At 44.2% G+C, this 121,896-nt stretch overlaps 2 protein-coding genes across 6 annotated transcripts; both read left to right on the forward strand.

Annotated features, from left to right (window-relative positions):
• The first annotated feature begins 9,300 nt into the window (after positions 1-9,300).
• Positions 9,301-64,372, forward strand: GNB1 (G protein subunit beta 1). Of its 2 annotated transcripts, none has more exons than XM_058161077.1 (11): positions 9,301-9,936; positions 42,379-42,486; positions 44,440-44,478; positions 46,456-46,562; positions 49,866-49,929; positions 51,060-51,222; positions 55,945-56,011; positions 57,548-57,749; positions 59,253-59,469; positions 60,900-61,012; positions 62,052-64,372. In XM_058161077.1, the coding sequence occupies exons 2-10, from the start codon at positions 42,430-42,432 to the stop codon at positions 61,004-61,006; spliced, it is 1,023 nt and encodes a 340-aa protein (XP_058017060.1). In that variant the 5' UTR covers positions 9,301-9,936; positions 42,379-42,429; the 3' UTR covers positions 61,007-61,012; positions 62,052-64,372. The 2 variants fall into 2 exon arrangements, with proteins under 2 accessions (XP_058017060.1, XP_058017061.1); XM_058161078.1 differs by lacking the exon at positions 9,301-9,936 and adding an exon at positions 11,652-11,830.
• Positions 64,373-70,153: 5,781 nt separating this feature from the next.
• NADK (NAD kinase) lies at positions 70,154-121,264 on the forward strand. Of its 4 annotated transcripts, none has more exons than XM_058160942.1 (13): positions 70,154-70,394; positions 87,627-87,820; positions 96,337-96,420; positions 108,625-108,754; positions 110,860-110,968; positions 112,244-112,329; positions 113,669-113,771; positions 114,546-114,700; positions 115,333-115,432; positions 116,037-116,194; positions 118,580-118,662; positions 118,929-119,086; positions 120,285-121,264. In XM_058160942.1, exons 2-12 carry the CDS (start codon positions 87,639-87,641, stop codon positions 119,077-119,079), a joined length of 1,341 nt encoding a protein of 446 aa, XP_058016925.1. In that variant the 5' UTR covers positions 70,154-70,394; positions 87,627-87,638; the 3' UTR covers positions 119,080-119,086; positions 120,285-121,264. The 4 variants fall into 4 exon arrangements, with proteins under 4 accessions (XP_058016925.1, XP_058016924.1, XP_058016926.1 ...); XM_058160941.1 differs by lacking the exon at positions 70,154-70,394 and adding an exon at positions 73,384-73,608; XM_058160943.1 differs by lacking the exon at positions 70,154-70,394 and adding an exon at positions 81,398-81,474.
• The last annotated feature ends 632 nt before the right edge of the window (positions 121,265-121,896 follow it).

Below are 121,896 nucleotides of genomic sequence, written 5' to 3' on the forward strand. Positions count from 1 at the left end.
TCAGTGAATGGCTGCAGTAATTAAGTGACAGTTTGTTAAGTGAATCCGGCTTACTGGTCAGAAGGTTGCGAAAGGGGATCGTACGTGATTCCCTCAGGGCATTGCAACGGTCATAAATGTGAGTCGGTCTGAATTTTGGTCACCCGACCGACGGGGATGCTGCAAGGGTCGTTAAGTGCGAAAAACGGTCATAAGTCACTTTTTCCAATGCCATCGTGACTTCAAACAGTCACTAAATGAACTATTGTAAGCTGAGGCCTTACCTGTATAACCTATGTCCCAGCTAAGCCCACACGGGAAATGAAACTATTAATCCACGCAGCCCTTAATGAGTAAGTCTTGAACGGTGATTAAAAATGCTTTTGAAATGTGAAAAACGAGAGCAGGGCTGCTGGAATTGTTTCCTCTCCCGATAATATTTGGTATTTAATCAGCGGGGCTATCGTAGACATTTATGAATCTCAGATCAGCTGGAACTGGAATAATTCATCGGTGGTCCGCTACTTACGTCCACAAGCAGGATCAGAATTCCCATGAAATACAGATAGAGATTAACAGAGTTGGAAGGGATTTTGGAGGTCATCTAGTCCAACCCCCACCCACCCAAGCAGGAGACCTATACACCATTTCTGACAGACGGCAGTCTAGTCTCTTCTTGAAAGCCTCCAGCGATGAAGCTCCCACAACTTCCGAAGGCAACTTCTGTTCCATCGGTTGGTTGTTCTCACTGTCAGAAAATTCCTCCTTATTTCCAGGTTGAATCTCTCCTTGGTCAGTTTCCATCCATTGTTCCTTGTCTGGCCTTCGGGTGCTTTGGAAAATAGCCCTTCCTCCTCTCTGTGGCAGCCCCTCCAATATTGGAAAACAGCTATCCTGTCTCCCCTGGTCCTTCTCTTCACTAGACTAGCCATGTCCAGTTCCTGCAACCGTTCATCGTATGTTTTAGTCTCCAGTCCCCTAATCATCCTGGTTGCTTTTCTCTGCACTTTTTCTAGATTCTCAACCTCTTTTTTTATAATGTGGTGACCAAAACTGGATGCAGCACTCTAGGCGTGGTCTTACTAAGGCTTTATAGAGTGGTATTAGTACCTCCCTTGATTTTGACTGTATCCTTCTGTTAATGCAATTTAGGATTGCATTGGCTTTTTTGGCTGCCACTGCACACAGCTGGCTCATATTTAACTGGCTTACTAAGCGATTTACCAACGATTCCTAAGTGAGGCGGTGCTTAAGTAATTTTTAACAAGCAAAGACTTTATCGCCTTTTTCGCCAGTCACTGCACTCGTTAAGTGAGCTGTGTGGTCACTAAGTGAATCCAGCTTCCCTCCCTGACTTTGCTTGTTGGAAGCTGGCTGGGAAGGCTGCAGAGGGCAGCCTCAGGGACTCCGTCAGTAAAGATTAGTTGCCAGGCACCCAAATTTTGGTTGTGTGACGGAGGCGATGCGACGGCCCGTAAGCGTGAACCTTGGCCACCAGTTATTTTCGCCCCCCCCAATGCCGTTGTAACTTCATACGGTTGTTAAAACAAGTGGTTTTAAATCGAGGCCTTCCCGTAATCCCTTTGTAAAAACCATTAAACGCAGAAGTGTCACACCATCTCTGTCCCAAAGTTTAAGCTTAAACTTCCTGAGCCAGATTTTTAACCTTAAAAAAAAACAAAAAAAACCAGACCCGAATGGCATCTCTGTTAGAAAAAAAGAAAAGAGGCCTTTTTAATAAGGTCTCCTTTTAACAAATCCCATTGCGAGGGTGCGCAAACTTTTCAGCTGAAGATTGTGCTGTATTATGAAACTGTTTACACGCGTCTGGCCTCAGGGACGGCGCGGCACCTTAGGGGAAATTTGCATGTTGGCTCTGGCGCGTGGTTGCGCGCAAACGTCCCATTTCTGGAGCCACAGGTGTTTCGGGAGGGTCTCTAGCCAAACACTGCTCCCCTGTCAATAGAGATGGGATTAGATCCTCAAAGGACTTCTACAGCTGGCACTGATGATGTTACCTAGTTTGGGTCATGAAACTTCTGCAAGGAAACAACCAAGCTCAGAGAGCCCCTGGGAGCTCACAATCCACTTCCACCTCTTCCTCCTCTCCTTCTCCTGATGATGTTACCTAGTTGGGTCATGGAACGTCTGCAAGGAGCCAACCAAGCTCGGAGCGCCTCAAAGGCTCCCTCATTTCAACCCCTGAGCTACGTACAAACATTCTCGTTTATTGGGACTTCTACGAGCCCGTTGGGGTGAGGGAGGAGCATTTTTTTAAACTGTATGACCCGTTTAATAAGGAAAATAAAAACGGAGACAATTTCGGCCACTCTTAAGCACGGGGCCCTGCCCGTTTGGAAGTGATCGACGGTCATTTGTAAGCCAGTGATCAATTAAAGCCGGGGGGTAAATCCAGCATCTAGAAAAATCGGCTAGAGAGAAAGAAATACACACACACACACACATATATTTATGCTGCTGCCTCAGCCTACGCTATAATGCAGCTTGTCGCTTTTTTTAGCTCGGCTGCCAACGATGTGCGAACAGAGATAAGACTTAAATGATAGATTATTTTAGGGCAGGAAGCCCTGGACCATGATGGGTTAGAGATGGCAATTTTGGCTTTAGTGGGATATGTACACATATTTGACCTGGGCTGCTTCCAAGCGTCCGGAGAGGGTTGTTTGTTGTTTTTTTGATGCAAAAAGAGACCAGATTTTAGGTTCAGGAACTAAAGTGACAATCCCATTTTTAAAAAAAAAAAATGAGAAGGATGGAACGAAACAGGCAGAAAAACAGCAAGGAATGTTTTGCTGTAAGGGTCACGCTTTGCGATGTGTAATACGATATATTTCCACCCTTTCCACCCTTATACTCAAATAATTCTAGTTGATTTCACAGGTTGATATGTGAAAGTCGGGGGAAGGAGGAGGAGGAGGAGGTGGGAGGGGAAGGAGGAAGAGGGAGAGGAAGGAGGAGGAGGAGGAGGAGGAGGAGGAGGAGGAGGAGGAGGAGAAGAAGAAAAGGAAGAAGAGGAAGAGGAGGAGACAACCCAGTTTTGGAGAAATGCTCGGGTACGGCACTTGGAGGAAGAATTATTCGAAAGAAAACCGAGGCGCTGCGGCTAAAATTGATTTTGAGGGGTATTGAAAATCACCTCCCATGTTTTCAGCGGAATTACTCAAGCCGAAAGAGAAAAGGAGGAACTTAAGGATGTAACCAGAGGCCCTGAACCTGTCACTCCTTCCTCTCTTCTCCAATAACAGAATATTGACGAGAATTCAGTCAAAAAAAATCCAAAGGAGAAAACCTCACGTGCTAAGAGTACATGACCTCTGTAAACGGCCACCTATTCTCTGACCTCTTCCTACAGTTTTGCTTTGCAGATCTCATCGTGGTGAAGGATTGCTTAGAAAGAAGAAGGCTCGCAAAATATTATCCAACTATTGGCACTGAGGCTTCGTACGGGGGAAGCGCGAGGATCAGTCAGGGGGTCTCCGTTGCCAAGCTGGGATTGAAAATTCAGAGCAAGAGCTATCAAAATCCGTCTTCTTGGTGGTTTTGGGTAGAAGGCCGTAGAGCCAATCTAGATTTCCTGCGCCCAGATCAGGGGTGGGCTGCTGGGGGGTTCTAGCTAAGATTCTGTGCAGTTTGGAGAACCCCACAAATCCCACACCTGGCTGGCCCCGCCCCACCCAGGACTCCCCATGCAGGGCACACGCGAAAGCTCAAGGAGGGCAAAAAACGGGCTTACCGGAAGTTCGGGAAGGACAGAAACGGGCCTCCAGTGGGCCTCCAGAATCTGGGGAGGCCCTTTTTGTTCTTCCGGAGGCTCGAGGAACGCCTCCGGAGCCTGGGGAGAGCAAAACACCCTCCACACAGTATGGTGCAGGAGGCCAACTTGGCCACACCCACCACGGCCACACCCAGCCAGCAACCGGGCAGAGAACCCCTTTGCTAAAATTTTGGAAGCCCACCTGAGGTCCCAGATGCCTATTTTCAATTCCTTCCATGCTCAGCGCGAATTGTGGGAACGGCATCATTTTGTCGTACCGACGTGGGAAGTGCCTGGATGGCTTTGTCCCACTGATTTCAGTCATTTCTCTACTACTAATCCGATTTATCCCTACCTCAATTGGCCGGATTCTTGGGACTTCCACAACAAACCCATTCCAACGCTTACAATACAGGCAAGTCCTCGGTCCTTACGACCACGGCTGAGCGCAAAATGCGTGAGGTGAATTTGGGGCCCATTTTACGAACCTTTCTTGCCACCGTTGCTAAGTGAATCACTGCCACTGTTAAATAAGTAGCACGGTTATTTGGTGAACCTGGTTTCCCCATTGACTTGGCTTGTCGCAAAAGAGGAACTCCTGGGAGGGGAGGGGAAGGGTGGGAGGGGCCAGCCAGGAGTGGGATTTGGGGGTTCTCCAAACTCCAAACAGAATCTTAGCTAGAGGTTCTCACGAACCCCCAGCAGCCCACCCCTGTCACCAGGGCAGAACCCCTTCCTCATATGGAATTCCTCCTGCTGATGGTTTAATACTAAATTGCAATAAATAATAATACATCCTCACTCGCTGGTGTAATACCCGTCGCCTGTCGGCTTTCCGAAACAGATTTTAAACAGGTTTGGGAAGAGGAGGCAAATGAGAAAGGCGAGCAAAGGAGCGTATTTTTGCATAGCAAAAACATCACGGCTGCTGGGGGAAAAAAAAAAAAAGCACCTGTGTGCTTCGGCCCGCTCATCTTGCTACGGGCAGAAGGGTGCGGCAGGAATCAGGGAAGCAGGGATGAATTCGGTTGATTCCATCTAATAATAATAACAGTGACACGGTTGGAAGGGACCTTGGAGGTCATCTAATCCAACCCCCTGCTCACGCAGGAGACCTACGCTAGGGATTCGAACCGCTGAACTGGCGACCTTTCTGAGGCCACTAAAGGAAAGCCATTTACATGCCCAAACGTTTAAAAAAATTCAAAATTGCAAGGCCCTTGGGAGTCACGCTGGAAATATCAGAAATATTTGGTAGAGGTAACCTGCTTCATGGCTCGACGTTATGGGACCTTATAATATTAGCATTTATTCAACCTTATATAACATTTGTTCAACCTTATAATATTAGCATTTTTGTATTGCCTGCTATCTCCCGATGGAGTAGCTCAGTAGATTATAGTACAGTTCCTTGATTTGCGCCCACAATTGGGCCCAAAGTTTATGGCGTTCGCAGCGAGAACTTCGTTAAGCGAGTTTTTTGCCCCGTTGTACAACTTTTCGTTCCGGGAAAACACCCCAGTTGTTCATGTAGGAACACACATGTTGTTAACTAGCGGATCTGGCTTTCCCCCTGGACTTCGCTCGTCGGAAGGGTCACAAAAGGGCGGTCACCTGACCCCTCCCCTCCCCCCCGAAAACCACAACGGTCGTAAGGATGAATTCAGATTGCCAAGCGTGTGAATTTCGATCACGTGACCAGGAGGATTGCTGTAAAGTTGTACGAAAAACGGTCCTAGGGTTTTTTTAAAAATTCATTTATTTCATTCCTGCCCGCCGAAAGTTTTCTGGTGTGTGTTTTCTTTCGCAAAGCCATTTTTGTATTGCCTGCTATCTCCCGACGGAGTAGCTCAGTAGATTATAGTACGCAACTCGTGACAGACACCCCTGTGAGTTCTCTTCCCATTTGCACCGATTGCTCACTTCCGATTCTCCTATTTTGATTGTACGGCTCGACTAGAAACGACAAACTGTAAATCCAACCCCCCCCACCAGGCTGCTCGAGAGAAGATGCTGTTGGCTCTTCTGGGCCTCCTCTTCCTCCAAGGCCAAACCGTTGAGACCCCCATGCTTCCTTCTAGAAGTTTCTGCGAAACTTTTGACGTCTTCTTTTTTTTCCGGCCCCTTCTTCAGGTCCTAAACTGTAGACTCTGGATCTCCAGATGACAAGCACTCCGGTTGATTTCCACTTTTTAAAATTCCATCTGTTGTTTTGACTTGCGACGTTTTCTTTTTTCTTTTCCTGGTTGGGGATACTTATCGAAAAGCAGGAGTCAAATAAAGGCGAAACCACAGCGCCACCACATCTCAAACCACACAACACAACGGCGTTTGCACGTTTTCTGGATGTTTTGGGGTTTAGGGAGGGTCATTTAGGCTTTTCTAAACGCATTCCAATTTCTCTCTTCCAGAAATGCCTATTTTTTTTAAAATAATAATAAAAAAAATAGGAGACTGATTTGCATGTTCCACTGTATGAGTAGTCTGTGTCTTACAAGAGTTCGTTTAGTGACCATTCAAAGTTACAACGGCGCTGAAAAAAAAGGGACTAGTCTTAGACCCTTTTTCACACTTACGACCGTTGTGGCATTCACATGTGATCAAAATTCAGACGACTGTTAACTGACTCGTATTTATGACGGGTTGCAGTGTCCCTTTTTGTGACCTTCTGACAAGCAAAGTCAGTGGGGGAAACCAAGTTCGCTTAACAACCGCCTTATTAACTTAACCACGGCAGTGATTCGTTTAACAACGGTGGCAGGAAAGGGGGTGAAAAAGGGGCAAAATTCACTGTTTCGCTTAGCCACATAAATTTGGGGCTCAATTGTGGAGGGACTATCTGTAAGCTATTGTGGGTCACAGAAATATTTATCACCAGAAATTTGTTCTTCTTTGCAGGTTTCCTCAAAAGATGCTCCCTTACGGCTACTTATGGGTGCTTCAAATATCTGCAAAGAATACGTTTAGTATTTTCATTTTCTGTTTTCCCAATTCCTCTTTCTCTCTTCCTCTCTACAAATGTATTTTTAACATTCTTCCTTGGTGGCCTTGACTTTCGCTATGCTTCTTTCTTTCTTTCTCAGTTCGTTTTGTTCTGAATTTTTGCCCTTGGTGTCTTAAAAGGGTGATCCCTCACTTCATCATAAAAATTCAGGTAGCCCTCAACGTATGACCACCATTGAGCCCCAAATTTCTGCTGCTAAGTGAGGCAGTTGTTAGGTAAATTTTGCCCCATTTTACTAACTTTCCCAACATAGTTGTTGCGTGAAGCGCTGCAGTTGTTAAACTGGGCGGTGGTGGTTGGACTAGATGACCTGCAAGGTCCCTTCCAACTCTGTTAATCTGTTAAAAGTTAGCAATACAGCGGTTACATAAAACTGGCTTCCCCCTTGACTTTGTCAGAAAGTCGCCAAGAGTGATCACGTGACCTGGGGACGCTAGAATTGTCATAAATATGAGTCGGTTGCTAAGGGTCTAAATTTTGATCACGTGACCATGGGGATACTTGAACGGTCCCATCACTTTTTTCAGTGCCACTGTTAACTTCAAACTTCACTAAACAGACTCTTGTTCAGGACTAGCTGTACAGGTTTGGCTTTTGTTGTTAAACGATACACACTCACACCCCCAAGGTCGAGTGAGTAAAGAGGGCCAACGTTGGCCGATTTCAACTATCCAAGGAAGACTGGAGCTGATGAAGACTCAGATGGAAGATAAACAGACTAAAAAAATGGTATTCGTGCTTTTAAATGCTGGTGTTGGGGAGAAAATTCCTGAGAATAATCCAAACGGCCACGCAAACGAACAAGTGGTGGATCATAGAACAAACCAGTTTAGAGGTCTCGCTTGAGGCACAAATGATCGGACTCAAACTATGGTATTTGGGGTACGTTATGTGAAGACCCAACTTCTTTAAGAAGTCCATAACGCTGGGAAAAATGGAAAGAAAGAGAAGAAGGGGACAAGAAGCAGCAAATTGGAAAGTTGGTTTTATTTATATGTAAAGTACAGATATACTATTCCTTGTGGGGACTTGCATCCTACCTTTCATGCTGGGGTGTTAACATGCAATTATAATGTATAATTTGCATCCATTTATATGTACAGGGATCCATCTCTCTCCATCCATCCATCCCTCTACCCCTCCATCTATCTCCATCTCCACCCATCTATCCATCCCTCTATAGCTTTATCCATCCACCTATCCATCTCTCTCATTATCTATCTCTTTCTATCCCTCCGTGTCTTCATCATCCATCCATCTCTCTCCCTCTATCCATCCATCTGTATCATCTATCTCATATCTGACTGTCTATATCTGCCTATCTTTCTCTTGCCTATCTCATCTCTCTACCTCATCCTCTATGCCTGCCACCATCTAATCTATCTGCCTATCTATCTCTATCTCATCCATCTCATCCTCTATGCCTGCCTCTAACTTATCTGTCTGTCTGTCTGTCTGTCTGTCTGTCTGTCTGTCTGTCTGCCTGCCTGTCTTATCTACCTACCTATCTGTCTGTATGCCTGTCTATCTATCTAATCTCTCTCCATCTGCCTAGATATCTCTTATCTCATCTATCTCTGTGCCTGCCTCTATCTTATCTGTCTGCCTATCTATCTAGCTACCTATCTATCCTGTTTCTATCTGCCTAAGTTATCTCATATATCTCATCCTCTATGCCTGCCTCTATCTTATGTCTGCCTATCTCTATCTTATCTATGTCTGCCTATCTACCTCTCTATCTGCCTATATCTCTTCATCTATCTCTATCTCATCTTGTGCCTGCCTCTATCTTATCTGTCTGCCTATCTATCTATCTTGTTTCTATCTGCCTAAGTTATCTATCTCTATCTCATCCTCTATGCCTGCCTCTATCTTATATGTCTGCCTATGTATCCATCCATCCATCCTTCTACCTGTATCTCTTTTATCTTCTATCTATTGCTCTCTCTTCTGTCCACCCCTGTATGTGTGCACGGATGCAAATTACTCGTACGCTAGACGTGTATACCCCTGCAGACACATATATGTGCATGCTTATGGCTTACATGTATGTGTGTGTGTGTGTATGTATATATATGTATGTATGAATATGTATGTATGTATGTATATATACGTTTAAGCTGTATGTCTAGTCACAGTGTACATAACGTCTATAGAAGCACACACACACCCCACACAATCCCCATGCAGAGACTTTTCCGTATCCAGGGGCCATATCGACCACCGGCAGCCCTCCTTCCTTTCCCCCCTTTTCCTCCACCCTCCCAGGCCCTCCGGGGAGAACCGGCTGCCGTTCCCCTCAGGGGCGTCGGAGGAGGAGGAAGACGAGGCTGAGGAGAAAAAGCGGAGGCCCGAGGGGCGGGGCCGCCGGCGGGGTTTCCCGGCCGCGGCCGCAGGGGCGGGGCCCGCGCCTGCGCGCCGGCTAGGAACACCCTCCTCCTCCTCCTCCTTCCCCCTCCCTCCCCACTCACCCCGCCCGCCTGTTTGCCTTGCCTGCCTGCCTGCCGCGCCCAGGCGAGACGCCGCTGCCTCCTCTCGGGGTTTTTTTTTTTCTCCTCCTCCTCCTCCTCCCCTCCCTCAACCCCTCGCGCGCGGCTGTTCCGGCCTCGTCGCCTTCGTCTTTCCCCCCCGGCCCCCCTCCCGCACGGACGGCCGTGAGGAGAACTGCGCGCGCGGGACCGACAGACCGGCCGGACGTCGCCTCCTCCTCCCCCCCCCGGAACGTGCCCGCCCGAGCGTCTTTCTCCTCCTCAGCGGGGCTCCCCTTTCCTCTCGTCGACTCTTTTTTTTTTTTTCCCCTCTCTCTCTCTGTTATTCTCTATTACCCCCCACCCTCACCCCGCCCGCCCGCCTGCCCGCGCGCCCCGTAATTGCGGTGGTTGCTGCGGCCGCCGCCCTCGTTCTTCCCCGGCGGGGGTCTCGGCCGGGGCCAGCGGCCTCCTCGGCCTCCCGGCTGGTTCCTCCTCCGCCTCGCCGCTTTCTCTCTCTCTCTCTCTCTCTCCCCCACCCACCCCCAACTCTTCTTCGGCCGGGAAAGGCGTTTCAGGCGCCGGGGAAGCGCCGGGAGAAGGTCGCCCGCGGCCGGGCAGCCGGGCCGGCGGGGGTCGCCCGGGGGGCGCCTGAGGAGAAAAAAAAGGAGGAGGAAGAAGAAGAACAGCCGCCGCGTCCGCCCAGGAAGGTGAGGCTGAGAAGAAAGGAGGGAAGGGGAGGTTTGACATGAGCTCCCCATCCCATAATATCCCTTCCTTTGCTCCCAGACCCCAATTTCCCCCCTTCAAGACCCCTTCCTCCCTCAGTCTGTCCCCCATCCCATAATAAGCCCTTGCCCCCGCCCCATTCATTCTCTTCCCTCCTGGAAATCCCATAATAATCTGCCAGCCCCCAAAAAACATTAGGCCATTTTGCCCCACCCTTTCGCCCTCAAATTCAAGCCCCTCCATTCTTTTCTCCCCACCCCCAATTTGGACCCCAATGAACCCCTTTGAATCCCAGGCACTGCATCTCTGGCGACCCCCCCAACACCAAAAAATCTCTCCAATAAATGCTTCCTGGAAAATAATGATGATGATGATGATGATGATGATGATACTCATCATCCAGGGTTATTTATTTTTATTTTCCTCCTGGTTCAATCCGCCTCTCTTCCCCCTCTAAACAATCCCCCAAATTGAAATGCAAGCTGGCTCTTGATCTAGAAGAACAGAATATTCTCATTAAATCATTCCATTGATTGATTATCCATTTCAATCAAACCATTTCAATGAATCAATTATTTTCCCTCTTTTGTCTCCAAAATGCAACTCACTCAGTCCCCCCTCCCAAAAAAAAACACCACACACCTAAAAACCATGCTTGGCTCAGCTTAAGCATGGACTAAATATATGGACTAAAGCCCCCCCCCAATATCCCATCACTGCCTCCCCTAGATCTGATCAAGACCTAAAAGTAGGATCCCCTTTTCCTCCTCCCCATCTTTAGCTCTCCCTCCCTCCCTCCCAAAGACCCCAAACCTTTTCCCCCCTCCCACCCACTATCCACCCTAATTAATCATTTCATTTCTTGATTTTTAACGGGATTTCAATCCATTCCTCTTCGCATTCTGCCCTTTGATTTTATTATTATTATTTTTTTGGCCTTGTCCTTCTTTTCTGGAGAGGGCGTCTCCTTATGTGTCTGTCTCCCCTCCCCAAAATTCCATTTTAGCCAAATCATGCTCCCCCTAATTTTATTTTATTTTATTTACCCAGGCTCTCTTTTCCTTCAGACCCACCTCCCCTTTTTCCAATCATAGATATTGCCTTCTTTTATTTTTATTTCTTCTTCCTTTTTTTTTTTTAAGAGCCTCCCTCCCTCCCTCATCCCCGGGTGACTAAAATGTTCTTCCTTTCTCTTCTCCTTCCTCCCCCCCCTCCTTTCCTGTTTTCCCCTCTTCTCTGGGCCGCCACCATTTCTTTCCCTCCCTTTGGCCATTTTTCTCTCTTTCCCCTACTTCTGCTTCTCTTCCCCTTTTCAAATCCTTCCACCCCCCCCCCCAAACCCTCAACCAACCCCTGCACATCCTTTTCTCTAACCGGTTCCCCTCCATTTTGCACTCTCCTCCCCGAAATCTCAGAACTGTGGTCCTTTCTGATCCCTTCTTTCGGGTCTTTGGGTGGGGGGGAAAGAAGCCCAACCTTTTTATTTTTTTTCCCCACCCCAGATTGCTGACATAGGGAAATCAAACCAAATCCACACCGCCCCCTTTTTCCATTGTCTCCATCATTGCCCGTCCCACCCATCAAGGAAAGGGGAGTTTTTTCCTTGTAGGCAGAGACAGGAGGTGGAGTGGGGGGGAAAGAGGGAGGGTCTTTTCTGGCCCCTGAAAAGGCAGGAAAAGTGGGAAGGAAGAGGTGCCAGACCACAGAGGGGGAGAGAAAAAAAAGAAAGAGAGATGCTTGGAAGAAATTTTCCAGAGTATTATGTGTATTTGGTATAATGGTGGAGAAGATTGCTCGCGTGAAAGGAACTGAAACCAGGGCATCGGTCTAAGTTTTTTAAAAAATGGAAATTTTGCTACTTCCTCTCTTCCCATGGTAGGAAAAAAAATGCTTTGGGGGGCACAAAGGGGTGAGAAACAGTGAGGGGTTTTTTTTTTGGTTGTCACTGTCTTAATTGTGCAATTTCGGCTGTCTTTCTTTTTTTAAAAATCCTTGTTTAAAGTTGCTTCTCTGTTTTGATAGGCGTTGTGCAATTTATTTTTGCCATCAATGTTTCAGCTCTTTGTGGTTGCTAAGGGGATGCGGAAGGATTGTGTTTTTTTTAAAGGCTTTTTTTTTTAAATAGCAGTGCAAATTAAGGAAGGTGGCTTTGGGAGGGGTAACAGGGTCTGGTTTTTTTTTTTTTTTAAGGAAGGGTGGGGAAGGCTGGGAGTTTCGCATGGTTTTAAAGAACCGGTAAATCTGAAGGAAAAACAGGGTTTCTTTAGTGAAGCGGCCAAGGAGAGAAATGAGAATGATCTACAGCCCCTTTCCCGGCTGCCCATTTGTCATTTCTGACAATTAGCTAAAAATTTAATGTGTGTGATCTTTTCACCACCATCTCTTTATGTAAAAAAAACGAGCCCTGGGATTGCCTCTTCGCAGCTTTAGACATGCAAATGTTTCTTTTGCCAATTTTATTTTATTTTATTTTTTTAAAAAAAGCCTTCCTGGAAAAAAAAAAGGGAGCCAGCAGGTGACTGGCTGGCTGCTTTTCGAGATCCAGAGGTGGGAAGGAAACCTAGAAACCCCCTCCCCCCTTAATTGAACCCCCAATTCCTTCTTTTTTTTCTTGGGTCTTTTGAGGGTGCAACCCGAAGGCAGGCTATGACACTTTCTTGTGATGCTTTCCTGACCAGCCCAAGCTTGTAAATAAACCTCCGTTGCTGCCTTTCACACACACACACACACACACACAAAATGAACATGCAGACAAAACCCGATCTCATCTTTAGCCTGCCTCCTCCTTTCTGTGATTTATTTTATTTTTTTGAGAGGAAGAATTGAGAAAAACGTTTTGGTCACCGCAATATCAGGAAAGAGTGTGCTTAACATGCTCTCACCCTGGTTTTTCTTTTTCTTTTTTTCTTTCTCCCCCATTTTTTCTTTTTTCTTTTCTTTTCTGGAAATGAATGGATGTTTTGTGCTTGGAACCGGGGGAACTGCAACAAGATGGCGTTTACAGGAAACATCTCTCTTCTGCGTTTTTTGCAAGTCCCCGGCATCACTCGCTGCTTTTCCCCAAGCTTCAATCTCGCAGCTGGAAAGAGCTTTTTCTTTAACTTTGATTTGTCTCCTTCCCCCATCGTTGACAGATAGTGCTTTGATGGGGAATTGGTTTTGTTTTGTTTTGTTTTAAAATAAAAACTTTTGTTTTTTCCCCTCCCTCCTACTTTTCTATTAGCCGCGGGGTGGGTGGAGTAGTTGATTAAAATTGTTACAGACTGGATAACAGATCAAAAGATGGAGGAAACTAGGAAGGTTAAGACCTAAGTATCCTTTTATAAAAAAGGTTCTAATTATTTATTTGGTAAAGGTTACCTTGGTTTTTTGTGTAAACCAAGTGGTAGAATTTGTACATCTGTTAAAAAAAACCCCTGAATTTTTGCCCTTTGCCAGTACGTGTCAGTTTCTGTAAACAGCAGTTTACCTGAAATTATTTCATTAAATAAATATCAGTAGCTAAATGTCTTGTTTTGGTCACTTTTCCCCAATCACATTTGATCTGTTGCTTTATTGGGAAAACATTGAATTCAGTGGGCCTTATCTGTTTAAAATAAAGCCCAAATTCCTATTAAAGCCCAACAGGGTTTAAACAAAAAATTATTCCAAAATATTCTGCATTTTTCCTTACAGTTTAACTGAAGATTGGGTTTATATTGCTGCCCTGAATACTTTGGAAGTATGACAGTTGGCATGAAAGTGATAGTCTTAATTTAAAAATCCAACTATTACAATTGTATGGGTTGGATTCCCAGCCTATATCTGAAGACTCATTAAGACAAAACAAATGTTTATTTAGTAAACCTAAATCCTGAACTTTTAATAGTGCTGTAGCCAAAATACTGAACAATCAGCAAAGGCAAAATTCATCTAATTGAAACAATATAAACAAAAGCAATGGACTATTTTTTTTTTTAAAAAGGAATAAAATAATCAAGCATTTCTGGAATAATTTGAATATGGTTGAGTATTTATTTTATTGTACTTTGATCTCTGGTTTAAATAGGAAACAGATTAGACATGCCTTAACACAGCTTTTAATGACATAAACCATTTTCAGGTTCAGTTAACCAAATATTTTATCGTAGGTTTTAAAACGTTATTAAAAACTCTTTTTATTAGATTTGAGTTTGGAATCAGGCTTACTTTTCAGGGCCTGTTTCTCTTTCTTGTCCTCTCTAGTCCAGTAATTTGTGATTAAGGTGCAGTTTGCATTGTCAGTAAATACAATGTCATGCATACATATCTTCGTATTTTCTATCTTCCTGGTTTTTGCCATGTAGGCCCAGGCACAACCTAAGATGAAGCTTTGTTAGGTCCCAGATGTTGTGTACTGTAGACTTTCTTCCTATTTATTTTTGTAGCTGTTTGGTCAGCTTGCAGCAAACAGTGTCCAACGTACAATTGTGTACAATTGCCTGTGTTAAAAATCCTAAAATCTAATCGAATGATGCTTTGCATCAGAATGTTGTCGCTGTAACCTAATGGGTCCGAATTGTGCTTGATAAAAAGGAAAGCAAGAGAGTGGGTTGGGTACATTTTTGAGGGGCCGGACTAAATCAAAATTAAATAGGCTGTGGGTTTTATTCTGCAGGTCAGTCCTTCCCTTTAAGGGGGTGACAGCTGACAGTTAGCAACCAGCTTTGTGAAACACCAGGAAGTTAGTTCCTCATTGCATGAATAGCAAACGTCCCCGGAAAATACGATTTTTTTTCAAGCTCAGTAGAGCCAGGGGAAGAGATTTTGACTACCTTTCAGATGGATCTAGAACTTGGGTTTTGAAAATAGCCTGTTCTTGAGATGCCTGATTTGTCTCAATTACTATATAATGCAATTGGTTTCATTAGTGCAGTTGGTTTCCCCCACTTTCCCAATTTCTCCCTCCCTCTCTCTCTCTTTCTCTCTGTCCTTCCTTCTGACAACTTTTTTTTTTTTTTTTGGCCAAATAATCACGCTTCTCCAAAGCCCTGTAGATTTCCTTGCCTGTCTGTTTCAATTGGCTCAGATTTCAGTCCCTGAATAGGATTAAATTCTTACTGTCCATGGATTTTGGCTTTGCTTTAATGGATTGGTAATTGATATTCTCAATTTTAATATCCAGATGTAGCTGTGTGGCGTTCTGGGTTGTGCTAATGCTGGCCTGAGAGAGAGAGTGGGGTGGTGGTGGTTAGAAAAGAGGATGGATAATCTGGAATAGCAGTTATGATTTTTGCAGGAAAAGGGTGGGGGGGGGCAGAGTCCTCCATATTATTCACTCCACCAGGAAGTAAAAGGAATAATGGGAATTAAAGAGGCATATGCTTCAGGGCCATTATCTTGAGAACATTTTGAAACAACTTCAGAGCGGCTGGCTTTTAATATTTTGAGTGTTGAGTTGTTTTTATGTGGGTACTACTGAAGTGGTTATTACAAGTGGGTTCTAAATTGAAGGGCAGTAGGCAACGGGAAGGGAAGGAAGGAAAGAGAGGGAAGGAGGCAATGAAGGAGAAAGAGGAAGAGAAGGAGAAAGGAAGGTGGGAAAGCGAGGAAAGGGGAAAGGAAGGAAAGAAAGAAGGAAAGAAAGAGGGGAGAGGGAAAAGAAGGAAGGAAAGGGGAAAGGGAGGGAGAAAGGAAGGAAGGAAAGAGGGGAAAGGGGGGAGAAAGGAAAGAGGGGAAGGGAGGGAGGAAGGAAGGAGAAAAAGGGAGAAAGGAAGGAAGGAGAAAGGAAAGAGGGGAAAGGGAGGGAGAAAGAAAGGAAGGAGAAACAGGGAGAGAGAGAGAGAGAGAGAGAGGTAGGAAGAAAGGGGATAGGAATAAAAGAAAAAGGAACAGAGGGGAAGAAAAATGATAAGAGGCAGGCAGGAAAATAAATGTGTGATAATTCAGGAGAAGCTTTGTTGAAAGACAAATCCCCAAATGAATTTCTTGATAAAAGATAAAAGATCAAAATCACGGCCGGCACAAAGACTACTAGCCTACAATTACAAATAAGAAAAAAATTTCCTATTAGAAGAGAATATGTGACTAGAGATGTAAGAGAAGGGGAAACAAAACTGCGGTTGGATTTTATTTTATTTCCCTTAAGTTGAAGGCCCTGTCCAGGATCATAGCATTATATAAGCTTCAGGCCTGACTCTTGTCATGGTGGCCCAAATGATGGTGGCGATTGCCTAGGCCAGCCGCTTGGAAGACGTGCGTGGGACTCCAACTCCCAGAGTTCCCCAGGGCTAGGGCGGAATTCTGGTCGTCGGAAGTCCCGCACGGCTTCAAGGGGCGCTCAAAGATTGAGAAGCACAAAAGGAGGCTGCTTCTCGAACAGCTGCAGCTGCGAAATAGGACTGAGGTAATAAAAGTGAATATGACAACATTTGCCAGGTTGTCTGGGTAGGCTGAGCTCATGATTTCCTGCCTTCTTGGAATCACTGTTCTTTTGAAAGGAAGTAAAGATAAATTCTGTCCCCCCGTGAATTGAGAGTCTCTTTTTTGACTTTTTTTTTTTAATTTAAAGCAACCGTGCATTCCAAACCTCTAAAACACACACTTCACTTCTCTAGTAAAACCCCCAGTCTCGTTTTCCTTTGTTGGCCATCTGGCATTTTTTTTTAATTTTTTTTTTTTTTTTGAAGAAGTAAGCTAGGGAAATAACTAACTTGGGAGTCTTTCCTGCAATTTGAGGCCTGCCAGGCTGGGGAATTCTGGGACTTGAAGTCCACACATCTTCAAGCTTGAGAAACGTTGGGAAAATAATTCCAATTTCTAGGGCAGAATTTATAGAATTCCTGTTAGTTGTTTGGTCATTTAAGCCTCATAGATGGAGGTCTTGTACAGGTGATCCTCAACTTACAACAGCTTTCACTTAGTGACCTTTCAAATTTGACACTGGGGAAAAAAAGACTTATGGCCGTTTTTTCACACTTATGACCATTGCAGCCTTCCCCATGGGTCATGTGATCAAAATTCAGACACTTGGCAATTGACTTGACTCATATTTATGATGGTTGCACTGTCCTGGGGTCATGTGATCACGTTTTCTGACAAGTCAAGTCAGTGGAAAACCAGATTCACTTAACAGTTGTGTTGTTAACAACTGCAGTGATTCACTTAACAATTGTGGCAAGAAAAGCCGTGAAACAGAGCAAATTCGCTTAATGTTTCTCTCAGCAACAGAATTGTTGGGCTCAGTTACGGTCGTAAGTTGAGGACTACCTGTGCTTGCTCGACCTACCAATTGAAGACAATGTCCCATTGATAGAAGGGGGGGGGAAAGGCTTTAGATAATTTTTTTTTTAAATCTCAGTAAAGCAAAAAATCATTGCAAGGAAAAAAAATGGATGGGGAAACTGTCAGTAGAGACAAGAACAACATACATCAGAGGTATCCTCAGGACAGGGTCCAAAAATTTGAAGATGGTGGCTGCGATGGTGCGAGTGAAGCTCCATCCACTTTTTATATGCATTACCCATAAAAATAGGCAGAATTTAGATCGCATTGCCTTGACCCAAATCTTGAATTTTTGCACCATGCCTTCCAGCCAACGCCTGGCAAAGAAGCATTGATTTGCTGCTAATTTTGCAGTTCGTGGCATCTTCCTTCCGTAAGATGTTCTTACAGGCAGTTGCAAAAGACAATATTGACAAAAAAAAAAAAGTCTTGATGAGGAGATGCTTATCAAGGTAAGGCTTGTAAGTTGATTCCATTATCAGCTGATCTGAAGCAAGTTAGCATAACAGTTTTGCTGCTGCTGCTGGCTTGAAGGCACATAATATGCAGAGACAGAGTTCACATTTTCTGTACCGTGGGCGGTGCAATTTTTGGTTTTCCAATTTGTCCCCACCCCCGCCTGAGGTTCAGAGGGGTTAGGTGGGAAATTCAGTTTTCATTCCCCCCCCCCCAGCAGTCTGGAAGGAAGTAATATCTTTTGTCAAGTCGGAAGAAGATCTGCAACTTTTGATACAAATTTTTTTAAAAAAACAACAACATCACACTGTGTCTTAACCTTGAACAAGGATTATAAAACTGTCCGTCAGGGAGGGGGGGAAAAAGCATTTTCTTTGACACCTGTCAAAAGTGGCTGGTGTATCTTAATTTTGATCACAGAGGGGAACTGAAAGTATGTCAGCCTTTTGATAGAAAGTGATCCTGAAATAAGAATTTGTTGTTGTTGTTTTTTGTTATTATTATTATTATTATTATTACAAGTCAGCTCCCTAGAATATTCAAATTAGCAAAAGCACCATTCCTGGGATTAATTTCCTTTTTCACTTTTGCCCATCACTTAGGATGCTAAAATTATGCAAACTTCCTTCAGCATGTCTGCATTCATCTCTTCATATTGCATGGGTCACCCAATCAATTGTGTTATGGCAAACATCTTTATGAAGACACCAGCTATTGGTCGCTAGCTCAGCATTGGTTGTTCTGATTGGTTACAGTTCTCTTGGGATTTTTTTAAAAAAAGAATGCTTTTTCGATGTTGCTTGGAAATATCAAGATAATCTATCCTTCAGGTTTGAGTGTTTATTACTATTATTAAGAAGGCCCAGCTGTCTTAAATAAGCAACTTCTTGAATAAGCTGCTCTTGTGATACATGGAGAAAGAAAAAAGAAAATTATAACTATGAATCCAGGAAGATGGTTAATGGTTGATAAACTCATCAGAAACAAGATATTGATGGAAGGTGTTGGGACTTGTGATGTTCTAAAGCAGGTGTCTCCAAACTTAGCAACTTTAAGACTTGTGGACTTCAACTCCCAGAATTCCTCAGCCAGGAGTTGAAGTCTATAAGTCTTAAAGTTGCCAAGTTTGGAGACCCCTGTTCTAAAGTCTTTATTAGTTTGATAGCATGTTGTATGGGAATGTATGTATGTATGTATATGAATATGTGTGTGTGTGAGAGAGAGAGAGAGAGAGAGAGAAATGGTGGCTAACATCTGCCACAGGTGTGCCTATAGCACAGCTGCCCTGCCATCTGTAAATATAGAATAATTAAAAGAATAGAGGTGATTTGGGCCCCTTGCAGAGTAATTACAAGATAAGGCGATGTACAGAAGCTAGAGAACATTATAATTGTAATTGACAACTGATGTCAGGAGGTGTCGGGGCAAAGATCAATCTTGTGTTTAATTTTTATAAGCAAAATATCTCTTATTCTATGTGTGAAGTGCAGGTTATTAAGCCCTGGCTTTTATTATTATGACAGCTTATCAGTTCTAGTTTTAATTATTTGTGAAATCGGCACTTTGTATGTTCAGGAACAGGTCTTTATTGCTTATAATTTTATGGAGGGAATGAGTTTTTTCCCCCTCAGATTCTTAAAACTTCAAATAGAGGTATTTGAAATTCAAAAGTCTCCCACAGCATCCCAAATCCCAATTGTGATTGTTAGCATTTTAGACATTTTACTGGATAATAGGGTAATGGTGGAGGGAAATGAAATGAATCTAGTTTAAATAAACAGAAACCATCCAAATGGCTAATTTGTCCACCAGATGAGACTCTCTAAGTAATAAATGCTTGATCAAATATTTAAAAAGGAGATATATTCTTCACACCTTGTAGAATGGACTAACAATGGGTGTCCTCCCAGCTTCATAGAATTTTTTGGGGGGTGAAATTGTAAGTGCATGTATCATATTTTCCCTGTCCTATTTTCAAAAGCAAAGCTGTAACATTCATAGGAACCTATGAACCAATGCAAAAGGAATTTGTTTCCCAGAGCAAAATTAACACGATGAAATAAATTCTATTTAAAAAGTAAAGGCACTTGACGTGCACCTATAAGAATCCCTTTTGAGGACGCCTCTTAACAATTACTGAATCAACAGGGATATCTGTGAAATTTAAAATAACTCCTCCTGCCATGCTATGCAATTATGTTGACATTATTAATCAGACCGTTCCTTTCTTTAAAAAAAAAAATTGGGATCTGTAAAATAAGTGCCATCAAATCTTCCAACCTTGTTTCATGATGGCGGAAAATAGGAAGCATATTTTAACACTTGTTTGACTTTCTTTAAGCAATTGTATAGTCTCCAAAACAGGAGAATAATAATTCTTGGGAATTTCAATCTGGTGACTGCCATGTGTGGCTCATTATTGATTCCATTTTTATAGCATGGTTTTTTTTTTTGATAAACTACCTTTCTGTGTAGAAAATAATGTTACTGTTTTAGAACCTGAATGACGCAATGCAAGGAAACCGTGTTTCTCCTCCCTTCAATTAAAGACATTCGCTGCTAATCAAAAGCAAGGAAATGGTGTTTGTAGAGTATCCGCCTATTAAGTCTTGGTGGCCAACTCTCCGAAGGAGCCCAGATTAAAATATCCCAAATAGATGGAGGTTTTTCCGGAGGTCTTCCAGGGAAAGGGGGATCAACCATCTCTCTTGGATCTTTAGATATTATTTGATTTTAGGATGTGAGAAGCGGATAGTTTCCCACTTAAATCAAACGAGGTGTGGACTACAACCCCCAGAATTCCTGAGCCAACATGGCTGGCTCAGGAATTCTGGGAGTTTAAGTCTACCACTCACAAAAGGGCCATCGCTTCCCGCCCCGCCCCGCCCCCCCGGACTTAATTTTAGCACCCTCAAAGCCAAGTTGGTTCTGCTTTCACGTGCTCACATGTGCACACTTAACACAGAAGCCTTTCTGCATGACAGGAAGCTGAGAGTTGGGAACACCTGCTCTAAACAGGAAGTGGCTTGCAAGGTTTGCCAGATGGGCCACGCCAAGCTTTTCTTCCTTTCCCTATTCTCGGTTGGGTTGGTTCTCTGGACCATTGAATCTGGCCAAGGATGCAGCAATATAAGACAAGGAGACCTTCAATAGGCCAACAGGTTGTTAATCCCCTAATTTGGATTTGTCTTGGATAATGCAGATGGGTTTCACGCCAGATAAGACTGAGGTCCCGAGCCCATTGCATAATGTGGCTTCCATGTTTTATTCTGTGGGGGCTCTTGGTGTTCTTTGAGCTTGGTTGTTTCCTTGCAGATGTTTCGTTACCCTAGCTACTAACACTGATGATGTTACCTAGTTGGGTCATGAAATGTCTGCAAGGAAACAACCCAGCCCAGCGAGAGCACGAAGGGCTCCGTCCCGAGCGACAGATATTCTACCCTTTATCCTGTTTATATGACCGCGCTGCTTTGGGATGAGTCTGGAGGGGGTAAAACTGAGTAGGAATCATCGAACATTTTTCATATTTCACATTTTCACATTCTCCTCTAACTCTGGTTCAAACCTTGACAGGAGGAGGGCTTTTATATCTATTTTCCCCTCCCTGCCCGAAAGTTACCCAACTGCCTTCCATCTTTTGCACACAGTGCATTAATAAAAGGCGAAAAGCTCAGCTTTTCAACTCTAGCATTGTGTGTCAGCCTCTCCCTTCCCGCGCGCCTTGCCCCTTCCTTCCAAAATACTTCCACCAGTTGCATAAACACAGGATGTTTCATTTCTTACAAGAACAGGGCCATTCCCATAAATGGTGAGAGCCTCCTGGCAACGCAGCCCGGTTCACCTCTTGCAGAGGCTCCAGAAAAATTCCCTCCTAACAAATTAGGGCGCTTGCATTTCTCTTAATCGCTGGGGGGGGGTGAGGAGGGAGGGAAGGGAGAAAAGGGTTTTTGATATCTCAAGATCGAACTGAAGAGGTGAAGTATTGTCTTCCAGGTTCAGAACATGGCCAGGTTTTTTTTAACCTTCTCTGGTATTCTTTCCACCTTTGCTTGTTTCTCTCTCAGTAACCCTCCGAGGAAGAGATTGTTTAAAATTGTAGGCTTTCGAAGGAGATCCGAAATTCTCAGCCAAAAATTCTCAGTGAGCCCCATAAGAGCCATTGCATTGTTTAAGGCAGGGGGTCACCGACCTCTTGGGAGCTCAGGGACCACTAAATTCATAATTTTAAATCCCGCGGACCACTAATATGATCTGCCTAATGAATGGCTGGGCGGGCGTGGCTAGGTGGTCATGTGACTGGGTGGGCGTGGCCAATTCAATGTCGCTCATGTCGAGGGGCACCTTGCCGGCCTCTACTCGCCCTCCCCTCCCAGCCACTCTTTGCCTCTCTGCCTGGGCTCCTTAGGGCCCCAACAGGAAGCAGTTGTTGGAACTAAGCAGCCAGAAAGAGTTGGCCAAACAGCTCAGTTCAAATTGGATCTGACCGAGAAGGAGGCTGAGCAGAAGCACCTCACTGAGGACTACGAGCATAGGCTTTCCAAGCAGAGGGAAGACCTGCGGGAGTGCAAGGCCAGGTACCGGTGCCTGGAGGCTCAGTGGGCTGAGATGGTCAGCCAGTTCCAGGCCATGAGGCAGCCCCACTGGAACGAGGCCCTCCGGCTCTTCGCCACCAGTGGCACTTCCCTCCAGCCTTTGCCCAAAGCCCTGCACCAGGAGGCCGAAGCAGACCCCAAAGTTGTAATTTCTGCCCCACTTTGCCCCTCACAAAAAGACCCTGAAGGGGGAGACTCTGTAGCAACACAAACGTCCATTGCATGTATCCCACCCAGGGGGGCCTTAGTTTGAGGGTCCCTGATTTAGTGCAATATAAAAAAATGCACTTATAATACAAAAATGCAAAATAATTTTTTCTGCGGACCACCAAAATTTTCTCACGGACCACCGGTTCTAGCACTGCTCTAGCACTTGATTGTCTTTCAAACGTGTCAACTTTAGGATGGGCGGAGTTCCAACTCCCAGAATTCTGGGAGTTCAAATCCACCCATCTTAAAAAAGTTGACAAGTTTGGAAAAACACTGATTCAGAATTGATTCTTCTTTCCAATCTTAAATCTCTCGCTTTTTTTTTTTAAGGCAAAGGAAAAGTGAAATCCAGTCTCCCTGTGGAGATGACTGTGCTATATTTTTAACAAAAGTTCAGGGTTCCCTAAATTTCCCCTCTCCTTTCAGCACAAAGGAGATCAAAGTGGAGTCTTCTAACAAGAACAACACTCACCTGGTTCAGTAACAGTGAGCGGATTGCGTTTATCCTCAAAGCGAGCGGCCACAAATGTGTGTTACTGAAAGGCTAAAATGGCCTTGATATCACACCTGATTGATATTTATGGGACCAAACAATCATTAAATATGGAGACAGACAGTCTGGCATTAATGGACTGGAGAGGCTTGAAAAGGGAATGGGATGAGGCTAAAACCTTGAGGAGTTACTGTTTGCGTCAAAACCCCCCCCCAAACATTAGTAAAAAGATGGCCGACATCCACAGTTACAGCTTTGCTCTGAAACTGATGCAGGTTGAATAAAAAAATATATATATTCCACGCTTGCTATACGATCAGCCAACCAGCTGTTGGGCCACATCTGGGAGCCAAGGGGTTGATGTAAGCAAATTATCCCACATTGCTTCCACTTTTCTGTGCAGTTCTTTTTTTTAAAAAAATTCATGAAGTATATTGCTTTTGGCATTTGCTTCCCCGGCTCGTGATGTTGTTAGCTGATATAATGATTCTTTCAAGACACATGTCTGCAGAGAGCACTTTCCAAAACCCAAACGTATATCAATGGCTTCTATTTAGAGGTGGTTGGTAACCAACCGTTTTTAGCAGTGCATGCACAGAAACCCGGCAGCCTATACAAATTAAATGGTAAGGGCGCGTCTACGATTTTAGCGTTCCGATCCGACTTCCTATTTCTCAGCTGGATCACTGTTTTCTTGTACATTTTAGGTCCCTTGGCGCAGAAGCGTCTGTGCCCGCATGTATGTTTTAAAAGGTGATGTAAGAGGCAGTTGTCAGTGTGTTTAGTTGCTCTGTGGTATTATATTCTCTATAGATGTCTCCAATCTGCAATTTAGTCTCTAACTATGAATTGCTTCGAACAGGGGTCGGCAACCTGCGGCTCTGGAGCCGCATGTGGCTCTTTCACTCCTCTTTTGCCGCTCCCTGTCACTCAAACTATGCGACACAATGTGCCAATGTGTGACACTCACCGGCCCACAATTTATTGAGCTGTTCAACGCCCCCGGTAGGCCAACCATGGATAAATCCAAGAAAAGAAAAGTTTCAGAAGAAAACAGAACGTTTAATTCAACTACATATGCTAGTTTTGTGGCCGCTCAAGAAATAGTCAGGCACCGGAAGGGTTTTGTGACTCCCGGTGTTTTCTGTGGGAAATGGGACCAAATGGCTCTTGGAGTGTTTAAGGTTGCAGACTCCTGGTTTAGAATGACATAGAATCTGAGGGCTGGAAGGACCTTTGAAGGTCTTCTAGTTCAACCCCCTTATAACCATCCCGGATAAATGGTTGTCCATACTTTTCTGGAAAACCTCCCGCGATGGAGCCACCCACATTATGGGTTATTATGAAGACCCATGAAGGCCAATGAATTGGGAAGAGGTATTTGGGGAAAATGTGATGTGAGATGCCTCTTTGGTGGCAACACCAGAATACCAGAGTTGGAAGGGACCTTGGAGGTCTCCTAGTCCAACCCCCTGCTCAAGCAGGAGACTCTGGACCACTTCAGACAAATGTTTGTCCAGTTTCTTCTTCAAATCCTCCAGTGTTGGAGCACTTACAACTTCCGAAGGCAAGCCGTTCCGCTGATTAATTGTTCTAACTTTCACGAAATTTCTCCTTAATTCTCAGTTGGTTCTCTCCTTGATTAGTTTCCACCCATTGCTTCTTCTGCCTTTCGGTCCTTTGAAGAATCGGTTGCCCCCCCTCTTCTTTGTGGCAGCCCCTCAAATATTGGAAAACTGCTGTCATGTCCCCACCTCGGCCTTCTTTTCATTCGACCAGGCGTAAAACGATGCAAACTCGTTTTCCTTGCTGAAAAAAGTACTTCGATGAGCTTTTGATCAGATCAATAATAAGCGCGGGTGCTGCAAGCGAGTAGCAGAACGTGGAGAAAATCCAAGCCACGCGACGTGGTTTTTCTCTCTCTCCGTGACACAGAAAAGAGTTGGTGTGGTCTGAAACTGTACAAGCGTCAGGGTGTGGTTTCCCTTTTGTTCTGATTACTAATGAAAATTGGAAAGGAATGGTGAGGCTTTTTTCTGCGTTTAATTTCATGCCTGCTTCCTTCCTCTGGTGTGTTTCTTTTCTCTCTTTTTTTGGTACTTTTTTTTTTTTTTAAATAAAACCTTGCAACCGGGTAACCAAGAAAAAAAAGTGTTTATTTTTACAACAATAAGTGGGTTAGTGAAGGTTTATGTTATTTCAAATGCTTAGTCATTGCCTTACTGTTGGAAATAATGCCATTTTATCTGTTCTGTTCCCTTCACAATTTGCCAGGCATCAGACACATTATTTCTTTTATCCATTCTAGTTGTCACGCTGTTAATCAGTGCAGCAACCAATAAAACAACGTCTTTCCTAAAGAAGCTAACACAGAGTAGTTAAAAAGCTGCAGACTACACTTTATGGATATGCCATCTTGCGTCTACATTCTGTGCGTGCAGAATGACATAGTACACAATTCAAGCAACAATCATGTCCCTTGTTTGCTTTAAAATAATTTAAAAGCTGAAGAACGATAACTGCTAATAACAACATCAGCTGGAAAATCCCTAATACAGCTCTTATCCTAATGGTAAAACTACATATTTAAGATAAGCCACTCCAACCCTGACACTAATTTACTCCACGGGGGCTGCAAAACGAATATAAGGAGCCTTGGAAAGGGGGAAATTACAACGTAAATGCTAATTCTGTGTCTGTGTATACACAGAAGACTTTTTGTGTCCCTTTTCTAGGCTGGGAGTCAGTGTAGTCAACTTAGCCCAAAGCCAAAATATGGATAGCATGATGGGTTAAAATTCGACTACCTTCTCACGATTTTAGCATCATTGCAACCTTTTTTTCATTTTAGGACTGCATTTTATTCCAATTTCATTTTAAATTGGCTTTTATCAAATTTTAGTAATAAAATTGTTTCTGGAACTCTGCACTTTGAGATGGCCCAAGGGCTTAAATCAATAAATAAAGATACAGAATTCAAATTTGCCCTTGATTGAAGACATTCTTCTTTCTTCCTGAGCTTTCAATAATATTACCTCATTTCTTAAACCTTCATATATTTTTTTAAGTAGTTGACTTAATTTGCATCCTACGACAAGTTATTGAGGAGGGCTTGATAAAGCCGGAATTTTATTTTATTAATGGGAAGAAGTAGCAATTCTAGCCGTGTGGGTTTCCAACAGAAAAACACCTGGATTTGTAGCTGACCCATAAATTATATTAAGCTTCTGACTGGATGAACAGGTAGGTATGCGGCTCTCTGAAAAAAGAAAATAAACACATGTGGGGTTATTCACCTGTCTGGGAAGAACTAATGACTGGTACAGTATCTTGTTTTTCACACTATTTTTCTCCCTGCCCAACTGTAAACAAGGAGTGAGGAGTTAATTGGGGATTTTAACTCACTGGAGGGTTGATCGATGTTGACAAAGGAAAACACTGGGGGTTAAGGTAACGAACAGTAAGTTCTGCACTTAAGAATGAAGAAATATATAAGTTAATTTTGCATATATATGTGTACGTGCAAAAGCAACATTAAAATCCATGAGGAATTTGGTTTAAAGGACTGCACTTTGGAAAAACTTTTGGAAATCTTAACTAACAGCTAGTCTATAAGGGACAGGGTCTGCTGGGAACTTCCCCAAGGGAAGGATGGATATACACCTGGGTACATCATAGTTTAGGAGCACGCTAGGCCAACTGGTTGCCTAGATACCTTTGCCTTCAGCATCTCTTGGACGGGTGCATATACAGGTAGTCCTCGACTTACAACAGTTTGTTTAGTGACCGTTCAAAGTCACAACGGCACTGGGGAAAAAGGTGACTTAAGACCATTTCCCACACTTACGATCATTGTGGCATCCCCGTGATCACGATTTGGACGCTTGGTAACCGACTCATACTTAGGACGGTATCATATTTGCAGCCTTTTGACAAGCAAAGCCAATGGGGAAGCCTGATTCACTTAACGACCATGTGACTGACTCACCAACCTCAGGTGATTCACTTTTAACTGTGGCAAGAAAGGTTGTAAAACGGGCCAAGACACACTTAATAAACCGCCTCACTTAGCAACAGAAATTTTGGGCTCGGTTGTGGTCGTAAGTCGAGGACTAGGCTGTATTCAGGAGAAAGCGTTACTTTAAATAGGCAGAGCTCCACCACTCGGCATAAGTCCAAATGTTATTCAAAAGGAATACAGAATTATCTGTTTTTTGGACTCGTAAGGTTTCTCCTTGGTCCCATGACTCACGGCGGTTAAACAGGTGCAAGGGGGAAAAAAGGCACCATATTGGGTTTTGCGTAAAGGGTTTTGCACTGATGATGTTACCTAGTTGGGTAATGAAACATCTGTAAGAAAACCACCAAGCTCAAGAGATTTAAAACATTTAGATGTTTATGACAGCCACAATGGAACTGTTTATAGCAGAACCAGCTGGTAGATGTACGTCATTTTAAGGCAATAAACAACATATAGAGGTTGCCGTTGACTTACGACCACAGTAATAAGTCACTTTCTTCAGTGCCGTTGTAACTTAGAATAATCACTAAATTTAACTGTTGTAAGTCCAGGACTACCTGGGCTTATTAAGCTGCCTGGTTTTTAAAACTGATAGCAGTTGTAAACCTTCACCCTTGAAAAACTCGCCCATTAGGGTCAAAGGGATGAAACTATCCTGCCGTGGGCCACATTGTGTGTTAGCGGTATTTTCCAAAAACAGAGCTGGAATTTTCTTGTTCTCCAAAGCGCCTTTTGTAGCGAAGACATCCAGATTTAATTAGGTAGGTGCCAACACCCAATCACCTAAAGCAACTTCCCCATTCCAAAGTTGAATCAAAACTTTTGCCTTCTACCTGAGTCTTTTTACATTTGGCAACATCCCGTACTAGGTTATGTGATTATTCCAGGGGTGAAATGGTCTGAAGTCTGCTACCGGTTCGCTTTGCTACCGGTTCACTTTGCATACGCGGTGCGTGCCAAATGTGTGATTTGCGCACATGCGCACCAAAGGCACTACCGCACAGTGCTGAAAAAGGATTAAGAAGCCTTTTCTAAGGTAAGTAGAACAGCAAGGGGATGGTGAATAGCTGTGCCATGCGATTTATATTAGCTTAAAAACAGGATTTCCTCATTGGAAATATCAGTTTGCCTGAACCAGTAGCATTTTTTTTTACTACCGGTTCGCCTGAACTGGTAGCTTTTATTACTACCGGTTCGGGAGAACCGGTCCAAACGGTAGCATTTCACCCCTGAATTATTCCCAGCAAAAGATATACAATCCAAAAGTGGTGCAGTGGCCTAGAGGTGGAGCTCTTGCCTCACAATCAGGAGGCTGTGAGTTCGATCCTAGGTAGAGGCAAATATTTCTCTCTCTGGGCACAATGAGAATATATCTGTTGAACAAAACTCCGCATTGGCAACAGGAAAGGCATCCGGTCAGGAAACACTCAGCTCCATTCAGTTGCCTAAGACTCCATCCCGCAAGGGTCTTTATGGGGTCTTTAAAAGATGATGATGAAAAGGTGTCCGATCCAAACTTCAGTTGATTACTTGGAACAAATATAGCCCTTGTGTCTGTCTGCATTTTCTTTCACCCTGCTTCCTTCCTCCTTTTTTCCTTTTACATTCTTCTGAATGCTGCTTTTTGGAGTTCTGTCTTTGGGGTTATCATTTCTCCTGTTTACCTGCTGCAATCCTTCCTTCCCCTCTTGTTTTGGATATGCAAAATTGCCGGGGAGCTACCTTCCACCTTGTCTAAACCAAAAACCACCTTAACTTTGCAATGTAAAATTCTGGACCGTCCTTTAAAACTTTTCATGGAAAATAGCTGGAGCTTTTATTTATTTTATTTATTAAATTTTTATACCGCCCTTTTCCTGAAGGACTCAGGGCGGTGTACAGCCAAGGATAAAAACTCAATATATATACAATTAAAACCAAAATTTAAAACAGAGCAAATTACAAAAAAGGCCAACATTAAAAATTTGAAAATTTAAAACCCTAAAACAATAAAAACCCAATTTAAAATTTAATAAAACTATTATGCCAGTCCCGCTTGAATAAATAAGTATGTTTTTAGCTCACGGCGAAAGGTCCGAAGATCAGGCACTTGGCGTAAGCCAGGGGGAAGTTCGTTCCAGAACGTTGGAGCTCTGACAGAGAAGGCCCTGCTCCTGGGGGCCGCCAGCCGACATTGTTTGGCGGACGGCACCCTGAGAAGACCCTCTCTGTGAGACCTCGAATGTCATAACCCTGAAACCTAAAGCTTGCTGGCTGCCTCTTTTGAACTTGAGTTGGACCGTTTTCCATGAATCTCTTCCGGATGGAGCTGTTCCTGTCCGCGAGCAAAATCTGAATTAAAATGGGGCGTTTGAGAAGAGACCTTGCCTAAATGCTTAACACCCAAAGCATCCTTCTAACTTGCAGCTGTTTCATCAAATCGTTTGCACTTGGAACACTCGGTTCCAACCAGTAATTTGGAGAATTGGGTTGTACTCGGCAGGACCTTTCAACCACCCTCTGAAAAATTAAAAAGAATTTAAACGGTGCTGCTTTGTTCAAACAACTCATTCTCCCGGGCTTTGGGGGGGGGGCGGAATTTCCACAGTTCTTAAAAAAACTTCAGTATTGAAGTGAAAGTTGAATGCGTTTGAAAGTCGACTGTGGTTGGTTGGTTTTTTTCATCGCCTAGACGATGAGAGGGAATAAAACTGCACCGTTTCATTTCTAATGCAGTTATTTTTTGAGATGGTGTTTAAAAGGATTTCTGTTGACAATAATTAACGGACCCTAGAAGATACTACTTTTCTGGTTGGAAACTGGTTTGAGATCAATCAAGTCAGTGGAACAGCTTGCCTTCAGAAGTTACGGCTGCTCCGTCACTGGAGCCTTTTAAGAAGAGACCGGACAGCCACCTGTCTGGAATGATACAAGGTCTCGTGCTGGAGGAGGAGGTTGGTCTAGAAGATCTCCAAGGTCCCTTCCAACTTCCATATCTAAATCAGCTTCTTTTTAGAAGGCTATTCTCAGCCAGTTGACTGCAATTGAACAAGATGCATTTTCATGATTAGATTGATTATTTGCGATCCAATCCATGCCAGCTGTTTGAGATCACTTGGGTAGATTTTCTCCAGGGTGGCCTGTCACCCACCTGTCCCTCTAGGTCTCCTACCACCATTGTAAGGGAGTTCTTATTGCTGGTCACCTTCTCTTTCTTTCCGTCTTTCCCAGCAGCAGAGCTTTCAAGAGAGAGCTGGGTCTTCCCATAAGTTTGATATCTTCTATTTAGATACTCTACTACTTTTCAGTTACTAGGACAATTAACTAATGGAACAGCTTGCCTCCAGAGGTTGTGATTGCTCCGTCATTGGAGGCGTCTAAGAAGAGATTGGGCAGCCATCTGTCTGGAATTGTACCGGGTCTCCTGCTTGAGCAATGGGTTGGCTTAGAAGACCTCCAAGGTCCCTTCCAACTCTGTTTTATTGTTCTGTTGATTTTTTTACAAAATCCGCCATGCATCTATGTAAAAGCAAGCTCCCATTCTTCTTAAATACACCTTTTTAAAAAAAAAAAACATGCTGTTGCTACAAATGGTACGAGGTCAAAATGCCATTTTTGGATATATTTTATCTGTCAGATCTTTGGGATAGGTGGACCACCTACAAATTGAATGCGTCCTTTGTATCTGGTGGGGGTTTTACAAGTAGTCCTTGACTCAGTTGAGCCCAAAATTTTCCATTGCTAAGCTAGACTGTTGTTAGACTTGCCTCATTTTAGGACCTGAATTTTCCACATGGTCAAATGTGGTCAAACCAGTATTTATTTATTTTATTTATTTATTATTTAGATTTTTATACCGCCCTTCTCCCGAAGGACTCAGGGCGGTGTACAGCCAGATTAAAAAACAGTACAATATACAAATTAAAACAAAAATTAAAATAACATATTCTATAAATGGCCGAAAATTTAAAACCGTCAAATTTGACCCATAAAATTCATAAAGTACCCCAATTAAAATTATTAAAAATTATTAAAATTCAAAAGTTTAAAAAATTAAGCCAGTCCCGCTTGGATAAACAAGTGCGTTTTCAATTCACAGCGAAATTATTATTATTATTATTATAAGTATTAGAGATGACCAAAGTGTTAACATGGCCAGTAACCACCAGTAACCAGTAGTTTCATCTTTGAGATACCAGGAGATTTGGGCAGTTCAAATGAGTATAAAGGATTTATTGCAAGCTTAAGCTCTCTACAAGAATCTGACCAACTAACAGTCAAGGGAAAAGTGCGGGAGATAAGGAAGGCACTGAAGATCTGCTGCTGGCACGCAGGGAGTCATGACGCAGTTGACCCCTCCTTCAGTTCAGGCTGCTCATCTCCTACACAACCTCTGCTATCCAGGCACATCAAATTCCTCTATTGCCTCCCCCCATTTTCCTTGTCTATTTCTCACTGCTAGATAAATGTTCTTCTCCTGTCCAGTTATTATATCTGGCCCCAAAGCCCTTGTTCTCTTTAAAAGACACTTGCCCCCTCCTTCCCACTTAGCCAGAACAGCAGTAATAACTGGAAACCAGTTAAAGAAAAATGAAGAAATCAGTGTGGGGGAGAGAGAAACTAAGAATAAAATATGACAAACAGACACAATCTGCATTTTAGCTCCCTGCATGGTTTGAGCAAAGTATTGCAGAGTTTGGAGAGGCTGTATTTGCCTTTTTTTTCTTTTTTCTTTTTTTTAAGTTGGTTTCCTTTGTTCTTGAGCTTTGCAAAGATGCAGCCTTACCCACTCCTGTGTTTTTTTTCTTCTTTTGCTTCTAAGACTGAATGCTAAAATTACAGGCCTGTTGTCACCGCACATTTAAGCCCCGCGGAGCGAAAATAGCTTTCCTGTTTTTTTGTTTTTTAATTTTCAAATTCCAGTGGCATTGTTTCACACCAGCATTTAGCTGCTGTGGACCGTCTGTGCCTTGAGCGACAGCAATAAATAGCTTTCCCCACCCCACCCCTTCGGTTGAAAAGAACGCCCAGGGATTTGACTGCAGGAAAGATGTTTTGGGCGGCCCTCGTGCTTTTGACCTGGCGAAACCGGGACCTCACCACAATCTTTCAAGCTGTAGCAGAGATTTGTCTCATAATGCTGAGACTGATTTGCAGGCAAGGATGGTTGGGAAAAAAACTGAATGCCATTTGGGGGAACCAAGTCAGTTGGAGTTCCTTTCCATGGTGGGTTGGCACCCGTTCTTGAATTTTTGTGGGAATTGAGGATGGCATTGTAGCCTTCTGTCCTGGGGTCACGCAAGGAAAGCTTCAAAAGGGGCTTTAATTCCTGCTTTCATAACCCTACTTTACCCACTGGTTAATACAAATTAAACACGTCAGGGCTGAATGTTTAATCCGAGATGCGTCGGCAGCCGCAGTTCCTAATTGGTCTCCGAGGGATGAGCCGTTCCTCTCTCACCTGTACGCCATCGCTTCAAACAAATTGGGACTTTTTAGTTTCATAAATTTTGCATCTTCTGCAGAAGGGGTGTGTGTGTGTGGGGGCAATCCAGGTAGCAGGAGTTTTTAAGACGGATTTCATGGAAATTAGAACGCAGTGCAGCAAACCCAGGAAGATAAATATGGAGGAAAAAGCTGGAAAGCGCAGCTTATCAAAGCCAGGCATTACCTTTACCATTGGTTGGTTGAAAATGGATCACACAAACGCCTGGAGAGTTAACCAGCTGCACAGATCGGCTTAGAAAATGGGGCTAAATAGGAGGGCATAGCGCAAGGGTGGGGGGCGGGGGTGGGGGTGGGGGTGGGGGCGGGCCCACCCACAGGTCGCCACTACCGGTTTATCCGAACCGGCTAAATATCACCACTGGCACACTTGGATAGAGCCTTATAATTTCCAGATCAGAAAAAGAATTCCGCTCCAAACGGTTGAATGTTATCTTCCAGGTGTTAACTCCAAAATAGAAAAGAAATTGACTTCAACTCCCTCTCAGCCATAATTCACTTGATCGCTATTTTAAGCCTCTACTAAAAATATATCCAGAGGAAGGTGCTAAATCATATTTGAATCATTTTATTCTTTAATATTTGCACAAAAGCATGTATTTCCCAAGGAAATGTGTTTTTTTTTCCCCTTCAAGTATTTTAAACGTAAGATTTGACACTCCTAACCACTTTTGAGTGGTTGAGAGGGAGTTGAAGGTTGAGAGGGAGTTGAAGGTGAAGCAAAAGTCTCGGCAGAAATTCTAATACAGGTAGTCCTCAACTTACTTAAGAGTTTGTTTAGTGACGTTTCGAAGTTACAACAGCGCTGAAAAAAGGGACTCAGGACGGTTTTTCCACACTTAACGACCGTTGCAGTGTTCCCATGGTCATGTGATCAAGAATTCAGATGCTCGGCAAACTGACTCGTATTTACGACGGTTGCAGTGTCCTGGGGTGTGTGTGTGTGTGTGTGGTCAGGTGATCCCATTTTGCGACCACCTGACAAGCAAAAGTCGATGGCTTAACAACCGTGTCACTAACTTAACAAATGCAGTGATTGACTTAACGGCTGTGGCAAGAAAGGTCATAAAACGGGGGCAAAGCTCACTTAACAAACGTTTCGCTGAACAGAAATTTTGGGCTCAGTTGCAGTCATAAAATCGAGGATTACTTGTACATCATTGCTCCGGAAGGATTTTTTTTTTTTTTTTAAATCACTTGAATTATTATAATAGTGGTTAGAATGCAGTATTGCAGGCTGGCTCAGCCAGGAGTTCGAATCTCGCCAGGTTCATGGTTAACTCAGCCTTCCATCCTTCTGAGCTTGGTAAAATGAAGACCCAGATTGTTGGGGGCGATACGCTGACTCTGTAAAACCGCTTAGAAAATGTTTAAAACACTGTGAAGGGGGTATATAAGTCTTAAGCGCTATTGCTATTGCTTTAACTGGTTAATGGGGGAGCCTTTTTTTCCTGCTGTCTGATTTTATGCAGAAAAAAAACCTATCCTTGGATATTACTGCCTTGTTAATGTTGTTATGATTTGGTGCCTTGTTTAGGCAGATCCCAGGTTTCAAAAGCTAATTCTTGTTTCAAAGAAGTCTGTTCAAATGATTTGCCAGCCGTTGGATTGCATCTCCCAAGGAATCCCAATGTTGTGAATTGGGTGAGATTAGAGGTTTGGTTTAGGAAGCTTTGGAGATCTGCCCATGTAGGGAGCCAAGAATCTCCAAGAGAAAACGAGATTGCAGCGGGAGGTCGCTCTCTTCCGGGGTCAGGTTCACACTGCCATGACAGTTATTCCACGTTTTCGCTTGATATTAATAATTCTTGATTATGGCTTGTCTTTGGTTCCTTCATCAGCTGCAGCCCTTCTTGAGTGAGGATAACTTCGTTAAGGTACTTATGTGATGAAGCTTCTAGGTAGTTAGATTACAGGTGGTCCTTAATTTACAATATTCCCTCCATCCCTCACTTCCTTCTCTCTTGCTTTCTTTCTCCTTCCTTCTCTTGCTTTCTCTCTGTATCACTCTCCTCCTTCCCTCCTTCCTTCCTTCTTGCTTTCTCTCTCCTTCCTTCTCTCTCTCACTTCCTTCCTTCCTTCCTTCCTGTGTTCTCTCTTTTCCTTCCTTCCTTCCTTCTTTCCTTTCTTCTCTTTCCTTCCTTCTCTCTTCTCCTTCTTTCCTTCCTCCTCCCTCCTTCCTTCTCTCTTTCCTTCCTTCCTTCCTACTTTTTCTCTCTTTTCCTTCCCTCCTTCCTTCCTTCCTTCCTCCCTCCCTCCTTCCTTCCCTCCCTCCCTCCTTCCTTCCTTCTCTCTTTTCCTTCCTTCCTTCCTTCCATCGTTCCTTCCTTCCTTCCTTCCTTCCTTCTCTCTTCTCCTTCCCTCCCTCCCTTCCTCATTTCTAAACTGCCCATCACCTTAAAGAGGGACTGTAGGCGATAAGTGACCATTTGAAATTACGACATTAGTGAACAAAGTGACTTACAACCCCACGGACACAACCGAAATTCAGGTGTCTGGCAACCGGCATGTACCATATTGATACCAGTTGCGGTATCCCGGGGTCATGTAACCGCCATCTCCGCCCTTCTCAGCCAGCTTGCAACAAGCAAAGTCAACGAGGAAAGCCAGGTCTGCTTAACGGCCACCCGACTTGCTTAACAACTGCAGAGATTCGCTTAACCATGGGAGAGGTGGGGAAAAATGGTTGCGAATTCAGGTGCAACTGATGGAACGAACTCCTTGTTTGGCATGGAATTTCTGGCCCCGCTTGTGATCGTAAGTCGAGGACTACCTGCACTTTTAAAGGCATTCTATATGGGGCTGACCTTGGAGACAGTTCAGAAATTTGGGAATTGAATTTTTTCGGATGAATGGGAACCGCATCGTATCGACTGACAGTTTTGCAAGCACGGTCCGCTCCCATCGGGCAGATGGATATTTGTTTAAAATATCCAAGCCAGGATGCCTCTCCATTTTGGGAGAAGTGTATTAGGTGAGGGGAATTTTTACTTTGGGATGGTCCCTTCAGATCTAGCGCTGACTCCTTTTGTTCTTCTTATTGTCCAGCCTTTTCCATTTCTATTTTTGCGTCAGGTTAATGGCTTCTTCCTTTCCGTTTTGATGTCTTATTGATTATTTGTTTTCAGTTGGGTCAGTTTTCGATTTTTCATAAGATCCAGCTTGGAATGAAGGCTTCTTATTAGGGGGGGAAAAAACTTAAACACAGGAAGATTTAACTGTAAATATTTATACAGGTAGCCCTCGACTTAGGACTACAATTGAGCCCAGCATTTCTGCTGTTAAGTGAGAACATTTGTTAAGTGAGCTTTGCCCCATTTTACGAACCTTCTTGCCGCAGTCGTTAAGTGGATCACTGCATTTGATAAGTTAGCCAGGAGGGGTTTTCTGGAACGCTGACAACCCGGTTGTTAAGTCAGTCAGGTTTCCCCATTGATTTCGCTTGTCAGAAGGTCACAAAAGGGGAACACATGACCCCGGGACAAAGCGATGGTCGTAAGTATGAACCAGTTGCTAAGCATCTGAATTTTGATCACGTGATCTGTGGGGATGCCGCGAAGGTCATTAAGTCATTTAAAACGGTAATCAAGTCACTTTTTTCAGTGCCTTTTGTAACTTTGAATGGTCACTAAACGAACCGTCGTAAATCGAGGAGTACCTCTATATGCAAATGCTGGAAACTTTCACCTCTCAAATCTTTGAAGAAAGGGCCAAAAACTCAGTATTAAGATTTGGAGCGTGCAGATAATTAATCAAAGCCGCAGTCCTTTTGTTAATTCGAAATTTAGCATGGTATTTAAATGGAATCAATAATTGGTACGGGTGGCTGGCGCAGACCCCCCCACCACTAAAGTTGCAACCTCAACCCCTATTCACAAAAAAAAAATAACAGCTTTACCTTGTTAATTGTGGTGCAAACAGCGCTTGTTTTAATTTCATTTTGAAGGACAATCTTTTTGGGGCAACTACTGTGGGGTTTTAAGATAAAACCCGGGAAGAACTCTTGCTGTGAATATTAGCACGGCACAGTCAGCGACAAATAATTAGGATTTTAATTTAAATGGCTTAACAGCAGTTAACTAGGTGAGTTTAAGTAATTAGCATCACTTTCTTCAATTGGTTCACTGCTTCAAAGATACTGGGTAGCATCCTTTGATTAACTTAGTCCTTTCTCGATCTTTTTCGGATTGTAGCATCATTTGGCTAAGAGGCAAAAAAACCCACCCACCCTAATTTAATTTGTGTTAAATTGTGTGTGTGTGTGGGAGATATGATAGCACCGTTGGAAAAAAAACTTGCTGGTAAAATACAACTCTTATGCCGAGAAAATATTTTCCAGGTTAACTTTGGTTTTGGTTCAGTTCGTTGCAAGTGACCGTTGAAACGGCGATTCGAGTTTGTTTTCCCCCCGTTTAGCCGTTTGGCTATAAAAATGGCTTTTCTGTTGAAAAGTGGCTGATTCATGAATGTGCATCTGGAAAATGCTTCCTAGATCTTTGACTATTTTGAAATTGTTGGCAAAGCATTCATGCGTTCATTCGATTTGTCATGCCCTGGTAAGACCAGACTTGGAATACTGCATCCAGCTTTGGTTGTTGCCACGATATAAAAAAAAGATGTTGAGATGCTAGAAAAAGTGCAGAGGAGAGCAACAAAGATGATCGGGGGACTGGAGGCTAAAACACACGAAGAACGGTTGCAAGAACTGGGCATGGCCAGTCTAAAGAAAAGAAGGACTAGGGGGTGACATGATAGCAATCTTCCAATATTTGAGGGGCTGCCCCAAAGAAGAAGGGGTCAAGCTATTCTGCAAAGCACCCGAAGGCAGAACAAGAAACAATGGGTGGAAACTAATCAAGGAGAAAAGAAACCTGGAATTAAGGAGGAATTTCCTGACAGTGAGAACAATTAATCAGTGGAACGGCTTGCCACCAGAAGTTGTGGGTGCTCCATCACTGAAGGTTTTAAAGGAGAGACTAAACAACCATTTGTCTGAAATGCTATAGTTTCCCTGCTCGAGCAGGGGGCTCGGACTAGAAGACCTCCTAACTATACTTTGTGGTGCTGCGTATAGAAAAGCCACAATGAGACGAGGAGGGGGAAAAGAATCTCGTACATGCTCTGAATTTTTTGGAGTAAAGCAAACTTGTCTTGTTTGTAGGGCAAGAATTTTCACACCTGCTGCTTTCTTTGCATTGAAACTGGGCAGAAAATTAGATGACCTTTAAAGGGCCTTTTTCTGTGCTGGTTGTCCATAATGCCAGGCGTCTTACGATGAGACCTCGCCTGTCAGTAGCTCAACCCGATCAAAAATTGCTATTAAAATAGTGGCTTCAGGCATTTTAAATGAATTAGGGGCTCAGTGGTTGGATGGAAAGGTTGAGCTGGCAATTTGGAGGGGGCATTTGCTGTGCAAATGAGAAGCAAATGTAGAATTAAGGAGAAATTTCCTGACAGTTAGAACAATTAATCCGTGGAACAGTTTGCCTCCAGAAGTTGTGATTGCTCCAACACTGGAAGTTTTTAAGAAGAGATTTGGATGACCATTTGCCTGAAGTGGTATAGGATTTCCTGCCTGAGCAGGGGGTTGGGCTAGAAGACCTCCAAGGTCCCTTCCAACTCTGTTACTTAGTTCTATTCTACATCTATAGTTGTTTTGAAGGCAAGTGGGTGTTTTGGCGTCCTGGATCCCATTTTATTCATCACCTCCATCAGGCTGCAGACTTCAAGCTTGCTAGCTTCAGAACATTGCAAAATCCATAATTATCAGCCCTGAAACTCATTCTAAGTATGCGTGCGATAAAGTAACTGGTGATTTTTGCATTAACAGGAAGCTGGTGGAGAAAGGCCATAGTCTAAAAAAGATTCGTTTTTCTAGGGATAGTGATGTGGAGTGGAGTGGAGTAAAGTAAGTTGGAAGGGACCTTGAAGATCTTCTAGTCCAACCCCCCCTGATTAGGCAGTCACTAATTGTAATTAGAACCTGTTTGGTCCTAATTCTCATTTCAGGAAGAGCCGGCTTGAGACAATTCAAAAGAAACTCTTCGCTGACTTGTCCCAAAGGTGCTTTTTCAAAAGGCAAGCTGGGTTTTGTTTTTCCTTGAAGACGTTTTGCTTCTCATCCAGGAAGCTTCTTCAGTTCTGAGCCAGTCCGTCAGAACCGATGAAGCTTCTGGGATGAGAAGCGAAATGTCTTCAAGGAACAACAAAAGCTGCCTTTTGAAAAAGCACCTTTGAGACAGCCGTGACCTGGATGGCTGAGTGTCTTTACAGATTCTCTCTAACTATTTTGAATTACGTCAAGACAGGAAGAACTGCCCCGCAACTCTGCCCTATGGCCCTTTCATCATACCATCTCTGTTTAGCTTCTTGAAACAACCGCCGGGATATAGAGGCTAGACTTAAGTTCATCCAGGCATCATCTTAATTGGATTTGCCCCAGTGGCTAACTCGAGCCGGGAGATTATGAAGGATTAGCGATGATCCTGCAATCCAGAACTTCAGAGATGCTCCTGAGTGTGTAGACACGTTAAGGGCTGCAGGTTCAGACTGAGGTAGCTCCTGTAACATTGTTTTAAATTTATTTATCAGTGGTGGGATTCAGCCGGTTCTGGTTAAACTGGTTAAATTTAACGGGTAGTTAAATTGCTGGCTGGCCCCGCCCCTTCCAGGAGGCCCAAAACGGGGCGTCGGGGTGTGGTGCTCCCCCCAGCCTGTTTTCACTCCCAGGAGGCTTCAGGGAGGCCTACTAGGCCCAAGACGGGGCGCGGGGGGGTGTCTTCCCCCTCCCCGTGGCCCGTTTTTGCTCCCAGGGGGTGCAGGAGGCCGTGTTCTGCTTGTCACACACCCCTGGCCACGCCCACCATGGCCACGCCTACCCACCACTGGTTACATTCGGATTCAAGAGCTTCAGAATGCTTCCCCTCCCTTTTCCCCCCATCTCCCAACCACAATTTGGAGGGGGGGGGTGTCTGAGAAAGAGAGATTGCCACGAAGTGTGACTTAGTGGGCTTAGTTGGCTAAAGGAGGACTTGGCCACGGGTCCCCCCAAATTCCACCGACGGCTCCACCGTCACGTAGCTAATAAATAATAACAGAATTGGAAGGGACCTTGTAGGTCATCTAGTCCAGGGGTCTTCAACCTTGGTCCCTTTAAGAGTTGTGGACTTCAACTCCCAGAGTTCCTCAGCCAGCTTTGCTGGCTGAGGGACTCTGGGAGTTGAAGTCCACAACTCTTAAAGGGACCAAGGTTGGAGACCCCTGATCTAGTCCAACCCCCCTGCCCAAGAAGAAGAGCCTACACAATTTCTGACAGTCCGGTCTCTTCCTGAAAGCCTCCAGGGATGAAGCTCCCACAACTTCTGAAGAACAGAATAATAACAGAGTTGGAAAGGACCTTGTAGGTCATCTAGTCCAACCCCCCCTCCCCCCCACCCGAGAAGAAGAGCCTACACAATTTCTGACAATGGAGAACCTGGATGGTGGTTGGGCTCCAAACTCTTCAAGCAGAACCTTGTCTAGAACGCTCGTGCTGGAGGAATAAATTGTAATTTTGCAAATACTCTCTTTTTGCCAGGGTGGACGTTTGCCAGCATCAGATCAGCTTTGGAGATGGGTCTTTTGTTGCTAGAGTTGAGGGGAAAACAGCTGGAATAAATCCAGTCCACTGGGATTTCTTCCACAGGCTGCTATTTCTGAAAGGCAGGATGTTTTATATATATAAAACAGTGACTGTTTTCTTGGGGAGGGGGAGAGAAATAAAAGGCTAAACCTGAAAAGGGGGCAAATCTACAAGTGGTTCATCAAGTTAAAAGAATTGAATTATGTTTATAGATTACAAAAGCTTTTCTTAGATTCACTCCTGAATAAGAACAGGAACAGAATAGAATAGAAACAGAACAGAACAGAATTTTGTATTGGTCAAGTAAGATTGGACACACAAGGAGACCTTATGCACCGGAGACAAATTCCTTGTGTGTCCAGTCACACTTGGCCAATAAAGAATTCTGTTCTGTTCCATAGTCCTGTTCTATTCTATTCTATTCTATTCTATTCTATTCTATTCTATTCTATTCTATTCTATTCTATTCTATTCTACATTTTATTTCTATTCTAATTCTATTCTACATTCTATTCTGTTCTGTTCGATTTGATTCGATTCTACATTCCACATTAAACATTCTGTTCTGGTCTATTCTACATTCTATTCCAGTGACGGCTAACCTTTTAGCCATCGCGTGCCAAAAGCGGGGGGGTGGGGTTGCGCGGGGGGGGGGTTGTGCATGTGCTTGCCCACACCCATAATTCAATGTGCCCCGTGCCTCCCCCACACATGCTCGCATGACACACACACCCTGCATTCACCATGCTTTTGGCATGCGATGTCACAGTGGGCCTACTTTCTGGGGCTTTCTGGGAGCCTGGGGAGGGCAAAAACGGCCTTCCCCCGCCCCCGGAGGCCCTCCAGAGGCCGGAAATAGCCCATTTCCTGATTTCTGGTGAGCCTGGAAGGCCCGAATATCAGCTGGACCTGAGCTAGTGCAACACTCATGTGCCCACAGATATGGCTCTGCGTGCTACAGGTTCGCCATCATAGTTTTATTCTGTTCTGTTCTGTTCTTTCTTATTCTAGTCTGTTCTGTTCTATTTTGTTCTGCCTTCTATTCTGTTCTATTTCTCAAAGGAAAATTCAAGAGCGAACCCAAGAAAAACATACAGAAATATCTAAAATCAATAACAGGCGAAGTACTATTTCTATTACTTTGTTTTCTGTATTTCTTTTAGGATCTGTACGGAAACCTCTTTGCTCAAGATTTTTCTTTTTTTTTTTTTTTTTTAAAAAAAGTTGTTTCTAATTTTAATCATGAATTCTGCTTCAGATGAATCAGTGTAATTATTTTATTTTGTTTCGTTTAATCAATTCCCATCCCAGAGTTATTGTTGAATAGAGGAATCAGCCAGCAGTAAAATGCACAATTATTTTCTCCTTTGCAGTCTTTTGAAAACCAATAATAGGAGAATAATAGAGAAGCCTGCATAGTTTTACAAATGTTGTATAATTCAGCATTACAGGGAGTGCTTGACTTACAACTGATCGTTTAGTGACTGTTGAAAGTTACAACAGGACTGAAAAAAAGGGACCACTGTTTTTCATACTTAACGACCATTGCAACATCCCCAGGGTCATGTGATCAAAATTCAGATGCTTAGCCACTGACTCGTAGTTAGGACGGTTGCAGGGTCCCTGAGTCACGTGATCCCCTTTTGCAACCTTCTGACAAGCAGAGTCAACGGGAAAGCCAGATTTGCTTAACAACCTTGTCACTAACTTACTTAACAACTGCAGTGATTCACTTAACAGCTGTGGCCAGAAAAGTCATAAAATGGAGCAAAACTCACTTAACAAATGTGAGCTGCATAAATTTTGGGCTCAATTGTGGACGTAAGTCGAGGACTGCCTGTTCTTAGCCCAAGATTTTGAGATGATGTGTTTGTCAGGATTCCGATGGATGCCCTAGAAATCCAGTTATTAGGAGCTTCATGTTGGCACATTCCAAGTGAAGCCAACTCTGACTCCACATAATTTACAACCCAGACTTAACCCTATTCCCCACCCCCCCCACTCCTCCCAGGGTGTGTCATCAGTCACATTCGCCAACGGAGCAATTTCACAGGTTGTAGAGATCACTCCCCTCTGGCTGCTGTGGGTAACCCTGGGAGACAGCCTTGAGAGAGATATGTCTGGAATGTGCTTTTGTTTTTGGCTGCCGCGCTGCTTCACCGTTTTCCCATCCCCCTTGGCTATGGCAACTGAAGAGCGAGTTGACATTGTGTGCATGTCGGTATAAATATTCGGTTCACTATATCTTAAATTAGATGAGCAAAAGATTAGCCGAGTCACACTCTCTGTTTATTTATTTTGCAGGTTTTTAAGCTTTTAAGGAGTGTCAAAGCTGCACACCTTTAGCGCGGGAAGATGAGTGAACTCGATCAGTTACGCCAGGAGGCTGAACAACTAAAGAATCAGATCAGAGTAAGTATTAACTTGTTTCCTCTCCTCCTTCAATGAAATATTCCTGAGATCTTTGATTTATAGAATTTTCAAAGATTTGGGCTTGTGGGGTGGAGTATCTAAAATTGGCTTACGACAGATATTTTCATTAAAATGAAAAAATCATTAAAATTAAAGAATTGTATAGAATGAAAGGCATCGTTGGGCTGAGATACAACCACATTAAAATATGATATGATTGCCTATTTATTCCCTATGACTATCATTAAGTGTTGTACCTTATGATTATTGATGAATGTATCTTTTTTTTTATGTACACTGAGAGCCTATGCACCAGAGACAAATTCCTTGTGTGTCCAATCACACTTGGCCAATAAAGAATTCTATTCTATTCTATTCTATTCTATTCTATTCTATTCTATTCTATTCTATTCTATTCCATTCCATTCCATTCCATTCCATTCCATTCCATTCCATTCCATTCCATTCCATATTTTCTATTCTGTTCTGTTCTGTTCTATTCTATATGATATGATTGCCTATTTATTCCCTATGACTATCATTAAGTGTTGCATCTTACGATTCTTGATGAACGTATCTTTTCTTTTATGTACACTGAGAGCATATGCACCAAAGACAAATTCCTTGTGTGTCCAATCACACTTGGCCAATAAAGAATTCAATTCAATTCAGTTCTGTTCTATTCTATTCTATTCTATTCTATTCTATTCTATTCTATTCTATTCTATTCTATTCTATTCTATTCTATGACTATCATTGAGTGTTGTACCTTATGATTCTTGATGAATGTATCTTTTCTTTTATGTACACTGAGAGCATATGCACCAAAGACAAATTCCTTGTGTGTCCAATCACACTTGGCCAATAAAGAATTCAATTCTATTCTATACTATTCTATTCTATTCTATTCTATTCTATTCTTATTATATTATTATTTGCAAACAAAATGAAGCTTTCCTATCTAGCTTGCAGAGCTTGGATTCATTGAACGAGTTTACCCAAAATGCCAATATTGCAGAATATACAGCCTCATGCTACATAGTTAAGCTCCATTTCATGCTGAACTAACTAAATTATTAATGTAGCTTAAATAGAAAATGATCTTTAGATAGATTTTTACTCCAAAAGCATTTTATTAAAATGAATTTGATAAAAATCAGAAAAAGTCCTGAGGTGTTTTTTTTTATCATTATTTTTTTAAATATCATCAATTTTTATCCACCCCAATGGACTTCAGTCTCATGCTAGTCGGGGCATTCTGGGAGTTGAAGTCCACACATCTTAAAATGCCTAAGGTGTTGAGAAACAACTGTTCTTAAAGGGACTCCTGACCAACATTGAAACTATTGCTATATATATCAGGGCAAAGGAATCTAACCTCATTACGGACGAGATGATATTGCCTTCAATTCTAATCTTCGAGCCAGCCGAGCAGCAGAATCGTGTTTTAAATCTATCCCCTCCGGATGGAAAATCTACGATGGAATTCCCTCCCTAACCGCGAGTCACGAGATCAAATTTGGAGCGGCTGTTTAACATTTAGGCCAACGTGGGCACTGTGCAGAACTGATGCCGCTTGCGATGCCCAGCGGAAAGGGGTTTCATAAAGAGATTATCCGGCTTAGCGTGTCTGAAACCTTTTTGCACCCGTCCCTCCCCCTTCATCCCAATCACCCTTTTTTTTTTCCTTTTTTGCCATTTGATCGAGGGAGATGCTGGCTCTAATAGGCTTTCTAAATTCTTAGCAGATTATAAGCTTCCGATAGATGGAGAAGGGATTCCCTCCTCCGAGGTATTTATGTATTGCACTTTCTCTATCGGGACGCAGCCCCGCAACGGCGAATGGTCGTTTTAAAACAGAAGCAGAAAAAAACCACGGGTTTTTCCCCCCTGTTTATTTGACTGTTTTTCTCCTCTGCAGGCATTCACACATTCTTTTCTTCTTTCTTGCAGGATGCTAGGAAAGCCTGTGCTGACGCTACCTTGGCCCAGGTAAGGTCTGCGCCGTGTGTGTGTGTGTGTGAGAGAGAGAGAGAGAGAGAGGGAGAGAGAGATCTCCAAGTGTTTTGTGTCCCTTAAAAATGGCATACAGGGGCTCATTGACTTACAACCACAACTGAACCCAAAATTTCTGAAGTGGTGTAGGGTTTTCTGCCTAAGCAGGGGGTTGGACTAGAAGACCTCCATAGGTCCCTTCCAACTCTGTTATCCTGTCCTGTCCTGTCCTATCCTATCCTTTCCTATCCTATCCTATATAGTCTCTGTTCTGTTCTGTTCTGTTCCGTTCTATTCTATTCTATTCTATTCTATTCTATTCTATTCTATTCTATTCTATTCTATTCTATTCTATTCTATTCTATTCTCTATTCTATTCTATTCTCTATTCCATCCCATCCCATCCTATCCACTTTTTCTTCTCTTCTCTTCTCTTCTCTTCTCTTCTCTTCTCTTCTATTCTATTCTATTCTATTCTATTCTATTCTATTCTATTCTATTCTATTCTATTCTATTCTCTATTCCATCCCATCCTATCCACTCCCTATTCTAACCTATCCTTTTCCTATTCCTATTCTTTCCTCAACGAAACAGTTCTTTAGGTGAGTTTTGTCACATTTTGCGTCCTTTTTTCCGCCGCCATTGTTCGGTGAACCACTGCGGTTGTGTAGCTAGCAGCACAGCTGTTAAGTCAAATCTGGCTTCCCCATTGATTTTGCTCGTCGAAAGGTCGCAGAAGGCCATCACGTGAGCACCACCCCAACCCCCCCTCTCCCCGGGGACATTGCAACCGTCATAAGTACATGCCAGTTGCCAAGCAGCTGAATTTTGATTCACATGACCCTGGGGAGCCTTTCATAAGACTTTTCTCCTTGAAAAAAAAAAGCCTTCGTTTTATTTTCTTAAATGATGGCCTAAGTCGCTCTGTGCAGGTGTCTTCTTAGGGTGCTGCCACTTGAGAGGTTGGGTGGAGCCCAGCTTGCCTCCCTCAAACTAGGTTCAGAAGACTTACAGACAAGAGTTAGCCACGAATGGTATTTATCTGGGCTCTTTACGCCAGACAGCAGGCGTTACATTTTGCTAAGCTACGACAATAGTTCTAAACATTGGGGTGGAGAAAGGGGGAAAATTCTGTTTTCTGGGTTACGGAGCTCAATAGTTAAGTGGCGGGGAGACAGCGCAGACAGACAGGCGTTGTGTTGTTTCCCTTGTGGTGTTTACACTACAAACCTCCAATGCTTTGATTGCCGTGGTTTCTTAGAAAGTCTGTTTATGTTGGGCAGCCAAACCCTTTTTTGTGACACCTTCGGGGATTTTAAGGAGCTCCCCTGGGCCCTTTGGTACTTTGCAATAATAAGACCCTTGCAGGCATACAACCCCTTTTCCTATGACCTCATCCTCTAGGGCAGGGGTGCGCAACCTCCGCCACTCTTAAGATTTGTGGACTTCAGCTCCCAGAATTCTCTTGGGGAATTCTGGGAGTTGAAGGCCACAGGTCTTCTAGTAGCCAAGGTTGGATACCTCTGCTATAGTGTATATTTTCTCTCCCGCTCTCCCTCCCTCCCTCCTTCCTCCCCTCCCCCCTTTATACTTTCTCTGTTTTTTTTCCTCTCTCCCTCTCTTTCCCTCTCCTCCTCTTCCTTCATCTCTCTTTCTCCCTCTCCCTCTCTGTCTTTCTCTCTCCTTCCTTCCTTCCTTCCCTCCCTCCTCCCTCTCTCTCTCTCTCTCCCTCCCTCTCTCTTCCTCCTTCCTTCATCTTTCTCCCCCTCTCCTCTCCTCCCCTCTCCTTCTCTCTTTCTCTTCCTTTCTCTCTCCTTCTCCTTCCTTCATCTCTCTTTCTCCCTCTCCTCTCTCTCTCCTTCCTTCCTTCCTCCCTCCCTCCTCTCTCTCACACACACACACACACACACACACAAAACCCCCTTTGGGCAGTAGCTGTTGTTTGACAGATGATGTGCAATTCTTCTTTTTCAGATTACAGCCAACATTGATCCTGTGGGTCGTATTCAGATGCGCACTAGAAGAACACTGCGAGGACACTTGGCCAAAATTTATGCAATGCACTGGGGAACCGATTCCAGGTAAGATACCTGCGCTGGACAGGTTGTCCCCCAACACAAGGTTGGGTAATAAGGATTCCTCCCTTCTCATGAGAAGAGGGAAGGATTTACCAAAAAAAAAAGGGAGATGGGAGGAAATCGGTGGGCCTGAGCAGAGTCCTGGTTGTGCTGCTCTTTCTGCAATACAACAGGTGGCCAATAATGAGTCTCTCCTGCTATTTTTCCTCGATTTATGACTAGTCCTCTACCTACGACCATAATTGGGCCTAAGATGTCCATTGCTAAGCAAAGCAATTGTTAAGTGAGTCACCCCCAATTTTGCAATCTTTTTTGGCCACGGTCATTAAGAATAGAATAATGAATACCTTGATGAACGTATCTTTTCTTTTATGTACACTGAGAGTATATGCACCAAGACAAATTGCTTGTGTGTCCAATCACACTTGGCCAATAAAAATTCTATTCTATTCTATTCTAATAACAGAGTTGGAAGGGACTTTGGAGGTCTTCTAGTCCAACCCCCTGCTTAGGCAGGAAACCCTATACCAGTTAAGCAAATTGGTGCCGTCGTTCAGTGAGTCATGCGGTCGTTAAGGGAGTCTTGGCTTCCCCCCATTCGCTGTGCTTGTCGGAAACTGGCTGGGAAACGTGACAAATGGGTGATCATACGACCCCGGGAACGCGGCAGCCATGATGAATACATGCTGGTGGCCATTAGCACCTGAATTTGGATGATGGGACTGCAGGAATGGTTGTTAGCTAAGGACCAACTGCGAGGCACAATTTTCAATACTTTTGGAACTTTTGAACGGTCCCTAAACAAATGGTTGTGAGTCAAGAACGGCTCCTAAAAAAGCGGTTGTACGTCACTTCGACCATAGTGGTGGGATTTTTGTCACAAGCTTCGGGCTAGTTCATTTTTTTTTTCCTTGCGGGGAGTTGAGCAAAGCTCCAAAACACAAACACACACAGCGGAGGAAAGGTTTATTTAAACGAAGCCACCACCGTCATTAATAAAGTTTTACGATGGTACTTTCCTGCTCCAGAACGGAGGAGAACAGTATGCGATGCTGACAAGTAAAGTTAACATTTATTCTTCTTTGTTGACAGAGAACTGGGCTCGTTTTTTTCAAAAAGACAGCAGCCCCTTTCTTACCCCCACCCTTTTTTTGGGGGGGGGAGAGAAATTGACTAAAGCTGTATCGGAAGGGCTGTTTTTGATCCAAGGAAAAGAATCTTTACTAATGGCTCGACTTTTGTTTCATCGAGTCAAATAATCCGCGTTCCTCTTTTTTTTTTTTTTAAACTGAGGTTTATGAACTGTGTCACCATGGCATCCCGACATAGAACAAGCTGGAAGTTAAAACGCTAATTATACAAGCAAAGTTTACAAACACCCTTTAAAATATGTAAATTCAACACAGGAACATGCTGTGCAGTGATAAATAGCATATAGGGAAAGGGAAAGGTTCCCCTCGCACATATGTGCTAGTTGTTCCCAACTCTAGGGGGCGGTGCTCATCTCCATTTCAAAGCCAAAGCACCAGCGCTATCCGAAGACGTCTCCGTGGTCATGTGGCTGGCATGGCACAAGGAACGCTGTTCCCTTCCCACCAAAGGTGGTCCCTATTTTTCTCCTTGCATTTTTTTACTTGCTTTCGAACTGCTAGGAGCTGGGGCAAGTCATGGGAGCTCACCCTGTTACACAGCAGCACTAGGGCTTTGAACCGCTGAACGGCCGGCCTTTCGATCGACAAGCTCAGCATATATACTGTATGTATATAGTGTATATAATAGCATATATACACTATAAAATACTACAATCAGTGTTAATGTTGTGTCTTGTCCGCTCTCACCGCAGCCGGGGTCTGCTTATCTGCTCCCGAACACGGAGGAATGTATGCCTCCCGGCCCCAGTCCTGGCTCCATGCCCAGACAAGCTGCAGAGGAGGGGGCACCTCCCGGTCCCAGCCCTGGCTTCATGCCCAAGCAGGCTGCAGAGGAGGGAGCACCCCCCGGCCCCAGCCCTGGCTCCATGCCCAGGCAAACGGAGCAGCTAGACCCCTCCCCATCCTCCACAGCATGTGAGCCTGAGGAAAGTTTATTTCCAACAGCTGCTGATTGGAGTGACCCTCGCATCAGAAGACTGGATAGGCGGAGGCAACAGAAGGAAGGGAGGGGCAGGCCTTAATGAGTGCTGAGTCATGGAGCCACACCCCATGGCCTATATAAAGGATCTGCTTTCTGGCAGTCTCTGAGTCAGGCAAAGTCGAACTTATCTTGCTGAAGTCACTTACTGGTCTCCTGCCTCCTCTGAGGACTTTGCTAGGACTTTGGGCAGAGCTGCAGAGGCAAGCCTGATTCGGATTTCCCTGACCCGGCCGTCAGCGGAGGAGTGGGACACGACAGTTAAGCTCTTTGCAGATTCCCGGATCTTTGTAAATCTCGTAGAAAAGATCTCAAGGTGGAACTATCAGCAGATCCACCCCGGTTACTTTCAGGTCAGTTCTGATCAATGCACTTTCCCGGGTTCAGCATTGTATAATATAGGTACTCCTCACCTTACAACTGTTCATTTAGTGACCATTCAAAGTTACAAGAGCCCCGGAAAAGGCCACTTACAACCATTGTAATCAGCGGTGGGTTTCCAATATACGGCCGGCTTTGAAAACGTCCCTAAATAGGACGGCACAGAGCCCGGATGGGCAGGCCCACCCGTGGTCTCCACTAGCGGTTCGCACGAACCGGCTGAGTAACACTTCTGATTGTGATGTCTCTGAAGTCACATGATCAAAATTCAGGCATGATTGCCGCGTCACAAGGTCACATGATTGCCGCTCGCGACCTCCCCTTCCAGCTTCCAATCAGCAAAGTCGATGGGGGAAGGGAAGGCGGATTTGCATAACGACCGTGCGCTTTACTCAGTGACCATTGTGATTCACGTAACGACCATGGCACACACAAAAATTGTAAAATTGGGCACGACTCGCTTAGCAGCCTCTCTGCTTAGCAGTGGAAGTTCTGGTCGCGATTGTGGTCGCGATTCAAGGACTTAACCGTACAGGTGGTTCCTATGGCCGAGTTTGGGATGGTTAAGTGGCCATTTGAGAAAGATACGCACAGGTGGCTGCACTCCAAACTTCGGGGTTTAAACAGCGCCGAAGCCATTGAACACGGTTCCTGGGTTAAAGCTAAGGCGATGTGGTTTGCTGGGAAACTCTAGTGAAGGATTCAATCAATTGATCAAGGCCAGTCTGGACCAGTTCACTCTATGATTATTAAAAACAACACAACCCATTTATTCTCCCTTGTCTGCTCTTCTAGGCTTCTGGTTAGTGCATCACAAGATGGAAAACTGATCATTTGGGACAGCTACACCACAAACAAGGTGAGAGATGAATCAAATGTTCTGGTTGTTGTTGAATTGCAGCAAAGCCATTCAGAGTTCAACACAACTTCGCCCCATAAAGCCTGTGTTCTTTTTAAAAAGCCTGCTAGAGCCCTAGTGAAGAGTTTAAGATACATTTCCGTTACTCCTTTAGTTGCAAGCCAAAATTCTTTCTTGAAGCCACGGACAAGTTTAGCCTGTGCTGCTAATGTTAATATTACTTAAATGTAATGTTACATTTAAGAACTTCTAGCTGGGTGAAAAACAGAATTCTAGCAGGAAGTGGAAATGTTTAATAGTTTGCAGTGTTACAGAAGAGCTACTTAACCTTGTAAACATTTTTCCTATCACTATGTTTTCTCAAAGATACCCAACAGCGCTATCTTATCAGATGTTTTAATTTTCTCGATTCCGGTGTGTTTTCTCCCAAAATTCATTGCAACACTTGTAAACTTAGAGGGAACCAGCATGTATAGTACTTAAAGTAGTGAAGATTAAGAGCAGGGAAACCCAGGGTCTTGTGTGTCCACCCTCCACAGCCATAAAAGCTCCCTTGGGGAGTTCAAACCACTCAGTGTCTCTCCGTCCAACCTACCTCACAGGGCTATGGTGGGGAAAAATAGGAGGAAACAAGCAGCCCATTTGCAAGCAATTCCATGCTAGCAAAACTCAGATACAGAATAGCAGGGTTGGAAGGGACCTTGTAGGTCATCTAGTCCAACCCCTCTACGCCATTTCTGGCAATCCAGTCTCTTCTTGAAAGCTTCCAGTGATGAAGCTCCCACAACTTCTGAAGGCAATTTCTTTTCCATGGGTTGATTGAGAGGCCTTTTCAATAAACTGCTGCCAAATAAAAAAAATAACCGCTTAAAAAATAGCAACACAATGCCAGATCAGCTTTTTAGAAACCACAATTCATTTTCTGGGCTGAGAAACGCCAGTGCAGTTCCATTTCTTGTGTGTCAAAGTCTGAACAACTTTAGCCTTATTTCAGGATAATTTATTGGTAAAATAGGACCCGCCTCCAATTTGCCAGGAAATTCACATCCCTGCTCCTTAACTGCCAGCTAAACATCTACCTGCTCATGTAAGCCTATTTGCTTCACTAAATTTTCTGTATTTTTGGCTAGGTCCATGCCATCCCATTGCGTTCCTCTTGGGTCATGACCTGCGCATACGCCCCTTCCGGAAACTATGTGGCCTGCGGTGGTCTCGATAACATTTGCTCCATTTACAACTTGAAAACACGCGAAGGCAACGTCCGAGTAAGCCGTGAGCTGGCAGGCCACACAGGTACGTCCATCTTGCATCCAGGCTCAGTTCCTTTGACCCCTGGCTAATGCTACATCCTTGTTTGTTGGCCTCAGAATATATCCCAAATTCTGGGTAATTTTTATGCAACTCAAGGGAAGGCTCGCCTTACGTCAGGCGGTAATTCTTGGAACAGGTAGACGCTCAGCTCAGGGTTCTGCTTTTCCCAGATATGTGGACTTCAGCTCCCAGAATCCCCAGCCATCTTGGGATGCTGGGAATTTCAATCTATGAATCGCAAGCTTTTTAAAAAGGAGGCTAAACTGGCTGCCTCCTTGTTCTGTGGTTGTATGAACTTCACTTCTCCAGATTGAATGTAGCATAGAGGCAGGGAGTTTGGCTAGGATATATGAAGGATCTCTGGGTGAGCAGTTGCGGTGGCCTAGAGGTAGAGCTCTCGCAATCAGGAGGCTGTGAGTTCGATCCTAGGTAGAGGCAGATATTTCTCTCTCTCTCTCGACATGTTGAAAATATACCTGCTGAATGAAACTCCGCATTGGCAACAGGAAGGGCATCTGGCCAGTAAACACTCAGCTCCATTCAGTTGCCCAGACTTCACCCTGCAAGGGATTATGGGGTCGTTAAAAGATGCTATGAAGGATCTCTGGCGGTAGGGGCTGGTTCCACAAGGTATTACTTAGTGCAGGGGTTCCCAGCTCGCAATCTGTGGACTGTCACCAGTCTGCGGCATGTCAAGGCAGCACGCAAAACCACAGCCCCTCCAGTCTGGGGGGGAAAAAAATCTCTCTTCATGGAACTGGTCCCTTGTGCCCAAAAGTTTGGGGGCCACTGACTTAGTGGTTGGGTGGTGCTTCCCACCCCCAATCAGAGAGGAGGAGATAGAGAACTGACTACATCTGTCCCAAGAGATTAATGCTGTTCAATATGCCAAACAGCTGGGTTTCTTCTCCCCCCCCCTCCCCCAACCATTAGAAAGATGATAATCTCACTTTTGTCATAATAGTCTTAGCACGATTATCTCGAGAAATTCTACCTCCCCAGGGGAGTTATTGGGAATATCTCCGAATCGGCATCTGTCCACTTGCAGGCCATTAAACCAAATTCGACATGGCGAAGTTCAGAGTGCTAATAAAAAGGATGAACATTTTTTTTTAAGAGGATAAGCAGATGGGATATGAATCCCGATCTTGGGCGTCAGCTTTTAAAAGGTTTTCAGTATTAAAAGGAAAGCCAGTGTCTCCTTTTTTATTTAGTGGTTCTGATTTGTGTGGACTTCCTTTGGGAACGTTTGTTATTTTTGCAGAGAATAACAGGTGTGAAGGCAAGTGATGCAACACACCTAGAGAGTGAAAAAATTATTATTACTAGGTAGAGTTTATCCTGTTACCTGAGGATCCAGTTTTCTGGATGAGTTCAAGCCATCCTTGCGCTGTTTTTGTTTGTGTTTTGTCAGCGCTCCTCAACAATGGCCTAGAGTACAGAATACCCTGTTTCCCCGAAAATAAGACCCAACCGGAAAACAAGTCCTAGCGTGATTTTTTAGGATGCACATAATATAAGTCCTATCCCCAAAATAAGCCCCAGTTATGATTTGTCACCCAGATGGGTGCATTTTGTGCCGTATTTCCCCCAAAATTATTATTATTTTTATTATTATTTATTAAATTTTTATACCGCCCTTCTCCCGAAGGACTCAGGGCGTTGTACAGCCAACGATAAAACAAAATATATACAATTAAAACAACATTTAAAACATAGCAAATTATAAAGGCTGATAAATTAAAATTTAGATTTTAAAATTTTAAAATCTACACTATTATGCCAGTCCCGCTTAAATAATAAATTATAATTTATAATTATAATTAAAAAAAATAATAAATAAAACCTAACCAGAAAATAAGTCCGAATGCATCTTTTGGAGCAAAAATTAATATAAGTCTTATTTTCGGGGAAACATGGTAACAAAGTTGGAAGGGACCTTGGAGGTTTTCTAGTCCAACTCTCTGCTCCTGCAGGAGATCCAGAGTTCAATAATGGTTGGTTTCAGCCACGCGTCAGGATGCTTTGCTCAAATTTAAAAAAAAACAACCACGTATTTCTGAGCTAGGCAGGCAAGCTACCAATCCACCAGGTTTCAGAAGGTTTTATTTAGGATTGGCCAGAAGTCCAGCAATGCAGGAAAGATATGCCTGCATCCACAGAGAAGTTATAGCAAACGGCCTCTGGTGGCTCAGACTGCTAAGACAGTCTGTTATTAACAGCAGCTGCTTGTAATTACTGCAGGTTCTAGTCCCACCAGGCCCAAGGTTGACTCAGCCTTCCATCCTTTATAAGGTAGGTAAAATGAGGACCCAGATTGTTGGGGGGGCAATAAAAGTTGACTTTGTATATAATATACAGATGGATGAAGACTATTGCTTAACACAGTGTAAGCCGCCCTGAGTCTTCGGAGAAGGGCGGGATATAAATGCAAATAAATAAATAAATAAATAAATAAATAAAATATAGAGAGCCGGTAGAGTACAGGTCACCAATCCAGTCCAGGGTTGGTGGCTCTCAACTTGGTGCCTCTGCTTGCCCAGCCCATGAGCCAGGACTCAGAGGTGTCCAATCTTGGCAACTTTAAAGGCTTATGGACTTCCAACTCCCAGAATTCCCCTACCAGCCATGATGGCTGGAGAATTCTGGGAGTTGGAAGTCCACAGGTCTTTCAAATTGCCCAGGTTGGACATACCTTGTTCTACCCTGTTTCCCCGAGAATAAGACCCAACCGGAAAACAAGTCCTAGCGTGATTTTTTCCAGGATGCTCGTAATATAAGTCCTACCCCCCCAAAATAAGCCCCAGTTAAGATTGTCAACCAGATGGATGCATTTAGTACCGTATTTCCCCTCAAAATAAGACCTAACTAGAAAATAAGCCTTAATGCGTCTCTTGGACCAAAAGCTAATATAAGACCTGGTCTTATTTTCGGAGAAACACAGTAGAGGAAAAGCAAGGTGTCATTCAAAGAATAAAGATGGCTGCTTTACCAAACATTAGGCTTGTTTGAATATATCCAGCCCCGAGAGCATCGTGCATCCTTCCTTTATGCCTTGGTCCCTAGAGACAGCCCATAACCCACCTCTTGTTCTATGGAGCTTTTTTAAATACAGGATTGTGAGCTAATACGAAACCCCTCCAAAGCAAATGAGACCTATTTGTTCACTGGGATATCCAGCAAGCCACTATTTTACTCTGCTCTTTCTGTTTGCAAAAAAAATAATAAAAAATAATAATAATTTAAAAAAATGAAGACTTGAAGGCGCAACTCAGCTCAGGGACTTTTCCTCCCACTTGCCAGCTTGGCTCCGGAAAACCTTTGGCGGTTCTTAAAAGAGACCCCCCAGCAAAGCTTTGCCTCCTGCTGACTTCCCTCTGCTTGCAGGCTTTTTGGATGGAGACGAAAAGCAGCTCTCTGAGAACAGCTTGCCGGGGAGGGCTGGAGGGCGGGGGTGGGAGTGGGGAGCCGAGGTTATTCGACCGCAATAAAGAGCTATTTATAAATCCGGCCAGGTTTACAGGTGAGAGGCAAGATGGGGACATTTTCTGAATAAGCCTTTCAGTTGAAAGCTAAAAAAATATTGATGGCGAAGGGCTGGAAACGTTTTTTTTCCTCTTGGCCTTTGGTTTCTTTGAAGCTATTCTGCGATATCTCCCTGGATCAGATCCCGTCCTGAGATAATCTGGCGTCATCAAGGCGTCCCTTCCTCCGTTTCTCGCTGTTGAAATGGGCTGGGTGGGCCGGCGATGGACGTGGAAGTTCCCTGGGATGAACCGAAAACGTATTTTTCTATGACGGGTTGTGAGAATAACCTCGGGAGACCGAAGGAGGAAGAGCTGCAGCCAGGGCAGCTGTCAGATAAGAGCAGGGGTGTCCGACTCAAGGCCTGGGGGGGCCGGATCTGGCCCGCGGGGCTGCTCTTGAAATAGCGAGGGACTGGCCCACGGTGCATCCCTTCCCTCCCCCACCCTGAGCTCCGTTTTCGCTGCCACCACAGGCGCCCCCAACACAAGTGATATCGAGCTGGCCACGCCCACTCTGGCCACGCCTCCCCACCCGCCAAGGTCAAACACAGCCCTCAATGAAATCGAGTTTGACACCCCTGGATAAGGAACGGGGCGTGGGAAGGGTTAAGGGACCCTCCCTAATTCCCTGGGAAGTACAGGCGGTCCTCAGTTTACGACCACAATCGAGCCCGCAACGTCTGTTGTTAAGCGAGACAGTGGTTAAGCCAGCTTTGCCCCATTTCACGGCCTTTCTTGCCGCCGTTGTTCAGTGAGTCACTGGCAGTTGATAAGTGAGTCACAGGGTTGTTACGTGAATCTGGCTTCCCCGTTGCTTGTCAGAAGGTCGCAAAAGGTCACATGACCCCGAGACACTGCAACTGTCATAAATACGAGTCAATTACCAAGCGTCTGAGTTTTGATCACGTGAGCGCGGGGATGCTACAACCGTCGTAAGTGTGAAAACCGGTCATAAGTCACTCTTTTTGGTGCCGTGAACGGTCACTTCAACAAACGGTTGTAAGTCAAGAAGTTAGCTGTAAAGGCAAGGGAGGGGAGTCATGTTTTCAAGATTCTGTTAGGGTAACTACCCTGCAGCAAAGGTGATGCTAGTCCTCATGATTTCCGGTTCCTTGCTTGGACTTAACTCGAAGGGCTTGACCACATCTCTCGCGTTCTCTTTTTTTTTTTTTTGCAGGCTATTTGTCCTGTTGCCGGTTTGTGGATGATAATCAGATTGTGACCAGCTCTGGAGATACTACTTGGTAAGATCCGAACTCGGGTAACATGGCTGTCGTAGCTTTGCGCACTCAAAACAGAACAAAACGTTGAACATTGGGTCGAAATCTTGTTCTCCCCGGCTGGCCTTGAAATCCTGCAGAAACATTTTTAAAAAAAATGGAAGGCTGCTTCCTCCCAGCACAAATGTTCAAGCAGGAGTTTATTTTTAGTACCCCGAAATCAGGAAGGGAGGGGGTTGTTTCATTTTACCATTAGGAGTCACAACCCCTGCGGAACTCGCCTCCGATCCCTTTCCTGATCATCCCATTAAATACTAGCCAAAAGCAGTCCTCTTCCCCAGATTTAATCAATATATATATTTTTTCTATGGTAGTCGAAGAAGCCCTTTTCTATTCTGCTCGGCCTAGAATCAACATTCCCCTCCCCTCCCATCCCCCCAGTCTCCATCCCTGTTTTGATGTCTGCAGATCGATGCGGGCATCCAGTTTATCTCACATACAGCAGTGGCCAAAATTGTGGAAACCCTTTGGGAAAAGTGTATTTTCTAAAACTAGCTCATAACACCACTTTTTTTTTTGTAGTAGTAGTAGTAGTGGTTCCATAAAATTATATATCCATGGAAAGATAATTTAATCAAGAACATAATGCCATCACTTTCATGGCATTATTAGAATAGCAGTGACAGGATAAAGAAGAAAAGTGAAACACGTAGAAAAAAACGAGATGTACAAAACTGATCCCCATCGAAAAAAACAAAAACTATCCCCATGTCAGTTAATGCTTAGTTGGGTAACCTTTAGCATGAATTAACAACATTGTTTGTGTTGTAAATGTTGTACCTTGATGAACGTATCTTTTCTTTTATGTACACTGAGAGCATATGCACCAAGACAAATTCCTTGTGTGTCCAATCACACTTGGCCAATAAAAATTCTATTCTATTCTATTCTACTCCCATGGAGTGAACCAATTCTTTGAGTTCTGCAGTTCTTATCATGTGAAACCAAGATTGAAGGATGGCTTCTATTAACTGGGTTTTATTGCTGGGTCGCTTCTGACTAATAAGTTTCTTTTGTCGGCTCCATAGATTTTCAATTGGGTTAAGGTCTGGGCTATTCCCAGGCCATTCCAGCAGTGGAAGAGGATTATCTTGAAACTCCCCCCCCCCAAAAAAAAGGAGTGTTATTAGCCGTCCAACCTCAAAAATACACTTTTCCCAAAAGGTTTCCAAATTTTGGCCACGACTGTAAACGGCAATACTTAGCTTTGAATGCTGGGATCGTCCCGTACCGTCCAAGCAGCTGACACAGCGCGATGGCCCTCTTTTAAGCCACTTCAGATCATGGAGAAATCTGCTTTTTTTTTAATGACAACAAAAGTGGTTTTTTTAAGGCCTGTCAGAGAAAAGGGGAGAACTCACCAGCGAATTTAGAAATGTGATCTGTGTGGGGAAACCAGCAGAGATTTAAGGGATGGGGAGAAACCCCCTAGAAGACTTAACTTGGTTGTTTTATGATGGTGGCTTTTTTCTTTTTCTTCTCCCAACCCATGTACCACAGCGCCCTGTGGGACATAGAAACCGGACAGCAAACTACCACGTTTACTGGCCACACCGGCGATGTCATGAGCCTATCCCTCGCTCCGGATTCCAAGTGTTTCGTCTCCGGTGCCTGCGATGCCTCAGCCAAGCTGTGGGATGTCCGAGAAGGGATGTGCAGGCAGACCTTCACCGGCCACGAGTCGGACATCAATGCCATTTGTGTACGTAGGAAGGGGTGGCGGGCGAGGAGGCGGCCAGGCTGTCTTGCTGTTGGGACCGCTAATGCTGTGATGTCCCTCGATGGAATGGAGATGAAATTTCCTACTGGGGGTAGATATATTGCAAAGATCCCTCCCTGTCTGTCTATCTACATCTAGATAGATAGATAGATAGATAGATAGATAGATAGATAGATAGATAGATAGATAGATAGATAGATAGATAGATAGATAGATAGATAGATAGATAGATAGGACAGACAGACAGACAGACAGACAGACAGACAGATATATATATATATATATATATATCTATATATATATATATATATATATATATATATATATATATATATATATATTTATATAGGTCTTTGGTTATTCGGGTTTTCTCCCGCGTAAAATTGGAAGTGTCTTGGCGACGTTTCGACGAAGTCTCATTCGTCATCTTCAGGCTTCAGCTTTGTGCTTCTGGGAGCAATGTGTGATTGCAGCTGTTTCTTCCTTTTAACTGCTAGTGGGGGTTTGAACTGATTGGGTGGGAGCTTGGCTGTGCTCTGATTGGATGGGGTTTTTTTGTGCTCTGATTGGCTGGGGATGTGTCCTGTTTGGGTGGGGGCTTGGTTGTGCTCAGTTTAGTCTGTGTTGCAGGGGGATTTGAGCTGGTGAGCTGCGTAGCTGTTGTTTGGCTTTGTGGTCGTGCTACATCTTCATAGTGGGTGTCAGTCTGCTGCATGTATGGATTGGAGGGGTTTGAAATGGCTAATGTTGCAGCTGCGGTCTGGCTTCTGGTCCTAATAGGAAGATTATATATATAATCTTCCTATTGTGTCTGTCTGTCGGTCTAACTCTCTATTCTATATCTGTCTATTGGTCTATCTGTCTCTACTCTTTTTCTCTTATCTGTCGGTCTTGTCTGTCGGTCTATATCATCCATCTTATCTATCTATCATCCATCTTATTCATCTCTCTCTCTCTCTACTCTACTCTATCTCTATCTAGCTATCTATATATATCGATTATCTATCTATCTATCTATCTATCTATCTATCTATCTATCTATCTATCTATCTATCTATCTATCTATCTATCATCTATCTATACATCTATCTAAATATCTATATATCGATATCTATGAATCATCTAGCCTATCTTTAATACCTATCTACCTATCTGGGTGAGGGGTTGAACTAGATGACCTACAAGGTCCCTTCCAACTCTGTTAATCTAATCTAATATCTATCTATCTATCTATTTGAGGAATTGACCATGTCCCTCACAGAGGGCATACAAATAAAATATTAAAAGCACAAAAAGCGGTATGCTTTAAAAAAAATCTTTCATATTATTAAGCAGCCACGTCTGCCCATCCCAGATCCTTGGGAAGGACTCAGTAGGCGGACAGAAATGCCAAATCCAGGCAGACTGAACATCTGGCTGTGACCGTAGGACCACCCATCACCCTCATCGTGAATATTTTACATCAGTTTCTTTCTCCCCGCGCAGTTCTTCCCCAATGGCAACGCTTTCGCCACTGGCTCCGACGATGCCACGTGCCGGCTTTTCGATCTCCGTGCCGACCAAGAGCTCATGGTTTATTCCCACGACAACATCATCTGTGGCATCACCTCCGTAGCATTTTCCAAGAGTGGGCGTCTCCTGCTAGCCGGTTACGACGACTTCAACTGCAACGTGTGGGACACGCTCAAAGCGGACAGAGCAGGTCAGGCTCGGCCCCCTTTTTTTAGCGGGGGCAAAAGCGGGGGGGGGCTTGTGGCTGAGGAATGAGGGAGGAAGTGGGGGAGGACGGTAAATGAATGAATATCAAATCCTTGAGCAAATTCAGCCACTCATGATTATTTTCCCCTTCTTTCCTTCCTTCCTTCCTTCCTTCCTTCCTTCCTTCCTTCCTTCCTTCCTTCCTTCCTTCCTTCCTTCCTTCCTTGTCCTTCCTTCCTTCTTTGTCCTTCCTTCTTCCTTCCTTCTTTGTCCTTCCTTCTTCCTTCCTTCTTCCTTCCTTCTTTCCTTCCTTCCTTCCACCCTCCTCTCTCCTTCCTTCTTGCTTTCTCTCCTCCCTCCTCCCTCCCTCCCTCCTCCCTCCCTTTCTTTCCTCCCTCCCTCCCTCCCTTCTTGCTTTCTCTGTCCTTCCTTTTCTCTTGCTTTCTCTGTCCTCCCTCCCTCCCCCTCCCTTTTCTTTCCTTCCTTTCACCCTCCCTCTCTCCCTTCCTTCTTGCTTTCTGTCCTTCCTTCTCTCTTGCTTTCTCTCTCTCTGTCTCTCCCCTTCCTTCCTTCCCCCTGCCTCCCTCTATTCTTTGCTTCCTTCTTTCATCTCCCTCCCACCCTCTTCTTCTTTTCCTTCCTTCCTTCTTCCTTCCTTCCTTCCTTCCTTCCTTCTTTCCTTCCTTCCTTCCTTCCTTCCTTCCTTCCTTCCTTCCTTCCTTCCTTCCTTGTCCTTCCTTCCTTCTTTGTCCTTCCTTCTCTCTTGCTTTCTCTCTCTTTCCTTCTTCCCTACCTCCCTTCCCTCTCCCTTTTCTTTCCTTCCTTCCACCCTCCCTCTCTCCTTTCCTTCTTGCTTTCTCTGTCCTTCCTTCTTGCTTTCTCTCCTCCCTCCCTCCCTTTCTTTCCTCCCTCCTTCCTTCTTGCTTTCTCTGTCCTTCCTTCTCTTGCTTTCTCTGTCCTCCCTCCCTCCCTCCCTTTCTTTCCTTCCTTTCACCCTCCTCTCTCCCTTCCTTCTTGCTTTCTCTGTCCTTCCTTCTCTCTTGCTTTCTCTCTCCTCCCTCCCTTTCTTTCCTCCTCCCTCCCTTCCTTCTTGCTTTCTGTCCTTCCTTCTCTTGCTTTCTCTCTCTCTCTCTCTCCTCCCTCCTTCCTTCCTTCCCCTGCCTCCCTCTATTCTTTGCTTCCTTCTTTCATCTCCCTCCCACCCTCTTCTTCTTTTCTTCCTTCCTTCCCCCTCCATGTTCTTTTCTTCTTTCATCTCCTTCCTCCCTCCCTTCCCCCCTTCTGTCTTCACACACACACACACACACACACACACACACACACATACACACACTGTGGGTGGTATATATTTGCTACTCAGTTGTATTGCAACTCTCCTCCCGCATTGTGTTTCATTCTCCCCCCTCTCTCTCTCTCTTTCTCTCCCCCCCGCAGGCGTCTTAGCTGGCCACGATAACCGCGTCAGTTGCTTAGGTGTGACCGACGATGGCATGGCGGTGGCAACAGGATCGTGGGATAGCTTCCTCAAGATCTGGAACTGAAAACCTGTAGGTACCCCATTCCCACGCTCCCCTTCCCCAAAGCAGCGGGATGGGGGGAAAAAAAAAACCGTGTCGGAATCTGCTTCCAATCTTCACTTCAAGTGAAATTTTGAGGTTGGGGAGGAAGACCAGTCAGCATCAGAGTCAAGCCTGATCCTGGCCTGATCTACCTCCGGGGGCAGGAAAACCATCATTGTATCAAATGATCATCAGGGTAGGAACCAGGCATTCCAGTTTAAGGGATGGTAGGTCCTTCAACGGCCTGTCTTGTGCTTGAGGCTGGAGATGTGGCTTAACAAGAGGGCAAAGCCATCCGTGGCTACGTTAATTTCCCTCCCTTACCAAGCCTGGTACAGTTAGTCCTTGTCTTACAACGTTTCATTGAGCGACCATTCCAGTTAACAACGGAATTGGAAAAAAAACCCAGCTTATGACTGTTGCAGTATCCCCACGGTCACGTGAGCAAAATCAAGCCACTTGGCAACTGGCATGTACTTAGGACGGTTGCAGTGTCCTGGGTGTGTGTGTGTGTGTGTGTGTGTGTCACGTGATCCCCTTTTGCCGCCTTCTGACGAGCAACGTCAATGGGGAAGCCAAATTCACTTAACAGCCGCGTTGCTCGCTTAGCTATTGCAGTGATTCACTTCACACAGCGGCGAGAAAGGTCGTAAAAGGGAGCGGAACTAGGGGTGGGATTCAGCCGGTTCGTAATTTAAATCTGGTTTGCCGAACTGGTTGTCGCAAGGACTGGCTGACCCCGCCCACCCCGCCCTGCCCCTCCCAGGAGTCTCCACGCAGCCCGTTTTGGATGCCAGGTAAGTGCAGGGCCTGCGCGGAAGCTCTGCGAGGGTGAAAAACAGGCCTCCTGGAAGTCCGGAAACAGCCCGTTTCTGGCCTCCAGAGGGCCTCCCGTTTTCACCCTCCCAGAGGCTCAAGGAAAGCCTCTGGAGCCTGGGGAGGGCAAAAAACGGGTATACCGGAAGTTTGGGAAGGCTAATCAAGTTTCTCTCTCTCTCTCTCTCTCTTTCCGTGTATTTTCTGGCAGGACAGTCCCTCGACTCCCCGCTGATCAGAAGAATTTTTTTTCCCCCAATGGTTGAAAGTTTAAAATAATGTATCCAACTCAATATACTAACTTGGATCCCCTTCCCTGCCTCTCTCTCTCTCTCTCTCTCTCTCTCTCTCTCTCTTTCTTTCTTCCCTCCCTCCCCCTCTCCCCCCTTCCTATCCCACCACCAAAGTCCAAAAGCAAAAGTCTTGCCGAAGCAAAGAGCACAATTCTCAAAAAAGGAATCACCACCGTTGTTATACCAGTAAATAGCAAAAGAGATCAAAATTGTGCATTCCACTGGGGACCACATGTTATTATTAATTATTATTATTATTATTTGGGGGGGGGTTGTCTAGAGAAAAAAAAAACTTAAAAAAGAAATCACACACGCTTGTTGTTAAGCATGCCCGGGCAAAACTTTAAAAGCGAAGTAAAACGATACGATAAATAAGTAAGGAAAACAAAACACCTTGTCAAAAAAGCGAAAGATAACCTTTTAAGTTTCACTGTAGTTTGAACAAACAAACAAAGGCAAAGCATACTGACTTTATGGGTTATGGTGGGAAGGCTTCGTTTTAATCTCATTTTCAAAACTTAGAAGTCGCGTTCGTAGCAAGATCTATATCTCCTCTCTCTCTCTCTTTCTCTCTCTCTCTTTTTTTTTTTTGGTCCATGTTTCCATGCCCTTTTTTCCCTGTCTTAATTTTTTTTAATCTTTTTTAAATGCAATTTGCTTTTTATGATGATCCAATTTCGAGCCAAGAGAAAAGGAGTTCCCAACCCAGATGTTTCTGGGGGGGGTTGTTAAATGCTGTAAATTTACTCCCTGGATTTACTTTTTATTCTTTTTATTCTTCTTTTTTTTTTTAAAAAAAAATCTGTCTTAATGTCACAAATCGTTGCACAAATATTGCATATATATGATAATGTTAAGAAGATAACCAAGCACACACTGTACATGGTATTGAATGTTAAAAAAAAAATGTTTTCACTTCTATGGGTAACAAAAACATAAAATAAAATACGTTCCCTCTTTTTTTTTTTTTTTTTCCCCCCCCCCCAATCTCGCCCGGCGGGCCAATTTTTCATTTCCTATCTGCTGAGTTTGATTGACTTAACGCCGAAGACTATCCCATAATTTCGATCAATCACCAGATTTGGTGGGTTCCGGTTTCAGGAGCGAGGCTAAGGAGGTGGGGGGGCTGGGAAATGCGAAATAAAACCCACCAGCAGAACCTTTGGCTGGGTCTGAAGCAAGATTTTTATTTTTTAGTGAAAAACTACGATCGGAGGTTTTTCTAAATTAAAACAATTATGATGGAAAAGTTGGGGGAGGAGGGAGGGGCACGTTTGGGATTTGCCAATTTGGGGGGGGGTGTTGGATTACTCTTAGAATCGCATGCTGTAGAAACGCTGAAGTGCATAATAAAACTAAGACGTCCTTCTCTTTGTGTTTTCTTTCGAGAAATTAACCTCATCCTTTTTATTTTTATTTTTTTTAAAAAAAGAAAGAAAGAAAGAAAGCAACTAGTTAAGGGTTGCTGATTTTCCTTACCAAATGGGGTGCATTAAAAACGGATTTCAACCGAAGAATTGGGAAAAAAAATCTCCAGACGTCTTTTTTTTACACATCTGGAAGCAGGGCGATATAAAAGTCATCATTTTTAAGAACGTTCCCCCTCCGCTTTCTCTCCCCCCCCCAATCCCCCTCCCAAATTTGAAAGCAAAAAGTCAGCTGTTTCAACAATCACTTAGATTCAAATTTGGGGTAGAGAAAGGAGAAAGACAGGGAAGAAAAAAAAACGGGGTCGAAACCCTTTCCAATTAAAGCCGCTTTTCCTCGCTTTGCATTTTGAAAGTTTGATGAGCATTTGGACAGCAAATTGTTTGGATAAACTTTTCGATTCTTCCTCTCCTCCCTTCCCTTCCCCCTCGCCCCACTTTTTTTATTTTAGCAGTGATTTTTTTAAAACCCTCTTCCTTTTTCACTCTCTTGCGTTCCCCCCTCCCTGCGACATTATGTACAAAATGTGCTGTAATCGTGCATTTTTTTTTTAAAAAAAGGCCTGGGTTTGGCATCTTGATTCCTTCTTTTTTTTTTTTTTGGATTTTTTTTTAATCACCCTCTTTCCTCTTCCCTTGCCCCCCTTGAGATAAATCTCTGTAGAGCTTCCTCTGCGCACACACACACCCCGATTCCTTCACTTTTTGTATTTAATTTTAAAGTCGGTGTACTTCAAGAAAGCTGGATGCAAGATAGATCCTATATTAAAATGTACTGTTATTTAAGATGTAATAAAGCAGTTTGACATGAATTGCTCGGAGGACCCTTGTGGTTTTTGCTGGGAGCGGAAGCAGCAGTTTTTTTGTTCTTCTTCTTCGGGGAAACGTGGCTAAGTAGGCCTGGTTCCTCCCGAAAAAGGTTATATGCCATAAACCATGGTTTGTGCAACCACCACTGAGTTTCCCAACGACCCGCTTAAGCCAAAACCAACTGGGTTTAGATGAAATGTGATTAGGTAAGCCCCAAGGGTGGCACTTTTTGTCTTTGGGTTTATAACACATTACGGCCCAGCGCAGAATAAGATTGGAACTCGGCTCTATATCCCAAAGTACAGAGGAACTATTAGTGGCATTGTTAACCTTTGTCTTAGGTTGTGTGAACCAACTCATGGTGGGATCTCTTTTAGCATCTGGTCTATAATGTAGGTTTTTATCTATAATTGGCTCAGTCTATACACATTCTATAATCTGTAATGTGCGATGTAGGTTTATAATTGGGAGATCTGAAGCGTGCGATCCCGCTAAGCTAGGTTAGAACCGGAGGTAGGTTCCACATACTTTTACCACTGGTTCGCCGCTCGCTTTGCACACGTGCACACCTTCCGTGCAGGCGCCCGGCCTTCGACACATGAGCTTTGCCTCGAAAATATGGCTAAATAGGATGGCATAGCGCCGGGGCAGGTGGGCCTGCCCAGCCGCGATCTCCGCTACCAGTTCGCCTGAACCGGCTGAATGCCAGCTCTGGTTAGAACTAACCTTGGATTCTCTTTGTTTAAGCCCAAGCCATTTTGAGGATTGTGACGTGGAGAGCAGGCCCTAAATTGTGCAAAATGAATAGGCTTATTTTTGTTGAAGATTACAGAGTCTTTATTTTTTTTGTTTAAGCTGCCTGCAAAGAGGCTTTTTCACTAGGTTTTTGCCGTCTCGGTTAGCGTCTCGGCCCTAAAATAGGTTTGTATTTGTTTCAAAGGGTGGGTGCACCCAAGTTCACGGCTCATTGCACGGGCCCTCGAGCCTGCTAGGCAAGGATGATGGGTGCTGTAATCCCGCACCTTGAAGGGACCAGAGAAAACAAGACGTTGGCACTGCCCTTCGTGCCAGACATTTGTCGATCTTGGCAAAGTCCCTGGAAAACCGAAAAGGAATTCCGGCTGGAAGAAGAGCAAAAAAAATCAAAATATTTATAAAATATTTCACCTCAAAGAGATGGAGTTGGGGGGGGAGAAACGGGGAAAATTGAGCCCTTATTTCTCTGCCAAGGCGAGATTTAAACTGAGTAAGCCTTCCCTTGGGGGGCCTTGACAGTTGAAATTGGCTCCAAAGAAACCTGGCTTCTTTCTGTTCAGAAATCCCAGCCTTTTTTTTTTTTTTTTACGCGGTTGGAGGGATGGCATCTCCACTGTGGTCCCAGGAAATCTCGGCTTGAAAAATGCAGTGGCAGCCGGAGCCGAGAAAATAAGCTTGCCAGGAGGTAGGGTAGGAGAGCTGGCGGCGATCCAGGATGAGTCATCCCTGCTTTCACAAAGAATTACATGTTTGCTGATTCAAACCATCTCTCTCTCTGTCCAGTAGCTCTTCGTAACCGTGGTTTTTTTTAAAAAAATAAAATGATTGGTTTCTTCTGGCGTTGAGTCGGGAGGGAAACCAACGGAAAAAAGAAGCTGCCGACAAGGTAAAATCTGGGTGATTTGATGTACGGGTCATCCCGTCCCATCGTTTTAACCATGCCTCTTTCCTGTCTCGTGAACTCGGGGATCGCTTGGCGGTCTCCTGTCCAGCCGGAATGGATTAGTTTCTGGGTCCACACAAAGTTGGCAAGGTGGCTCTTTGCGTTAAAAGACATTTCATAGGCCTGTCCTGACCTAGGCTCCCTGCAAAAGCAGGAAGCAGGAATTGATCCTGGCCAAAAAACCTCTTTTATTTACACGACTGTGAATTTACTGTCATTCACAGTCTGCAAGGTTTGTCCAAACAGTTTTTCAAAGGAATATTTCTCAAACACACCTTCTCTCGTTTGGCACGCTGCCACGTAACTTGGTTTCCAAGCACAGAGTATAAGGCAAAAGTTGCCCCAGTCTCTTAGAGTCATGAACAGAACTTTCCACTCTACCAAACAAATGAATTGTTTCCTGCAAAAGCTTTTTTTAAAAACAAAAGAAACTTTACATGATGGCTTATGAGAGGGTGGAGACTCATCACTGGCCAATGAAATCTATCTAAAAAAATAAAACACCTTTGTTTTGTTAAACTCGCTGCACCTTGCAGGGTTTTAAATCTCTATAAAGTGCGATTTGGTGGCTTTAAAAATGTCCTTTGATTTGTGTACAAATAAGGAGAATTGTTTGCATACTCAAGAGAGTGTCACATTATAGAAAGTGGGCCTTTATTCTCACAAACAGAAGCGATATGACAAATGTAATTTGCCTGAAATAAGATTCTTAGCTCCTGAGACATTGATACAGACATTACTGAACAATAATATTTATCATTGTTTATATTCCTGCACAACGGTAGTTTCAGGAGACAACCATTTTTCAAAAACGAAAAGGATGATTAAATACCATCCATTATCTACATCGCAGAATTAGGAAAATTCGGAATTGTGAATTCCATGCATCTCTCTTTTTCAAACATGCTGATCTCAAATTCTGGCATTGTCCCAATTATAAAATCTTTTTTTGACATTCTCTTAGCTTAACCCAGGGGTCAGCAACCCTGTGGCTCTTTCACCCCTCTGCTGTGGCTCCCTGTCACTCAAAATATGCCTCACAACCACCAATGTGCGACACCCGCCAGCACGCGATTTACTGACCTTTTCAACCCCCGGTAGGGCAACCATGGATAAATCCAAGAAAAGAAAAAAGTTTCTGAAGAAAACGGAACATTTAATTCAACTACATAGGCTAGTTTTTTTTTTTTTAATCTAAAACTGTCCTTACTCATTTGCTCCACTAGAGGGAACCCTTTCCACACTTAAGCTTTCTTCAAAGGACTGATGGAAGGCTAGAATTTTGCAAACCGAAATTAATCTTGCTGTCTTTTATTTTATTTTATTTTTATTTATTTATTTTGTCACAACAATATATGTAACTATCATACAGAAAGGTTATATAGTATATAAAGGTATAGAAGAAAAGAAAAACAATAGGACAGGAACGGTAGGCACGTTTGTGCGCTTATGCACGCCCCTTATGGTCCTCTTAGGAATGGGGTGAGGTCAACAGTAGAAAGTTTTTCTTTAAAGCTTTTAGGATTATGAGAAGAGACCACAGAGTCAGGTAAAGTATTCCAAGCACTGATGATTCTTTTCTGCAATCTAGATTAAAGCGGTTGACATTAAGTTTAAATCTATTTTGTTTATTTTCCTTCTGCAACGAGACCGAAAATGGCCATAATCAATCCTTCATTTCTCCAAGGTACACATCCAGAAGAGATCGCTTCTAATAGATAAAACTGGTTGTAAAATGCAGGGGACCCATTAAATGGCAGATGGAATGGAAACCCTCCAGAAAAAATAATAATTAAGTAGATAAAACAGAAGGTGCTTTGGGAAGGAAAAAGAAAAGAAAAAAAAAAGAAATTGCAATTAGGGTCTAGGTAGAGTGGAGGGATTGCTAAGGTTCCCTCCTTCTCCAAGAGTCATTTTAAGTCAATATCTGTCGGCATTATCTTCCAAGTATCGAATAATAAATAAATCTTAAAAACACTCTTTTGGGCTAACTTTGCGGTTGGACATCTGGCGGCTGGAGCGATACGGCTTTTCTGTTTGCTTCTGACAGAAAATAATTATTTAGTCAAGAAATAAGTAAAAGTACATGAGGACTAGTGGCTTATTTTTGTAATCAGGGCTAAACCAAGCAAATCATTTATTAGCAACCAACTTCTTTCCTATTGATATGACCTTAAGAGAAGGGCTTTTCAGGAAAATGAGGAAAATTATTTGGTCATTTTAGGAGTGAGTGACAATAGTTAGGGAATAGATTTTATTTGTTGGCTCTTCCAGTCCCTTTGGAAACAAAGAGCCTTTTTTTTCTCTTTCTTTCTTTCTTTCACTTCCAAATGCTTTTGAAAACACCTGGTGTTTTCTGCCAGCTGGAGCTTACAGGTATAAATATAGCTGTAGATGAAAAGAATATTAATGTAGGAATCAGGCAGGAGAGAACAAAAGTCTTATTGATATTCAATGCATGTGCAAATTCCTAGTCATCTGGATCTGACAGCTGGCAGATGAAAACGGCACTGATTAAATTAATAGGGGAAATGAACAGAATTTGGTTAGCCAGATCGTCTTATTTATTTATTTGTGGAGTTCAGTCTGTAACAGGGATTCTGTCTGAAGCATGAGCCATCTTTGTCTAAACTTTCATAGTTTGGAGTCCGTTTGGTGGACTTTCAGATATTCTGTGCGTTTTGGGGGAAAATATGTATATATTCCCTTTATGCATTTTGACCTTCGTCTTTTCATCGTTAAAATACATTTTGATATTAATGCAAACCTGTTTGGAGCCGACGTTGTAAGATGCAGCTTAGTATTTGATAATGGCCATCCCACATCATTTTAACGCAATAAAATTCAATTTATTCAGTCTACTGGCAGACAGTTTCTGTCACCACGAGCGTATAAATAGCGCAAATAAATTAACGCTGTATTTTTTTAAAAAAAAGAAAAGGGGAAATCAGAGCATTGATAAAAGTTACCATACGTTTGTGGTCTTGTAGTAAGAATTTAGTATGCAGAATTCTGATTTGGCATTGAACCTTCTAAATCCATTTAACTAAACAGGGTTGTGACATTATAATTCAAAATTTTCATGTCACTGGAGGACCTGTCAATCATGTCTGGACTGACAGCGGGTTTATTTATTTATTTATTTATTTTATTTAATCACATTTACATACCGTCCTATCTCCCAGGGGACTCAGGGCGGTTTACAGCCTAATAAAACATGCATATAAATACAGAATAAAACACGGGTTTATTGCGACCTCGTCCCAAAAACGGATCAACCTCACTTAATTTTTCCTTCTTGGGAACCGAAAAGGCACCAAGCTCATCCCCTCCTGGAAAATTTTGGAAGTACAGGTAAGTCCTCGACTTGCGACCACAATTGAGCCCAACAATTTCTGTTTCTAAGCAGGACAGTCGTCGATTTTTTTTTTTTTGTACCCATTTTACAAGCTCGCTTGCCACCTTTGCTGTTAAGTGAATCCCCGCCGTTGTTCAGTTAGTCACACGGTCGGAAAGCGAATCTGACTTCCCCATTGATTTTGCTTGTCGGTCGCCGACGCGGATCACGTGACCCGTGGACGCTGCAACCGTTATAAACGTGAGTCGTCCACCGCCAAGCATCCAAAGGTAAATGACACTGTGGGGAGGCTGCGATGATCGTGAAGTGGGAAAAAACGGTCGTGAGCCACCACGTTGAAGGGTCACTAAACAAACCGTCGTAAGTCGAGGACTACCCGCAATGCCCCTTTTACTTGCCCTGCCTGAATCCAAGCGGCATTAACACACAAAGAGGAAATGAGCAATGCTGAAATTTAAAAAAAAAAAATTAAAAAAAAAATCCGAGTTTCTATATCTGGGGGAAGATCTTATATTTAGTCTTATTTCCAGGACTTCCCTCGCTTCCCAATAGGGGGCAGCGAAGGAAGGCGGGAGGGACTCGCGACGCAACGCCACGCCGTGCGCCGCTCTAGGCTTTTTTTTTTTTTTTTTTAAAAACAGCTCTCTCATCCACCCCGAGAGTTGCGAGTGCGCAGGCGCGCCGCGCGCCCGCCCTTTCCCTCAGGAGGGGAGGTTCGCTGAGGCGGGCCGAGGGGCGGAGAATGGGGGCGGTGCGTGGCGGGCTCCGCGGCGGCGGCCGCCCTCGGCCGGATTCGCTGGCCTGGAGGCGCCCGCGGCGAGCAGCAGCGGCGGCGGAGAAGACGACGACGACAGCGGCCGAAGGCCTGTGAGGAGGCCCACCGCGGAGGCGCTCGGACCGAAGGGCAGCAGCGCGCGCGAGAGAGAGGGAGCGGCGGCGGCGGCGGAGGAGGGGCCTGGGCGCGAGGGTGAGTGACGTCAGCAGGAGGGGCGGGGCCGAGCGTTGTGGGTTAGAAGGGAAGGGGGAAAAAAAACAACACAAGGGACTCCAGCCAGTTCCCCAACCTGGCGCCCACGGTCCCTTTTTTACCCCGTCAAGAGTTGGGGAACGTTGGACCACAATTTCCATCATCCACCCAAGCAGTACCAACCAGGTTTTATTCCCCCCCCCCCACCAAGCTAAGGGGCTCATCCTGCCCATCATTGCATTGCACACACACACAATCACACACACAAAACCACACACACACACACAAGCCAAGGGGCTCCTCCTGCCCATCATTGCATTGCATTGCATTGCATTGCACACACACAAACACACAAGTCAAGGGGGCTGCTCCTGCCCACATATACGGTACTGGTGCATTTTGTTTTTTTGGCCTAAATGTAGACCCTTACTTTTACAATTTGATGTTGGTTGTTGATCCTAAACGTCAAAAACTATCATATCAATATCTTTTATTGGTCGCTGAATTGTTGTCATTAGTTTGGTCTTCTTCATACAGGTGGTCTCTGGTTAATGATCACTCATTCAGCAACTGTTCAAACTTGCATTGGTGCTGAAAAATGATATGATCGGTCATCAGAGTTCTGGTGTCCCTGTAATCATGAGGTCACCATTTACAACATTATTTGCCAGATTTTGACAAGCAAAGACCAAGAGGGAGCTGGCATGTGGTTGCAAACAACAAGCATATGATGTCCTCACTTAAAGACCCACAGTCATTTATGACCACATCACTTAGCAATGGCAATTCCAGTCCCAATTATTGTCATTAACTGAGGACTACCTGTATTTAATCTTAGTACCATTCTTTTTTTCACTGTCCTCCATGACTTTCATTATTAGAGCTTGTGAATGTCCCAAAGGTTTTTTTTCAAGAAGTAACTGGACCTCCTTGTTCTTCCTTGCAGACGTGTCACTTCTCATCCAAGAAGCTTCTTGAAGAAGCATATGGGATGAGAAGTGAAATGCCTTCAAAGAAAAACAAGGAAGTCCAGTTGCCTCTTGAAAAAACACCTTTGGGACAGCCATGACCTGGATGACTGAGAATCTCCATAGACATAGAGCTTCTGAATCATTTGCATTTTCAGTTATCAGAGAAGTATCTTAAGCATAATACAGATTGATTGATATTTCTCCAATTCTAAAAACATACTCATCTTCTTCTGATCCTCAGTATATATACTGTATACAGGTTGAATAAATAAAGGAAGAGTATATAGGCATGTCTCGCTATTTTGCCAAACTGGAGTCAGTCTGTTTGACCATGTTCTGTCTGAGCTATGGCTTTCTGTTCTGCATATAGCATTCCCAGAGATGAAACTGACTCTTTGGAAGAGTCAGTTTCATCTCTGATGTCTTTATAGATATCGTTGTAATGTCGTTTGTTTCTCACAGCTTTTTGAAATTCCCTAAGATCTTTTACCTTTCTTGGCTTTTCTTCTAGGCAATTTTCTACTGTCTGTTCTGACATCTATGTTTCTTAATCTTCAGCAATCTTTTTTCATATTTATCTGTAACAACCTATTGGATTTCCTTTAACAGTTGGTCTTCTTCCCTACCTATGAAGTTCAAGACTTCCAATCAATCCCTGAAGTTCTCCTTGAAATTGTAGGTTCAACATCATATCATGGAAACTGGTTGATGTTCTCTCACTTTAGCTTGACTTGGAACTTGCCCATGAACAGGAACTTCCTCCTGTTCTGCTACTCTAACTTGAGTAACTGTCATATTCAAGATTGCCTAAGTGCTATTATTCAGTCATTGATGGCATTATACCCAAGTACAGTCTTCTCTTCATCCTTTTCGGACCCTGAAAGCAATGCCATTCATTCTTTGCTTTTCATGGGCTCAGTAGTAAAAAGCATGATATTCTGACCAAAAGCGTTTGATTTCTGTCACTTTCAACTGGTTGACCTGAAGAGGTTACTGACAGTTGATTCATTTTATCTTTCACTGTGGTGAGAACAATCATGTCTGGACTGACAGCGGGTTTATTTATTTATTTTATTTAATCACATTTACATACCGTCCTATCTCCCAGGGGACTCAGGGCGGTTTACAGCCTAATAAAACATGCATATAAATACAGAATAAAACACGGGTTTATTGCGACCTCGTCCCAAAAACGGATCAACCTCACTTAATTTTTCCTTCTTGGGAACCGAAAAGGCACCAAGCTCATCCCCTCCTGGGAAATTTTGGAAGTACAGGTAAGTCCTCGACTTGCGACCACAATTGAGCCCAACAATTTCTGTTTCTAAGCAGGACAGTCGTCGATTATTTTTTTTTTGCACCCATTTTACAAGCTCGCTTGCCACCTTTGCTGTTAAGTGAATCCCCGCCGTTGTTCAGTTAGTCACACGGTCGGAAAGCGAATCTGACTTCCCCATTGATTTTGCTCGTCGGTCGCCGACGCGGATCACGTGACCCGTGGACGCTGCAACCGTTATAAACGTGAGTCGTCCACCGCCAAGCATCCAAAGGTAAATGACACTGTGGGGAGGCTGCGATGGTCATTAAGTGGGAAAAATGGTCGTGAGCCACCACGTTGAAGGGTCACTAAACAAACCGTCGTAAGTCGAGGACTACCCGCAATGCCCCTTTTACTTGCCCTGCCTGAATCCAAGCGGCATTAACACACAAAGAGGAAATGAGCAATGCTGAAATTTAAAAAAAAAAAAATTAAAAAAAAAACCCCGAGTTTCTATATCTGGGGGAAGATCTTATATTTAGTCTTATTTCCAGGACTTCCCTCGCTTCCCAATAGGGGGCAGCGAAGGAAGGCGGGAGGGACTCGCGACGCAACGCCACGCCGTGCGCCGCTCTAGGCTTTTTTTTTTTTAAAAAAAAACAGCTCTCTCATCCACCCGAGAGTTGCGAGTGCGCAGGCGCGCCGCGCGCCCGCCCTTTCCCTCAGGAGGGGAGGTTCGCTGAGGCGGGCCGAGGGGCGGGGAATGGGGGCGGTGCGTGGCGGGCTCCGCGGCGGCGGCCGCCCTCGGCCGGATTCGCTGGCCTGGAGGCGCCCGCGGCGAGTAGCAGCGGCGGCAGAGAAGAAGACGACGACAGCGGCCGAAGGCCTGTGAGGAGGCCCACCGCGGAGGCGCTCGGACCGAAGGGCAGCAGCGCGCGCGAGAGAGAGGGAGCGGCGGCGGCGGAGGAGGGGCCTGGGCGCGAGGGTGAGTGACGTCAGCAGGAGGGGCGGGGCCGAGCGTTGTGGGTTAGAAGGGAAGGGGGGGAAAAAACAACACAAGGGACTCCAGCCAGTTCCCCAACCTGGTGCCCACGGTCCCTTTTTTACCCCGTCAAGAGTTGGGGAACGTTGGACCACAATTTCCATCATCCACCCAAGCAGTACCAACCAGGTTTTATCCCCCCCCCACCCAGCTAAGGGGCTCATCCTGCCCATCATTGCATTGCACACACACACACAATCACACACACAAAACCACACACACACACAAGTGAAGGGGCTCCTCCTGCCCATCATTGCATTGCATTGCATTGCACACACACAAACACACAAGTCAAGGGGGCTGCTCCTGCCCATCCTTGCATTGCACTGCACAAACACAGACAACACACAACCTGCCTGGTTAGTTTTTTCACCTTTGCTGGGGCTGTTTGTTGGGTACGTTGTTGTGTTGTGTTGCATCAAACACAACTCCAAACCTGCTTGGTTAGTTAAGGGTTCCGCAAACCCACGAGGGGGGGATGAATTCAGTCAGCAATTAAATGCGTTGTGTAATGTACTAAATGCTGCCTTTCCCCCCCCCCCCCACTGGGATTTGCATCCTGTATCTCCTTACGAAATGTGATTACGTTATAATTCCTGCCGTTCAACTTTCTTACAGGCGGATATACCAAATGTACCGGATTATAATGCTTTTAACCTAAGTAATTGATATTCCAAAGGTGCTTCTCGCCCCACCCCCCCAAAAAAAGACAAGTGGATTTTCTTGTTTTTTTCTTCTTCTTTAAAAACGTTTCGCTTCTTTATCCAAGTAGTTTCTTCAGTTCAGAAGTGAAATAAAATAATTTTTTAAAAAAAAACCTAAGAAAGTCCACTTGTCCACCAAAACACACCTTTGGGACAATCAGAACCTGGATGATTGAGAATCTTCATAGATAATAATAATAATCTATATATTTTGACACCCTCAAACCAGAAGATCTGCCTTTTCAGAGCCTTGGGAAGGACTTAATAGGTGGATAAAAATGCCAAACCCAGTCTAAACGTGTGTGTAACTGTGTGACAGACCATAATAAATAATATAAGGATATTTTTTTTTTAGAATTTAGAATTTTTATTGGCCAAGTGTGATTGGACACACAAGGAATTTGTCTTGGTGCATATGCTCTCAGTGTACATAAAAGAAAAGATACGTTCATCAAGGTACAACATTTACAACACGATGATCAGTATATCAATATAAATCATAAGGATTGCCAGCAACAAGTTATAGTCATACAGTCATAAGTGGAAAGAGATTGGTGATAGGAACTATGAAACGATTAATAGTAGTGCAGATTCAGTAAATAGTCTGACAGTGTTGATGGAATTATTTGTTTAGCAGAGTGATGGCCTTCGGGAAAAAACTGTTCTTGTGTCTAGTTGTTCTGGTGTGCAGTGCTCTATAGCGTCGTTTTGAGGGTAGGAGTTGAAACAGTTTATGTCCAGGATGTGAGGGATCTGCAAATATTTTCACGGCCCTCTTCTTGATTCGTGCAGTATACAGGTCCTCAATGGAAGGCAGGTTGGTAGCAATTGGTAGCAATATAAATAAAATAGCGGATTTCCAGAAAAGAGGTGCCAGATCCAAAGTCTTTTGCAAGCTTGCCTTTCTTGGCAAATATGTGCTGTAATTGTGCATCATTTCATAACTGGTCCTAACCATTGTTTCATTGCTTACAAAACAACGGATTTTCTTGGAAGCGCATCAAATTTTCCTTTTACTCTGTTGTTTTGACTCTAGAAATGCAGCCTAATCATTTTTGGCTCTTTTGTTAGCACTGGAATGTTTGCAGAAAGAATGAGAATGTTATCTTAAAAAGTCACAGTCCAGTAAATAGGATAACACAACCGTTATATGACGAGATTCCCAAAAGAAGCAAAAGCGAGCACTCTTCTAACAAATATCCTCTTCCATCTCTTTAAAAGTGTATTTATTTTGTTTGGGAGTTCAGACCAGTCTTTTAAAGAAAGTAGATAATTATAGTGCTTTCAGCAGTAAGGCTTCAAAAGGGTACAATTAATAAAGGGAGAATAAGTTCCAATGTTCTTCTATAAATGCTCAAATTGAAATTAAGAGCCTATTTGTAAGACACAACAGCCGCAGAGCGCTTGGTAGAGATATTCATGTGATAGATAATGGGGATGTATAGATGTTGTTTAACTTCCTTTCAGCGAACTTCCTTGTTTTTGCAAGGTTTTCTATGTGGTTGACAAGCCAGGGGAAATGGATACAACTGTTGGATGTGTGTGTGTGTGTGAGTGTGAATATTCACATCCAGGGAAAAGTGAATGATAGCTCCAACCAACCATTATAAAAAGGGGGGGGGGAATTAATAGTTTGTCTAAGAACGCCTTGGCTGCGTGCACTTGACCCACTAATCCATGGCTTGTCCAGAAAATTAACATTTTCTAGGTTGATGGAACAGAGAAAATCATAAACAGGCCTCATGGCCTCATGGTTTGCACACCCACGAATTGATGGACCCTTGACTGACGTTTGCGGTTTCATAATACAGTACTGTGGGGCAGGGAGGGGAGTAGCCATTAAGTGGAATCTTCTTGAGCTGGTCATTTAGCAAACCAGGCAGGAATCACGAAAACCATCTGCCTTGGTAGATGATGAATAAAATCTGCGAGGCTCAAATCTAACAAATCCATAATTTCAAAGACGCCCTTAAAGCAAGGCTGTTGAAAAATTGCAATATTTGGTGTGTGTGTGGATGGTGAATCACTTGGAGCTAAGCCACTGTCAAGCCATAGCTGCCTCACACCTTGGGAGACACTCAGAGCCACAATATTCGTTGTTTTTGCCATGTACACTCTGTGCATCTCATCCATAAGGGCTTGAAAAACCAGGGTTTCTAACTTAAATTGTGTCAGCCTAGCTAACCAATTCCAGGTTATTCAGTAAATGTGGCTCAGTTTAACCAGACCATTGGCTTAGCTTCAAGAAGGTTTAAATGTGATTTTTGAGGGACACGGTGGCTCAGGGGCTAAGACACTGAGCTTGTCGATCAAAAGGTCGGCAGTTCAGCGGGTCGAATCCCTAGCGCCGCGTAACGGGGTGAGCTCCCATTCCTTGTCCCAGCTTCTGCCAACCTAACGGTTCGAAAGCAGGTAAAAAATGCAAGTAGAAAAAAATAGGGACCACCTTTGGTGGGAAGGGAATGACGTTCCGTGCGCCTTTGGCGTTGAGTCATGCCGGCCACATGACCACGGAGACGTCTTCAGACAGCGCTGGCTCTTCGGCTTTGAAACAGAAATGAGCACCGCCCCTTAGAGTTGGGAACGACTAGCACATATGTGCGAGGGGAACCTTTACCTAAACGCGATTCAAGTCACATTTACACTTTCCGCTGTCCTCCTCTAAGTCTTATTATGTTCAGAAATGTCTTTGAGCAACTTTGAAACCCTCTCTTTGATTCCAACCATCCTTTTGCGTTTTCGAGTGGTGCAAGAAAAGTGACATAAAGCAAGAATCCATCTTATTTGAAAAAAAAGGATGTTTTTCTGTCCTGCAGTTTCCCGTTTTCCATTTCTCAAGAAACAATTTTGCAACCGGTATGAGAGTGAAGAAATTCTTCAGTCCTCTCTGCCCGTTTGTTTACTATGCTGTAGTTCAAATTACAAGCGGTAATACGATGCATAAAAAGCATGGACTGAATGGCTGTGATAGAAACCAATGTCTGATTCGGTTTTTCTTGTAGTATCATTGGATGAACTTGGTATTTACCATTGTATGAATCCTGTTTGACAACTTTCACATGTGTGGGTAAAGCTAACCCAGGGAAAAAAGGCCTCACTAGTCACTTGAACCCAGGATCTTAGTCTGGTACTTGCGGACAAGCCTGTTGTGACCCTGGCCCAAGTAGGTAGTAGTAAACGCAATCAGTTCAAAAACAAACAGACTTTATTAGAACAGCTGAGACTTAACTCATTCTCGGTGGCGTCCAAACTAAATCAAAGCAAATTCTTCATAACACAATTCTTCAGTCTTATCACCAACCTTGGTCTTAATTAGGCAAACTGCCAAAGGCTTTTTCTTGGCAAAAGTTCAGAAGCAGAAGACGCCGACAAGAAATAAATGCAGCAAGACAAGGAGCAAGGCTATCAACGTTGTTTTCCGGCAAACAGCCCAAACGCCGTTGCTGGTCTTTTAAGCCTTATGGGAGGGGCCAATCATCTCTTGGCCCTACTCCAGAGTCGTCCTCTTTGCTTGAACTGCTCTTGCCTTCTGGCAGCTCTTCTCATGCGTGTATTAGGAACAGGCTCCTCCTGTTCCTCTGCCTCACTACTATCAGCCTCTGGAGGCTCCAGAGTCCGCACATCACTCCCCGATGGCCCTGGCTCCATCTCTGTCTCCGATACAGAGCCCTCACCCGGGCCTTCCCCAGCCTCCAGGACTGGCCCACGCTCTTCCTCAGCCTCATCGGTCTCCGACTGCGCTGCCAGCTCCGCAGGCTGCTGACGGACCACAACAAAGTCAGGATTTTGCAATCAACCAGGATCGGATATAAACATGGCAAGAAATCAGATGATGTTGAGAAGGTTTTGATGTCTACTTTCTAATTGCTGGTTCAGGCGGATTGGAATTGTCGTCTGGAGAAATTGCCAAGTTGTAGAAATCAGGTTTTAAACATTCCAGCGACGGGGACCGCGCACAAACAACATCTGTGAGTTTTCACACCCTGAATTAAGCAAGGGCTTGCTTTAACCTAGGATTCTAGGTCAGTGATTCTCAACCTTTTCTTCATCATGGACCTCCTGCAAATACCTTTTGTGGCCAGGGACACCCCCCCCCAAGACTTAACTCTAAGGTTTAAAATATGCCATTTCTTCAAGCCTTCGGGTGAATGAATAAACCAGATTTGGCTCAGCCCACCCAGCATGCTAACAAAAATTAAATCAAGTGCATTATGATGTTAACTTCCCTTCCTGTGAAGACATAGCGACTGGGTCTTCATTTCAGCTCTTTTGTACTCCTCGACTTACGACGACAGTGGGTGCAAAATATCTGTGGCTAAGCGGTACAGTTGTTAGGGGGCTTGCTTTGCTCCCTTAAACGACCTTGCTTGCCACCGTTATTAAGTGAATCGCTACACTCGGGTAAGTTGGTCACAAGGTTTGTTGAGCGAATCTGGCTTCCCCATTGACTTGGCTGGTGAAAAGATCGCCAAAGATGACCCCCGTGACCTCAGGATACCCCAACCGTCATAAATACGAGTCTGTTGCAAAATGTCTTGATTTTGAACACATCACTATGGAAACGCTGGCCACGGTCGTTAAGTGTGAAAAACGGTCGTAAGTCACTTCTGTGTCGCTGTAACTTTCAACAGTCACTAAACAAACTTGCAAGTCAAGGACTACCAGTATATACCCTGTTTCGCTGAAAATAAGACTCAACTGGAAAATAAGCCTTAGCGTGATTTTTCAGGATGTTCGTAATATAAGCCCTACTGTTAAAAATAAACCCCAGTTTATATCGTCAGCCAGAGACACATTTTAGTACCATATTCCCCCCCCCCCAAATAAGACCTAACCATAAAATAAGCCCTAATGTGTGGTTTTTTTGGAGCAAAAATTAATATAAAACCCGGTTTTATTTTTGGAGAAACACGGTAAAATTGGTCTGCTCCTGACCAGATGGAGGAGACTAAGAAGGAGGAGGAAGGAATTCGCCAGTGAAGAAAATGAAAACTGAATTTTCAGCCAATAAATAATAAACCGCCGTGCATTCCTGCAAAGCTGCTCGAAATGATTAGGACGCAGAGCAAAATTTCTCCCAAAAGAAGGGGAGGAAAAAAAATGACACGTTCTCCTATTACCTCATCTTTTGTCTGCCCCGAGAGAGGATAAAAATAGAACTGAATGGTATAGGGTTGTAGGTCTGCATCTTTGACAAATTGTATACATGATGAATAAACTGCTTCATTTCCCCCCTCCCAGGGTCATGGCAAGATCAAGTGCCCGTTTGTTGTTATTTTGTTGAATGTCTCTCTTGTTTCCTCTTAATGGGAGAATTCAAGCAATTTCTTTTTTTTTTTTAAGTATATTTTATTGAACTTTTTTACATTAAAAGCATAAAAAAAGGAAAAAGAAAAGCTTATATCATTTAACAGCTATTTGTGGTATTTTTCATCTGACAATAATCCGTGCAATAATGACAAACATTAAATTCTACATATTTGTATTCTTATTTTATCTATTGATTATGCTTAGTAACTAAATATTCCTATCTCCTTTCCATCCATCCATACCACCGTTCCCATATACCATAAAATACTGATGTCTCTTTACCCTTCAGACTCAGAGTTAGTTTGTCCATTTCTGCGCAATTCATAATCTTTTGTATAATAAGTCTCTCTGAGGGCACACATGGCTGTTTCCAACATTGAGCAAAGGCCATCCTAGCAGCAGTTAATATATGTAGTATTAAATATTTTATACTCTTCAAGTATTTTTTTTTTTAAATCCCCAATAAAAAAAGTTCGGGTTCTAGATCCAATTGTTCATTCGTAATTTCTTGTAGCCACTTTTTAATTTTTAACCAATATTTACGTGATTCGGGGCAGGACCACCACATATGGTAATATGTTCCATCTTTATTTTTACATTTCCAGCATATGGGAGACATTTTGGGATACATTTTCGCTAGTCTCGAAGGGGGCAGGTGCCACCTGTAGAACATTTTATATGCATTTTCTTTGTATGTCAAGCAATTTCTTAAAAGGTACAGGGCAGTAGTGGGTTTCAAATCCTGGCGCTACCAATTTGCTATCGGCAGTGCGTGAATGCGCGCGGGGCACTTTTGCGCATGTGCAGAGTGTTTCTGATGACATTTGGATGGGTGGGCGGAGCGTCCTGTTCCCGCCGCTGCCAGTTTGTGCGAATCGGGAGCAACCCACCAACTGGGGTTAAACGGCCAAGCTTGTACAGATAGTCCTCGATTTACAACAGTCCGTTTAGTGACCATTCGAAGTTAGAATGGCATGGGGAAAAAGGGACTTAGGATCGTTTTTCACGCTTACGACCGGTGGCAGCGTCTCACGTGATCAAAACTCAGGATGCTTCGCAACTGACTCATATTTATGACGGTTGCAGTGTCCTAGGGGTGGGTGTGTCTACAGGGAAGGCAGATTCGCGTAACAACCCCGTTATTAACTCAACCACTGCACTGATTCGCTTAACGAACGTGGCAAGAAAGGTCGTAAAAGGGGTTGCAAGTCGCTTAACAAACGTTTCACTTGGCGACAGGAATTTGGGCCTCAACTGTGGTCGTAAGTCGAGAACTACCTATACTTCCTAATTCTTGGCTTGTTATGACAAGAGCCATAGATGATTAAAACCATGGAGCCCGTTCCTTAATTAATTTAGCCAGCTAGTAATAAAGTAAGATAGCTGGAAACATCATCACACAAGTGAAGTTACGATAAGCTCAAATTTCCAATTATCTTTATAGGTGAAAAGGAGCAGGTGTCGAATTTATTATTCTGGATTAGGTTCACATTGCTCCTTTTGATTTTTTTTTGTGAATCGCCATCTAGGTTGGGTTTTGTATTTCGGGTTTTATTCCTGCAACTCACCCCGAGTTGGCGGCCATATAAATTTCCTTCATAAATAAAATAAAAATATAGACTGTAATTGCTACGTTGCAGAAGAGTTAACATTGGCCAATTCTCTTCCGCCTTTTTTTTTTGTGATACGCAACACAGCACTTCTGTTTTTTTTACCAGAGTGGTTCTTCATTTTATCCATCGCATAAACAAACACCGATCAAGGGAGCCAAGCATCCTCACCATCTAATTATACGGTACTTATTTTATGGATTTGTTAATCTCCCCGCTGTTAGCGTGTGAGCTGTGCCAGTTGGGTAGATCAAATCTAAAGGGTTTCCTGTTTTCCTAGTGTTTATATTTTGAGAGAGGCCTGCTTTAATAAGCACCATTCGAAAACTCCCCTTAAGAAACTGCCCTTGGGATAAGAATCCTTCCAAATTGCTGGCATATTTAAGGAGAATCGGTGGACTTTTTTTTTTTTTCTTCTTCTTGCCGAGAAAAACTTTTGCTGAAAATCCTGAATTGAGGGCTGCCAGTCTGTGTTGGCAATATAAATGCGGGTGGAACAGTGGTCTGGTTCTGTACCATTGTTTTAATCTGTAAAAGGGTTTATCATCATCTTCGTTTAACGACCCCATAATCAGGGATGGGGTTCAGCCGGTTCGTACCGAATCGGTAGCTCTGACAATCAGCTGAGAGCAAACTGGTTTGCTCCAACGATCAGCTGGGCCCGCCTGCCCGCCCCTGCGCTATACTGACCTATATTTCCTCTGTTTGAAGCCCAGCTGATAGGCGCGGCAGAGTGGATTGCCGTGCCTCAGCTGTTTTACTCACGGGGGTTGCAGTAGAAGGTAAGGTTTAGAGCTGTTTTCAAATGCACTGTGCGCACGCTCAGCTAACCGGTTGTTACACCAGTTGAATCCCACCACTGTCCATAATCCCTTGCGGGGTGGAGTCTGGGCAGCTAAATGGAGCTAGCAGAGTGCTGAATGGCCGGATGCCCTTCTTGTTGCCAGTGCGGAGTTTTGTTCAGCAGATATATTCTCAATGTGCCCAGAGAGAGAAATCTCTGCCTCTACTTAGGATCGAACTATAAAAGGGTTTATAATATAGGTTTTAACTCTTTATAGCCTTATGACCTTTATTTATTATCTAGTTCAGTGGTCACCAACTGGTGGCCCTTGGACCACTGGTGATCCACGAGAAAATTTTGGTGGTCCGCAGAAAAATGATTCGTATTTTTTATATTGCACTAAATACTGTTTATCTTTTTTTTAAAAATTGTATTAGTAGTCCACGGGATTTAAAATTATGAATTTAGCGGTCTCTGAAGTCCGAAAGGTTGATGACCCCTGATCTAGTTAATAGCAATTTCCTAAATCCTTTTTTACTCTGTATTTGCCTCTTGTCAAATTCCTTTAAGCCATGATGTAATTTACTTAACTCTTAATCTGTGCACAAGGTACTGTGCTCAGCTGTTAGATTTTTACCAAGATGGCTGAAGAATATATTATTGTTCTAATAAGCGGTTAGTAGTTTTATTCATCTGTGAATTTGATACCAATTGGTAAATACTGTAATAGGCAAATATGGGATCTGTTCCTTTTGAACTGGAAACGAAGAATAGATCCGGTAATTTTAAAAATTATCCATCGAAAAGGGTGGAGGACGAAAGAAAATACGGTAAATTACTCTCTTTCTGGATATTTGGTATATTCTACTATTGCGCAGTGAGATTTTACTTCCTCATAAGCTATGGGTCTCCACCCGGACGGGAATTTTATGCGGCTGTTTTTGTAGACTTTCTTCCTCAAAATGTTCACAAGATTAGCTCCCTTTAGAGTGGGACACAGGTGAATCTGAGTTTTTCAGGAAGGGAAGTAGCTGAATTGCTCAAGTTATAAAAGAAGGCCAAATCTCCAGGTATGTCAGAATACTCATGAGTCCCACATTTTTTTGAGGGGGGGGGGTACTCCGCAAGCTGAAAAATCAGGCTTTCGATAACCCTTTAATATTTTAAAAATTGAGCCTTGCAGCTCCCAAAAAACACTCCCGACAACTGTAACATCTTCAAAAGATTAATAAAACGGCCACGCCAAGCTTAACATCTTAGGTTAGCTAATGTCGTAATCCTCCATTCCCCTGTTGCACACTTAAGTTGTGTTTGTGTGTGACGCTTATCGTTAATGGGGGACTTGGGGGAGGTTTTGATTAGCACCATGCGGAGGCCCAGCTATTGAGGTTTACCTACCATCCTATGTCTTGGCACAGTGCAGTGAAGTCAGCTAGTTGTGACTTATTCCCCTCGAGTAACAAATTAACCATGCTAATTGCAAGGCATGAGCTGGCCTTCGCTGTATATTTCCGAGCACTCGGTTTATAATAAATGTAAGGCGTGGGGGGGGGGGAAGCTTCCTCATTTGATCCACGGGGTTGTAACTCTTCAGGAAACGTCAGTGAAATACCTGTCTTGCAAGAAAGGTCGTAAGATAGGGCAAGTGTCTCGCTTAGCAACAGAAATGTTGGGCTCAATTGTGGTCGTAAGTCAAGGACCAGCTGTATTGAAATACATTGCTATCTGGCAGGGGCTCTGTTTGGGTAGGGACAACCCCCTCCCCCCAATGTATAAAATTACTCTCTCGCACACATACTCAAGTTATGCTCACTCAAAGCCAAATTTACTGCAATTTTGACTTTTGCAAAACCACCCAGTTTGGCGGTTGTGCTGTGCAGAAATTAAGAATGGCCTGGAATCAGTGCCATGTGTTGGCCATTGTCATGCCAAGCCATCTAAACTCCGAATGCTAGCACAGAATAACATTGTCTTAACTAACTTGACGTGGTGTCTCAGTGGCTAAGACGCTGAGCTTGTCGATCGAAAGGTTGGTAGTTTAGCAATTCGAATCCCTGGTCCCGCGTAACGGGGTGAGCTCCCGTGACTTGTCCCAGCTTCTGCCAACCTAGCAGTTCGAAAGCAGGTTAAAAAAAAAAATGCAAGTAGAAAAATAAGGACCACCTTTGGTGGGAAGGGAACAGCGTTCCGTGCGCCTTTGGCGTGGAGTCTTGCCGGCCACATGACCACGGAGACGTCTTCGGACAGCGCTGGCTCTTCGGCTTTGAAACAGAGAAGAGCACCGCCCCCTAAAGTTGGGAAGGACTAGCACATAGTTGCGAGGGGAACCTTTACCTTTACCTTAACTAACTTGAAGGTGGCTAGTAGGATGTTAGTGCAAGGTGTGAACTCTTAGCTTGTTTTAAGCAGTCCTGACATGGTCTGCTCCGGGTCTGAGTCCACGGCTGACTGTCGGAGGCGAGTCATTGGCCCCGATGGGGAGGGTGCGCAACTTGGGCGTTCTCCTGGATGAACGGCTGTCTCTGGAAGATCATTTGACGGCCGTCTCCAGGAGAGCTTTTTACCAGGTTCGCCTGGTGCGCCAGTTGCGCCCCTTTCTAGACCGGGATGCCCTATGCACGGTCACTCACGCCCTCGTGACGTCTCGCCTGGATTACTGCAATGCTCTCTACATGGGGCTCCCCTTGAAGGGCATCCGGAGACTGCAGTTAGTTCAGAATGCGGCTGTGCGGGTGATAGAGGGAGCCCCCCGTGGCTCCCGCGTGACACCTCTCCTGCGCAGACTGCACTGGCTACCTGTGGCCTTCCGGGTGCGCTTCAAGGTTTTGGTAACCATCTTTAAAGCGCTCCATGGCATAGGGCCGGGTTACTTACGGGACCGCCTACTGCTACCGAATACCTCTCACCGACCCGTGCGCTCTCACAGAGAGGGACTCCTCAGGGTGCCGTCAGCTAGGCAGTGTCGTCTGGCGACGCCCAGGGGAAGGGCCTTCTCTGTGGGGGCTCCCGCCCTCTGGAATGAACTCCCCCCAGGACTTCGTCAACTTCCGGACCTCCGAACCTTCCGTCGCGAGCTTAAAACATATTTATTCATTTGCGCAGGACTGGGCTAGGTTTTAAATTTGTATTGATTTTAATTGGTTTTAGTATTTATATCATTTTAATTAATTTGGCTTTAGAATAAGTTTTTTAATTGTGATCTTAATCTGTATTTATATGTTTTTATTGGCCTGTGAACTGCCCTGAGTCCTTCGGGAGATAGGGCGGTATACAAATTTGATTAAATAAATAAATCTCTTAATGCCTTGATGCTACCAATAGTCCTTATTTTTTCAACCTTAAACAACGTTCAGTGGGATGGAAAGCTCAGGTGGAAGACACAATAGATTTAAAGATGCTGTTAAATCTCAGTGAATGCTGACTGAGGAATTCTGGGAGTTTGAAGTCCACACATCTCCCAGTAGCCAAGGTTGAGTGACATCGCAGTAGACCATAAATATAGGTTGGTATTTGTATCTGGTGGCTGATGAAGAATATTGAAATGAAGGTTGGCAGTTTTCTTGCTGACGTTTCATTACCCAACTAGGTAACATCATCAGTGCTATTTAGCTGAGGTAATGCAGTGTTGTCTGCAAGACAACAGCCAAGCTCAGAGATAACTAAGGACTCCTTATCTGGAGGCTGTTTAACAAGAAATTGACTTTGGCCTTCGGCATCTCTAAATCAAAAATATTTCTTTTTGATTTGTCTGCATCCATACTTCCTTTTCCCTCATAACATTTCGTTTACCCAGCTAAATTGGCCGAATCATTCTTCCGTTGGATAAAAACAGACACTTGATCAGAAAACTTGCACCAAAACAGTCATTTTTGTTGTCACTGAAGAATTAGGAAATTTTGGGAAGATGGCACAGTCTTAAGATGAGAGGGTGGTTTCCAGAAAAAGTCTCCACAGAGGGAGGGGAATTTCCAAATTCCTGATCTTTCACCACTATTTTGACTTTTTTTAAATCATCTGTTTTAAATTTATTTATTTATTTATTTATTTATTCGATTTTTATACCGCCCTTCTCCCGAAGGACTCAGGGCGGTGTACAGCCAAATAAAAAACGCAATATATAAATTAAAACAAGACTAAAACAAACATATTGCAAAATGGCCAAAAATTTAAAAAATTTAAAACATTTAAAATAGTTTAAAAAACCCTAAAAATATAAATAACCCCAGATTAAAATTTAGTTAGGCCAGTCCCGCTTGAATAAATAGATGTGTTTTCATCTCACGGCGAAAAGTCCGAAGATCAGGCACTTGACTTAAACCAGGGGGGAAGTTCGTTCCAAAGCGTAGGAGCCCCCACAGAGAAGGCCCTGCCCCTGGGGGCTGCCAGCCGACATTGTCTGGCGGACGGCACCCTGAGAAGTCCCTCTCTGTGAGAGCGTACGGGTCGGTGGGAGGCATAGGGTAACAGCAGGCGGTCCCGTAAGTACCCGGGCCCTAAAACATGGAGCGCTTTAAAGGTGGTAACCAAAATCTTAAAGCGCACCCGAAAGACCACAGGAAGCCAGTGCAAACTGCGCAGGAGTGGTGTTACCCGGGAGCAACATGGAGCTCCCTCAATCACCCGCGCAGCTGCATTCTGGACTAGCTGCAGCCTCCGGGTGCACTTCAAGGGCAGCCCCATGTAGAGAGCATTGCAATAATCCAAACGGGATTTATCTGCTTCGGGAGAAGGGCGGTATACAAATTTAATAAATAAATAAATAAACGCAAGCATTGATTTATTGGAGCTGTACAATTGTGGACAGGTAGTCCACAATTGAGCCCAAAATTTCTGCTGCTATTCGAGACAGTCATTAAGTGAGTTTTTTCCCCATTCTACAACCTTTCTCTCCACAGTTGTTAAGTGAATCTCTGCCGTTGTTAGCCACATGATCTTTAAGCGAATCCGGCTTTCCCCATTGACTTTGTCAGAAAGTGCAACCGTCATAAGTACGAGTCGGTTGTCAAGTGTCTGAATTTTGATCATGGGACCCTGGGGATGCTGCCATGGTTGCCAGGGTGAAAAATGGTTATAAGTCACATTTTTTTCAATGACGTCACTTCGGTCACTAAACGAACTGTCGTAAGTCAAGGGCTAGCTGTGCCATCACAGTTTGAAACGAGAATGTCACCCGCTAGCTTAGTCTGAAGGAGAGTCAGATTTGAAACACACATACAAATACAATTACTAGAATGGTGCGGTGGCCTAGAGGCAGAGCTCTCACAGTTAGGAGGCTGTGAGTTCGATCCTAGGTAGAGGTAAGTATTTCTCTCTCTGGGCACATTGAGATTATATCTGCTGAATATAACTCCTCCTCGGCAACAGGAAGGGCATCCGGCCAGTAAACACTCCGCTCCATTCAGTTGCCCAGACTCCACCCCGCAAGGGATCATGGGATCGTTAAATGATGACGATGATGACGATGATGATACAAATACAATTTGCTAAACCTTGAACCCGAACAGTAATTATAAATTTTAATTCTTTTCTTCCTCTCTTTTTCCCTTTCCCAAGTTCCTTCTCAACATGGAGTTGCAAGCAGATGCATTTGGTCCAGCTGGTGAAGACTTAAGCCCTGGTACCATGTGCTACCAGTGCCCTACCTGTCACGCCGACGAGGAACGGAGCTGCACAAATTCCATGCGCGGACGGACAAAGACGCGGAGTTTGTCTGCCTCCCCTGCCCTGGGAAGCCCCAAAGAATTCAGGTACCGCATGACAGCGTCATCCCCGATCACGCAATCACGGGCGGCTTCGAATGGTGAATCTCGAGATAATCGCCTGACCTATGAATAATCATTCCTAACGGATCTCTCAGAGGGCAATGCCCAGCCCAATTCTCCTTTCATAATTGTCCCCTCATTTAATTGTACCATCCAGTCATTTCAAAACCATGCCGTTAATTTCTCATCTGATCTCTTAGGCCTCGGTGCTGAAATTAAACGCCTACGTGATTGCCATCTAAACCTCACTGCACGTAAATTAAAATGGAAAAAATTGTTTTCTAATTCCAGGCTTTTTGGCCTCCCCAAGGTTTGTTTAAAGGTCCAGAGAAACTCACAGTTTCAAAAAAATAAATAAATCACAAAGTGATCGATTGGCTCCTTTCCGAATGTTTCGTTAAGTTTCTTAGGTGCTGTTTCTAACCCGAGTTGTAGTTTTAGGGCTGTTTTTTTCTAGTTTTGTAGTGTAGTTGTAGTAAACTAGTTTTATCTGCATGCCGGGGGCATGAAACCATTGAGTTTTTACTATTGAAACTGCTAATTTTGAGTTTCTTGGCTTGGCTAAAAGAGGCCACCATATTTGATTGAAGACTTTATTCTTCTATACAGAATTGGAAAAGATTGCAATGAGGGTATGTGGGGGAAGTAAACTTGCCTGACTTTTTTTTTTTCTTTCTTTTTTTTTTGCTACGAAAGATATTTTTTCCCACTGGTAGATTAAGAGGTTTTCGTCGTCCCCCCTCTCTCTCTCCCTCCCTCCCTCTCTCTCTCTCTCCACCCTTCCCCTCCCTCCCTTTATCTTTCCCTCTCTTTCCCTCTCTCCCTCCTTCCTTCCTTCCCTCTCTCTCTCCTTCCTTCCTTCATCTGTCTCTTTCCCTACCTCTCTCTCTTTCTCTCTCCTTCCTTCATCTCTCTCTCTTTCTTCCCCTCCCTCTCTCTCTTTCTCTCTCCCTCTCTCCTTCCTTCCTTCCCTCTTTCTCTCTCCCTCCTTCCTTCATCTCTCTCTTTCTTCCCCTACCTCTCTCTCTTTCTCTCTCCCTCCCTCCTTCCCTCTCTCTCCCCCTCCTTTCTTCATCTCTCTCTTTCTCCCTCCCTCTATCTCTCTCTTTCTCTCTCTCTCTCTCTGGAGTAATTTGTTTCAAATGTGTCTTCACAGAGATTAGATGTGTTGAGAATCCCCTGGCTGTTCATATCTCCCAGGAATTTGATTGTGCAGCTCACCGTTGCATTCAGGAATAAGCAAAGGGCTTTATGACTGAAGCCTATCAAGGATAAGCCAGTTTCCCAGCCCTTCTGCTACTCCATTTTCTCTATTGCATGGAAAAAACCTGCTGAATATTTGGGGGGGAAACCCCAAAACTTTTTCTCTGCCCAGTTTCTGGATTAGCCTCCACGAGGGTCCAAAGAAATACTGCCTGCGTTCTCAGGGGTCCTGTTCTGACCCAGCTCCCCAAACATGACAAACCATCTGTAGTTGAAGCAATGATTCCTTTATTAGGAGCGCTGGCAAAAAGTTTCTCTCTCACCCCATTGTTAACAAGTCCATCCAGCAGGGAGATGAATAGTTGTCTCCCAAATCTATTCATCTCTGCCCCCTGCCTTTGATCCCCAGATCTAGAGTGGGGCTTCACTAACAGCAGTGGCTTTTCCGTCCCAAGGATCGGCTCATAGATTTCCACTGCTCTCCTCTCCTCTGTCTTCTGTACATCCACGCGTCAGGCACTGGACCCAGCAGTTCCTCCTCTTCCTCATCAGCCACTTCCAGACCTGGGGGTTGTTGACTCTCCATCTGAGGGTTGATGGACAGCCCAGGCTCTCCCTCTCCCTCCCTCCCTCTCTTTCTCTTTCTCCCCCTCCCCCTCTCTATTTCTTTCTCCCACCTTCCTTCTCTCTCTCTCTCTCTCTTTCCTTCATCTCTCTCTTTCTCCCTCCTTCCTTCCCTCTCTCCCTCCTTCCTTCATTTCTCTTTTTCTCTCTCTCTCTCCCATGCTGCCTCCTCCTCTGCTGGAGGGGCTGTTGCTGGAGGGGCCAGCGGCCGACAGGCCACAACAGTTGCCGTATTCTTTGTATACATTAGCAGTATAACAGAATCGGAATGGACCTTAGAGGTCTTCTAGTCCAATCCCGCTACCCAAACAGAAGAGCCTATACGATTCCAGACAAATGGCTGCCCAATCTCTACAAATAAATTCACACATTCTGCTCAGCCTTCAGTGGCTTAACGGGTTTGCAACAAAGCCATCGCGTGTCGGACACCCTGAACTGTCAATTTCGTACTTTGTAAACCAACAGTGAGGTTCTGACAACAGGCCAGGATGAAGCGCTGGCACATGGGGGAATCCATTTGGGGGAATGAAGAAACGAATGGCTGTTTGCTTAAACAATGTTCTAATATACAGCTCCACCCCAAACATTTAAACCATGCTTTGCATCCCGCAAGCAGGTTTGTTTGTTTTTTTTCCGTGCGAGAAAAAGTCCCGTTTTTCAGTATTTATTTCCTCTCGGTTTGGTTTCTTGATCACTTTGCAAACATTGAGTAAGATGGGAAGGTTTGGACTTTGGATTTGTGAAAGCCCTGATACAAATAGAGAGGCTGATGTAGATACATGGAGCCATTCACTCTTAAACATCATCATCGTGTTACTTAAGGGGATAATCCCCAGGAAGTGATTCGTGTCGTTGTGACGCGGTTCTTTTTCGCTGCTTAAAGAAGATCTGCCTTCTATATATGTGATAGCAGACCTTATCTAAGAGCCACTGACCTGGTCCCGAGGAGGCTGTAGAAGAGGGGGAATTAATCCGGGTTATAGAATCTCAAGTGGCCACGGTAGCCCAGTGGCTAAAACGCTCAGCTTGTCGATCAGAAAGGTCGGCAGTTCAGCGGTTCGAATCCCTACGGCCGCGTAACAGGGTGAGCTCCCGTTCCTTGTCCCAGCTTCTGCCAACCTAGTGGTTCGAAAGCAGGTAAAAAAGGCAAGTATAAAAATAGGGACCACCTTTGGTGGGAAGGGAACAGTGTTCCATGGGCCTTTGGCATTTAATCATGCCGGCCACATGACCACGGAGACGTCTTCGGACAGCGCTGGCTTTTCGGCTTTGAAACGGAGAGGAGCACCGCCCCCTAGAGCTGGAAATGAGTAGCACATATGTGCGAGGGGAACCTTTACCTTATGGAATCTCAGCATCAAAGCTTTTTGCTGGAGCCACAAAATTATTTTAAAACAGTCTTCTTTCGAAATAATCTGTGCAGAATTACTCAGTAGCAGGGGTATTGATTTTTTTAAAAAAAATTAAAATAGACTCTAAAGCTACTAGACAGCCAGTTTGGTTTAGTGAGTAAGGCACCCGGATTAGAAACCTGGTGACCATGAGTTCTAGTCTCTCCTTAGCTGTGAAAACCAGCTTGGGTGACTTTGGGCCAATTACAGGCTCTCAGCCCAGCCCACCTCCCAGGGTTGTTGTGGGAAAAATAGAAAGAAGGAGGTGTGTGGGATATGTTCACCACCTTAAGTTATTTGTAAAAATAATAAAGGCAGGATATGGATAGAATAGAGTAGAGTAGAGCAGAATGAATTAGAATTAGAATTAGAATTAGAATAGAATAGAATAAACAGAGTTGGAAGGGACCTTGGAGGGACCTTTGAGGTCTTCTAGTCAACCTTCTATTATTCCAAATAGAATACCGTGTTTCCCCGAAAATAAGACCCTGTCTTATATTCTTTTGAACCCTGAAATAAGCGCTTGGCCTTATTGCCATGCGCTCAAAAGCCCGATTGGGCTTATTATTAGGGGATGTCTTATTTGGGGGGAAACAGGGTAGGAATAATAGAACAGAACAGAACACGATACATAAAGTAAAATAATAGAGCCTGCCTTACTAGGCTGACGACAGAGAAAGGAATTCCCTTCCCAAAACGAAAGGAACATACGAACAAAGGGGTTTTAGGAGGAACCTTGGAGATCATCTAGTCCACCTCCCGGCATTATCGCCTTCCAACACGGCAATTCATTTTTATTTTTATTTTGCTTTGTTCCTCAGCAGCGTATAAATCGGAGCTTTGGGCTTTCAGACTAAGGGGGATGTAAATAACTCAGCCTGAGGGCTTCTGCCTCGCCATAGAGAGACGCTCACATAAACAAACGCACCGTCAGACGGGACCTCCGAGGCTTTCCTTATTTGCTGGGACATAATAAAGGAGGTAGTGTGGTTGACTTCAAACGTGCGAGAGAGAAAAAAACAAAACAAAAGATCTATTGTCCAACTCTGACCTTGGCAGCAAATATGCAGCAGGTTCGAGTGGGATCAAGTTGGCAGAGAAAGAGCTGACATGAGTTGGGGCAAGATTTGATAAGACCGCCTGCTTCAAAAGCTCTCGCCACCTTAAAATACCAGGTTCTGCAGGGCAAAACTTCTAAACACCAATATAAACTTTATTTTATTCCCAGTATACCTGGTCTCCCCTTTAATGATTTATTTTCATTGATTTTTCCCGCCCCCCACATTTCAACAGCCACCCGTCTCTCACAGCGTCACGGGGCAGCATACACAATAAAACAATCCGAACAGATAAAAACCGATAATAACCCAAATAAATTAACAAGGTTTTTAAAATGTCCAAAAAGAAAAAAAAAAATTCCCTTTCATATAATAGGTCGTTCTCGAATTATGAATGCGAGGGAGGCCAAAGTTTCCGTTGATGTTTTTATTAAGAACATTTTGCCCCGTAATTTTACTGTCTTGCCACAATCGTTCAGTGAATCGCTGCAGTTGTTAAAGTCGGTCGCACGGCGGTTCAGTGAATCCGACTGCAGAAGTCATAAAAATGAGTCAGTTGCCAAGCCACTGAATTTTGATCACATGTCTAAAGATGATGCAACTGTCGTGTAAAAAACGGTCCTGAGTCACTTATTTTTCAGTTCCGTTGTAAATTTAAACAGTCACTAAACGAACTGTTGTAATTGTAGTACCTGTATTCCAATTAACCATCATTAGCAGGCTCCAGACCAGTTGCCAAAAGCGTGTTTTAAAGGCTAATAGGGTTACAGCCAGGCTCACCCTGGATGGGACAGAGTGGAGGGACCACAGCAGAAGAAGCTTCTCCTATGTCTCACCCAACAAAACTCCCTAGTCCGGGGGTCCCCAGCCCCCATTCCATGGACTGGCACCGGGTGTTGTGGCCTGTTGGCTGCCAGCCCCTCCAACGGCAAGATAATAATAATAATAATAATAATAATAATAATAATAATAATAATAATAATAATAATAATAATAATAATAATAATAATAATATTTTAATTTGTATACCGCCCTTCTCCCGAAGGACTCAGGGCGGTGAACAGGCAAATAAAATACAAACAGAAACATACACCATAATTAAAACAACCCTTAAAAAACTGATTCAAAATTAGCCAAAAAAATTAAAATAACCTTACACCCCATAAAAATTACAGAATTTAAAACTCACAATTGAAATTTAAAATTTAGAATTTAAAATCAAGCCAGTCCAGCCAAACGGAATAAATAAGTTTTAAGTTCGCGGCGAAAGGTCCCAAGGTCAGGTAGTTGTCGAAGCCCGGGGGGAAGCTCGTTCCACAGGTGAGCCCCCACAGAGAAGGCCCTCCCCCTGGGGGCCGCCAGTCGACATTGTTTGGCTGACGGCACCCTGAGGAGTCCCTCTCTGTGGGAACGCACCGGACGCTGGGAGATAGAGGCCGGCAGTAGACGGTCCCGTAAGTAGCCCGGTCCTAAGCCATGGAGAGCTTTAAAGATGGTAACCAATACCTTGAAGCGCACCCGGAAAACAACAGGTAGCCAGTGCAGTCTGCGCAGGATAGGTGTTACGTGGGAACTTCGAACCGCTCGATCAGATGAGATGAGGAGATGAGGAGGAGGCATGGGAATCAGGATCAGCGTCAGGGAAGAGGGAATGGAGCTGGCAGAGAGAGAGAGAGACAGAGGCAGAGCCTGGGACGTCCGTTAGATGGAGAGTCAGCAGCTCCCAGGACTGGAGGTGGCTGATGAGGCAGAAGAGGAACAGCTGGGTCCAGTGCCTGACCTGCGGATGCCCAGAAGGCAGAGGAGAGGAGAGCGGCGGAAATCTATGGGCCGGTCCTTAGGACAGAAGAGCCAGTGCTGCTAGAGAAGCTCCACCCCGCCAGCTCTGGGGATAAAAGGCAGGGGGCGGAGATGAATAGATGTGGCAGACAACTATTCATCTCCCGGCCGGATGTTCTTGTTAGCCTGCGGTGAGAGAGAAACTTTTCGCCGGGACTGCCGGCGCTCCTAATAAAGGAATCTCAGAGTTAACTTCAGAGGGTTTGTCGTGTTTGGGGAGCTGGGTCAGAACACCGGGCTGCCACATGCCAAAAACCGGGCCACACAAACAAGGCGAAGCCCCATCTGCGGGATGCAGGCAGTACCCAAAACACACACCCTTCCAGCCCGTGGAAAAAAACTCCCTCCACGGAACCGGTCCTTGGTGCCCAAAACATTGAGGGCCACTACCCAAGTCAGTGGGACCCCTAAGATGCCTCTTCTGCCAGATCTGGTGGGATTGGACTGGTGTAACTGGGGAGAGGCAGTCCCCGAATATCCTGTCCCCATGCCATGGAGGGCTTTAAAAAGCCATAACCAGCACCTTGAATGGGACCCGGAAACAAAACTGGCAACCAGTACAGCTGACAGCTGAGGCGTATCCTTACGTTCTTTATCATTGCTGCAGGTGACAGGTGAAAAGGTTAGGGACGGGTAAGCTTCCCTAGTCCCCTGGGGCGAAGAAATATCACCTCCTGGTGACCAACAAGGCTGGCCGGTCACTTCGTTCCTTTAGATTGCTAATCGCCCCGTGAGGCTTATTGGAAACGGGGGCGGGAAATGCGGTCAGGTTTTGTAAGGCAGACAGCCTGTTGACTCAGATACCGGTAGGTTGGTGCCGGTAATCTTGCTTTAATGCCGTGATGTAACACGGAAGGATGCTTCCTGGGTGAGACCGATGGGATCCTCTTCCAAAACGGCCCTGAATTATTCGGATTGCGACGCCAGCGGGACCCACACGGTACACGCGCGTTTTTAAATCCCATTCGCCATATTCATTCATTCATTCGGCAGAGGAGGTTGTAGAAAAAATGCTTTTCAAAGGCTCCTCTGACGATCCCAGCTGAGTTGCCTGATTGTCAGAGGCTGGTTTTTTCTTTTAAAGGCAAAATGCGATTAGGCAACTCAGCTGGGATCGTCACAGGAGCCTTTGAAAAACATTTTTTCGGCTGAAGAAAAAATGCTTTTAAAAGTTAAAAAAAAATCTCTGATGGTTGCATGGCTCACTGGGCATGGGGGGGGCAGGGATTTTTGCTACCGGTTCTCCGAACCCCCCGCCGCCATTGCTACCGGATTGGGCGATCCGGTCTGAACCGGGAGCATTTTATCCCTGGATCCACCCCAAAACAGTAGCAACATCTGGAGATCTCTGTAAGCAGCGCGCAATTTTTTTCCTGCGACATCTCAACGACTCCAGGCGGGGCCATCCAAGGATTGTCTTCAAGATTGTTTTAACAATTGGGAATCACAGTTCATTATTTCTTTCCTGGTGGGTTAGAACGAACCAAGCCTCAATTCTCAATTTGTCAGCTCTGCATATCGTAAAAAACCCCAAACACATTAGTTTTGTCGCGCTGGCACAACCTGTTCTAAAATCCCTCCTTTTGAAATAACAGAAGGTTGCATCTAGATCTATCGGACCAAAGTAGCGTAGAATGTAGTTATATATATATAACTAATTAGTGGTCAGAAATTCTCGTGGCTGCATACCCGCAACAGAAATGAAGAAAGCATTTTGAGAAATTGAGTTGGCACCATTCCTAACGGAAAGCTCTATTTCAACCTTGGCGGGAACAGTCGGATAGTGACACCAGATGTTTCAACCGTGCAGGAAAGGGCCTCATTTGCCCGATTTTATTTACCATTCGTTCTTTTCCTGGGGTTCTTTTTTTTTTCCTTTTTTCCCCTTGTACGTTTTGATTTCCTCCTGATTCTCTTAAGCCAGGGGTCTCCAAACTTGGCTCTTTTAAGACTTGTGGACTTCAACTCCCAGAATTCCTCATCCAGCAATGCTGAGTTCCAGACACCCTAATCTAAATTATAGAATTTTTTTTTTTGTACTTTGCTTGGTTAAACACAGCAGCTCCTTAAACTGTTTCCTTGTTTTCTCCCATAAACAGCTCTTGATTCATTCCAACAACGCTTAACTGCTTTGCAAAGGTGGATTTAAAGCTGAAGTCCACAAGTCTTAATGTTGACAAGGTTGGAGACCCCTGGACTAGACAACATTTTTCGGTAGCTTATTGAAATTTCAGAATTTTGAGCTCAATCAGACTCTGTGGCTGATGGTTTTAGGGTGGGTGGGGGAGTTAAATTGTAAACGGATGCTCCTTTTTTAAGTCCCCGAAGACAACGTTGCATCTCCTTGAGACGTTAGGAACTAAATCCTGTCTTTTTCTCTTCATAGGAGGACCCGTTCCTTACATGGACCATGCCCTGTCACCACATTTGGACCAAAAGCTTGCATGTTGCAGAATCCCCAAGCCATCATGTAAGTGGAAACTTCCTCTTGTCTTCTTTATCTTTCCAGGAACGAAAGCCGATTCAAATTAAGGAACCGTCGCAAGAGAATTCCAGACACCCTTAATCTGAATTATAGAATTTGTTTTTCCGTGCTTTGCTTGGTTAAACACAGCGGCTCCTTTAAACTGTTTCCTTGTTTTCTCCCATAAACCTCTGATTCACTCCTACGACGCTTAACTGCTTTGCAAAGGTGGATTTATATGTCTTCGATCGTGTCCATAAAAGGGCAGCTGGGATACATTTGTTTTCGAATGGAGAGAAGGTGATGACCGATTATCCAGGTGTGGTTTCCCCAGGTAGATGATTGTCTTCTGTTTCCTGCAGAAGACTTAGCTTGAGTTCCATGTTTTGGAACAAGTTTTGGAGAACTTGACCTCATGAACTTGAGCTCCTTTACAGAAAGGGTCTCAGAAGAAGACTGGCTCTGACCAAAATCCCTGCCCAAAAGGGACATTTTAAATCGGATGAAGGGCCGCCATGGCTCAGTGGCTAAGACGCTGAGCTTATCGATTGAAAGGTTCAGCGGTTTGAATCCCTAGCGCCACATAACAGGGTGAGCTCCTGTGACTTGTCCCAGCTTCTGCCAATTTAGCAGTTCGAAAGCACGTAAAAAAATGCAAATAGAAAAATAGGGACCACCTTTGGTGGGAAGGGAACAGCGTTCCGTGCGCCTTTGGCATTGAGTTATGCCATCCACATGACCACGGAGACGTCTTCGGACAGCACTGGCTCTTCGGCATTGAAACAGAGATGAGCACCTAGAGTCAGGAACGACTAGCACGTATATTTTAAAGATCTCAGGGAGACTTGGTTTACACATGATCCTCGACTTACAACCACCACTGAGCCCAACATTTCTGTTGCTAAGGGAGACATTTGCTAAGTGAATTTGGCCCCATTTTACGGCCTCCCTTGCAACATTTGTTAAGTGAGTCACTGGCAGTTGTTAAGTTAGTCACAGGGTGGTTAAGTGAATTTGGCTTCCTCATTGACGTTGCTCGTCAGAAGGTCGCAAAAGAGGGAAAAATCACACGACCCTGGGACGCTGCGACCGTCATAAATACGAATCGGTTGCCAAAGTGTCTGAATTTTGATCACGTGACCACGGGGATTCCCCCAACGGTTGCGCGAAAAACTATCGTAAGTCACTTTTTTCTGGTGCCGTTGTAAATTGGAACGGCCGCTGAACGGACTGTCGTAAGTCAAGGACCACCTGTATTTTGCGTTGTTTAGGTATTGCCCGTTCCTGAAGGCTCTGGAGAAGATTCTCCGGTTATCTAGAATTATTTTCCAGCAGTGTCCAGAGCAACCTTTCAGTGCAGGAAAAAACATAATTCGTTTCTTGTGATTGTAAATTGAATTTATGATTATAAGTTGAAAAGCGTCACTTCTCCTTTGGCTCTGCCGGCTGCTGACTTTGTCTGAAATGGGGAAACAGTCGGGAATAAAATGGTACAGTATTTTCAGTGTATAGTTTCTCATTAAGAGAGGCTGTTGGTGTGAATGCCCGGTCTTATTTTTTAACGTGTATTAGAAAGTGGAAGTTTTTAGACCTTTAAATAACGTGCGTGTCTTATCACAGTCTTCCTGAGTTGAGTAGCCATGGATGTTCTCTCTATTTTGGCCAGTATGTCAGCCTAGCCAGCCTATCTGATGATTAAATTAATTCCTTTTTTGCACTTGCACACACAGACAGTGGCCGAAATTGTCTAGATGGCAAAGAAAACCAAGCGTGAAACTATTCAAGCTGTTAGCGCATTGTGTGAATACAGTTGGTCTGACTCTGAGGGTGTATAAAGCAGGGCATGAAATTAAAATGTTCATGAGCATTACCAGAGGTTGGATCATCAGACAGTTCAGATCGGTTCGGGCGAACCGGTAGTAGCGACCTGCCTCGGCACTATGCTCTCCTATTTAGCCACGTTTTCAACCAGCGCTCACGTGTGGAAGCCGCATGTGCGAGCAAAGCACACGCGTGGAAGGCTCTGCGGATGCGTGGAGCATGCACTCACATTTTCGATGCTGGGAAAACCGGTAGGTAAATTATGCGAATCCCACCTTTTGACTGCGTTGCGTAGACATGCACGCATGTTGGTCCAGATTCCACAATCCGAAATGCAAGATTCCTTATGTCTCCCATTAAACTCACTGCTCCCTTCCTTTTACATTGCAGAGAAATTGCATTCCATTGGAATTTTTTTTGTTTTATTCTAATTTTGCAGTGCAATCTATTTGCCTGAGAATAACTCTGATTTATCTTCTGCATGGCAGCTTTTCAAATAGTGTCTCCTGGGGTCTGGATGGTTTTTAAAATTTGTGTACATTTGTATGACCAGGAAATGGATGGTGAAGGGTTGTTTTGTTTTTAAACCTGTGAGAATCAGGAAAGATGATCCTGTGTTAAGAGAAGGGCTGCTTCCCCGGTTCTGGATTCAACTCCTATCCTGTTTCCCTGAAAATAAGACCCAACTGGAAAATAAGTCCTAGCATGATTTTTCAGGATGCTCGTAATATAAGCCCTACCCCCAAAATAAGCCCCAGTTAAGATTGTCAGCCAGATGGATGCATTTAGTACTGTATTTCCCCCAAAATAAGACCCAACCGGAAAATAAGCCCTAATGCGTCTTTTGGAGCAAAAATTAATATAAGACCCGGTCTTATTTTGGGGAAAACATGGTAGTATTTCTGCATAGGGCTGTGAAAGATGGTTTTTGGTTTCCTAAATCATTGCTGGAATTCAAGTCAGGATTGAAATATTAGTCTAGTTCTCCTGTTTCTTTAAAAGGGCTCTTGGTTTAATATGATGAGGACTAGAATCTTGTTTTGTGTTTAAGGGTCATCACACAGTAAAACTTTGCAAGCTGGTAATGGGTTTGCGGGGGTGGGATGGGAAAGTCTGCAGAACTTCAGTCAAGTTGGTAAAAGAAAACTCTGCATTCAGTGGTTTTATGTCTGGGTCCAGTTCCGTGGATTCGTTCACGTAATGAAGCAGATTCTCCTGTATCTCTACATCATTTTTTGGCAGGTCTGCTTTCACAGTGAACGGGACGGAGCGTAGTCGACAATAAAAGTCTGTCTTGAATTAAATTTGTTGTTGAGTTGATGGCTCTGGACTGAAGTTCCCCTATTGCATCGCTTGCATGAATGAAATTTGAGTTCAGGAACTTCCCTTGTTTCGTAAGCTGGAGAATCCAGAGGCGTTGGAAACGGTTTCAAGCCACCGGGGCACGCTGAAAAAGTAAATTAAAAATAACTTGACAATGTTTTCCAGCAAAGAGTCCAAATGCTGTTGCTGGTCTTTTAAACCTTATGGGAGGGGCCAGTCATCTCTTGGCCTTACTCCTGAGTTGTCCTTTTTGCTTGAGCTGCTCTTGCCTTCTGGCAGCTCTTCTCATGCGTGCATTTGGAACAGGCTCCTCCTGTTCCTCTGCCTCACTACTGTCCGCCTCTGGAGTCCGCACCTCACTCCCCGATGGCCCTGGCCCCACCTCTGCCTCCAACACAGAGCCCTCATCCGGGCCTTCCCCAGCCTCCAGGACTGGCCCACACTCTTCCTCAGCCTCATCGCCGTCTGGCTCCGTCGCCAGCTCCTCAGGCTGCTGGGGGACCACAACAGGCTATTCCTCCTGGTGTCTTAAATACAACAGATGCTACCGTACTTCCACATTGGCCTAGTCTCACAAGCGTTGAGGCCAGCTGTGCAAAACCTCTACAGATCTTGGATAAAACCTGGTTCCGTGCTAATCTGCTGAGGAAGTCCAACTTATTCCGGCATGGCTAGCTAGCTGAGTGCGCAGTCAAATTGAGGCTAAATTCAAAAAGCATAGCCTCAGCCCCCCAATTCCACTACATTCTCTGGATCCAAGGAAGTTATTTGGGCCAGACTTCAACTGCCATTGCTTTCTGGAGCTGCTGGGTCTCGCTCTCCCCATTCCCACCCCCAGGATAGTTGCCGGCATTGAGCAGGTTGTTAGATCCACTTGGATCCAGTCCTGAGGTTTGGCATCTTGGGGGGGTTTTTCCCCCCCACCTCTCTTGGCAATTTTAACTTCCTCCTCGTTCTCTCATTTCTCTGCTCCTTCCAAAGAATTCTCAGCGAAGGCAAGGACGCCAAGCGGAGCAGATGGCAGTCAGGCTTGGCGAGAGACAAAACAAGGGGTTAATATTTGTTGACCCGCCCAAACCACATAATCGGTGTCCTTCGTTCCTTCAACCTCTGAATCAAAAAAAACTTCTGGTTTAACTTGATTTTTTCTTCTTCTCATGAAGTGACTTCTTATAAATTGACCGATGATGAGCTGGTTTGGGCTTGCCCACCCTACCCGTTCCAGCTGTTCTTCTAATTCCTGGGCTTTTGCAGATTGCAAAAATAATAATAATAATAATAAATTGCACAAGATAATAATAATAATAATAATAATAATAAATTGCACATCTGCACAAGAGAGCAAAGAACCGAAGCTGACCAATTTCACAAGACAAAAAGAGAAGGAACGCTACTGACTCAGTCCCAACCCTGAACATCTTGCCAACACACACACACACACACCCCTCCCTCCCTCTGTTCCAGGTGACAAGTCAGGCCTTCCCGTGGTTTGGAAGAGTTAAAGGCAGGGTTATTCAACTTTGGACTTACATCACTCGGTGTTTTTTGTTTTTTTTTTATCACCAGGTTAGAGCAGCTGAGACACGCGGAGTGCTCCTCCTCCTTCTGGGATTGTACAATATAATAATGTGTGCTGAGATTAATTCACTGGCCAAGGAGGCACGGAGGTTTTATAGACTCGAAAAGCTGAGCAGGGGGGAAAAAAAACCAACAACCCAACAACAACAGCCCCAAGAACCGGAGGCATTAGAGCAGCTGAGCGATTCGACTTCCTAGCACTGCTTTGTCGCAGTCTTTTCTTTCAGTTTTGGATTTATCTGGCCGATTTTTTAAAAAATCTGCATTTACTTCTCCAAATCATTTTCTTTTCCTCCTTAAGAATCCCAGGCTGTCCCCGTTTTGAGTAGCCGGCCGGGCCGTCTCTCCGCTTTTAATCTCCAATATGAAGCTGAGGATGGTTGTGGCTTGTTAACCCAAAGACACATCTGCAGTCGATGAAAACTTGTTTGTAAACCGCTCTTTGTGGGACAAGAAGCTGGAGGAGGCATAGAGATTTTTTAAAAAAAAATATTTAACACTTTTTAAAAAATTTTATTTTACGATTTGAGAGATCCTGGATAATTCTTTATGGTGGTTTTTTCCTCCCCCAGAAAACAGCAATATTGATTATTTTTTTTGGGGGGGGGGGTGAGCTTTGAATCAAAGCAGGTTTTTTATTTTTAAAAAATGGAAGTCGGACTTAAGCACGCCGTGTTTCGTCTAAGGTAGCGGTTGGGCTCCCCAAAGGTTATTTTGAGGCTCGTTTTTTGCCCTTGGGTTCACCGCGTGCCTGGGAGAGAAGAAGGATGAAGATATTCCAACACTGTTCGTTTGGTCGGGCAACCTGGAAGTGGTGAGTCTTAAGAGAAAAAGGAAATCCGTTGTGGAGTTAGAAAATAGCGCAGAAAGGGAAGAGAAGAGGATTTTGAGCACTCTGGGGTTTTTTGGCAGGAAGGAGTTAATGATGGCTCTTCTTAGAAAAAAGTTACTGAGGTTATTGAAAAGCCGGGTGGATCCTTTCAAAATGCTGAATCACATTTTTCCTGGTTCCACCTTGAAGTAAATAGCAGGTTAGGATGAAAATACCTTACAGGGTAAGAGTTTTCCGAAGTACAGTTTCTAATTCCCTTTTCTTTCTTTTCATTATATCGCAGTCTTCCTTCCTTCTTTCCTTCCTTCTTTCTTTCTTTCCTTCCTTCTTTCCTTCCTTTCTTCCCTCCCTCCCTTCCTTCCCTCCCATTATTCTTTCCTTCCTTCCTTTCTCCCCTTCTCTTTCTCCTTTCTTCCTCCCTCCCTCCCTCCCTCCCTCCCTTCTTTCCCATTATTCTTTCCTCCCTCCCTCCCTTCTATTATTCTTTCTTTCCTTCCTCCCTCCCCTTTTCTTTCTCCTTCCTCCCTCCCTTCCTTCCTTCTTTCCCATTATTCTTTCCTTCCTTCCTCCCTCGCTTTCTTTCTCCTTCCTTCCTTCTCTCCCATTATTCTTTCCTCCCTCCCTCCCCTTCTCTTTCTCCTTCCTTCCTTCCTTCCTTCCTTCCTTCCTTCCTTCCTTCCTTCCTTCCGGATTTTTCTGCTTGGAAGTCTGTAGGGGGCATGATGTAAAAAAGTTAAAAACCAGGTTCAGTGTTCCGTGTTTTGTTTTTTAAGACACGGTTGGATGATGGTTAATTTCTTTCTTTGTTGTGTTTGTGGTGGTGTACTCTGCCTGTCTTCTCTGCAGCTTTAAAGCAGGGTTTTATAATCACCTTTTGGAGGTTATGTAAGGTGGTAGAGGGATGGCTAAGGATTTATCCCGAGTTCATGGCCAAGACCTTCTGGATTTCTTAGAAACACAGAAACGAATTTCTGTCCAGAGTGGAAGTCTTGCTTGAAGAGAGCACATCGGATTGGCTATTGATTTATTTTTAAACACTTTATCTCCTGCTTTTTACTGATAAAACAGCCTGGGGAAAATATTTGACTAATATTTTGTTAACCTAACTGGAATGATTCTAAATTGCAAAATCACATTTAGTTAATTGTTAATATAATATAGAGAGAACTATACTGAGTTAGAATGAAGAATTCTTTCATTCCTGCCCTACAAATCATGGATTTAGTTCAATAGAATTCTTGTGTGTGTGTGAGATAAATAGATTAGATAGATAGATAGATAGATAGATAGATAGATAGATAGATAGATAGATAGATAGATAGATAGATAGATAGATAGATAGATAGGCAGGCAGGCAGGCAGGCAGGCAGGCAGGCAGGCAGGCAGGCAGGCAGGCAGACAATTTGCCACTGTAGAAATAATATATATCTATAATTGCCACTGCTAGCAATGTTCTCTGTTAATTTTCTAATATTCTTTTAAAACCGATTGGCATGGAGCATGGTGTTCCCCAGTGTGCAGCCTGCAAAGAAATTGGCACTTTTCATCGTTAAGAAGAAACCTAGCCTAATTTCTTTTCTCCACGTGCAGAAAGATTTTCGACAAATGCCAAGGATTAAGCATGAAACATCTTTCCTCTTAACCTTTGGCTTGTATTCTTAAATACCCAGATTCACCCCAAGGCTAAACTTACAAGAAAGCAAGAAAGGAAAGGAAAGGAAAGGAAAGGAAAGGAAAGGAAAGGAAAGGAAAGGAAAGGAAAGGAAAGGAAAGGAAAGGAAAGGAAAGGAAAGGAAGAAAAGGAGAGGGAGGAATGAAGGAAAGGAAGGGAGGAAGGAAGGAAGGAGAAGAGTGCATAAGAATGCAGTTATTTCTAAAATCAAGAATTGCCCCCCTCCCTTTTTTTCTAATGTGCTAAATGAAACTTTTTGCAAAGTGATAAGAAAACTGGTTTGATAATAAGCTTATGTTTGATCGCAAAATATTCCCAGCTCTAGGCTGGCCTGCTTCTCAAAAGAGACATCAAAACTGCGTGAGAAAAAGGAGATATTTTTTTTTAACCGCTGTGATTTGCCTGTTTATCTGATTGTCAACTGGAACGCAGAGTCCTTGGGAGAATCTTTGCATTGTTACGTTGGCTTCCTTCCCAACAGAATTTACTAACCCGATCTCCGATTCCTCCGGTCGATCACTTCTAGGCTTGGCTACTGCTGCGGAAGTGTGACAATTAACACAATCTTACCAGCCCTTTTGTCAAACTTACAACTTCCCACAACTTCTAGGGGGAAAGATGTTCCACTGATCAATTAACAGAATAAGAGAGGTGGAAGGAACCTTGGAGGTCTTCTAGTCCAGCCCCCTAATAAGCAGGAGACCCCTCGAATTAACAACGGTTCATTTAGTGACCCTTCAAAGTTACAACGGCACTGAAAAAAGCGACTTACGACCGGTTTTTCGCACTTACGGCCGTTGCAGCATCCCCATGGTCAGGGTAATCAAAATTCAAACTCTTGGCAACTGTCTCGTATTTATGACGGTCGCAGCATCCCGGGGGGGCCCCCTTTTGTGACCTTCTGATGAGCAATGGGGAAGCCAGATTCACTTAACAACCGTGTTGCCAACTTAAATCACCGCGACAAGAAAGATTGCGAAACGGGGCAAAACTCAACTCAACAACCAACAAATTTAGCCGGTCAATCGTGGTCATAAATTGAGGAGTACCTGCATCCAAGATGCTTTGACCCTTTTCCACTCTTGGGTTGTCTCTCATCTATCAGTTATGGGAATTGGCTACCTCCAGCACGGTTTCTGGCTTCGGAAGAGACAAATTTACCGAGGGATACTTATCCTAAAAGCTGATCTGGGGCACCCCGAATGTTTCTCCTTAAATATCAGCCAAGTCCAGGAAGAACTAAAATGGTAAAATGGTATCCTGTAGCTTTTCCATCTAAGTAGAAGATGATGAACAAGCTAGAGAGATTCTAATACGATATGTTACGGGCAGAATGGGATTCACATACTGTAGCAACTGTTTCGCCCAGCACTGGAAATGGGAGCGCGGGCTCACATTTGTGACGCTGTCCAGGCATGCGTGCGGCATCAAAACAACACGACAATTCGCTGACATGCGGCATCTGCACATGCCTGCGGCGTCAAACAACACGGCAATTTGCTCACGCGCACCGTCCGCAGATGCATGCGCCATCAAAAACACGATATAGGATGGGATTACGCCCGGGCTGGTGGGTGGAGGCGGACCCACCCGCAGGTCACTACTACTGGTTCGCCTAAACCGGTACGAACCGGCTGAAACCACCTCTGGTTATGGATGTAGGAAAAAAAACAAACAAAACCAAAACCCCAATCTAAACTCAGCTTCCAATGTCTTTGCCTTGGAGACTGGATGTTCGTGTGAATCTGGCTAATCATTTCACCAGTTTAGATTATACCTAGGAGCTGAATTTTAATGTATCCCTGACCTTCTTGCTGGTAAGTCTAGTATAGTCAGATCTGAAAGCATCCAGCCATGTCCTACTTCCTTTATTGCAAGTATTTTAGGGACATGGGTTATAAACTTTATTTCATTTAAGAAAAGAAAAAAAAAAACACCACACGAATGTGTCGAGTCCATTCCTAGATTTTCCAAACCGGCATTGACTACTGCTTGAGCAGCGGGTAGAAGACCTCCGAGCTCCCTTCCGACTCTTTTGTTATTCTGTTATTTTTGACAGAGAGGCCTGCCTTTTTATCCCCCTAAAACGTAGCTTATCTATTTAAGGAGCACTTTAAACACTCCATCAAGCTTCCTTGTTAACATCTCAACCCTAGAAAAGCAGCGAATTTAAATACACGTGCAATTTATTTTAAAAAAATTTTTTTTTGGATAACAGCTCCTGGCTTACAATAGCGCTCCTGTCTTTAAGCAAGCAGCCTGTCAAGAGACGGGCAGCAGAAATGTTCGCGTACCACGGCGTTCGATGCTGCCTCGCCATCTCTGCTTTTTAATTGCCTCGAATAAGAGAGAGCTTGTGTCTTCCTTCCGCGTTGCTTCACAGTCCACTCCCAAATGTGCGTTGCGTGGGAAAAGCGCGTGGGGTTAACCTGTTGGACGACCGGCAATCGGAAAGTTGCAGGAACACCTTCCCTTGTTTGACGCATTTGTGCGTTGCGTAAGTCACAGCCAGAGACATTGGCGTGGCGCCAAAACAGGTGTTTTGGAAGCTGGAATATATCTTGGCAATTTGCATGATGCCTGGGTTTCAGCTCCCAGAATTCCCCCCCCCCTCCGGCAATGGGGCATCGTGGGAGGGAGGTGCGTACGGAGTCTGGCCAAAGTTTGCCAAAGTTTGGAAAATCACTAGCCTGTCAGCTGAATGCCATGCGCGCTAAAGGATGGGTGAGCAAACAGATTTAATAAGTAAATAAAACAGGTTGGGTTTAACTCATTTTGGAACTCTTGGAACTGTTGGAATGTTTTGGGTTTTTTTTGCTAAAGGGCCGCTTTGCAGACTTGAACTCGGGGCCCTATTTAACAAAAGGAAATTCAGTGGTGAGAAAAGCAAGGTTCTTCGTTTAGATCATCGAACAGGAATAATATAGGTGAATCGTTAGCTCAATAGAGGTGACTGTGAGAAGGATCTTGGAATCCCAGTGGACAATCACTTAAATAGGAGCCAGCCGTGTTGCTCCAGCAGCGAAAAAGGCCAATGCAACCCTAGGCTGCGTTAACAGAGGGATAGAATCAAGATCATGTGAAGTGTTAACGCCACTTTATAAATGCCGTAGTAAGGCCACGCTTAGAATACGGCGTCCACTTTTAGTCACCGTGATCTAGAAAAAAGATGGGGAGACTCTAGAAAGAGTGCAGAGAAGAGCAACCAGGATGATTAGGGAACTGGAGGCTAAAACATATAAAGAACAGTTGCTGGAATTGGGTACGGCTAGTCTAATGAAAAGAAGGACTAGGGGAGACAGGATAGCAGTCTTCCAATATCTCAGGGGCTGCCCCAAAGAAGAGGGAGTCAAGCTATTCTCCAAAGCACCTGAGGGCAGGACAAGAAGCAATGGGTGGGAAACTGATCAAGGAGAGAAGCAACCTATCTCATTCCTGATAACGAGAACAATTCATCAATGGAAAAATTTACCTCTAGAAGTTGTGAGTGCTCCAACCCTGGAAGTTTTTAAGAAGAGATTAGACAACCATTTGTCTGAAAGTGGAGTAGGGCTTCCTGCCTAAGCAGGGGGTTGGACTAGAGGACCTCCAAGGTCCCTTCCAACTCGGTCATTCTGTTATTTTTTGACTGAAAGGTGTGCCTTTTTTCTCTGAAATGTAGCTTTTCTCCAGGATTTAAGATTCCTGTCCTCCTGGAGCAGGACAGGCCCTGCGGACAGATGGGTGTGTGTGTGGGGGGGGGAATGCCTTAGGCACAAGTTCTTGAACAAATCAGCCCAGAATCTCCCACTGAATAAACTTTTCAAACGCCAGCATTCAAGAGCTCTGACTTTCTCTGGAGTTATTCGCTTTCAGCATTAACAAGAAACAAGGTAGAATGCCGGGAAATTCCTAAATCAAAGCCGAGGGTGCGTGTTTGTACGAGTGACACTCTCATTATATAAAACATGGAATTTGTTTTTTTTAAAGCCCCAGAGGGACACGTGGTCATATTCTGGCCTGTAAAAAAATAAAAAAATAAAAATAAAAATCAGCTGTTTAAAAAGCCCTTCCTCCCCTTAAATGTTTTTTTTTTTTTTAAAAACCCAGCCTAGGGAAATTCACATTTCAATCCATCCTTGGAAAATTCTACTTCTGGTGCCAGAGGAAAACAAGCAGGCAAAGGAGAAACACACTGTGTGTGTGTGTGTGTATTTAATCCTACTGGTTCTTTTTTTTTGCAACAATTTGAGCATCCTGGTCTTGTCTGTCATCTGCACCTCTATAACTGTCTGGTTCGGTTCTGCAACCCAACAAGACAGACACAGACTTCAGAGGATCATTAGAACTGCAGGAAAAACAATTACTACTAACCTGCCTTCCTTCCATTGAGGACCTGTATACTGCACGAGTCAAAAAGAGGGCTGGGAAAATATTTACAGACCCCCTCGCATCCCGGATATAAACTTTTTCAACTCCTACCCTCAAAATGACGCTATAGGGCACTGCACACCAAGACAACTAGACACAAGGATAGTTTTTTTCCCTCTGCTAAACAAACCTGCATTACTTCGTTTCCCCCAAAATAAGACATCCCCTGATAATAAGCCCAATTGGGCTTTTGAGCGCATGGCAATAAGGCCAAGTGCTTATTTCAGGGTTCAAAAAATTATAAGCCAGGGTCTTATTTTAGGGGAATTGCTATTAGTCTTCTCACCTTTCCTATCACCCGTCTCTTCCCATTTATGACGGCATGACTGTAGCTTTGTTGCTTGTATCCTTACGATTTATACTGATCCTGTTTCCTAGTATGATTCGATTGCTTATTTGTACCCTATGACTGTCATTAAGTGTTGCACCTTACGATCCTTGACGAACGTATCTTTTCTTTTATGTACACGAAGAGCGTCTGCATCGAAGACAAATTCCTTGTGTGTCCAAACACACTTGGCCAATTAAGAAATGGATTCTATTCTATCTATTCTATTCTGTTGTCTTCCCGCAGGCACATTCAGGATCCGGCAAGCCAGCGGTTGACATGGAACAAACCCCCGAAAAGTGTTCTTGTGATCAAAAAGATCCGAGACGCCAGTCTTCTGCAGCCCTTCAAAGACCTCTGCATTTATTTGACCGAGGTGAGCTGGACTTCATTCTCTCTCTCCTCCCCACCCCCTCTCTAATGCTGGCTTTTTCCCAATGGTGCAGAGATACCCCTGGGATCTTGGAAGACCGCATCCAATTTTTGGTCACCGCGATGTAAAGAAAAAAAGAAAAAAAGATAGGCATTAGAAGTAGAGTCTGTCCTCGACTTACAACAGTTCACTTAGTGACTGTTCGAAGTTACGACGTCTGAGAAGCGCTTTTCACAGTTAAGACGATTCGCAGCCTCCCCGTGGTCGTGCGATTTACATTCAGATGCTTGGCAAGTTTTTCGTATTTATGACAGTTACAATGTCCCGGGCGATTCCCCTTTGGCGACGTACCGACAAGCCAAAGTCAACGGCAAGCCCGATTCGCTTAGCAGCCGTGTTGCTAATTTGAGAACAGCAGGGCTTCGCTTAACAAATGTGTCTTAAAATGGCCTACTTTCAAAATACGATTTAACCCTTTCCCCAGTCTTTAAGCATAAATCTCGACTGAAAAGTGACACGTCGACTGTTGATGGGCCCAAAGGTGCTTTTTCAAAAGGCATCTGGGCTTCCTGGGTTTTTTCCTCGAAGAAGTTTCGCTTCTCATCTAAGAAACCTCTTCAGAACTGAAGAAGCTTCTTGGATGAGAAGTGAAACGTCTTCAAGGAAAAACCCAGAAAGCCCAGTTGTCGTTTGAAAAAAAGAAGCCGGGTTGGGGTGTGGGGATTGTCTTTGAAACAACTATGACTTGAATGCTTGAGAATCTCCATGGACATTGACTGTTGATTCAACTCCCCAATCTCCCAACCAAGAAAAGAAATTAACTACAAATGCACATGAAGAAGCTTCTTGGATGAGAAGCGAAACATCTTCAAAAGAAAAAAAAACAAAGTCCAGTTGCCTCCTGAAAAAGCACCTTTGGGACAACCATGACCTGGATGATGGAGAATCTCTATAGACCAGGAGTCAGCAACCCACGGCTCTGGAGCCGCATGTGGCTCTTTCATCCCTCTGCTGTGGCTCCCTGTTGCTGGTCGGCTCCACAACTGATAGGCTTTCGGTTAGGAGAGGTAGAGGAAAAAGAATGCCGCGCTAGGAGGAGACTCTATGGTGGGGTTCCGGACTTCTGGTCAGCAGAGGAAAAAGGACACCGCGCTAGGAGGAGAGACTATGGTGGGGGAACTGAACTTCCGGTCGGTTCCAGAATTGAATGGGAGCTTCTGGTTAGGACCTTTGTGGCTCTTTGAGGGTTTAAGGTTGCCGACCCCTGCTATAGACGTTGACTGTTGATTCAATTCCCCGATCTCTTGACTAAGAAAGAAATTAACTTACAAACGCCCAGAGGTTCCTTTGCCACCCAAGATGGCAGCTGATAAAGTTTGTGCCTTACTGTGGCTGAACCACAGGCTCTTTCTGTACCTTGATTAAAATGCATGCCTTACATACCTGCCATATTAAATAAATCTCATTTTCTAGATTCATTCATTCGGCAAATACCTTTGCTATTCAACTCCCAAAGAATCCCACGCAGTTTTCCCCGGCTTATTGCCTGTGGAGATTCTCAGTCATCCAGGTCATGGTTGTCCCAAAGGCGCATTTTCAAGAGGCGACTGGACTTTCTGGTTTTTTGGGTTTTGAAGATGTTTCACTTCTCATCCAAGAAACTTCTTCAGGTCTTTCCCTGACTTGATTTAACATACCCTGTTTCCCCAAAAGTAAGCCGTCCCCTGATAATAAGCCCAATCGGGCTTTTGAGCGCATGCGTTAAAATAAGCCTCCCTTCGAAAATAAGCCCTCCCCGAAAATATTTGACTGCAGAGCTGGAAATCAGGTAAGACAATCTTGCTCCACATGCCTCAAAATAATAAGGACCTCCCCAAAAATAAGGCCGAGCGCTTATTTTGGGGTTCAAAAAAATATAAGACAGGGTCTTATTTTCGGAGAAACACGGTGCTTAATTAACCAGTGTTGAAACTATACTCGGCAAGCTATGGTGAACCCAGCCAGCAATTCTTTGATTGACCTGGTTCAGTGGAACCCTCGAAGATCACTGAGAGTTTTTGTTGTTGTTGTTGTTGTTGTTGATGTTAATGTTACTTTCTCCTTTCCAGGTGAACAACATGCTGGTTTATGTGGAGAAGAAAATCCTAGAAGATCCAGCCATCATGAACGACGAGAGTTTTGGGTCTGTGAAGAAGCGGTTTTGCACTTTCAGTGAAGGTATTTAGGAAATTCCAGGTGGATCAAAAGGACTGGTGCACTTTTTGCCACCTAGTACCCTGTTTCCCTGAAAATAAGACCCAACCGGAAAATAAGGCCTAGCCTGATTTTTCAGGATGCTCGTAATATAACCCCTACCCCGAAAAAAAGCCCCAGTTAAGATTATCATCCAGATGGGTGCATTTAGTACCGTATTTTCCCAAAAATAAGACCTAACCAGAAAATAAGCCCTAATGTGTCTTTTGGAGTAAAAATTAATATAAGACCCGGTCTTATTTTGGGGAAAACATAGTAGGAACTCTACGGAAAAGAAAATTCAGAAAGATAGTAAGGGTGGTCCCCAGCTTACGGCCGGTTGTTTATGACGCCCCCCCCTCCCAAAAGTTACTTACAACCTGGTTCAAAGATCCTATTTTGGGAGCCGGGAGGCTTTATGGTCATATTGACCACATTTGGGGCATTTGGCAACCAGCCCACCTCTACAGTGGTGGGCTGGTCGCAATGCCCTGCAGTCATGTGACCAGAATTCGTGGATGGTATTGCAAGAAATTGGCAGAGTGGTGCGGTGGCCTAGAGGTGGAACTCTCGCCTCGCAAGCAGGAGGCTGTGAGTTCGATCCTAGGTAGTGGCAGATATTTCTCTCTCTCTGGGCACAATGAGAATATATCTGCCAAACAAAAGTCCGCATTGGTGTCAGGAAGGGCATCCGGCCAATTAAAACACTCTGCTAGCTCCATTCAGTTGCCCCAGATTCCACCCCGCAAGGGATTATGGGATTGTTACATGAAGATTATGATTGTAGGAAATTGGCATTTATTTCCAGTTTCCAACAAAATCAGCCCATAGTGAACAAAGGATTCACTTAACGTCTTAGGTGGCAGAAAATGTCATAAAATCAGGCCCAGTTATGTGGTGACCTGCTTTACGCCTGTCACAACGTACGACTGCAAATGCGGAGCTCCGTTACGGTCATAACTCAAGGACTGCCTTTATATGGAGATATATTAATTCTAAGGCGGAAATAGATAGGATTCTTGTCACCTGATCCCATTTTTCTCAACAAATCTTATTAAAGAAGAGTTTGTAAGATGCCGGCTTGGAAAGAATCATTTTTGATGTCAAAAATTGCCAGAGCCCCTCCATGAATGCTATTAAATAGCCATGGTTAAAAGGGTCCTTCAGTCTGTCATCCAACTATATCTTTGCTTGTTTAATTGGCGAGATTGAGAATCAAAAGATTTTGAAATGTTAATTCCCCCCTTCCTTTTTTTGTAGATTATGATGATATCTCCGATCAGATAGACTTTATCATCTGCCTGGGCGGAGACGGGACGTTACTGTACGCGTCATCGCTTTTTCCGGTACGCTCATCTCTCTCTCCTCTCCAGCCTATTTCTTTACTTAGCTTGGACAACTTCCGTTATCTGCAGTTGTGTGTTCAGGTATCCTTTTTGGCATTCCCTCCCCACCCCAGGTTTATTATGGGTTCACTTTCTATCCCCTTTCCACATTAGCAATGGTTAAATACCTTATGAGCTCAAATGCCCATTTATTATTAAAAAAAAAAGAACCACACATTTATAGAATAGAATAGAATAGAATTCTTTATTGGCCAAGTTGATTGGACACACAAGGAATTTGTCTCTGGTGCATATGCTCTCACTGTACATAAAAGACAAGATATATTCGTCAAGAATCATAAGCTAGAACACTTAAGGATAGTCATAGAGTACAAATAAGCAATCAAATCATACTAGGATCCAATCAATATCAGTATAAATCGTAAGGATACAAGCAACAAAGTTACAGTCATGCTGTCATAAGTGGGAGGAGATGGGTGATAGGAACGATGAGAAGATTAATAGTAGTGCAGATTTCGTAAATAGTTTGACAGTGTTGAGGGAATTATTTGTTTAGCAGAGTGATGGCGTTCGGGGGAAAAACTGTTCATTTGTCTAGTTTGTTTTGGTGTGCAGAGTTTTGAGGGTAGGAGTTGAAATGTATTCTACCAAGACAATTGAGAGAAAAAAAGAATCCAGATTAAATTAAACACAGACAAACATGTAGAACGCAAGGACAGTACAGCTGTCCTAAATATGCAATAGAAGAGCAAACAGCCATCATTTATTATTTTTATTCCAGCATGGTCTGTCTCCCAGTGACTCTGGGTGGTTTACAAATTCTTAAAAACTTTTTTTTAAAAAAGAAAAATAGAATAGAATAGAATAGAATAGAATAGAATAGAATAGAATAGAATAGAATAGAATAGAATAGAATAGAATAGAATAGAATTTTTATTGGCCAAGTGTGCTTGGACACACAAGGAATTTGTCTCTGGTGCATAGGCTCTCAGTGTACATAAAAGAAAAGATACCTTCATCAAGGTACAACATTTACAACATTTAACAAAATTTACAAAGGGGGAACGGTACAAAAAATAACCTCCAAAGCAACACAAGGTAACACAGAAACATGTCTTAAGGACCGGTGCTTTTCCGCAGACGACTTTGCAAACTTAGCACAGTTAGCTTCGTGTATTTGCTCTGGATTTTGCACTAATTCCCCATTAATGCAAAATAATCCGTTTTGTCGCAGAAGTAGGAACAAGTACAAAATTGCTCAGAAGATGTTTTTTTTCCTCCAACTCTTTCTCTGTGATTTCTAACACACCCACCCAATTTCTTTGGTCTTTGCCAACAGAGGAGTGTACCGCCAGTCATGGCTTTCCATTTGGGGTCTCTGGGCTTCCTCACCCCCTTCAATTTTGAGAACTTTCAGTCTCAAGTCACCCAGGTCATAGAAGGTAAGTTCTTAAGGGTCCTTCCAATTGTACGGGCTGCTCCTAAGAAGTCTTTTTCTGGGGGAAGGTGTTGGACGGGTGGATTCTGTCTGCCTCTGCACCGATTAATTCAGGGTCCCCGAAATGCTTTCTGATGTGCTGTCAAGCTACATCCACCAATGGGGCATCCTCAGCCTGAACCCCACTTGTTGCTTTGCTCTCCATTTTGCGATCAATTTGAACAGTGCAAAAAGAAAGAGAAAGACACACACAGAGAGAGAGACAGAGAGAGAGAGAGAGACAGAGAGAAAGAGAGACAGACAGTGAAAGAGACAGAGAGAGACAGACACAGATAGAGAGACAGAGAGAGAGAGAGACTGAAAGAGAGAGCGAAAGAGAGAAAGAGATAGAGCGAAAGAGAGCGAGAGCGAGAGAGAAACAAACAAACTCCCTTCATGGCAGCCATTTTGTGAGTGTGCCCATGACAAGCTTTCAAAATCCCAGATAGATCCCCTTTTAAGACTACACGACGGGCACGGTGATACAGCGCACCCTGTAGCAGAAAAGTCCAAATTGATTCTAATCTATTTGAAGTCCCAGAGCGTTTTTGCCATTCAATAAAACCGAGGAGCGGTTTGAATTAAACCCGTTCTTCCGGATTGGCTCAGGTTGGAAGCAGGGTTCTGGCTGCGTTATTCCATTAAAATGGATCGTGCTGGCGGTTATTCAGCGTAGGTCCTGCTAACATAATCAGCATGGCCATTTTAATCCCTTCTTGTCTCTAATTCCTCCTGGCAGGCAACGCGGCCCTCGTTCTCCGAAGCAGGTTGAAGGTGAAGGTGATTAAGGAACACTGGGAGAAGAAAGCCGTAATTCAGAACGGGATTGAGGAAAACGGCGTGGTATCATCAGGCCTGGAAAAAGAAATGTTTAAGCAAGCAATTCAGTATCTGGTGGGTATCCATGGAATGTTATTTTTATTTTAGCTTCGTTTATTTTATTCTTGTCTCTTCTCTTCCCTTCTCTTCTCTTCTCTGTGGGTGCCTAGAGGCGGAGCTCTCGCCTCACCATCGGGAGGCTGTGAGTTCGATCCTAGGTAGAGGCAGATATTTCTCTCTCTGGGCACAATGAGAATATATCTGCTGCAAACTCCGCATTGGTGACAGGAAGGGCATCCGGCCAAGTAAACACTCAGCTCCATTCAGTTGTCCCGACTCCACCCCGCAAGGGATTTCGGCGTTATCTATCTTATTTTATTATTTTCAATTTGTAGGCAAGTGACCAATGAACAAGTCATCTTTTTCCCTTCCTTTTCTTTCTCAATATTACTCGGCACGAAGTTGATGAAGATCGAGATTCCTCAAATGAAATGTTCCAACTGTTGAATTGGTTCTAATCTAGACACGTACCGCAAACATCCCAGAGTCCTTATACCGCTGTTTTTCAACCTGGGTCCCTTTTAAGACTGGTGACCGGGGAATTCTGGGAGTTGAAATCCACCCGTCTTAAAGGCGCCAAAGTGGAAAAGACCGCCTTAGGCCAAGTTAATGCGTTTCATTCGTAACATCCTTTTTCTGTTGTTCAGGTCTTGAATGAAGTGGTGGTGGACCGAGGCCCTTCCTCTTACCTTTCCAACGTGGATGTCTTCCTTGATGGTCACCTTATCACCACTGTACAAGGCGATGGTAAGCCCACAGAGCTGGGGGTCACTATGTTCTCACTCAGCTCCCTAAACACGACAAACCCTCTGAAGTTAACTCCCTTTATTAGGAGCCCCGGCAAAAAGTTTCTCTCTCACCGCAGGCTAATGAGCATACAGCCGGGAGGTGAATAGTTATCTGCCACATCTATTCATCTCCGCCCCCTGTCTTTTATCCCCAGAAGTGGGGTGGGGCTTCACTAGCAGCAGTGGCTCTTCCGTCCCGAGGACCGGCCCATAGATTTCCACTGTTCTCCTCTCCTCCGCCTTCTGCGCATCTGTGTGTCAGGCACTGGACCCAGCTGTTCCTCCTCTTCCTCATCAGCCACCTCCAGACTTGGGGGCTGTTGACTCTCCATCTGAGGGTTGACAGATGGCCGAGGCTCTGCCTCTGTTTCTTTTTCTGCCAGCTCCATTCCCTCTTCCCCCTTGGAGCTCTCAGGTTGCCTTGATGCTGACTCTGACTTCCCACACCAGCTCCTCCTCTTCAGATTCGGATGCTGGAGGGGCCGGCGACCAACAGGCTGCAACACACTAGTTGCCCTTTCCCGTTGTTCTTATGGTAAACAGTGCTCATTTCTTCCCACTAGGCGTCATTGTTTCCACACCGACTGGCAGCACGGCGTACGCAGCCGCTGCGGGCGCGTCCATGATCCATCCGAATGTCCCTGCCATCATGATTACCCCCATCTGCCCTCATTCCCTCTCCTTCCGGCCCATCGTCGTCCCAGCTGGAGTGGACCTGAAGGTAGGTTGCCTTAATTGGCTGCCGTAACAGAGAAACTTTGTGTGGCAGGGCAGGTTAGGTTTGAGCAGGGAGACCCAACTTCTGTGCTCAGCCACAGAGGAGCACGTGGGTTGTCTTTTGAGCCCGTCCTGTAGGAGATGAGCAGGCTGAGCGGCAGTGTTCGTTTAACGGCTGCCTGCAAAAAAAAGAAAAAAGAAAAACTCGTTAAATGAGGCGTGGCCCCCTGCTTAATGATCCTGATGGCTTACAACCGAAATATGGGCTTAATTACAGTTAGTAAATTTTCCGGCTTTGCCTTCTCTGTTCCCCACGAATGAACCAAACGAGCCGCGTTCCTCCCTCATATGAAACCGCAAAACTGAGCGCACAAGTCACCAATTGTGAAATAGCTGATTTGATTCAGTCTAACCCGCCTTTGGGGCTGTAGCTGTCCCGATGAAGGAGATATTTTTGCAATCCCAGCCCCAGCGAACAAGTTCACCTTTTAAGCATTAGCAACATGAGCCACGGCGGCGCAGTGGTCAGAGTGCGGTACTGCAGGCTGCTTCTGCTGACTGCCGGCTGCCTGCAATTTGGCAGTTCGAACCTGACCAGGCTCAAGGTTGACTCAGCTTTCCAGCCTTCCGAGGTCGGTAAAATGAAGACCCAAATTGTTGGGGGCCATAGGCTGACTCTTTAAACCTCTTAGTGGGTAAAATGAATTCTTCCTTACTTCTTCCCTCCCTCCCTCTCAGTGGTTAGAAGGCAATATTGCAGGCTAACTCTGCCCACTGCCAGCAGTGCAATCCTGACCAACCTTCCATCCTTCCGAGGTGGGTAAAATGAGGACCCCGATTGTTGGGGGCCCATGTACTGACTCTGTAAACCGTAAGTGCTATTGCTAGTAGTCTCCATTCTGGATTTTCTTCCCCCGCCGCCCTCTCTCAGCTAAACAGGAAGATTACAGCCGAGGTACGCCGTGTTCCCAACTGCATTTCAGTCCCGCAAAGCAAAAAGAGAAGAGCCAAGTCAGGGAAAGCTATTACCGGCTTTATTTGAAGTATTGCAATCTCTTGAGTTATTGTCAGCGTGTCTTGGGGAAGGCGCTGTTTTGAAGGGATGAATCATGCTTGACTCTGGCCCCACCCAAAAGAACCCAGCTGGCGCGCTTCAGAAATCTCACATCCCTTTTTTTATTTTTAAATTGGTACTGTGTTTTCCCCAAAATAAGACCGGATCTTATATTAATTTTTGCTTGCGTTGTGGCTTATTTTCCAGTTAGGTCTTATTTTGGGGGAAATACGGTACTAAACGCCGTCTGGTTGGTGAACTTAACTGGGGTTTATTTTAGGGGTAGGGCTTATATTACGAGCATCCAGAAAAATGACGCTAGGGCTTATTTTCCAGTTAGGTCTTATTTTGGGGGAAATACGGTACTAAACGCCGTCTGGTTGGTGAACTTAACTGGGGTTTATTTTAGGGGTAGGGCTTATATTACGAGCATCCAGAAAAATGACACTAAGGCTTATTTTCCAGTTGGGTCTTATATTCAGGAAAACAGGGTAATTAGGTACTATCGAGAGACCTCTGGATGCAGGTAGTCCTCGACTTATAACCATTCGTTTAGTGACCGTTTGAAGTTACAGTGGGACTGAAGAAAAGCGACTTACAGCCATATTTCACACTTGCAATCCCCATGGTCACGTGAATCAGAAAACAGACTCTTGGCAACTGCTTCATATTTATGACGGCTGCAGTGTCCCCGGGGGGTGGGTGTGTGTCGCATGATCCCCTTTTCTGACCAGCAAAGGCAACGGGGAAGTCAGATTGGCTTAACGGCCATGTAATGACAGCGATTCATTTAAGAACTGTGGCAGCCAAAGTCGTAAAATAGGGTAAAACTCACTTAAACAGCTGTCCTGCTTAGGAACAGAAATTTTGGGCTCCATTGTGGTCATACGTCGAGGACTAGCTGTATAGACACTGCTTTGGATTAAAAGAAGCATGCTGAAAAATGCATCAACCAGAGGTTGGAAGTTACCATCTTGAGATTAAACCAGCATTTCTCTAGCTTGTCGATTTTAAGGTGTGTGTGGACTTCAAATTTCAGAATTCCTCAGCCACATCTTAAAACTGGCTGAGGAATTCTGGGAGTTGAAGTCCATGCGTCTTAAAGCCGGCTGGGGAATTCTGGGAGTTGAAGTCCACGCCTCTTAAAGCTGGCTGGGGAATTCTGGGAGTTGAAGTCCCAACGTGACTTAAAGCCAGCTGGGAAACTTAGCATCACAGGTAATAATATATCACCATCTTGTCCAGGAGCTCTTCTTTCTCTCAAAAATACTTTTCCATCACAGAATCCAAACCTGGGAATTATGTGTCTCCCCCCCCACTTTCTCTCAATCCTAGATCATGCTGTCTCCAGATGCCAGGAATACCGCGTGGGTTTCGTTTGACGGGCGGAAGAGGCAGGAGATCTGCCACGGGGACAGGTGAGGCTGTCCTCCTGGATAAACCCTGATTTGGCCAAAGGAAGGGCTTTTTTTCTAAACTGTCAAGAAATGCCAAAAATGCAGGGGTAAAAAGGAACAAGGGTTTGCATTCAAAATTGGTTCTTTGACTTTAGGGAACAGCTTTTAAGCCCCTCGGATTTAAACCCTAAACAACTCTTCAATTTGGGGAGACCAAAACACTTTGGGCTGACCATTTTCAGCTAGGTTTAGTCTTTAACTGGCCGTCCTTCTTGGTTTCCTTCTAGCATCAGCATCACAACTTCCTGCTACCCGCTCCCTTCGATCTGCTTCCAAGATCCCGTCAGCGACTGGTTCGAAAGCCTGGCGGAGTGTTTACACTGGAACGTTCGCAAGAAGCAAAATCACTTTGCAGTCGACGAGGACGAAGAATTTTGAGTGTGGGGTACGCATTGGAAGAAGAGAGAACAAATGGATATGGATATATATGGATATATAGATATAGATATATGTAGATAGAGAGATAGATGGAAGGATGGAGAAAGAGATAAATAGATATAGTTGATGGATGGATGGATAGATAGATAGATAGATAGATAGATAGATAGATAGATAGATAGATAGATAGATAGATAGATAGATAGATAGATAGATAGATATAGAGGATGGATGGATGGATGGATGGATAGATATAGATGATGGATGGGTGGACGGATGGATAGATAAATATAAATATATTCATACACAAACACACACACATAGATAGAGATTATATACATACAGACATATATATATATGGATATGGATATCTATCGCTGTCTCTAGCTAGCTAGCTAGCATGTTTCCCTGTAAATAAGACCCTGTCTTATATTTTTTTGAACCCCGAAATAAGCGCTTGGCCTTATTTTCGGGGAGGTCTTATTATTTTGGGGGTGCGTGGAACAAGACGGGGCTCCTCTTGCCGTCTTACCTGATTTCCAGCTCTGTCTCCCTAACCCTAACCAGAGGAAATGGGAGAGGGACCAGCTGCGCATGCCTTTAAATATTTAATATAATATGAATATAAATATAAATATTTAATTTAATATAAATATTAAATATGTGTTGAAATATTTTGAGCGCACGCGCTCCAAAGGCTTATTATAAGGGGATGCCTTATTTTCAGGGAAACATGGTAGTTAGCCGTACAGTTATAGATATAGATATAAAAAAGTAGCAGCGTACCTCATATCAGCCTCTTCTACTGATGACCAGCTCTCCTGTTAGTTCCCTGCCTTGTTAAGGGACAAGTACAACATTGGCTTACCTGGGCCCTGGAACCTTCCCGGCAACCAATTTCACACCCAGCGAGGGAAGCCGCATTCAAATTTGCTCCGTTGGTTCCCAAATATTGGCAAAATCCACCCACAGGGTGAGGTTCCCAAGTGCCGTAGCAATGATGGCGGTGGGGCCGGCAGTCCTTGGCTATAAACCACCTCTTATCCGTTCGGCAAATTTGCCTCCCACCGCTACTCGCGATCAGCCGCTGTCTGTTCTTCCGTTTCTCCTCTTTTTTCAGTTTACAAAACAACAACAACAAAAGAGGCGTGTTTTGGTTTTTCCAGTGGGCTGCTTAGAACCCCTTTTCCCTTTTCTTGTTTCAGTGACCTCCTTTCTCTGTCTGTCTTGTGTCATCCGTCTGTCCTTGAAAGGGACCAAGGCAAGCTGGACTGACTCCTGTTTTTAAATCGCTTTTTGGCATCTTCCAAAGTACTTTTTCCTCCAATCTCTTTCGGATGTAAACAAAAAAAAAAAACAAACAGCAGGTGAAGCTTGTAAGGGACGGGGCGACGTTTCGCCTTCCCTTGGAAGGATATCTCTTGCGAAGACCCTCCTTTGCTGTTGCATGAATCCTTTTGCATCTGAAATAATTCCGACTTAGCCTGTTCCAAATCCATACTTGGAGCACAGCGGGGTTGAAAATCCACCACGGTCCGAAAAAAAAAAAAAAAGGAAAGTCCGGGGGGGGAAAAAAAAATAAAAAATTGTGCGGACATTCTTCCAACAACTCGACTTGTTCTGCGGTCAGGATTCCTGCAAAGTTTGCTCCTTTGAGACTTTTCCCTACAGACTTGATATGGCCAAGCATTGACATGGTCCCAAAAAAAAAAAAAAAAACCCGGATGGAGAAAGAGAGTAAAAATCCCGATTTAACCGCTCTCTGAGGACGGTCCTGTGAAATTCTGCCAGACAGGGAAATAGCTTAAAAAGCTCCTGTCCTATTGCACCTGCTGTTTGAGAATCCAGTGTTGCTGAGCTCTTTCCTTCTGGATCATTCAGGGCTGAAAAAGCTGTCCAAGGCAAGGCTGCCGTCGATGGTTTTTTGAGGCCCTAAGGAGTACGAAGCTGTTACTGATGGAATGGAGGATCCTGACAGCTGCAGCTGAAGTTAGGAAAAGAAAAGAAAAGAAAATCCTTTGCATTTTTGTCTTCAACATACCGTTTGTCTTTTTTTCTTCTTCTTCCCCCTGTTGTTATATTATCTTCTCTTCTTGTTGTCTAAGTTTCTATCTCATGAATATGGGGAGAAAAGATAAAAGAGATGGCTTTTACAAAGATTAATAAAGGGGATCTTTCACACGAATGGGGAGCATCCAGACTAAAATACTTTTTTTTAAAAATTCACCCGTAACACAAACTCTGCTTCATTCTCGTTCGGGGTGTCCCACGAGAGGACAAAGTGGTCCTTTCCTTCAATTCCAGAGAACTGATCCTTAGAATTCTTGATTTAGAAAAGCTGGCATATTTTTTTTTTTTAACAATCCCTGGAAGTTCAAAGCTAAGAGGTTACGAAGGCAGTCGATAGCCTAATTTTTTTTTCCTGGCAGGAAACGAGTTTGCTACTCTCGTTGTTTGGTTATTTTTGAAAGCAGGAATCTCTTAAAAGTGATTTTAAAAAAAAAAATGGGGTAGCTGCTTGCTCACTCTGTCTGGTGGGAAATATACAACCCTAAGTCCGTGATGCCAGAGGTGGCACCCAGAGCCCTCTCTGTGCGCATGCGCGCCATTACCAGCTGGTCTTTTGGTGTCCAGTGTGCCAGCTGATATTCGCGGGCGCTGGGGTGCCGTAAAACGGCCAAAACCCAGGCCATTTTCCAGCTGTTTTCCGGGCCATTTTCAGGCTGTTTTTCGGTTCTGAAAACGAACCCACTAAAACGGTCTGAAAACAGCCAGAAAACAGGCATGCGTGCGCCGGCCAGCTGGTTTTTGGGTTTC

The sequence above is a fragment of the Ahaetulla prasina genome, chromosome 18 (assembly GCF_028640845.1).
Source record: "Ahaetulla prasina isolate Xishuangbanna chromosome 18, ASM2864084v1, whole genome shotgun sequence".
Lineage (NCBI taxonomy): Eukaryota > Metazoa > Chordata > Lepidosauria > Squamata > Colubridae > Ahaetulla > Ahaetulla prasina.

Bases quoted from the DNA above. Each gene is read 5' to 3' on its own strand.
- GNB1 (XM_058161077.1), top strand. From the start codon at position 42,430: ATGAGTGAACTCGATCAGTTACGCCAGGAGGCTGAACAACTAAAGAAT. The intron at 46,563-49,865 runs GTAAGATACCTG...CTGCTCTTCTAG, and splicing joins CACTGGGGAACCGATTCCAG to GCTTCTGGTTAGTGCATCAC. The intron at 59,470-60,899 runs GTCAGGCTCGGC...TCCCCCCCGCAG, and splicing joins GCTCAAAGCGGACAGAGCAG to GCGTCTTAGCTGGCCACGAT.
- NADK (XM_058160942.1), top strand. From the start codon at position 87,639: ATGGAGTTGCAAGCAGATGCATTTGGTCCAGCTGGTGAAGACTTAAGC. The intron at 87,821-96,336 runs GTACCGCATGAC...TTCTCTTCATAG, and splicing joins GGAAGCCCCAAAGAATTCAG to GAGGACCCGTTCCTTACATG. The intron at 115,433-116,036 runs GTAAGCCCACAG...TCTTCCCACTAG, and splicing joins CACCACTGTACAAGGCGATG to GCGTCATTGTTTCCACACCG.